Below are 113,465 nucleotides of genomic sequence, written 5' to 3'. Positions count from 1 at the left end.
GCCCTGTGCTGCTCCTTCTCTGAGAAAGCCCCCTGGGAACCTCAGGGCCTTCCTTACCTTGAGTTCAGCTCTGACTCTGGGTAGCTCATACCAGTGATCTGGTCCACTTGAGGGCAGCTGAGAATAAACCCTTCTGAATATTTGGAGGTCAGTAGTCATATGTCTGGAGAAGGCAATGGCACCCCACTCCAGTACTCTTGTCTGGAAAATCCCATGGATGGAGGAGCCTGGTAGGCTGCAGTCCATGCTAAGTGTCGGACACGACTGAGTGACTTCACTTTCACTTTTCACTTTCATGCATTGGAGAAGGAAATGGCAACCCACTCCAGTGTTCCTGCCTGGAGAATCCCAGGGATGGGGGAGCCTGGTGAGCTGCCATCTCTGGGGTTGCACAGAGTCGGACACGACTGAAGCGACTTAGCAGCAGCAGCAGTCATATGTCTTCGCACCTCTTCCCTCATTGTCACCTTGATCTAGACTGACAGTTTGTCCTGGTTTGCCTGGGATTATCCCAGTTTTGAAACGGAAAGCTCTGTCGGGAAACCTTCTCAGACCTGGGCAAATCAGTATGTTTAATCCCTTAACCTGTAACTGTCTACACTTCTTCAGGTTAAGCAGCGTGTTTCCTAAAATGTTTGCAGTAGAATGAGGTGTTTACATCTCCTTGCATCCTGACTCTGCTCTCGGGCACACTCTCCAGCTTGTCAATGTTGCTTATAAAATCAGCACCTGGAACCAAAGACAACAGTCAGTGTTGAGTTTGGCGGACTTGTCTGTCAATGCCATCAGTTTGTAACCAGTTGTACCACCATTGGCTCCTAACTGCAAGTGTGATTAAGGAAAACCATAGGTCTTATGTCTCTCAAGTCCAGTTTCCCCAGTCACACCCTGGATTTGGCAGTTGGCTTTTTGACCCAATGGAAGTTTGTTTTTTCATTTATTTAACATTTTGGCTTGGGCCCAGGCCTAATTCTTGTTCAGGTGATGTGACTTGTGAGCCTGCAGCCTGTCTTACTGGTGGGTCTCACCCCAGTGCCTTCTAAATATTTGGTAAACACTTCTTCCACACTCTCATCCAGGGCTCTGAACAAAGCACACCATCGAGACACCCTTTTAGATGGATATGCTGTCAGTCAATACTCTGAAGTTTTCTTGTTGAGCCACCTAGGAATCCATCTCATTGTTTTTTGGCCTATGGGGGTAATCACAGCGATTTAGAGCACAAATTCCTGAAAAATAAAGATCCATGGGGGGATGAAGCCTTTCCCAGAAAGGATAAGGTGTCACTGGTCAACCCCATTCTAATGAGCACAGAGAGTTGAAGCACTGACCCTATAATTTTGTGGGTGGTTTACTCCCCACAAATCCACAATGGTTGACTGACTCCCTTTGGCCACTCACAGGTCTCTGTATCAACTCCTCTCACCAACAATTATTTAGCAAACTCCTGGGGAGTTCAGATTGATTTGCTAAGTATTCCAAGGTTTTATTCTGTCACATGAAGACATTGGTGCAGTAGGATACACTTTCACAGGTATCCTTTTAGAACTTGTGTTTTAACTTTTCTTTTCCTCTACCTGTTTCTGTGACCTTAATTACAACTGAGTTAAGGCCTACAGATAAATGCCCAGTTAATGTGCAGTTCCATGAGTTTTGACAAATGGATGGATCCGCACTACCAGCATCCCAATCAAAATACAGAGCTTGTCCATCACCACAGGCAGGTTCCCTCCCTCACCCTTCACGCAGTCTAAGGCTCTACCACTGCAACAGATCTTAGACACCATTCTAACATAATTAGGACAGAATAAATATCCTACAGAAAACATGATCTGAATGTCCCTCCTACATTCAACTGGCCCTACAGTTTAGAATGTCCCTCCCTCTACCGGCAGCAAGGTACCAAGTGTTTACTACATCTTGTCCCCATAATTCCCGTTGCTAAAACAAGCAGTTACATACATCGTAACAGTTAAAGCCTTTATTCTGTGTTGTAACTTGTGGTATGTAACAAACACGTGTATAAAACTGAACCTAAATGGGGACACTCTGCCTGGACATGAGTGTCATTGGGTATGGAAGGACCAATGGCATGGTCACTGGTTGGCTGAATTAACCCTTGGGGCCTGCAGCCAGTAGAGGTGCGCACAGGAGAGGGGTGCTGGCTGGCCTCCACCACTGGTCTGCGTTGGCTGCTGTTTAAGGAGCCCCACATTTGAAGTGCATTGCTGACTGCTGCAACCCATACACATGCGTGTGTCTGGGAAATGTGAGTGATTGGTGGGGCCCGACTTTGCAAATAATGAAGCTTTCGTTTGTTGCCAGAGGTGAACTGGCCCATTCACCCTAAGTGGACAAAAGAAAACTCGGAAATTCTGCCTTGTAAGGAGTGTTCACATTTATTATGATGGTGACCTTAGGAAAACTCTGGAATATTCTTTAAGTCTGATGCAAATTATGTTTTAGGAATCCTACCTCAGGTTCAGCTTTGGTGTTTTTGCCCTCCTATGGTTAAGTGCTATTCAGATCACTGGGCAGCAACAAAGAAATATTAGCAGTGATGTCAAGAACAACCACCACCTTCATGACAACAGTAGCAAGCGTTCACTGTTTGCTTGTGTGCTGGAAGCTGTGCTGAGGAGCTTATGTAAATCATATTGATTAATTCCCATGGCTGCACCATTTATAGATGAAGTAACTGGAGTCAATCAGGTTAGGTAATTTACCTAATAGGGCTGCTGCTGGGCTGCTGCTAAGCTCCTGCTAAGTCGCTTCAGTCGTGTCCGACTCTGTGCCACCCCATAGACGGCAGCCCACCAGGCTCCGCCGTCCCTGGGATTCTCCAGGCAAGAACACTGGAGTGGGGTGCCATTTCCTTCTCCAATGCATGAAAGTGAAATGTGACAGTGAAGTCGCTTAGTTGTGTCTGACTCTTTGCAATCCCATGGACTGCAGCCTACCAGGCTCCTCCGTCCATGGGATTTTCCAGGCAAGAGTACTGGAGTGGGGTGCCATTGCCTTCTCCACCTAATAGGGCTATACCATGTTAACAGCAGCATTTATACCAGTTCTCCCAGCAGAGAACAGATGGCAAACTTACACTGGTCGATTGGAACTGAGTGTAAATAAGGTGTGGACAGGCTTTAGGGAAACCATAAGGGCTCCGAACAGTGGGGCACTTGTGCCCCTAAGTCAGTAGAGAGGAAGAAGCTGGGGACAGTGAGGCTGTGTGCAGAAGGCTCTTTCAGGAGCTGTGGTCTTTGGTTGGGAGTCACTGTCAGTCACAGGGCATCCACAGATACAGGGAGAATACGTGCCCTGACCTCGCAGCACTTGCCTATCTCCACTCCCTGGGCTCTCCACTGATAAACCCAATGGAAGCAGGAGGTGGAGGCCTGTGGGTATAGTCAAGTATTTATACTGAAAATTTCTTCGCTCAGTCTATGGCATGTTTTTTTCACTTCATGTATGTTGACTTTTGTTCTACATATATTTTACACTTCAGTATAGTCAGATTTAGCTTTTCTTTCATGGTTTGTACTTTTATATCTTATTTAAGAAATTCCTGTCCTACTCCAATGTCATAAAAATAGGCTCTTACTTTCTTCCACAGATGTTAAGATGTTGTTTTCCACATCAGGTCTTTGGCATCCATAATTTTGTATGTATGTGTGTAAAACAGTGATTTTTTCCCCCAAAGCAATTGACAGTTGTCCCAGCATCATTCACTGGTCTAAACTGTAATATCACCTCTGCCATGAATGGGGTTTTCACATAAGGACACGCACGTGGATGTGTTCCTTGGTTGATTTGTCTACCTGGGCTTGTTATTTTATAAATACCTGGCACTCATTATGTTAGTGTCTCCAGCCTTCTTGTAAGTCACATTATCCAGAAGTGTGAGTTCCTATCTCCTTCTCTTCCTCCTCCTTCTTCATTTTTTTTAGCTGTACTATTCCTTTTGTTACTTGCTAATATTTTGAGAATGAACTTGACAAGTTCCAGGGAAAAAAAGTTGTTGAGGTTTTGTTTGAAACTGCATTGCATTTATTGATTAACTTGGAGAGAACTGACTTATTTAAAATATTGAATTTTGAGGAATTCCCTGGTGGTTCAGTGGTTGAGACTTGGTGCTTTTACTGCTGAGGGCCCGGGTTCCATCCCTGGTCAGAGAACTAAGATCCCACAAGCCATGCAGCCCAGCCAAAAAACCCCAGCAAAATGAACAAAAATATTAAGTTTTGCCATTTGTGACTGTGGTAGATGTATCTACTTGTTGTGGTGTCTTTTCTTTAAAAAAAAATTTATTTTTAATTGGAGGATAATTGCTTTATAATATTGTGTTGGTTTCTGCCATACGTCAACATGGATCAGCCATAGGTCTACATATGTCTCCTCCCTCTTGAAGCTCCCTCTCACCTCTCATCCCCTCACCCCTCTAGGTTGTCACAGAGCACTGCTGTGAGCTCCCTGAATCATGTCAGCCAATTCTGACTGGCTATCTATTTTACATACGGTAACGCGTATGTCTCCATGCTACTCTCTCAATTTGTCCCACCCTCTCCTTCCCCCACTGTGTCCACAAGTCTGTTCCCTATATGTCTGTCTCTGTCTCCACTGCTGCTCTGCTAAAAGTTCATCAGTACCATCTTTCTAGATCCCATCAGTTCAGTTCAGTCGCTCAGTCGTGTCTGACTCTTTGCGACCCCATGAATCGCAGCACACCAGGCCTCCCTGTCCATCACCATCTCCCAGAGTTCACTCAGACTCACGTCCATCGAGTTGGTGATGCCATCCCGCCATCTCATCCTCTGTCGTCCCCTTTTCCTCCTGCCCCCAATCCCTCCCAGCATCAGAGTCTTTTCCAATGAGTCAACTCTTCACATGAGGTGGCCAAAGTACTGGAGTTTCAGCTTTAGCATCAGTCCTTCCAAAGAACACCCAGGGATGATCTTTAGAATGGACTGGTTGGATCTCCTTGCAGTCCAAGGGACTCTCAAGAGTCTTCTCCAACACCACAGTTCAAAAGCATCAGTTCTTCGGCGCTCAGCTTTCTTCACAGTCCACCTCTCGTATCCATACATGACCACTGGTAAAACCATAGCCTTGATTAGACAGATCTTTGTTGGCAAAGTAATGTCTTTGCTTTTGAATATGCTATCTAGGTTGGTCATAACTTTTCTTCCAAGGAGTAAGCATCTTTTAATTTTGAATTAATAAATGACATTTGTTTTTCTCTTTCTGACTTACTTCACTCTGCATAATAGGCTCTAGATTCATCCATCACATTAGAACTGACTGAAATGTGTTCCTTTTATGGCTGAGTAATATTCCATTGTGTATATGTACCACAGCTTCTTTATTCATTCATCTGTCGATGGACATCCAGGTTGCTTCCATGTTCCAGCTATTGTAAATAGTGCTGCAATGAACACTGGGGGTACATGTGCCTTTTTCAGTTATGGTTTTCTTAGGGTATATGCCCAGTATTGGAATTGTTGGGTCATATAGGAGTTTTATTCTAGTTTTTTAAGGAATCTCCATACTGTTCTCCATCAATTTACATTCCCTCCAACAGTGCAAGAGGGTTCCCTTTTCTCCATACTCTCTTCAGCATTTATTGTTTGTAGATTTTTTGATAATGGCCATGCTGGTCAGTTTGAGGTGATACCTCATTGTACTTTTATTTGAATTTCTCTAATAATGAGCAATGTTGAACATCCTTTCATGTGTGTATTACTTATCTGTATGTCTTTTTTTTGCTAGATAGATTGTAGCCTTCCAGGTTCCTCTGTCCATGGAATTCTCTAGGCAAGAACACTGGAGTGGGTTGCCATTCTCTTCTCCAGGGGATCTTCTTGACCCAGGGATCAAACCCACATCTCCTGCATTGCAGGTAGATTCTTTACTATCTGAGCCACCAGGTAAAATTTGGGAAAGAAATACATCAAGGCTGTATATTGTCATCCTGGTTAATTAACTTATATCCAGAGTACATCACGCAAAATGCTGGGCTGGATGAAGCACAAGCTGGAATCAAGGTTGCAGGGAGAAATATCAATAACCTCAGATGCAGATGACACCACCCTAATGGCAGAAAGTGAAGATGAACTAAAGAGCCTCTTGATGAAGTTGAAAGAGGAGAGTGAAAAACCTGGCTTAAAATTCAACTTACAAAAAAACTAAGATCATGGCATCCGGTCCCATCACTTCATGGCAAATAGATGGGGAAACAATGGAAACAGTGACAGACTTGGGCTATCACTGTTCTTGGGCTCCAAAATTACTAGCCATGAAATTAAAAGATGCTTGCTCCTTGAAAGAAAAGCTATGACAAACCTAGACAGTGTATTACAAAGCAGAGATATCACTCTTCTGACAAAGGTCTGTCTAGTCAAAGCTGTGATTTTTACAATAGTCATGTACAGATGTGAGAGCTGGACCATAAAGAAAGCTGAGCACCAAAGAATTAATACTTTTGAACTATGGTGCTGGAGAAGATTCTTGAGAGTCCTTTGGACAGCAAGAAGATCAAACCAGTCAATAGAAAAGGAAATCAACCCTGAATATTTATTGAAAGGACTGATACTGAAGCTCCAATATTTTGGCCACCTGATGCTAGGAAAGACTGAGGGCAGGAGGAGAAGAGGGTAACAGAGGATGAGATGGTTGGATGGCATCATTGACTCAATGGACATGAGTTTGAGCAAACCCTGGGAAATAGTGAAGGACAGGGAAGCCTGGTGTGCTGCAGTCCATGGAGTTGCAAAGAGTTGCACATGACTGAGTGACTGAACAACATCTTCTTTGGAGAAATGTCTGTTTAGCTCTTCTGCCCACTATTTGATTGGGTTGTTTGTTTTTATGGTATTGAGCTGCAGGAGCTGCTTGTATATTTTGGAGATTAATCCTTTGTCAGTTGTTTCATTTGCTATTATTTTCTCCCATTCTGAGGGTTGTCTTTTCACCTTGTTTATGATTTCCTTTGCTGTGTAAAAGCTTTTGGGTTTAATTAGGTCCCACTTGTTTATTTTTGTTTTTATTTCTCTAAGAGGTGGATCATAGAGGATCTTGAGATTTATATCAAAGAGTGTTCTGCCTATGTTTTCCTCTGAGAGTTTTATAGTTTTTGGTCTTACATTTAGGGCTTTAATCCATTTTAAGTTTATGTTTGTGTATGGTGTTAGGAAGTGTTCTAATTTCATTCTTTTACAGATAGCTCTTCAGTTTTCCCAGCACCACTTATTGAAGAGAATGTATCTTTGCTCCACTGTATATTCTTGCCTCCTTTGTCAAAGATAAGGTGCCCATAGGTGCATGGGTTTATCTCTGGGTTTTCCGTCTTGTTGCATTGATCTATATTTCTCTTTTTGTGTTGATGTCCTTTCATGTCCTTCATTATAATTTGATAATTTCATCTGGATCATAAACTGTTTTTGTTAGAATATTTTCCTAGTTAAATACCTGGTAGTTTTGTATTGAGATTGGAAACTTCTTTTTAAATACATTTTCATTAAATGATTCTTGTCTAAATACTTTTGATTTTTCATCTGTTGATCTTATATTTAGTAACCTGTTAAAATGTCATATTAGGTATAATACTTTAAAATAATCTCTTGGATTTTCTGTGTTGTGGTAGGCAAAAGTTTAAGAAAGTCTCCAAGATCATTAGACTTTCACCTTCTGGTATTTACACCCCCTATAATCCCCTCCACTAAGTGTGGCAGAACCGGTGAATATGGTGGAATACTCACTCCCTTGAACAGGTTATTTTATATGGCAAAGATGATGGGACAACATTCACTCGCATTATTTTTGTATCACAAAAAACTCAGTCTTAGCCCATGGAAAAGAAAGATTCTCCTGGTCGCTTTAAGTAAGTATGCTGTCATGGATTGGGGCATGTAGCAAGGGACTGCAGGCAGCTTCTGGGAGCTGAGAGCAGCCCCCAGATGATCAAGGAAATGGAAACCTCAGTCCTACAACCACAAGGAATTTAATTCTGCCAACAACCACGTGAGCATGGAAGTGGACCCTGAGCTCCAGCTGAGAATAGAAACAAGGAGCCACCTTGATTTCTACCATCTGAGATCCTGGGCAGAGAACAGAATTCTACCCAACTATGAGATAATAAATGTGTGCTGCTTGAAGCTGCTATAATTGTGGTAACTTGTTACCCTGCAACAGAAAACAAATACAAACACAAACAATATATATTATCTGCAACTAATGGCAAGCTTTTTTTCTTCCTTTCCAAACAGTATACATCGCATAGTGGTCTCTGGTCTTATCTTGAGGGCTAAGATCTTGGGTTAAATAGAAGAACTGATACTGAAAATCCTTGAATTTTTCTTAATTTTGAGGAAACCCTTCTAATGTTTCATCTTTAAGTATAATGCTTGCTGTAATTTTTTGGAGGACATCTTTTATGAGGTCTAAGCTTTCTCTTCTATTCCTACTTTGCTAAGAGTTTATTTTCTAATTATAAATGGACTTTACAGTTATTAAATGAGTCTTCTATGTCTATGGAAATAATTATGTATTTTCCTTTTTTAACATGTTAAACTGGCTCCTACATTGATAGATTTTCTTAAGCTAAACATTGTTTCATTCTGGCAATGAATCTTAATTTTTTCCTTAAGTTTCAATAGATTGCTGGATTCAGTCTGTTAACATCTTATTTAAAGATTTTTGTTATCTTCAAATATTTGGTAAAACAAATGTAATACCATCAAGGATTGTTGCTTTTTTTAAAAAATAGACTTTTTCTTATAAAGAGCATTTTTAGGTTCATAGCAAAGTTGAGCAGAAAGTATTAACAGAGTTCTCATAAACTCCCTGTCTCTCCCCACCCTCCCTGACTCCCTCCTCATCAACATCTTCCACAGAGTGGTACATTTGTTACAATTGATGAATCTACATTGACACATCATTATCTCCAAAAGTCCACAGTTCACATTAGGTTTCACTCTTGCTGTTGTACATTCTGTAGGTTTTAACAAATGTATCGTGTTAGGCACCATTATAGTATCATGTAGAGTACTTTCACCGCTCTAAAAATCCTGTGACCTAATTCATCACTTCTACCTCCAAGCCCTGGGAACCACTTATCTTTTTACTGTCTGCATAGTTTTGCCTTTTCCAGAATGTCACACAGTTGGAATCACACAGTATGCAGCCTTTTCAAACTGGCTTTGTTCACTTAGTAATTCGTATTTAAATTTCTCCCATGTCTTTTCATGACCTGATAGCTCATTTCTTTTTAATGCTGAGTAATATTCCATTGTCTGCATTACCACAGTTTATCCATTCACCTACTGAAGAACATCTTGGTTGCTTCTAGGTTTTGATAATTATGAATAAAGCTGCTATAAACATCTGTGTGCAGGGTTTTGTGTGGACATAAGCTTTCAAGTCCTTTATGTAAATACTAAGGGCTGTGATTGCTGGATTGTAGTCTGTTAAGTTTTGTAAGAAATTGCCAAACTGTCTTCCCAAGTTACTGTACCATTTTAAAGGATCATTGCTTCTTTTTAGTGGCTGAATTCTTTTTTTAAATTACTGATTCAACTCGTTTTTAAAGTTTATAGATTTTTACAGGCTTCTAAAATTCATTTGATTTTTCTGTATTTTTCTAGAAAATTATCTACTGAATCTAATTATTGTCCTATTGTGCATAGCATTTTTATACAAAATTAAAAAAATTCCTATACTTATATTTAATTTCCATTTTTAGTATTATTGATCTGTGCCTTTTCTTGTTTATTATTGACCAATTTTGGAGAGTTTTATCCATTTTACAGGTCCATAAAGAGTCAGCCTTTGATTTTATTAAAGCTAGTGAGTTAGATATTTATTTCATTCACTTCTGTTTTTACATTTATTACTTCTACTTTATTATTTTTATGACTTCTTGAACTGAATGCTTTAGATCATTAGTTAAATTTTTCTTCTTTTCTACTATATTTGATTTTTTTTCTCTAAGCATTGTTGCAAACCACATATAGAATGGCATCCATTTCTAAATATTTTATAATTTTTATAATGATTTATTATTTAACTCATGAAATAATTAGAAAATTATTTCTTATTGTCCAAATACATTGATTTGTTTTTAAAATTTGTTTTTGATTGAATTTTTTCATGGTACTGAGATTCCTTTTGCTGTTGTTCAGTGGTCAATTTTTGTAATTATTCAATTTTTATAAATGTTTCAAGTGTGACAGGACAAAAATATGTTTCTAATGTTGGGCACATGGTTGGATTATCCCAAATTTTTGAACTCTTAATTCTTTTCTGGTATCCTTACAGGGCAGTCTGCCTATTCTTAAACCCAAGGACTTTTTAGGTCCTAGACTAGCTCTTGGTTTAACTATTTGGATCAGGATTCCTGTGCTCTGGAAATAATGTAAATGTGACTCCCATGCCTATGAATGGAGTAAGCCTGGGGATTTGATTTCACATGAAAGACTTGCTTTTCTTTACACACAGCAGCAGGCAGATGACAAACTTTCTGGATGCCCATAGTCCTTGGGGAAACATTTGCTTTTACAGGTATAGTTTTTCTAGCCCTTTTCTCATGGAAGGGTTCACAGAGAGTTACAAACCTTATGCTGCATTTATTAGAGAGTTGAGAGGTGAATCTCTCAGTGAACACTTGGTCAGATGATACAGAAGTGTCAATTACAAAGGGAAAAAAAATATATATATATATAAAACAGTAGGCACTTAGGTTTTCATTGTAGTGTCTATTCTAGCACCTATTTCCAACACTACTTTTGAGCTTGATAGAAAGACTTCAATCATACACAATATTTTAAAATTATCTTTTAAAAAATTCTATTGAATTGGCTGCAGCTACTAACTGGGTTGCTCAGCTCCCTCAGCTAACTAATTCTGGTACTTGAGAAATTAGGAACTAAAAGGATTTATTTATTGTCTGTTTGTGCTGCTGTCAACAGAAACTGAGATCAGCTCTGACTAAGATTTGCTGTGTACACAGTGGTTTAAGAATTTTCCTTCTGCTTTTACACAAAATAGATCTCATAGTATGTGGGGCAGAGAGTTTCCAATTTTCTCAGCTACTCATTACCTACTGAGCTGATTATAGTATTCTTGAATCAGCATCACTATAGACAGAAGGCCACTGAAAACTTTAGTAGACCCCAGTTTGGGAGTATAATCACTCTGAATGAAGAAACCTAAGTAACTAAACTGGAGGAACTATGATTGGGATGAGATAAAAGGGGTAGTAAGCAGAAAACGAGTGAGGCCAGGAAGCCAGGAGGAGCCAGGCACTCTCAAGTCGAGACTGTGATCCTTAAAGCGGGTGCTTTGGTGGAGAGGCAGCCTCAAGTGCATCAAGTGGACAACCCCTTCCAGGAGCCATGAAGGATCACAGCCCTGGTCAGCAATGTCCAGGATTTCTATTCTGTTAGTTACTCTGGTACCCAAAGGACATGGCTACTGAAACATAAGTCCTGGCACTAGTCTCATCAGTTATCATAGCCTTTTAATGTATTTAATATTTGGCAGAGCTGATTTGTCCTTACAATTTCTTCCAAAGTTGCCTTTTCCATGGCACCTCTGGAGAAGTTGAGAAGAAAAACCACTTCAAATAAAGGAATTAAGCTAGACGTAAGGATGGCTTATTTCGGGAAAAGAGGGCATAGCATCCATCAACTACACAGAGAGCTTGTGAAGAATGAGCAAGACGCTGCATTTGGATGATCTTTACTTCCCAGAACATTAGTCAGAGGGAGAGTACATGAAAACAAAGAGAAATTTTCCTGGTCTGTTAAGGAGCATAAAGATTTAAGTGGCATTTGACTAGACTTCTTGGGCAGGGAAAAATCTTGAACTGTAGAAAAATTTAGGAAGCTTAGTTATCTTGACTAGCCTGCTTAACACATTTGCCTAATGCTTTATTAGTATAACTGAATCCCCACAAGCTTTTGCACAGCAAAGGAAACCATAAAAAAATGAAAAGACAACCTACAGAAGAGGTTGAAAACATTTGTAAATGATGTGACAGACAAAAGCTTAATCTCCAAAATATACAAACAGCTCATACAACTCAACAAAAACAAACAACCCAATTGAAAAACGGGCTGCTGCTGCTGCTGCTGTGTCGCTTCAGTCGTGTCCGACTCTGTGCGACCCCATAGACGGCAGCCCACCAGGCTCCCCTGTCCCTGGGATTCTCCAGGCAAGAACGCTCGAGTGGGTTGCCATTTCCTTCTCCATGAAAAATGGGCAGAAAACCGTAATAGACATTTCTTTAAAGAAGACATACAGATGGCCAATAGGCACATGAAAAGATGTTTAGCATCACTAATTACTAGAGAAATGCAAATCGAAACCATAATGAGTTACCATTTCACACCAGATAGAATGGCCATGATTAAAAAGTCTAAAAATAACAAATGCTGGACAGGATGTGGAGAAAAAGGAACCCTCCTACACTGTTGGTGGGAATGTAAGTTTGTGTGACCACTATGGAAAACAGTATGGAGGTTCCTCAGAAAACTAAAAATAGAAATACCATATGATCCCAAAATCCCACTACTGGGACTATACCCAGACAAAACTATATAATTCGAAAAGATACATGTATTTTTTTGTTCACAGCAGCACTGTTCACAATAACCAAAACATGGGAACAACTAAATGTCCATCAACAAATGAATGGATTAAGGAGATATGGTACATATATACAATGAAATACTACTCAGCCATAAGAAAGAAGCAAGCAATGCTATTTGCAGCAACATGGATGCAACTGGAGATTATTATACTGAGTGAAGTAAGTCAGAAAAAGACAAATATCATAGGATATCACTTCTATGTGGAATCTAAAATATGGCACAAATGAATCGATCTACAAAACAGAAACAGACTCAGAGATACAGAGAATAGACTTACGGTGGCCAAGGGGGAGCAGGAAAGGGAGAGAGACAGACTGGTAGTTTGGGACTGGTAGATGCAAAATATTACATTTAAAATGGATAAAAAAATGAGGTTCTAATGTATAGTACTGGGAGCTATACTGAATATCCCATGACAAACCATAATGGAAAAGAATATAGGAATGTCTGTATGTGCATAACTGAGTCACTTCGCTGTACAGTTGAGATTGGCACAGCATTGTAAATCAACTAAAAAAAAAAACCCCAAACCCAAGTCCTTTTTAGCACCAAGAATCTGTGATGATTTTCTTTCACTTTGAAGGATGGAGATACATGAATTGAAGTAATGAAAATACAATTAAATCCTAGAGGGTAAGATGAGAAATTTGCATGCTGGTTATACCCTCTGCTGGAGTGGTGGGCAGTGAGTCCAAATCTTACATTTATACAAGATGGGACACCATTTATTCATGCGTGAAGCATTTATTGAGTGCCTTTGAGGTACCTGTACCAGGCATTAGGAAACACCACTGTGAACAAAACAGACATAGGCTTTGCCCTTGTGGGGATCACAACTTTAATGGAGGAGGAAGATGTCATGCATGTGCCAACATAATTGCACACTGTGATAAATTCTTGAGGGGAAGATACTTGGTGCTGGGAGAGGCAAATTTGTCTGGGGTAGGAAATTCATGGAGGAGTAGACTTTTAGGCTGAGATCTGAAGCAGGAGTGTGAGACAAGGCAGGAGGGAGGGGAGGGGAGAGAAGTCCTGGAAGAGGGAACAGAGCCTGTACAGAGCTCCAGGTAGCAAAGTGCCCTCATGGAATGCCTGAGGAGCTTATAGAAGGCTGGTGCGCAGGAGCTGGAAGTGGAGGAAGGTGGTGGAGAAGTGGGCCTGAAGACCCTGTGAGGACGACATGGTCTTTGTTCTAAGGCTGATATGAGGCCTGAATGTTTCAGCAGAGGCCTGATAGGATCAGAAGTGTCTGGAAAGGGTCACCCTGGCTGCCCTGCTGTGAACATACGGGAACAGGCAGAGGCAGAAGGCAGAGGCAGAACACCCTCAGTGAGGAGGGTGTTCCTGTAACCCGGACTCGTGCTGGTGCCTCCCTCCCCCCGGTCTGTCCCCCAGGACCTCAGGTTACATGATGTCTGTAATAGTGACTTCTCTTAGCAACTTGGTGCCCTGGGCCTATGGTGGGGCTTTGGGGAGCTTCTCAGGTTTCAAAAGCACCCTAGGAAGACTAAATATTGTTGTTACCAACCCAAGCGGCCTGAGGCCTCCTAATCACAACCACCACATCCTGCTGTACCCGGTTGCTCTCTGGTGGTGCCCTGCTGAGTTCTCTTCAACCCCAACTCCAATGCGCCTGAGAACCCAAGCCTACAGAACTAGAGGGGGAATGGCTTTGGGCCACGGTTTGAGCAGTCTTAATCCTTAATGAGATTCATCTCTATTTTCCTCCTTACTGACCTGCAGAATTTTGCTTACATCATTTGGGAATTAATTGTGAATTCTGAGTCAATGTCCATGTAAACTGATAGGCTGTCTTTCAAATCTTAATAGAAGTGAAGGGATTTTTCTCTGGTGGAACTTTTTCGTGGAACTATTATTTTTTGTACTGTTAATTTTTCACCACAAAAAAATGAATGGTACCAACAAAATAATATGGTATCGACCTTTTGGAAACTAAAGGTAGTTTTAAGGAATCTGAATAAGATTTAGGTCTGCATGTATTGCTACATCTTGGATTCGGCAATCAAAATAGTTTATTTGGGGACACATTGTATTTAAAAAGTACTTTGTTCTTCTCTAATTAGAAGAGAGGGGTTCTTATCCTATCAAAAGAGATCAAATCTGCTCTGTTCACCATCTTGGAGCCTGTGGAAGTCTGCCAGTAACAGGACTTCTAAAGAAGTAACTGTCGGGGAGGCTGTGGTCTGGGGTCGTTTTTGTCAGCTACAAGCGTGGTCTCTGCAACCGGAGGGAGCACACGGCTCTTCTTAAAATTGAAGGCATTTATGGCCCAAATGAACCTGAACTGTATTTGGGCAAGGGATCGAGGCATAAAGCACAACAGAGTGACTTCTGGTGGCAAACCAAACAGAGGAATCTGGAGCACGGTAACTTGTGGTGCCCATGGAAACAGTAGCAGGTCCTGCTAAGCACAGACTTCCTGCTAACAGACTTCACTGCACATAGAATTATATGGTACTGTACCCCTCAAAGATTTAAACTAAACTGGTTCTCTTGAAAAACAAAAAATACCATATTCTGATGTGCTGGAAGAGCCAGGTGATGGAATGCAGAATTTTGAAGTGGGGGCAACACCTAGAGTCCTTCCTCCTGACTGGCCCTTGTGGCATGCAGGCAGCCACCTGCTCCTCTTACCTGGTGTGTCACTGGTGGGCTGCCCCACCCTCCCCAGGTGGCCTTTTGTGGTCCCTCTGGGTTGTCCCATCTAATCATCATGGGAAAAGTCAAAGTCATTCTTGGAGAGAAAACTAATTAGATAAAAACGTTAAGCAGCTGAAGGTGAAGACAGTGAGAGACTATCATGAATTTTTTGAAGATTTGTTACAAGATGCTCCATCTACAAGCTGGAGATCCAGGGGAGTTGGTCATGTGGCTGCAGTCCAAGCACTTGAGAAGACGGAATGTTCCGGCTGAAGACAGGCAGAGGGAGCGAATTCTCCCTCACCCCACCCTTTGTTCTACACAGGAGTCCGATGGACTGGGTGAGGTCCACCCGCACGGGGGAGGGCAATCCGCTTGACTCAGTCTGCAGACTCGGAATGTTAATCTCATCCAGAAACACCCTCACAGACATATCCAGGAATAATGTTTAACCAAAAATCTGGGCACACCATGACCCAGTCAAGTTGACACATAAAATCAATTCATCGCACTGTGATATCTTTTTAAGGTTAAAAAAAAAAAGTAAGTTATAGAAAGTATAAAAGGTAAGCTTTCATTTGGGTAAAATATACACAGAGGTTCATACAGATACTCCCTACAGGTGGGTGACTGCATTAGCTCTTGTTAGCCGCGAGCCCGTGACACGGGGTGGGGGTGCGGGGGCCGTCATGACGTAGGAGTAAATTGTGTGTATTCACACACACATTTTTTTCTTTTTTTTGGCTGCACCATATGGCATGCAGGATGTTCCCCAACCAAGGTCCAACCCATGCCCCCTGCATTGGGAGCGTGGAGTCAACCACCAGACCACCAGGTAAATCCCATACATGTATTTTTAAAATACAAAATTTACGAGATGTATAGTGTCATATTGATCAGCTATGCAGGGTGGTATAAAATGGGGTATATGTGGAAATGAATGGAAAATTTCCATGAGGATACACAGGAAGTTGTCAACCATCCTTTTCTCTTGACAGAAAGCTGGAGACTGGGTAGCAGTGTAAAGAGATTTTACTTGTTATTTTATATACTTCTATTTTGTTTAAACATGTCAGCCCATGAACGCATTCCCTTTTAAATGACAACTTCTTTGAAGTGTGTGTGTGTGTAGTTTTGCTGGTCACTAGTGCAATGGGCTCCTCTTATGTGATGGGTGGAGGCACACCTACTGACAGCTTGAACTCAGGTTACCCTGAACTGGTCAGCTTTGTGGTCAGTTTTGGGTGGACCTATTTAAACTAGAGTACTCCAAAAAAGTACCAGTAGAAACACTTCACATCCATTAGGATGCATACATGCTAAATTGATTCATCTGTGTACAACTCTGTGCAACCCTTTGGACTGTAGCCCACCAGGCTCCTCTGTCCATGGGGTTCTCCAGGCACAAATACTGGACTCGGTTGTGATGCCCTCCTCCAGGGGATCTTCCCAACCCACCCATTAGGATGGCTACTATCAAAAAGATAGAAAATAGATGTTGGTGAGGATGTGGAGAAACTAGAACACTTGTTCACTGTTGGTAGGACTGTAAAATGGTGCAGCCACTGTGGAAAACAGTGTGGAGGCTCCTCAAAAAATTAAAAATAAAATTACTCTGTGATCCAGCAATGCCACTTCTGAGTACATACCCAAAAGAACTGAAATCAGGGTCTTGAAGAGACATTTATACATCTGTGTTCATAGCAGCATTATTTATCATAGCTAAAAAGTGGAAGCAACCCAAGTCTCCATCAATGGATCTATTTCCAAATATAGTCACATTCTGAAATATTGGGAGTTAGACTTCAACATATGAATTTGGGGACATGATTCAACTCAAAAACACCTGCTTTGTTGTCAAATCCAACACACACTTTCCCACCCTTATTTTGCTTAATCCTTCAGCATCACTGGACAAAGATATCTACCTCCATCTACAACTCTTTCCTATCTTGCTTCCCTGACTCCACACTCATGGTTTTTCTCCCATCTCTCTGGCTGCTTCCTTTCAATCTGTGCCATAGACTCTTCTTCCTTTGTCTTGCCTTTAAATGCTGGGGCTCCTCAAGGTTTTGATTTTGTTTTCTCCTCTCTGACACATTCTTACCCATTTCCACAGCTTTCACTACCTTTCTGTGCTGATGCCATCCAAATCCCTGTCTTCAGCCCAGCTTCTCTGCAGAGCTCTAGACCCAAATACAGTGTCCATCCAAGGGACATTTATCTGTGCTGGATTTCCTACAGGTAACTTGAATTCAACAGGTTAAACCTGAACCATCATCTTCCCACCAAACCTGCTCTTTCTGTGAGCTCCAGCTCAGGGAAGAGCACCTTCATTCACTCCCTTGCTCATTCTAGAAGCCTGCAGCTTCATCTTGATGTCTTCTCTGTCATCCACCGTATCTTTTTCCCTCCTACATATATATTCCACCTCTTAAAAGGCTCAAATTCTGCTGCTTCTCTTCATCACCACTGCCACTCTTCTGGCTTGAATCACCATCTGATGTTTCTAAAATGCAAATATGACTATGCCCCCTCTCACTCCCAACTAAAAGGTACTTCAGTGACTTCCCATTTCTCTCAGAATAAAGCCCACACTGCCTAACTTGATGCCTCTGTGATCTTACCCCTGCTTGCCACACCCTCCTTCATCTGCAGCTTCTTTGTATTTTTCTAATTTTTAAAAACTTCTACTTGGCTGAGCTGGCATGCAGGCTCTTAGTTGCACCATGTGGGATCTAGTTCCCTGACCAGAGAATGAACCCAGGCCCACTGCATTGGAAGCATGCAGTCTTAACTGCTGGCCCACTAGGGAAGCCCCCAACTGCAGCTTCTTGTGCCCCATCATACTCTCTGTTCCAGGTTTACCCAAATACAACCCAACATCTCTCATCTATGGGCTGTTTCCCTGCTGGGAACTCTCCTTGCCCTCCTTGGCCTGGTTTTAGCTCTTAGTGATCATTCTCTGGTTGTCTGGGCCATATGTCCCTTTATGTAGCCCTGTAAGACTCTACAACTTCCAGCTCCTCCATGAGACTTCAAGTCCCTTGAAAGCAGAAATGTGTCTGTCTCGTTTACCACTGACACATAGTAGGTACTCAGCCGGCACAACCAGTATCCTTATATGGAGCATGGCTGGAACAGGGTTTCTGAGGACCTTTTTTCCCACGACTTCTAAGGTGACTTCCCATGCTTTCTGCCAACACAGATTTTCCTCCACCACAAGCCACACTAAAGACCCTGTGCAGTTCATGGACAATGGCAGCTGGAACCCTGCCCTCCTAGAACTGGCCTCACATAGGAGATTATTTGAAAAGAGCCAGAAGAGAGGACTTTTTCCCTGCACTTGAGACACGGATCCACTAGATTCATCAGCAAACATAAGCTCCCAGGTCATCCTGAAACAAAATAGATAGAGTCTATGCAAGCTCATGGGATGGATAAGTGGATTTGAACACAATACAAAATAGAATCCTATGACACTCTCTCTTGTGGCAGGATACACTTACGGCCATCAGATGCTAGGTTTTTAAATTTTTCATTCATTTAAAAATCTTCATGGAGGGACTTCTCTATGCCAGGCTCCGTTTTAGACATACGGGGTTAGAACTGAGCACTCCAACACATATACATGGAACCAGATTCCTAGAAATGACCACCCCATGGAATTCAAGAGCCTTAAGATTATGCCTGTTCTAGTTATCTTATTTCCCAAAGTCAGGGATTTTAAATGTCAAGGGCATGCCTTTTGCTAAAAAGGAATATTTACAAAACTTAGAGTATTGCTCCTCCAGATATTTTTCCAGGAGTAAATAAAGGCAAAGTAACTGGAATTAAAGAAATAATGACACTATACCTGGAAGTCTCAACAAGTGGAATGTGAGACCAAGAATTCTCCTTAACTGGGATATTCCTCCTAGAATGAGGAAGGGGCTGTTCTGATGTGAACTAGTATGTCTGGCATTGGACCTGGTTTATTCCTGAGGACATAAGAGTGGAGATACAGACTTCCAGAATTAGAAAACACCAAAAGAAGGGGCCTAGACTAGTGAAAGTTCTTTTAGCTACTCCTGGATGATGATTTAATCCTTGTTCCAGTGGGAAGAAATGGGGGAAATCCAGATGGGGGAAATCAATGGACATCTTAAGTCAAGGAGTGAGCAGAACAGGCAGTCAACTTGTAGTCTCCCCACTGCCCTCCTGGCAGAAAGGAAAGACTGGAGAGTTTTTAGCACCAGAGAAACTGTTATTTCTCTGCCTTAGAGTGAAAACCTTAAGGTAAACATGAGGATGCTTGTGGGAAGCCAACAAAATTTGCACTGTGTTGACTTTTGTCTTCCTTTCTTTCCATCCTCAGTGTGAATACTTGGGAAAGACTAGGGATTCTGCAGCCAGTGTTGGCAAAGTCCCACCTCCCTCAGTTTATGGGTTCAAGTCCCATTGCAACTTCTTCCTTTGCACCCACTGCTCAACTGTCTGAGGCCATAAGTTTCAATTTTCCTCTCTTCCCATGTTGCCTCTCCAAACAGCTAGTATTGTATATGAAGGCAGGAGTGTCCCTTGCATATTAGAGATGCCCACTTCATATACTGTCAGAATACACAATAGGCCATTAAGCTGCTGAGTGAGTCAAAGAAGCGCTAGAGGCAACAGTGTTGGTCCTAAAATTTGTTTAGTGTTTATGATGTATGAAAAATAGTGGGGTTTTCTTTCATTGTTTGTTCATTCATTCTTTCATTCATTCAAACGTGTGCTGAGTGCCTGTATGTCGGGGGACTAGTGAAGACACTCCAGGTTCTCCATATGAATCAGAGACACAGATGTGAGAGGCTCGGGGGAACAGAACCTCTGAGCAGACCCGCCACCTGTGTGTGGCCCTGGCACCTTCCCTATTTGTTATGATGCTTTTGACTTAGAAAAAAAGATAAAACCAAGTTCAAATGAAGTTCATTGTGTGTATTTGTTTGCTTACCTTAGAGTTTACACTTGGCAATCCTCAAGGGAGGACTTTGGCTGAACCCAGGGAATCAGTGGGGAAAGAATCACAAAGTTTGGGACTTGTTGACCAGAAAATTCCCTGTGGTCTGACAGATCACCGTTTCCCACACAGCCCTCTTCATCAGAGAGATGACGGTCTCACTTTCAACTGGCTCTGCTGCTTCTTCTGGATTTTTCTTCCATGTGCCTATATCAGAGGCTTCTGTGTTTATTGATTGATTTTTCAGATTTAGCTATAACCTCTTGACTTCCTGCTGTGAAAGATAAGGATGTGGCACTCTTGTTCTGCCCATTCTTCCAATGGAACTGTATCGTAATTTTTTATTAAATCAATAGTCAAGGTAAACACTGTGGTGATTACTGAAATATTTTTCCCAGCTCAGGCAAACTGATAATGTTTCCTTTGTAATGCAACTTTTCTCCCCAGAGTTCAAAATTATCTTAAGATTTATAACTATTCCTAATGTTCTTTCAACTCTTTGCCAGAATTGTTAATCTCCATTTAAGTCAAATGTGTCAGGTAATCTGTTGTTTTTTTACTGGTTTATTTATTTTGGCTGTGTGGCACATGAGATCTTAGTTCTCTGACCAGGTATTGAATCCGTGCCCCTTGCATTGGAAGCAGGAGGTCTTAGCCACTGGACCATCAGGAAAGTCCCTTGATTTTTTTTCTTTTAAAAAATATAGCCCACCTGGAACCTTCTGTCCTTCTGCTTTGATGTGTTATCCAACTCTCCTGGGTTGAATCCATTTCTTGAATCCTATGTCTTCTCTTTCCCTGGTTTATCCCCTCATTTTGGTGAAGTACATCCTCTAGTAGCTTCCCAATAAGGCCTGCTTGAATTCTATAAAATTTTTGAATATTTCCCCCTGTTTTTATAGGAACTGATAACTCATTTTATTCTGTAAGTAGCATTTTTTTCATTGGTGCAATTATCTTCCATTACCTCTCTGAGGATAATAAGATTTTTCTGAAAGTTTATGCTGTTCTTTGTGCGGCCTCAATTTCCTCTGAATTTATATGTCTGATTAGGATTCCCAATAATCATTGTGTATAAGTCTTTTCTTTGAGTTCACTTACCTTAAAGAGGAACATTCTAACCTGCTGCCTCAGATGTACAAGTTGGGCCACAGGATTCGCAGAGGCAGTGGAAAAAGAGTCTCTGGTGGTTCTCCCCATTCATTCAGCATCCTGAGCTGCCCTTAATCTCCTTCTCCGATGTGTTTTCTGTTGAAGTCGATGTCTAGTGGGTGGGGTAGAGAAGTGACTAGGGGTCCCTCTGCTTTTAGTAAAGCCTCTTAACTCTCACCCCACCTCCTGAGAGGTTCCTGGTGCCTCCAATCCTGTGCCTTTCAGGGGGCTGCCCTATGGGGCCAATCTGTTTGCTTCCTGCCTCCTCTCTGCAACTCATGCCTGGTGTCTAAGTCATTCCTTACTTTCTACCTGCTTTCCAGTTTCCAAAATTTTATTCACATCTTTTCAATTCTTTTTCCGTTTTTCTTTTTAGCTTTGTCCTTGAAGAGTTTGTTGCCTTGAACAAAATCTTTATATTGTAATGAGGTTTTGAGATGGGATGAAGGCAAAAGAGGCTGTTTAATACACCATGTTGACTTGGATGGTTGCTCCATCTTTCAATGCGGAAAAAGTGCTTAAAATATTCTTTGAAAATCCCACCAAGTTTGAGAAAGTTGTTAAATCATCACATCTGTAGGTCCAATTCACAACCCTTATTGAGCTGTCTGCCACGTAGAAGGTGAGGAGTTCCTGCCGGTTGACTATCTGAATGAATAAATGAATCAGGTGTTCACTGGTAGTACTACTGACTCTTTTGGAAGTTAAAGGACTCTGGAAACCCAGAAGGGAGGAGAGCACAGTAGGTTCAAGTGAGTTCAGGAATACTGGTTCCACCTGGGAAGCTTCTAGAGTGACAGATCTCTGAAGATCGTTCCAGAACTAACTGAATCCTGTTCTTGGGAACTTGGTCCCAAGTTGCTTCAATGAAGCAAATGCCCACCTCCAGCCTTCTTGTTACAAGAGAAAAAGAAACCTCTGTTGTCTAAGGCACTGCAAAGCATATTCTTTTTTGCTGTTTGCAACTGAAAGCATTCCTAACAGATACGTGGGGATTGTGAGAGTCCTGAAACATGAAAGTGGAAAGGGTGTGTGGAAAAAGTTCAGCAAACATCTCCAGGGATGTGTAGCTACCAAAAGCCTCGCAGGAGGAAGGGTACTGATCAGGAGCCCTCTCAGGTGCTCCCCAGGTTCCCAGTGCTGACCTGCTCCTCCTTGCTCTTCCCCTCACCCCACCCAGCAGACCTACTCTGGTCTCCTTGGGAGGCACTGGGCTGCGGTTGTCTGGCCAGTCCTCTAGTCTCTCTCTTCTTGTTTTACGTTTCTCCATGTGCTTCGTGCCCTAAGCCTAAAGCTGTTTTGGAGTCACCAATCTCAACATGACTATTCTTGGCTCTTTTCAATCATTTTCTATCAACTTTATTCTTCCACAAGGTCACTTGGTCACTGTACAAGGAAGCAGGGAAAGAAAAATCCACAGAGTAATATCAATAACCTCAGATATACAGAGGACACCACTTATGGCAGAAAGTGAAGAGGAACTAAAAAGCCTTTTGATGAAAGTGAAAGAGGAGAGTGAAAAAGTTGGCTTAAAGCTCAACATTCAGAAAACGAAGATCATGGCATCTGGTCCTGCCAGAGCCAGCCGGCAAAGTCGATCAGGTCCCAAGAATGTGCACGGCGCGGCTGAGAAAGAATACTACAGCAAAAGAATACTACAACAAAGATGGGGTCGAGAGGATCAGACACGTCTCCACGAAGGGACGCAGCCTGACCACGACTTTATTCAGCATCTTATATTTATACAGGAGAGCGTGAGAAAGACAAGACAGTTAACATTTTTTCTTGGTTGACCTATACATCTTACAAAAAGTCACAAGAAATCTTGAGAGCATGGGAATGGCACCCTGTTATTATTTCTTACACCAGATAACATTTCGCTGTGCGTGAGAAGTTTGTCCAGAACTCCAGGTGTCTGCAGTAAATAATCGCCTAATCTCTGGGGTGGCGGGACAGAGAGCTATGTTTGCAAGCAAATCCTCAAGGACTGAGGCAGCTCCCAGAGCTGCGTCCTTTAGATAAAGGACCCTGTTCTCATGGGCAGCTCCCCGCATCTCCCCCTTTCTTTTTATATAGGCGCACGCTTATGTTCCTTTAACCGCAGACTATTTCCATAAATGGAAGCCTTTATCATCCATAGATCATCAATCAGTTTTTTAATTAAACAAGGTGCAAGAAATAAAACAGTTAAAATTATTAAGAATAGTCCTCCTATGGCTGCTCCCAAGTACCAAATACTATTGACGGTAGGTACATGTCAAAAAAGCTCTTTAACAAAAGACTCAGCTCTTTTTGCAACATCCAAATCAGGTCTGGGCGCATTTTCAATGTTCATTATTTCCTGATGTAGATGCAGCAAATCTAAGGAAATATTTTCATTATGCCAAATACCTTCTAAATGAGCCTTCACCTTATCCCAAGCAGTTATACTACCATTATATTTTTTTTGGGTAACACAGATCCATCAAAAATCGGCATGACATTGTACCTGTAATCTCAACTTTATACTTTGAACCTCTTCACCTAAAAATTTTACAACATCATAAAGGGCATTCAATCGGTCCTCTAGCTTTTTGTCAATATCTTCTTGAGTCCCCAGGGTAACAGATACATTTTGTGCCAGATTATTAACAAAAGTTGCAGTTTGCACTGATTGTGCCAGGGTCAGGGCTGCAGTAATGGAGGAGGCAATAAGGGTTACCAAAGCTACAAATCCCAGAATTATTAACCCTATTTCCCTGCAATAACGCATCAAAGCACCCTCTACTTCCCTCCAAAGCTCAAGTCCTCTTTCATCATACCAAGACCCATTGATCTTTACGGGAATCATAACAAAGGCAGGCTGTCTTAAAACTAGAACACTAGTCTGATTAGTAATTCCCCTGACGCAGTTAGTCAAAGTACAATTGTTACAAGTTATATCATAATTTTGTAACCCAGGTTGTGTATTTACAGATCCTACTAGTAAAGCATAAGGGTGAGGCACACGTGCACGAGGGTACCTCATGGTGAGATTCCATAAATAACCGTGTCTCACTTTCCATCCCACCTGAAGGTAGGAACCCTCACATCCAAGGGCAGCAGCTAATTTCCAGATTTCTGTTTGGAACACTTTAGAGCCGCCCAAATTCCAAATACGGGATGCAAAGTTTCTATTGTCCTGAGCTCCAGGGTTTCGGGCCAAGTCTGGATACCAGTCCCACAATGACTCATTTGTCCCAAATATGTTATAAACTGTAGCAGTTCCATCTCAACACAGTTTCCATGGTGCAGCAGTGACTCTTCCCCTTGTTCCAAAGTCGCAGAAAGGGATATCTAAAGGACCAGTCCCATTACAACGTTGAGGAATTCCAGATTCTTTCGTTACTCCAGGAATATATAGGCTCCAACCATTGTCATAATCAGCATATCCTGACTCCCCAACAAAAAGACATCCTGTTGAATTAAAATATCTAGACAGACAGATAGGTAAACGATCAAACACTCCATGATAAGAGGAATTGACTTGATTAGGAATAATATGTTTATCTGAAAAACCACCCAAAGCCACAGTATCATTAGTGTATATGGGAATGGACAGACCCTCCCAGCCCGCCGGTTGGAGAAGGGGAGGGTCGGGAAAATAAGCCCAGTAAGCATTTGAATATTCTTCAGAATGTGCAGTATTAATCTGATTTAAGATAATTAATAAGGTTGTCAGGAAGCCTAAAGGCGGTATCGGATCGCCCTGCACAGCAACACGATTCTGTGCCTCTCGCATCAATGCCTGGAATTGTTGCCGAGATGGTAATTCATCATGCTCTTGAATCATCAATCTCCTCATCTGGTTTACTAGAGATCGTCTCCGCCGCGCGTACCAACCTTTCCGGCAGCCAGTGCGGCGCTTCGGCATCCTTTGGGAAAACACAAACATGCCCTCACCCCCAAATTATTACAGGATCTGGTCCATACCATTTTCCCACAAGTGGGTCTTTCCAAAAGACTTTAGGTCTTATTGTTTGTGCATCAAAGTTCCAAAATCATTGTGCTGCTGAATGGCCACGTATATCCAATTGTAAAAAATTTAGAACAAATAAAGCATGGTTTAGAGAGTTGGAGGGGGTATTGAGATACAATTCCCCCTTCTTTAGTTTTTGCAATTGATGTTTGAGAGTTTGATGTGCCCGTTCAATAATTCCTTGACCTTGAGGATTATAAGGGATACCCGTTTTATGTGAGATAGACAATTGTGTACAAAACAGTTGAAAATTTTTTCCAGTGTATCCTGGACCATTGTCTGTTTTTATGGTTTTAGGGGTTCCCATAACAGCAAAACATTTAATGCAATGAGCTATACAATGTTTGCTAGCTTCTCCGGATTGTAGAGAGGCAAGTAAAAAGCCAGAGAAGGTGTCAATAGTAACATGAACAAATTTTTGTTTACCAAATTCAGGAATATGGGTAACATCCATTTGCCATATGTCATTTGGCAACAATCCTTGGGGATTAACTCCATAATGGGGGACACTAAAAAATTGAGGACATGTTTGACACTGCTTAACAATCTGTCTGGCAGCTTCTCGAGTAATGCCAAATTGAAGTCTTAAGCTACTGCTGTTTTGACAGTGTAAGCTGTGGGAAGTTTTTGCCATTTGTTCCAATGAAGGAAATATCATATGTGTAGCTTCGTCAGCCAAAGCATTGCCTCGTGTTAAAGGTCCAGGAAGTCCAGAGTGAGCACTAATATGACCGAAATAGCACTTATTAACTCTGGACCAAATTAAATGTTGTATATCATGAAAAAGAGCTTGGATAGTAGCATTCAGGGTACCAATAAATGGAACAGTATCAATAGTGTTTAAGGCTCTTATGATATATTGACTGTCTGAATATAAATTAAATGGAGCAGAGATTTGTAATAAAGCCTGAAAAATGGCAAATAGTTCTATTTCTTGAGCTGACTTATAATTAGTATGCCAGGTGGCAGTATTGTCTTGTATAATCAAACTAGCTATTCCATTAGAAGAGCCATCAGTAAATACAGTTAGGGCGTTGGCAAGGGGCTGAGAAACAGTGATTTTTGGGAAGAGAAATTGGTGATAATGAGCAAATTGCAAAATTTTATCCCTTATCTCTCTTTTGTTGCTGATACAGTACTTCTTTGACTGTCTTTCCTTGTAATGCTGTGGCCAAAGTTATGCCTTGAACGTACGAAGGGCCAGTATCGGCACAAATCCGTACATAATTGGATAAGCCTCCCTTTTTTCTGTAAGGTCTCAGGGCAGCTTGACAAGCCTAATTGGCATTCTTATAAGCAAGCTGTTTATCCAACACCATTCCTGCCTGCTCATCCCCTATCATTTTACTAATTGCCTCAAGCAGGTGGGCAACAAAATCCTGATATGGTTCATCTGGCCCCTGGCGAATTTTAGATAAATCTTCGGTCTTTTTATCAGAATTTGGAAGTTTTTCCCATGCTGGTAGAGCACTAATCTGAGGGTAGGCTCCAGGCAAATAATTAAGTTGATTATTAGTGTCTCGATAATCCCCCTCTCCCACCATTATTTCATAAGTGGTGTTCAGTCCCTGTCGCCGATTGATATCGGCTGTGATCCCATACTGCTCAGCAAACTCAGATTTCCATAGTAAATAATCTCCTCCAGATAGACAAGCCCAAGCGACCTGTTTCCAATCATTAGGTGGCAGATTTTGATTTCCTAAAGCCTCTATAATAGCCTGAGTAAACAGCGCAGTGGGGCCGTATTGTGCACAAGCCATTTTTAACTCTTTTAGTTGCTTAAAGGGCAGCGGTTCATAATACCTCTGCTGTTGAGCATTTTCAAATACTGGATAGATTCCTGAAAACCCGGGAATATGTTCTCCTTCATCATTAGCTCGCTTTATCGCTTGTTGAAGAGGAGATAATAATATCTTACTTCTAATTTTTATGTTTTCACTGGGCAAAGAAGCAGGGATAGATATAAGCTCTCATGGTTCTATGAAAGGCAGAGGTGGGTCGAGCCCAGCAAAAACTGAGGGAGGACATGCTGGAGGCACAGGCCGGCTGGAGTGGGAGTCTCCCTGTGCATCCTTTTTTACTACTATAACAATTTTCTGAATTAAATTCTCCAGCTGTTCTTCAGAAAGCCCTGAATGCTTTAATTCCCCTTTTCCTGAGGGGGGGTTGCATGCTAACCATCATCTCCCAAGGCACATCCTCTCTATGGTACTGAGCTGCTTGTTCATCTAACTCTTCCTGTTCATCAGAGCTTAACACATCATCATTCCTTCCAGCCTTACAAGTTGCTCCCTTGGGCACAGCATAAAGCGGCTAAGGCGGAGGGACGGAAGGCTCTGCAACTTCAGGTTCTGTGGAATCCCGGAGGGCCATTTGAATCTTGTGCCCCTCATGTTCAGGATCCAGACAGTCTCTTATGAGGGTCCACAAAGAAAAAGCATCCACAGGGACACGATTGGGACCATGTAAGGAGTAATATGTCTGCAATTGTTTTCCTACTTTCTTCCAAGTTTCCAGACTAACTGTTCCTTCCTCTGGGAACCAAGGACAAACTTCTTCTACAAAAAGTAAAAACTTCTCTAGCTGTAGCTTATTTACATGAATTCCCCTGCCTTTTAACATAGTTTTCAACATATGTAAAAATAACTGGCGGCTATTGCCTTGTCCCATGATTTATTACTCTCGACAATAACACTCCCTGCCCTTTACTTCAAATAATTAGGAATTCCTCGTTTCTTACCTCAATCCTGACAGGCAGCGGCCATCATTGCGCTCCGATTCTCGAGTCCCTGTTCGGGCGCCACCTGCCGGAGCCAGCTGGCAAAGTCGATCAGGTCCCGAGAACGTGCACGACACGGCTGAGAAAGAATACTACAGCAAAAGAATACTACAACAAAGATGGGGTCGAGAGGATCAGACACGTCTCCACGAAGGGACGCAGCCTGACCACGACTTTATTCAGCATCTTATATTTATACAGGAGAGCGTGAGAAAGACAAGACAGTTAACATTTTTTCTTGGTTGACCTATACATCTTACAAAAAGTCACAAGAAATCTTGAGAGCATGGGAATGGCACCCTGTTATTATTTCTTACACCAGATAACATTTTGCTGTGCATGAGAAGTTTGTCCAGAACTCCAGGTGTCTGCAGTAAATAATCGCCTAATCTCTGGGGTGGTGGGACAGAGAGCTATGTTTGCAAGCAAACCCTCAAGGACTGAGGCAGCTCCCAGAGCTGTGTCCTTTAGATAAAGGACCCCATTCTCATGGGCAGCTCCCCGCATGGTCCCATCACTTCATGGGAAATAGATGGGGACACAGTAGAAACAGTGTCAGACTTTATTTTTTTGGGCTCCAAAATCACTGCAGATGGTGACTGCAGCCATGAAATTAAAAGATGCTTACTCCTTGGAAGGAAAGTTATGACCAACCTAGATAGCATGCATATTCAAAAGCAGAGACATTACTTTGCCAACAAAGGTCTGTCTAGTCAAGGCTATGGTTTTTCCTGTGGTCATGTATGGATGTGAGAGTTGGACTGTGAAGAAAGCTGAGCGCCAAAGAATTGATGCTTTTGAACTGTGGTGTTGGAGAAGACTCTTGAGAATCCCTTGGACTGCAAGGAGATCCAACCAGTCCATTCTAGAAGAGATCAGCCCTGGGTGTTCTTTGGAAGGACTGATGCTGAAGCTGAAACTCCAGTTACTTTGGCCACGTCATGCGAAGAGTTGAGTCATTGGAAAAGACTCTGATGCTGGGAGGGATTGGGGGCAGGAGGAGAAGGGGACGACAGAGGATGAGATGACTGGATGGCATCACCAACTCGATGGACGTGAGTTTGAGTGAACTCCAGGCGATGGTGATGGACAGGGAGGCCTGGTGTGCTGCGATTCATGGGGTCGCAGAGTCGGACACGACTGAGCAACTGAACTGAACTGAATATCTCAAGGTTACCTCTTGCTATGTTTGTTGATAACAACCTACCCATTGTTGCATTCACCCTCAGCAAGAGAGGCTGGAGTTACTTTCCAAACCACTGGAAGCAGATTCTGTGGGAGCCTGCAGAGATGGCAGAGATACAGGTAGTTCTGGAAAGAGGTTAGTGGCTGGAAACCCAGGGAGTTCTCCCAGAACTAAAGAAGAATTAAGGGGGTCCTTTTCCCTGGAGGAAGAGGAAGTGGGTGAACTTCAGGGCCAAAGCCCTATGTCAGGGAGGCAATGAGAGAGGTGACACTTCAAAGGAATGGTACACATTCCTTTATGGTTAAATGTAGCAGAGTAATATTCCATTCCTAGAGAAAGGAATTCTACTGCCGAGATTACTACCTCTGACCTGAGATTCTGCCCTAAGTAGACACTGTATGTTATGGTGGCAGGCACCAGGTGATTCTGCAGATCCAATAGAGCGAGTTAAATGATCTTCATGAAACAAAAGGTCTCGGGGCAGAAATTAGTGATGATGTGAGGAACTAAATGATGAGCTCCTTGCTGGGGAGGAAACCAGCATTTTAAAATTCTCTCCATGTTTACAGTCCTTCAGACCATATTCCTGGAGCACTTCACTGCTCTAAGTGTCTGAGAAGGACTCCTGAGGGACCAGGTACCAAGATGCAGCTGCAGATTATGTTTAGCCCTTGACAACAAGATTAATAGCTAGAGGATCTCAAGGCAGGACAGTCAGGAAGGGGCAACCACTGGAGAGTGAGCCCCATCCCTCCCACGTGCTTAGTGAGCCCTCTCGAAAACATCTCCAGGCACTTCAAGTAAAACACTATGTGTTTATTACATCATCAAGTGAGACTTTTGCATTCCATCTGTGTTTTTCTAAATAAATTCTAATCAGCATCAGCAGATCACCTGACTGTCCCTACAGCAACTTCAAGGCCAACCAGTGCTCAGGAAAGTCAGGTGCTTTGCAATAATGAGTTCACAATTAGAAGTGACTTGTTTTTCAGATCAGTTTCCAACTTGATTAGTGACTTTTCTCAGTGGATTTCAGAGCTGTAAATTTTTCACCTTTTATACTTTGAAGCTAAGGCTAAGTTACTGTGTGTGTAAGCATTTGAGACTGTGCTGTTTTTCTGTTGGACTGACCTTCTGGTCATTATAAAGTGTCCTGTTCTGTTGGGTGGTGCTTCCTGCCTCACAATTTACTGTCTGGTATTAGGACAGCTCCCCCAGCTCTGTGTGGTGAACATCTGCATGATGACTCATCCTCTCAATTTCAACCTTTCTGTGTTCCTATTTTTAAAACCTGTTTTTCAAAATCCAGTATTATGGTTGTAGCTTTTTACTTGGATTAGTCAGCCTTCTTGATATAGTTTATATTATATTTATATTAGTTCTTGATATAGTTGGATTTTCAGTGACTATCTCACTGTTTTCTAATTAACCCACCTGCTTTATGTTCCATTTAAAGTTTTTCCCTTCCTTCTTTTGAATGACTAAAACATTTTTTATCATTCCATTTTACCTCTTTATTGACTTGTCACAGATTTTTTTATTTAGTGTTTTTATGTCTTGAGTATGGGCTTCTCTTGTGGCTCAGATGGTAAAGAATCTGCCTGCAATGCAGGAGACCCAGGTTCAATCCCTGGATCAGGAAGATCCCCTGGAGAAGGGAATGGCAACCCACTCCAGTATTCTTGCCTGGGAAATCCCATGGACAGAGGAGCCTGGGGGGCTACAGTCCATGGGATCACAAAAGAATCGGACACAACTCAGCGACTAACACTACCACTACTACTATGTCTTCAGTGCTGATCTCTAGCTACATTATAAGGCACTACCTTCCATTCCAGGTTCCATAGGGTGAAGAGAAAAAGTAGCAAACTTTCTGAATGCTAAGAGGTGGGCAATAGGTGGTTTAAGCTTAGAAATTAATGGCTGGATGGATAAATAAAAATGGAAGGCTGAACTAGGTCATTCTTTGAAAGAATTCATGGGATACATGGTTTTACAACAGAAGACACCACATTTGCAACATAGAAAAACACCTTCAGTCAACTCTTTTATGTTTTCTGGTTTTGATCCAATGAAAGTGAAAGTTGCTCAGTCGTGTCCAACTCTTTGCAACCTTATGGACTATACAGTTCATGGAAATCTCCATGCCAGAATACTGGAGTGGGTAGCCGTTCCCTTCTCAAGGGGATCTTCCCAACCCAGGGATCAAACCCAAGTCTCCCACATTGCAAGCTGATTCTTTACTAGTTGAGCCACCAGAGAAGCCCAAGAATACTGGAGTGGGTAGCCTATCCCTTCTCCAGAAGGTCTTTGCAATCCAGGAATCAAACCGGGGTCTCCTGCATTTCAGGATTCTTTACCAGCTAAGCTACCAGGGAACCCAATATCCAACTGCTATTGGAAATTCATACTGGATGACCCATGAGTATCTTAAATTCAGCATATCCTCCTTCACTGCCCTGGCTCCCTTCTCTGTACGCTATCTCAGCAATAGTGCCACCTCCTACCAGGTTGCCAAGCCGAGAACCTAGGCATCAGCTTAGACTTCCCTCTCTTTCTCATCTCTTTTATCAGCAACTCTGACTGCCCCTGCATCTTGAAGGCCCCTCATATCGATCCACACTTCTCCACACTGTCACCGCCCCTACCCGCTCTTTTGTATCGCCCACCCGCAGAACACTGCCTAATGACTCAATTTGCTACATGAATGCTCACAGAAGCAACAGTTTAGGACAAACAACTGCCACCCTTTTGCCATATCAATTAGCCTCTTTTCAGATAGTAAAGAGCCCACAAGGGGTTGAGGGGGAGGGGGAGACCTGCTAGGCAGGAAGGACTCCTAACAAAGAGCATTATAAAGGATCTAATGATTTCATTCCCAGTGAGTCCCATACTAGCCAGTAAGTGCTTCTCTCCTCACATTAGGAAACAGAAATGCTGTCCTTGAAGGTCATAGTGACCTAAGTGAGTAAAACTCTGAAAGCCAGTTTTCAATTCCCAAGTGTACTGACTATCTGGAATTTTCAGGGGACTTGATGGATCAGAGTAATGCAAAAAAGCAAGACCTCCAGCCCCAGGGTTTTATGGCATCTATAAAACATGTTTTACAGTTTCTGCTCAATTTTATGCTGTTAAGCTAAACATTTGATATCATATGGCACTTTAAGCACATTGATTTATGGTAAGTCAGCAATTGCATCTGTAATAAAAAACCCAAAGTATGGGTTTTAAAAGTAATCTACTGTATTTATTATTGACATAAATGGTTACCTGCAGTCCATTTGACCATCATCTTAGATTTAACTCGTGTATTAAAGATATTATGTTTCCCACTCAGCAAGGTCATTGCCAAGGTGAAAACTATATATGGTTGGAAATGAAAAAGATCAAATGCGTAATGATAAATATTTTTCAAATAAATGATATATAGGATTTCATCTTTCTATATTCCTGATTAATAATCACATTCTGTTTATTTTTTACACTCACCCCTTTCCCCCAGCCCCCAAGTCCAGCAGCCACTAATCTTTTCTTCATCTCTATAGGTTTTTTATTTCAAGAATGCTGTGCAAATGAAATCAGGCAGTTTGTAAACTTTTGAGACTGACTTTTTTCCCCCATTCAATATAACTCCCTTGAGGTCTGTTCAGTTTTATGTGGATTGTCTGGTGCTTATTTTGGCAGCATGGATACAACAAGGGTGGCATAATTCAGTTAATTTGAAAACTACTAAAATACAAACCAAAGTAAGAGTGTCTAAGTTCAAAGTAATTTCATAACAGGGAAATAATTTAGTCCATTTTAATGAAGGAAAAATGTTAATTTCTAGACAGTGTTAGAGCAAGTTTGGACAAAAATGCATTTAGTTAATTTAAGAGGTGGCTGGCAGCATATTTAAAAAACAAAAACCAAAAAAACCTGATATCCCTAAGGCTAATTTAAGAGATGTTTTAAACATCACATTGTATACCTTAAATAAATACAATTTTAATTTGTCAATCACATCAAAATTAAGCTGGGGAGAAAAATAAGGAAACCGAAGCACAAAGAGGTGAAGCTGACTTTTCCAAGGTGACAGAGAAGTCTGTGGTAGTGTTAGCTGCTCAGTCATGTCCAACTCTGCAACCCCATGGACTGTAGCCCATCAGGCTCCTCTGTCCATGGGATTCTCCAGGCAAGTATACTGGAGTAGGTAGCCATTCCCTTCTCCAGGGGATCTTTCCTACCTGGGTTTTCTTCATTGCAGGCAGATTCTTTACCATCTGAGCCACCAGGGAAACCCATGTCAGTGGTAGGATTAGGCTAGAAACAGCTTCATCTGTGAGCCAAGAAGGAGTGTCTGACAAGATCCAGCAGGCCTGGGAGTCACAGTTCTTTTGGAGGAAACAATGAATGAGCAACCTTTCTCCTTATCTCTGTTTCTCCTGTGTCTTCTTGCCCTGGTAGCTTCTTTTTTACTTTCTTCTTTCTCAAGAGACCTGGGCTGCCATAGCTTGCTTCATCTGGAGAGGGGTTGGGGACTATACCCGGTCCCTTCTCTGGTAGGTGACTTTACCTTACATGGGACATTGCTGGTTAGACATTGGCCAGAATTACAGCTGCTCAGAACTGTGACATTAGTGCATTATTAGGCATTATTTCACTCCTTTCCAGGTTAGTTGACTGGAATTGAGGAGAACTAAAATTAGCCAGGAGCATCAGTAGTAATAATCCCTTATGTATTCACAAGGCTTCCCCAGCTATTAAAGTATATTCCTCCATATAGTATCAACTGGTTATTGCTTAAAACCACTAAATTTGGGGTAGTTTCTATAACCAAAAAAAAAAAGATAAAACGATTAATTTTGTCCAATAATAAAAAGACAATCCAATTAAAAATGAGCAAAGGATCTGAATAGATATTTCTCTAGAGAAGGTTTACAAAGTATAATCAGCACATGAGAAGATTTCCAATATCATCAGCCATCAGAAAACACAAAGCAAAGAAATATGACTTCACACACACCCACTAGGATGGCTATCATAAAAAAGACAAGACAATAACAAGTATTGGCAAGGATGTGGAGAATGAAATCCCTAGTGAGAACTAAAAACATACGTCCACAAGAACTTGTATAAGAATACTCATAGCAGCTTCATTCATAATCACCAAAAAGTGGAAACAATTCCAGTGTCTATCAAGTGATGAAGAGATAAAAAAAAAAGTGTATTCACACAATGGACTATTATTTGACATTTACAAGGAATGAAATACTGATACATGCTACAACATAGATGAAACTTGAAAACATTTTATAAAACGAAAGGAGCTAATCATAATATACCACATGTGTAATTCCTTTTAAATGAAATGTTCCAAATAGGCAAATCTACAGAGAAAAATCTTGGGACAGAGGATAAGATTGTCAGATAGCATCACTGACTCAATAAACATGAATCTCAGCAAACTCTGGGAGATAATGAAGGACAGGGAAGCCTGGCATGCAACAGTCCATGGGGTCTCAAAGAGTCCGACATGACTAAGCGACTGAACAATAACAACAGAGGCTGAAAACATATTAGTGGTTTCTGAAGGCTGGGTGGATGGGGGACTGTAAGGGGTAATGAAGAGTGAAAGGTAATGGGTATAGGGTTTCCTTCTGGAGTGTGGAAGTGTGCTAAGATTAGATGGTGGTGATAGTCACACAACTCTATGAATATACTGGGGTGGCCAAAAAGTCTGGGCTTTTCTGAAAAGCCCTGGTGTTACAGAAAAACCTGAACTTTTTGGCCAACCCAATACTGAAATGCATTGAATTTTACTTATTAAATGGTTGAATTGATGGGATATGAGTGGTATCTCAATAAAGAAAATAAAAATGAAAGCCACAGACTGGGAAACATTATTTACAAAATATAATCTGATTTAAAAAGTAACAACTCAAATATATATTACAACTAAATATTGGGAACACAAACACCTTTATTTAAAAAAAATAGGGCAAAGATCTGAATAGACAGTTCACCAAAGAAGAGACATGAATGCTAAATAAACATAAAAAAGTTGTTCAATCAACATCATTAGTCATCAGGGAAAGGTAAAGTGAAACTAGCCAGAGCTATTACTACATATCCATTAGAATGGCTAAAATCAAACGAAAAAACCTGACAATATATAGTGTCCATGAGCATGTGGTAACACTGGATCTTTCATACATTTCTGTGGGAACGCAAAAAGCCACAGCTAGTTTGCATAGTGGTTTGGCAGTTTCTTAAAAACTTACGTATATACTTACCATTCCACTGACCAAGCCTACACACAGGTATTCACTCAAGAGAAATAAACAATTTATGTTTTTACAAAGACTTATGCATGACTGTCCTTAGCAATTTTATTCATAATAGCTCAAACTGGACGGAACTCAAGGTTTCATCAACAAGCGACTACACAGACAAACCATTCTAAATCCCCTCAATGCAAGAAAAGAACTAACTACCAGAGCATACAATATGGATGCAGTGCAGATGGTTTGTTATGTAAAAGAAGAGAGACCACAATGACTATATATTCTCTGATTCCACTTGTATTCCAGGGATTGAACCCGGGTCTCCTGCCTTGCAGGCAGACGCTTTAACCTCTGAGCCACCAGGGAAGCCCATATAAAAATCTAGAGAAGGCAAACTGTAATGGAAGGAATCAGATCAGGGGATGTCTGGGGATAAGTGTAGAGGAAAGGATTAACTGTAATGGACCAAGAAGGAATTTTTGGGGGTGATGTCTATTTTATGTTTTGATTTGGGTGGTGGTTACGTAATAATATACATTTCTCATGAATTACTGACTTGTACAATGACAAAGTACACATTTTACTGAATGTAAATCATACCTCTATAAAGGTGACTACATTTTTTAGACAAAAATCAAAGAAACATGTGGTTTATGGAAGTAGGGAATTACTACAGGCTGAAATGTTTGTTTTCCCCCTCAAACTCAAGGTTAAAACCCAATCCCCAACATAATTATTAGAAGGTAGAGCCTTTGGGAGGTGGAATTAGTGCCCTTAGAAGCCAGAGAGCTCCTTCATCCCTTCTACCACATATGATGCAGGAAAAAATAAACAAACCAGAAAGCAGGCTCTCACCAGATACAACCCCAGCTGGCATCCAGATACTGGAATGGTCAGCCTCCAGAACTGTGAGAAATACATTTCTGTCATTTATAAGCTACTCAGGCTATGGCGCTCTGTTTTAGCAGTCTGAATGGACTAAAACAGGAATAAAAAGGGATTATTGTTGATAACAAACTGAAATCCATCATGTGAGTCAGTCCTTATGTGAGGCATGTACAGATAGAAGTTAGGGTTCTTAATTCCTAGAACAGGGACCGAGAACACTCTACCACGTGTTCAGTTCTTTTTAGTTTGTATAATATCTCCTGATATGAATCCAAAGCACTGTGAAAACGAGAGAAACATGAAGGAGTTTTAAAACCAAATATGTTGACCTTATGACACAATTCCTGGATGGTGCCCTCAGAGGAGGGGCATGTTCCAGGATTAGAGTGAATGTAGACATTCTAGGAATCAGCGAACTAAAATGGACTGGAATGGGTGAATTTAACTCAGATGACCATTATATCTATTACTGTGGGCAGAAATTCCTCAGAAGAAATGGAGTAGCCATCATGGTCAACAAGAGAGTCTGAAATGCAGTACTTGGATGCAATCTCAAAAACGACAGAATGATCTCTGTTCATTTCCAAGGCAAACCATTCAATATCACAGAAATCCAAGTCTATGCCCCAACCAGTAATGCTGAAGAAGCTGAAGTTGAACGGTTCTATGAAGACCTACAAGACCTTTTAGAACTAACACCCAAAAAAGATGTCCTTTTCATTATAGGGGACTGGAATGCAAAAGTAGGAAGTCAAGAAACACCTGGGGTAACAGGCAAATTTGGCCTTGGAATACGGAATGAAGCAGGGCAAAGACTAATAGAGTTTTGCCAAGAGAATGCACTGGTCATAGCAAACACCCTCTTCCAACAACACAAGAGAAGACTCTATACATGGACATCACCAGATGGTCAACACCGAAATCAGATTGATTATATTCTTTGCAGCCAAAGATGGAGAAGCTCTATACAGTCAACAAAAACAAGAGCAGGAGCTGACTGTGGCTCAGATCATGAACTCCTTATTACCAAATTCAGACTTAAATTGAAGAAAGTAGGGAAAACCACTAGACCATTCAGGTATGACCTAAATCAAATCCCTTATGATTATACAGTGGAAGTGAGAAATAGATTTAAGGGCCTAGATCTGATATATGGAGTGCCTGATGAACTATGGACTGAGGTTCGTGACATTGTGCAGGAGACAGGGATCAAGACCATCCCCATGGAAAAGAAATGCAAAAAAGCAAAATGGCTGTCTGGGGAGGCCTTACAAATAGCTGTGAAAAGAAGAGAATGAAAAGTAAAGGAGAAAAGGAAAGATATAAGCATCTGAATGCAGAGTTCCAAGGAATAGCAAGAAGAGATAAGAAAGCCTTCCTCAGTGATCAATACAAAGAAATAGAGGAAAACAACAGAATGGGAAAGACTAGAGATCTCTTCAAGAAAATTAGAGATACCAAGGGAACATTTCATCCAAAGATGGGCTCGATAAGGGACAGAAATGGTATGGACCTAACAGAAGCAGAAGATATTAAGAAGAGGTGGCAAGAATACACAGAAGAACTGTACAAAAAAGATCTTCACGACCCAGATAATCACGATGGTGTGATCACTCATCTAGAGCCATACATCCTGGAAGGTGAAGTCAAGTGGGCCTTAGAAAGCATCACTACGAACAAAGCTAGTGGAGGTGATGGAATTCCAGTTGAGCTATTTCAAATCCAGATAGATGATGCTGTGAAAGTGCTGCACTCAATATGCCAGCCAATTTGGAAAACTCAGCTGTGGCCACAGGACTGGAAAAGGTCAGTTTTCATTCCAATCCCAAAGAAAGGCAATGCCAAAGAATGCTCAAACTACTGCACAATTGCACTTATCTCACATGCTAGTAAAGTAACGCTCAAAATTCTCTAAGCCAGGCTTCAGCAATATGTGAACTGTGAACTCCCTGATGTTCAAGCTGGTTTTAGAAAAGACAGAGGAACCAGAGATCAAATTGCCAACATCCACTGGATCATGGAAAAAGCAAGAGAGTATCAGAAAAACATCTATTTCTGTTTTATTGACTATGCCAAAGCCTTTGACTGTGTGGATCACAATAAACTGTGGAAAATTCTGAAAGAGATGGGAATACCAGACCACTTGACCTGTCTGTTGAGAAATGTGTATGCAGGTCAGGAAGCAACAGTTAGAACTGGACATGGAACAACAGACTGGTTCCAAATAGGAAAAGGAGCATGTCAAGGCTGTATATTATCACCCTGGTTATTTAACTTAAATGCAGAGTACATCATGAGAAACACTGGACTGGAAGAAACACAAGCTGGAATCAAGACTGCCGGGAGAAATATCAATAACCTCAGATATGCAGATGACACCACCCTTATGGCAGAAAGTGAAGAGGAACTAAAAAGCCTCTTGAAGAAGGTGAAAGAGGAGAGTGAAAAAGTTGGCTTAAAGCTCAACATTCAGAAAACGAAGATCATGGCATCTGGTCCCATCATTTCATGGGAAATAGATGGGGAAACAGTGGAAACAGTGTCAGACTTCATTTTTTTGGGCTCCAAAATCACTGCAGATGGTGACTGCAGCCATGAAATTAAAAGACGCTTACTCATTGGAAGGAAAGTTATGACCAACCTAGATAGCATATTCAAATGCAGAGACATAACTTTGCCAACAAAGGTCCGTCTAGTCAAGGCTATGGTTTTTCCTGTGGTCATGTATGGATGTGAGAGTTGGACTGTGAAGAAGGCTGAGCACCAAAGAATTGATGCTTTTGAACTGTGGTATTGGAGAAGACTCTTGAGAGTCCCTTGGACTGCAAGGAGATCCAACCAGTCCATTCTAGAGGAGATCAGCCCTGGGATTTCTTTGGAGGGAATGTTGCTGAAGCTGAAACTCCAGTACTTTGGCCACCTCATGCAAAGAGTTGACTCACTGGAAAAGACTCTGATGCTGGGAGGGATTGGGGGCAGGAGGAGAAGGGGACGACAGAGGATGAGATGGCTGGATTGCATCACTGACTCGATGGACGTGAGTCTGAGTGAACTCCGGGAGTTGGTGATGGACAGGGAGGCCTGGCGTGCTGTGATTCATGGAGTCGCAAAGAGTCAGACACAACTGAGCGACTGAACTGAAGTGAACCCTGAGGCAGGGACCTTGGGGGTGGAGAAAAGCATTAACATGAGGGTCTGAGACTGCTATCCTGGAGCCCTTGTCTGGCATCTGAGAACCTGGATTTGGAGAAGGACCCTAAAACCCTTATGAGAATGGCTCACTGTGCCTAAACTGTGCAAATAATGTGGGTCGTGCTTTCCTTCTGGAATTAGGCCACAGGCCAGGGAAAGGGTATCTCTGTAACCACCTCTCAGGAAAGACACTGGTGAGACTTTCCTGGTGGTTCAGAGGCTAAGACTGTGCTCCCAATGCAGGGAGCCCAGGTTTGATCCCTGGCTAAGGAACTAGATCCCACATGCCACAACTAAGAGTTAGAATGCCACAACAAAGATCAAAGATCCTGTGTCCTGCAACTAAGACCCAGTGCAGCCAAAAAAAAAAAAAAAAAAAAAAAAAAAAAAGACAGAGACAGAGACACTGGGCACTGAGTTTCTCAAGAGCTCCCCTGGCAGATGGCATTTCTCACATGCTTTAACAACTTGTTGATGGGGGAAGGAACAACATCCCGTTTGACTCACTGGGAAAAAATTCTTAGGAGCATGTTCCTGGTCCTCTGGACTTCATCCTACGTGCCTCTTCCCTTTGCTGAGTTGGCTCTGTGTCCTCTAGCTATAATCAGTCATGACCACAAGTACGACTATATGCTGAGTTGTATGAATCCTTCTACAGAATCATTGAACCTGGGGGTGATGCTGGAGGCCTCAACACAAGAGGTGATCCCAGGAGACACAAAGAAGGGCAGAGATGATGGCCTTAAAGGCATATACTGTCAAATAAGTTACCTAAGTGCACAAATGGGGCAAAATTCTTCTGGGGAACTTGGAACAAGTGTAGAACAAGCACGTATGTGGCAAGGGGGATGTGATATTTATCCACCAACTCCTGAGTTGGTATTAATTGTCTGGAACTTCCAGCCTACCCTGTGCATGGGCCCAGTGGGCACTGGGGGTTGGGGGAGAGGCCACAACCAGTCCTGAAGGCAAGAGCTGCATCTGGAAGCTGGGCTTGCACGTGCAGAAATGCTATGTGCCTGCAGAGGATAAGGTGGACTGCTTCCGCCACAGCCCCTGAAAGGCATTATATGAAACATGAAGTAGGACTATTGCCCCGTCTTTCCCAAGCTGCTCATCACCTTCTCTAGGAACACAAGGAGGATGGATTACTTGTGCCTCATTCCCACCAGGAAGCCCTTGCCTCCCACGAGAGGCCGCCCCAGGGCACCATGGGCACAGGGAGAAGTTGTCTTATCTATTGAAGACAGAGATGTGGTCCTTCTTCTTCCCTCTCTGCCCTCAAGTCCTGGGCATAGGAAGCCCTGCTTTGGTTTACTATTTTGTGTTTCACCTCTTTACTCAGTCTGATGAACAGGTCAGCAAGAGGCCTTCCCACCCACAGAAGGGGCAGCTCCTCCATCAGGCTGCACACTGACGGGTTCTCTCTCTGTCTGGGTATTGTGTGCATCCACTGGGGCTGATCCGCCCTGCTTGCTCTTGGTGGAGTTCCCACACTCCCCAGAGCTCTCTGGCTTACTTAACAGTTTTCTCATTCTGTCTTTTTCTACTTAGATGTCTAGAAGTTCATCATCCATAACATGGGGATATTAAGAGTACTTACCTCAGAGAGTTGCTCTGAGTATTATGTCAGATATCACAAGTAAAGTGCTTCAAACAGTGCCTGGTACACAGGAAACACACAATAGAATTAACTATTTTTAATTATAACCAGGGGCTTGCAGGTGGTAAAGAACCCGCCTGCCAATGCAGGAAACCTAAGAGATACTGGTTCGATCCCTGGGTCAGGAAGATCCTCTGGAGGAGGGCATGGCAACCTACTCCGGTATTCTTGCCTGGTGAATCCCACAGACAGAGGAGCCTGGTGGGCTCTAATCCAGAGGGTTGCAAACAGTCGGAAACGACTGAAGCAACTGAGCACACACATCTATAACTAATCGGCAGATGTGTATTTCTTGGAAGAAATAGAATGCCCAGATTGCTTCGACCTGCTGATTGCAATGCATCAGCACACTAGAATGATGATGGATTCTTCAGCAACGCTCTGCCAATTTTCAATTTCAGCTTTCGCAAAACTGTCAGAAGTTTTAGGTAAAACACTATTCCTCTCAAATAGCAGTGAGTGATTTACATGTTCAGCTCCTAAAATCAAGGTTGCTAGGCAGACTGAGTGAAATTCCTGCTCAAGAAATGGAAGGTAATAAAGTGGGAACTCTCCTAAGTTCACCGTCACCCTCTACTATCCAGACAGTTTAATATTTCCTAAAAAAAAAAAAAAAAGCCCAATATTTACAGAACTGATTTGAAAACTCTTTCCATAACCATCTGTGGGAAGAACAGAGAGGCCACGGCCAGAAAAGTTAGAATGCTCAAATGAGAAACACACAGAAGCCACAGGGCCTCACGAGCAGAATGAGACAGACAGCCCCATGGTCACATGTGATGAACAACGAATGCTTAGCAAGCACAGTGGAAGGAAGAGGATGATCTGAGAATGCCCTCATGAAGACTGCACTTCTGGTGACCTTGTAAAAAGAGTCTAAGCAAGAACCCCAGATGGCCTGGCAACTGGAACAAAGACTCAAACAGGACGAAGCCAGCAGGTCACAACGGGTGGCAGGACTTGCTCCATGTGGAAGGAGAGATTCAGAATGGAGGCGACCTGTCGGCCACACTTGGCTAAGGTCTGTCATCCTGAGGGATCTAACTATGGATGTCAGAACTCATTGTGCATCATCTGTTGTCAGTTTTATTAACCGTGATTATGTTCACTGAATACTGAGCTTATACCAGAATGAGGAGTTGGGCTAAACCAACAAGGGTTTGTGGTCTTTAAGACTCCCAGAACCTTTTGTGAGGTATCCTAATTTGTGTATGCTACAATTTTTCTGCTGGGACTCTCCTGATAAAATATCTATTTAAAAATAACAAGTTCATTTAATTAATTTTGATAACAAATATGCCTGATTGATGATGATGAACACAGCTCTAATCTCTAAAGTTAACTTTTTCTTTCTCTTGGATTTGAAAATTACCTGGTTTTCTGAAGTAAACAATGACAAATATTAAAGAAGAATGATAATGAATATTAAAGAGCAACAATAATTAATATTAAAATGCCACAGGCTAGATAAGATTTTTCATTCCCTTTAATGCAAAAAGTAACCAGTTCAAGGATCCTCCAGTTCTTAAGATCAATCTTCAGTTCAGTCAGTTCAGTTCACTCAGTCATGTCCAACTCTTTTCGACCCCATGGACTGTAGCACACCAGGCTTCCCTGTCCATCACCAACTCCCGAAGTTTGTAAAAACTCATCTATCGAGTTGGTGATGCCATCCAACCATCTTATCCTCTGTTGTCCCCTTCTCCTCCCACCTTCGATCTTTCCCAGCATCAGGGTCTTTTCCAATGAGTCAGTTCTTCACATCAGGTGGCCAAAGTATTAGAGCTTCAGCATCAGCATCAGTCCTTCCAATGAATATTCAGGACTGATTTCCTTTAGGATTGACTGGTTGGATCTCCTTGCAGTCCATAGGACTCTCGAGAGTCTTCTCTAACACCACAGTTCAAAGCATCAATTCTTCAGCGCTCAACTTTCTTTATGGTCCAACTCTCACAACCATACATGACTACTGGAAAAACCATAGCTTTGACTAGATAGGCCTTTGTTGGCAAAGTAATGTCTCTGCTTCTTAATATACTGTCTAGGTTAGTCATAGCTTTTTTCCCAAGGAGCAAGTGTCTTTTATTTTCATGGCTGCAGTTACCATCTGCAGTGATTTTGGAGCCCAAGAAAATAGTCTGTCACTGTTTCCATTGTTTCCTCATTTGCTTGCCATGAAATGATAAGACCAGATGCCATGATCTTAGTTTTTTGAATGTTGAGTTTTAAGCCAGCTTTTTCACTCGCTTTCACCTTCATCAAGTGGCTCTTTAGGTCCTCTTCGCTCTGCCATAAAAGTGGTGTCATCTGTGTATCTGAGGTTATTGATACTTCCCCTGGCAATCTTGATTCCAGCTTGTGCTTCATCCAGTCTGGCATTTTGCATGATGTACTCTGCATAGAAGTTAAATAAGCAGGGTGACAATATTCTGCCTTGACATATTCCTTTCCTAAATTGGAACCAGTCTGTTGTTCCATGTCCAATTCTAACTGGTGATTCTTGACCTGCATACAGGTTTCTCAGGAGGCAGGTAAGGTGGTCTGGTATTCCCATCTCTTGAAGAATTTCCACAGTTTGTTATGATCCACATAGTCAAAGGCTTTAGCATAATCAATGAAGGAGAAGTAGATGTTTTTCTGGAATTCTCTTGCTTTTTCTATGATCCAAAGGATGCTGGCAATTTGATCTCTGGTTCCTCTGCCTTTTCTAAATACAGCTTGAACATCTGGACGTTCTCGGTTCACAAACTGTTGAAGCCTAGGTTGGAGAATTTTGAGCATTACTTTGCTAGCATGTGATATGAGTGCAACTGTGTGGTAGTTTGAAGATTCTTTGGCATTGCCTTTGAGATTGGAATGAAAACTGATCTTGCCAATTAAAAAAATGCGTAAATGCTTTAGGAATTAATTTAAAGATGGATTTTATGAAGGTAGTGTTAGGAGAGAGACTGCAAGAGTTAAGAGGTTTTCATTTCATGTTTGGAGACTGTCCATTGCCCTGGGCTGGAGAGGGGTCTGTAGAGGTGCAGGTAAACACCCTCTCTCTAGTTCTCTGATCCCTCACAGGACATTTCACCAAGGACAAAAATACCAAACTGTTAATGTTTACATACACCAAAGAGCCACACAGATCAAGGTTTAGTTCTCACTGCTCATTAATTTTGTCCTTACTTTGGCTGATTTTAGGTATCAGCTCACATCTATCACACAGTTTAAATCAGAACGTGCTGATTTTAGCCCTTCAAAAAGTTCCCTCCCATTAAGCATATTAATCTTAGGCTTTTCAAAAATGACTTGTTCCTTGGAAACTCTTGCATAGTTTATTTAATGAACACATGGAGTGGATTTTTAAAGAGAGCTATTGTCCTATTCCTTAAAGTAGTACAAGGGTGACATCCACTGGCCAAATAGCTTTAGTGACAAGTGACAAAAAAAGAGAACATGCCAAAACAGAGGCTCTACATAGTTGAATGTTGTTCAGTTGCTAAGTCATGTCGACTCTTTTGTGAGCCCATGGACTGTAGTCCACCAGTCTCCTCTGTACTTGGGATTTTCCAGGCAAGAATACTGTGGGTTGCCATTTCCTTCTCCAGAAGATCTTCCCTACCCAGTGATTGAACCCGCGTCTCCTGCATTGGCAGGCAGTTTCTTTACTACTGAGCCACATAGGTGAATACATCTATCCAAAAGCAAATGTATTCAAATTTTAAAAATTATATCCACTATTGTATATACTTCTTAACATTATTTTTACAAATCTATGCTGCATATGCCAACCCACACTGGCAAAAATTCAAAACCTTGACCATGTACTCTCTTGGTTAGGTTGTAGGAAAAAAAGGTATTTTCTTTTTTTTGGTTCTTTTTTTTTTTTTTTCACTTTACAATATTGTATGGGTTTTGCCATACATTGACATGAATTAGCCATGGGTGTACATATGTTCCCCATCCTGAACCCCGCTCCCACCTCCCTCCCTGTACCATCCCTCTGGGTCATCCCAGTGCACCAGCCCTGAGCATCCTGGATCATGCATCAAACCTGGACTGGCGATTTGTTTCACATATGATACAATACATGTTTCAATGCCATTCTCCCAAATCATCCCACCCTTGCCCTCTCCCACAGAGTCCAAAAGACTGTTCTATACATCTGTGTCTTTTTTGCTGTCTCGCATACAGGGTTATTGTTACCATCTTTCTAAATTCCATATATATGCGTTAGTATACTGTATTGGTGTTTTTCTTTCTGGCATACTTCACTCTGTATAATAGGCTCCAGTTTCATCCACCTCATTAGAACTGATTCAAATGTATTCTTTTTAATGGCTAAGTAATACTCCATTGTGTATATGTACCACAGCTTTCTTAGCCATTTGTCTGCTGATGGACATCTAGGTTGCTTCCATGTCCTGGCTATTATAAACAGTGCTGCAATGAACATTGGGGTACATGTGTCTCTTTCAATTCTGGTTTCTTTAGTGTGTATGCCCAGAAGTGGGATTGCTGGGTCTATGGCAATTCTATTTCCAGTTTTTTAAGGAATCTCCACACTGTTCTCCATAGTGGCTGTACTAGTTTGCATTCCCACCAACAGTGCAAGAGGGTTCCCTTTTCTCCACACCCTCTCCAGTATTTATTGCTTGTTGACTTTTGGATAGCAGCCATTCTGACTGGAGTGAAATGATACCTCATTGTGGTTTTGATTTGCATTTCTCTGATAATGAATGATGTTGAGCATCTTTTCATGTGTTTGTTAATCATCTGTATGTCTTCTTTGGAGAAATTTCTGTTTAGTTCTTTGGCCCATTTTTTGATAGGGTCGTTTATTTTTCTGGAATTGAGCTGCAGGAGTTGCTTGTATATTTTTGAGATTAATTCTTTGTCAGTTGCTTCATTTGCTATTATTTTTTCCCATTCCGAAGGCTGTCTTTTCACCTTGCTTATAGTTTCCTTTGTTGTGCAAAAGCTTTTAAGTTTAATTGGGTTCCATTTGTTTATTTTTGCTTTTATTTCCAATATTCCGGGAGGTGGGTCATAGAGGATCCTGCTGTGATTTATGTCGGAGAGTGTTTTGCCTATGTTCTCCCCTGGGCGTTTTATAGTTTCTGGTCTTACGTTTAGATCTTTAATCCATTTTGAGTTTATTTTTGTGCACGGTGTTAGAAAGTGTTCTAGTTTCATTCTTTTACAAGTGGTTGACCAGTTTTCCCAGCACCACTTGTTAAAGAGATTGTCTTTTCTCCATTGTATATTCTTGCCTCCTTTGTCAAAGATAAGGTGTCCATAGGTGCGTGGATTTATCTCTGGGCTTTCTATTTTGTTCCATTGATCTATATTTCTGTCTTTGTGCCAGTACCATACTGTCTTGATGACGATGGCTTTGTAGTAGAGCCTGAAGTCAGGCAGGTTGTTCCATTCTTCTTTCTTAAGATTGCTTTGGCTATTCAAGGTTTTTTGTATTTCCATACAAATTGTGAAATTATTTGTTCTAGCTCTGTGAAAAATACCGTTGGTAGCTTGATAGGGATTGCATTGAATCTATAGATTGCTTTGGGTAGTATACTCATTTTCACTATATTGATTCTTCCGACCCATGAACACGATATATTTCTTCATCTATTAGTATCCTCTTTGATTTCTTTCACCAGTGTTTTATACTTTTCTATGTATAGGTCTTTAGTTTCTTTAGGTAGATATATTCCTAAGTATTTTATTCTTTTCATTGCAATGGTGAATGGAATTGTTTCCTTAATTTCTCTTTCTATTTTCTCATTATTAGTGTATAGGAATGCAAGGGATTTCTGTGTGTTGATTTTATATCCTGCAACTTTACTATATTCATTGATTAGTTCTAGTAATTTTCTGGTGGAGTCTTTAGGGTTTTCTATGTAGAGGATCCTGTCATCTGCAAACAGTGAGAGTTTTATTTCTTCTTTTCCAATTTGGATTCCTTTTATCTCTTTTTCTGCTCTGATTGCTGTGGCCAAAGCTTCCAAAACTATGTTGAATAGTAGTGGTGAGAGTGGGCACCCTTGTCTTGTTCCTGAATTTAGGGGAAATGCTTTCAATTTTTCACCATTGGGATAATGTTTGCTGTGGGTTTGTCATATATAGCTTTTATTATGTTGAGGTATGTTCCTTCTATTCCTGCTTTCTGGAGAGTTTTTATCATAAATGGATGCTAAATTTTGTCAAAGGCTTTCTCTGCATTTATTGAGATAATCATATGTTTTTTATTTTTCAATTTGTTATGTGGTGTATTACATTGATTGATTTGCAGATATTGAAGAATCCCTGCATCCCTGGGATAAAGCCCACTTGGTCATTGTGTATGATCTTTTTAATGTGTTGTTGGATTCTGATTGCTAGAATTTTGTTAAGGATTTTTGCATCTATGTTCATCAGTGATATTGGCCTGTAGTTTTCTTTTTTTGTGGCATCTTTGTCAGGTTTTGGTATTAGGGTGATGGTGGACTCATAGAATGACTTTGGAAATTTACCTTCCTCTGCAATTTTCTGGAATTTGAGTAGGATAGGTGTTAGCTCTTCTCTAAATTTTTGGTAGAATTCTTCTGTGAAGCCATCTGGACCTGGGCTTTTGTTTGCTGGAAGATTTCTGATTATAGTTTCAATTTCCATGCTTGTGATGAGTCTGTTAAGATTTTCCATTTCTTCCTGGTTTCGTTTTGGAAAGTTTTACTTTTCTAAGAATTTGTCCATTCCTTCCAAGTTGTCCATTTTATTGGCATATAGTTGCTGATAGTAATCTCTTATGATTCTTTGTATTTCTGTGTTGTCTGTTGTGATCTCTCCATTTTCATTTCTAATTTTATTGATTTGATTTCTCTCCCTTTGTTTTTTGATGAGTCTGGCTAATGGTTTGTCAATTTTATTTATCCTCTCAAAGAACCAGCTTTTGGCTTTGTTGATTTTTGGCTATGGTCTCTTTTGTTTCTTTTGCATTTTTTTCTGCCCTAATTTTTAAGATTTCTTTTCTTCTACTAACCCTGATGCTGCTGCTGCTGCTAAGTCGCTTCAGTCGTGTCCGACTCTGTGCGACCCCATAGACGGCAGCCCATCAGGCTTCCCCGTCCCTGAGATTCTCCAGGCAAGAACACTGGACTGGGTTGCCATTTCCTTCTCCAATGCATGAAAGTGAAAAGTGAAAGTGAGGGTTCTTTATTTCTTCCTTTTCTAGTTGCTTTAGGTGTAGAGTTAGGTTATTTATTTGACTTTTTTCTTGTTTCTTGAGGTATGCTTGTACTGCTATGAACCTTCCCATGAGCCCTGCTTTTACAGTGTCCCATAGATTTGGGGTTAGAAACCGAAGATCATGGCATCCAGTCCCACCACTTCATGGGAAATAGATGGAGAAACAGTGGAAACAGTGTCAGACTTTATTTTTCTGGGCTCCAAAATCACTACAGATGGTGACTGCAGCCATGAAATTAAAAGATGCTTACTCATTGGAAGGAAAAGTAGGACCAACCTAGATAGCATATTCAAAAGCAGAGACATTACTTTGCCAACAAAGGTTCGTCTAGTCAAGGCTATGGTTTTTCCTGGGGTCATGTATGGATGTGAGAGTTGGACTGTGAAGAAGGCTGAGCGCCGAAGAATTGATGCTTTTGAACTGTGGTGTTGAAGAAGACTCTTGAGAGTCCCTTGGACTGCAAGGAGATCCAACCGGTCCATTCTGAAGGAGATCAGCCCTGGGATTTCTTTGGAAGGAATGATGCTAAAGCTGAAACTCCAGTACTTTGGCCACCTCATGCAAAGAGTTGATTCATTGGAAAAGACCCTGATGCTGGGAGGGATTGGGGGCAGGAGGAGAAGGGGACGACAGAGGATGAGATGGCTGGATGGCATCACTGACTCGATGTACGTGAGTCTGAGTGAACTCCAGGAGTTGGTGATGGACAGGGAGGCCTGGCGTGCTGCGATTCATGGGGTCGCAAAGAGTCGGACACGACTGAGCTACTGATCTGATCTGATCTGATAGGTTTTGGGTTGTTGTGTTTTCATTTTCCTTCATTTCTATGCATATTTTGATTTCTTTTTTGATTTCTTCTGTGATTTGTTGGTTATTCAGCAGCGTGTTGTTCAGCCTCCATATGTTGAAATTTTTAATAGTTTTTCTCCTGTAATTGAGATCTAATCTTACTGCATTGTGGTCAGAAAAGATGCTTGGAATGATTTCAATTTTTTTGAATTTACCAAGGCTAGATTTATGGCCCAGGATGTGATCTATCCTGGAGAAGGTTCCGTGTGCTCTTGAGAAAAAGGTGAAATTCATTGTTTTGGGGTGAAATGTCCTATTGGTCTATTGTATCATTTAAAGTTTGTGTTTCCTTGTTAATTTTCTGCTTAGTTGATCTATCCATAGGTGTGAGTGGGGTATTAAAGGCTCCCACTATTATTGTGTTATTGTTAATTTCCCCTTTCATACTTGTTAGCATTTGTCTTACATATTGCGGTGCTCCTATGTTGGGTGCATATACATTTATAATTGTTATATCTTCTTCTTGGATTGATCCTTTGATCATTATATAGTGTCCGTCTTTGTCTCTTTTCACAGCCTTTGTTTTAAAGTCTATTTTATCTGATATGAGTGTTGCTACTCCTGCTTTCTTTTGGTCTCTATTTGCATGGAATATCTTTTCCCAGCCCTTCACTTTCAGTCTGTATGTGTCTCTTGTTTCGAGGTGGGTCTCTTGTAGACAACATATATATAGGGGTCTTGTTTTTGTGTCCATTCAGCCAATCTTTGTCTTTTGGTTGGGTCATTCAACCCATTTACATTTAAGGTAATTATTGATAAGTATGATCCCGTTGCCATTTACTGCCAGAGTACAGCTCTGGCAGCCAGGGAATCAGCCTGAAGGGGTGAGTGGTGTCGGCAGATAATGATGTAGCCTCTGACTCATAGTACGGAACTACACGTTTATTTCAAGCTTCAGGTTCTCTTATATACTTTGACAAAAGTATTAGGTCAGAGGTTTGACATTTTCAGTTTCCCCTACCCAGATTTATTGTCTCCAGAAATCATTGTTGCCCTACAAACAGAGTTCCTGTTTCAGCGATTCTCTCAGAATCGTCTTTACTATCTATTATTTACTTTCTCTTATGTGTCCTATACTTAACTTGTGATTACATTGTAACTCATGTCACATTCCTCAGTTTATTTCTTATCTTTCTAAATCTTGTTTTCCGCTAGCATCTTAAGATCACTATCTCCTAAAAAGGCTTCTATTCTTAATTATTCCTAAACCCCAAACTCAGCAAACTTCCTTTGCCATAAATATTTCCCTCACAAACAGGTCTCAGAAAACAATCCTTCCCATGGCTTCAAGCTGCGGCCTACATGCTCATCCTGGGACATTTTTTGTAAAGATCCTTGAATAAATGTCAATGGTTACTTTATAGATTATTTTCTGGGCACAACTGCAGAAGGCTTTGCGCTTTCTCATGCTTCTCTCAAGCACCTTAACATTCTTTCCACCCAAGTCAACTGAAGAAAGGAAAGAACAAGTCAGAATTACAAGGCCTAACTCCTTCATCCCGGGGCCATGCCTGCAAGATGAGGAGAAGGGGTTGGGGCCGTGCCTCCATTTTGTCAGTAATACCTAACATGGCTCCCGACAATTTACTTTATTGTTTGGGGTTCGAGTTTATACACCCTTTCTGTGTTCCCTGTCTAGAGAAGATCCTTTAGCATTTGTTGGAGAGCTGGTTTGGTGGTGCTGAATTCTCTCAGCTTTTGCTTGTCTGTAAAGCTTTTGATTTCTGCTTCATATTTGAATGAGATTCTTGCTGGGTACAGTAATCTGGGCTGTAGGTTATTTTCTTTCATCACTTTAAGTATGTCCTGCCATTCCCTCCTGACCTGAAGAGTTTCTATTGAAAGATCAGCTGTTATCCTTATGGGAATCCCCTTGTGTGTTATTTGTTGTTTTTCCCTTGCTGCTTTTAATATTTGTTCTTTGTGTTTGATCCTTGTTAATTTGATTAATATGTGTCTTGGGGTGTTTCGCCTTGGGTTTATTCTGTTTGGGACTCTCTGGGTTTCTTGGACTTGGGTGATTATTTCCTTCCCCATTTTAGGGACGTTTTCAACTATTATCTCCTCAAGTATTTTCTCATGGTCTTTCTTTTTGTCTTCTTCTTCTGGGACTCCTATGATTCGAACGTTGGGGCGTTTAACATTGTCCCAGAGGTATCTGAGATTATCCTCATTTCTTTTAATTCGTTTTTCTTTTTTCCTCTCTGTTTCATTTATTTCTACTATTCTATCTTCTACCTCACTTATCCTATCTTCTGCCTCCATTATTCTACTGTTGATTCCCTGCAGAGTGTTTTTGATCTCATTTATTGCATTATTCACTATATATCGACTCTTTTTTATTTCTTCTAGGTCCTTGTTAAACCTTTCTTGCATCTTCTTGATCCTTGTCTCCAGGCTATTTATCTGTAAGTCCATTTTGTTTTCAAGATTTTGGATCATTTTCACTATCATTATTCGGAATTCTTTATCAGGTAGATTCCCTATCTCTTCCTCTTTTGTTTGGTTTGCTGGGCATTTATCCTGTTCCTTTACCTGCTGGGTATTTCTCTGCCTTTTCATCTTGTTTACCTTGCTGTGTTTGGGGCGGCCTTTCTGTATTCTGGTAGTTTGTGGAGTTCTCTTTATTGTGGAGGTTCCTTGTTGTGGGTGGGGTTGGACAGGTGGCTTGTCAAGGTTTCCTGGTTAGGGAAGCTTGTGTCAGTGTTCTGGTGGGTGGAGCTGGTTTCTTCTCTCTGGAGTGCAATGAAGTGTCCAGTGATGAGTTATGAGATGTCAATGGGTTTGGAGTGACTTTGGGCAGCCTGTATATTGAAGCTCAGGGCTATGTTCCTATGTTGCTGGAGAATCTGCATGGTATGTCTTGCTCTGGAACTTGTTGGCCCTTGGGTGGTGCTTGGTTTCAGTGTAGGTATGGAGGCATTTGATGAGCTCCTGCCAATTAATGTTCCCTGGAGTCAGGAGTTTTCTGGTGTTCTCAGGATTTGGACTTAAGCCTCCTGCCTCTGGTTTTCAGTCTTATTCTTAAACAGTAGCCTCAAGACTTCTCCATTTGTCACTGCCAAGGCGGTTCCCTCTGTTTTAGCTTCTTCTGTTTGCTGGTCTCTTCTGTGTCTAATTTTCACCCTGACACAAGGGGGCAGTGGTGGACACTTTTTTAGGCTCACTTGTTCAGAAGTGCTGTGGGCAGGGAGGAACACTGCAAAGAAGTAACACTGGCATGTGCACACAGTGTCTCGTCCACACTGGGTTTGCCCCTGCTCACATTGTGTGTGCTTTCCCTGTCTACACTGCTTAAGCTCTAGGTTGTTCTGCCGGGAACTGTCTGAGGCCGGCCCTGGGTTGCATGCACTTCCCAGGTCTAAGCTGCTCAGGTTCAGGTACTCGGGTATTCCACAAAGGCACAGACTCAGTTGGGCCTGCGTTTAGTGCCCTTCCCAGGTCCAAGCTGCTCAGGTGACCAGGTGTTTGGCGAGAGCAGTCACTGTGACTTATCGGCTCCCCCATCCCTGCCGCTCGGTTTTCTGGGTGTACAACCGGTGTACCTTCTCAGGCGGATGTTGACCGTCCAGAATCCCAAGAAGTCTTGGTTAGCAATGAAGCCTGTTTGCAGTTTGGTAGATGATGCCTCTCTGGGGCCGCGATTGCCCCCTTGCAGCTCTGGCTGCCTTCGCCTGCCTGTCTCTGGCGGGGGATGGGCAGGTCTGCAGCCGGCTAGCTCTGCTCAGTCCTTTGTTCTGTGAGCGAGCCTGGCGGTGTCTTAGGTTAGGGCTTTTTGGGGGTAGCTATCCCACATTCTGGTTTGCTATCTCAAGTTAGTTCCCTCAGATTGCCCTCAGGGCATTCAGGCCAGGTCCTTACTCTAAGCAATGCAGCCCGCGCCTCCCTGCCCAGCCCCCGCTTGCTAGTGGTGGATGCGGGTGTCTGCACTGCTTCTCTGCTGGGAGTTAACCGTTGGGCACATAATCTGTGGGGCTTAATTATTTATTTATTTTTCCTCCCAGTTATGTTGCCCTCTGAGGTTCCAAGGCTCGCCACAGACTCGCTGGTGAGAGTGTTTCCTGGTGTTTGGAAACTTCTCTCCTTTTTAAGACTCCATTCCCAGGATGGATCTCCATCCCTACCTCTTTTGTCTCTCTCTTTATCTTTTATATTTTTTCCTACTTTCTTTCAAAGACAATGGGCTGTCTTTCTGGGTGCCTGATGTCCTCTGCTGGCATTCAGAAGTTGTTTTGTGGAATTTACTCAGCGTTCAAATGTTCTTTTGATGAATTTGTGGGGGAGAAAGTGGTCTCCCCATCCTACTCCTCTGCCATCTTAGGACCGCCCCTCGAAAACAGGTGTTTTCATGACACAAAATGTTACAAACCCTTTAAAGGGAAATTGGGCAACATCCAACAGAACCACGTATGCATTTATCTGTTGACCCAGCAATCCCACTAGACTGAGACACCTCTGACAATATAAAATACATATGCATGAAGTTATTTATTGTGACATGATTTATAATTGCAAAATATTGAATACTTAATAAATGCCCCGATATAGGAGAGTGGCTGAATAAATGATGGTGCATACATATGACAAAGCGCTATGCAGGTAAGAGAAAGAAAAGAAAGATTAAGATCTATATGAACTGATATGGAGAGTTTTTCAGGATAGATCATTAGGCAGAGAGAAACCACTCAATGACTGACATAGATAACAATACTGTTGTTTTTTTTTAACCTAAGCCAGGAGATAATTAAAAATTTTATTGTACTATAAATGTGTGGTGAATCAGGCATGGTAGAGATGGATGAGAAAGGCATTTCAAGTCAGATATGATACCTGTGATACTTGTCTTTGTCTTTCATGGGCCAGCCTCCTGATATATACACTGAAACAATCTATCGGGGCAGTCATTTCTACAGATAGATACAGATATACATATATCTATATGTATAGGTAGAGATATATACACACATACATATGTAGGTAGATAGATATCTGAAACAGATAATTAAAATATGTGGGTTTACATGTATGAATTGAATCATACATTGACTCTGCAGTATTTAGAGACAAATCATGCTTGAACAGATGACAATAGGTGAACCAGAATCTAGTAAGATTGTTTACTTCAAGATTTTACACTGATCTGTTTGACATGGGTGTGTGCTGATTTAAATTTCAAGATTAGAGTAGGGAAGAATTACTGCTTCCCAGGTTGTAAAATCTGCCATTGCTTCTGTAGAGGTATGCTCATATTTCTCTTTCTATCGTTCTTCCAGCAAGCTGGTTACTGAAATTTAATTTAATCTAATCTAATTTAATTTTGTCTCATTCTTTTCTCTTTCCTCATCTCACTTTGAGTTTCAGAGGCAGTTTTATTGTATGGTTTTGCAATAGTACTCATTTTTTAGTATTCTATTTCTTTCTTATATTAAAATTGTAGTTTTCTTAACATTTTTCCTTAAAAAAAGAAAAACACCAACCAACCACAGTACTGCAGGAACTGGGAGCTGGAGTGCCTGGCCACTCACAGGAAACTCTGGATGGAGCACAGAAGGACTGGAGGGGGAAACCCTTTCCATCTGAGATGTCTCTCCTTTGCCATCTACTGACAAAACTTAACCGGGGCCACTTGGCAAAGGAAGTATATTTAAATTATCACAGAAGAGGGGGAAAGGATGAGCTAGAGGTCAGACAGTAAATCTGTAACGGGCATAAGGAGTATCCACACACGTCCTATGGCTGTTCCTCTAACAGCTTAATTCTTTCTTAATATATTTGCTCACCCTTTGTCTTTCTCTTTCTCAACATGTAATTCATAAGTATGTGAACATATTTCATTGTTTATATTCATATATACACACATATATGTGTGTGTGTGTATATATATATATATATATATATATATATATAACCAAGAGAGGGAGAGTTCCTTTGTATTTTTCCAATTAGAAGATGTGATATTACTTAATCTTTCACCCATTATTAAGGAGGAAAAATACAATGATTTTTGCAATTAGACAATAACACAGACTTCCACAACTATAGTAGACAAACAGGCAGATAAATATATAGACATATGGATGAATGAATATAGACACATAAAGAGAAAAACAGAAATAAGTTGAAAGAAGAATTCATACCCAGATAACACATAGTAAGAGAGAGATGTGTGTGCTTAGTCACTCAGTTGTGTCCAACTCTTTGCAACCTTTTGAACTATAGTCCACCAGGTTACTCTGTCCATGGGATTTTTCAGGCAAGAATACTGGAGTGGGTTGCCATTTTCTTCTCCATGGAATCTTCCCAACCCAGGGATTGAATCTGCATCTCCTGTGTCTCCTGCATTGTAGGCAGATTCTAACTTTATTAAAAATTGAAGTCTGAAGGGCATAAATTTAACCATTGGTATTAGAAATTTGGGGCAACTGTGGATGGCATCTCATAAGGCATTGTACATATCTTTGTTACCCATAGCCAGCCTTTTCTCTTCTTCATCCTGACAAATTCACCAGTTTAGTATCTTTGGGGCAGGTTCCATCTCTTCAATTGGTTTTCAAAACAGATAGTAATGTGTCAGTCTGGGGGTCTGTGTATGAATGGAAACACATGTATTTACTCTTACACTTTACACTCAAGTACTTAGAGCTCTAACAGTCATGCTGGGATCAGAGGCTCTGAGCTCTAAGGTGTAAGAACTTCCCCCTTCCCATTTTTCACTCTTCCCACTGGGGAACCTTGTGTGCTCCTGTACTGGTGCACTCAGATTTACTTTCTAAAGCAGCTTTTTCAAGGGGCTGGTTTTGGTGTTGTCTTATTTGTTTGTTTTTATCTTTTCCTCCTCATTTCTAAAGTCTGTATTATGTATCTTTTTAGGTTTTTTTGGTCATATTGCCTCATATATTTTTTATACTTTCATCGATTTTTGCATTTAAAAAAAAAATAAAAAAAATTTTTTTAGGCTGTGCCACAAGGCATGTGGGATCTTGATTTCCCAATGAAGGATTGAACCTGTGCCCCCTGCAGTGGAAGCTCAGAGTTTTAACCAGTGGACCATCAGGGAAGTCCCAATTTTTGCATTTTTAATGAATTTTTTCATTCAGTGGAATAGTCATATATAGAAATAATGTAATATATTTTACAATCCCTTTCAGACCTGGGTTCAATCCCTGGGTTGGGAAGATCTCCTGGAGAAGGGAATGGCAACCTACTCCAGTATTCTTGCCTGGAAAATCCCACGGACGGAGGAGCCTGGTGGGCTACAGTCCATGGGGTCACAAAGAGTCAAACATGACTGAGCGACTTCTCTTTCACTTTTGTTCCTTCTTTTAGCCATAGGTTTGAAGTAAGTTATATAGTACATTACTGTTTAATCTTTGTTCACTCACTAATTTGTATTGCAACAAACTGCTCCTTCAAGACTCAAGTTTGCCATAAACAAATGAGGAAAACAATAAAATTATACCATTGGAAGTGCGTAAAATAGATCTAAATAGTTCTTGTGTATTTTGCTATACAATTAAAAGCATTATTTATTGAGCATGCAAACATTTGTTCAGACCTTTAAAAAAAAGTTTGGCTGCAGAGGGTCTGACCCATAAAGACTGCTCTTTGGCTTTAATTATTTTAGATTCAAGGCTTTGTTCCCAAAAGACATTAAGACTAGTATTTTTTGTTCATTTTTTTTTTCCGTATGAGGACATGGACATGCTTAAAAATTCCACTGTTACTTTGCTATCCCAATAAAGTATGCAAGTCACAAATATGATTTTTACTGATGGAAAGTTCAGCTCAGTCACTCAGTCGTATCTGACTCTGCAACCCCATGAACCGCAGCAAGCCAGGCCTCCCTGTCCATCACCAACTCCCAGAGTTTACCCAAACCCATGTCCATCAAGTTGGTGATGCCATCCAACCATCTCATCCTCTGTCATCCCCTTCTCCTCCCACCCTCAATCTTTCCCACCATCAGGATCTTTTCAAATGAGTCAGCTCTTCGAATCAGGTGGCCAAAATATTGAAGTTTCAGCTTCAGCATCAGTCCTTCCAATGAACACCCAAGACTGATTTCCTTTAGGATGGACTGGTTGGATCTCCTTGCAGTCCAAGGGACTCTCAAGAGTCTTCTCCAACACCACAGTTCAAAAGCACCAATCCTTTGGTGTTCAGCTTTCTTTATAGTCCAACTCTCACATCCATATATGACTACTGGAAAAACCATAGCCTTGACTAGACGGACCTTTGTTGACAAAGTAATGTCTCTGCTTTTTAATACGCTGTCTAGGTTGGTCACAACTTTCCTTCCAAGGAGTAAGCGTCTTTTAATTAACTGATGGGAAAATTATGTTGCTAAAATCCAAAATAAGCCTAAATCATTTAGGCTTATGATTATAGTCATATAGTATGACTATAGTCACATGGTATCTTTCCTTATTGCAAAAGCACTTGTGTTTCAAGAGACTTTTAAAATTATGCTTTATGAGAACATCATTTCAAGCTTATGTCATGCTATTGTTCCTTATAAATGAGTGGATTTTATATTTTGGGCAGAGGAAGTAGATATTCAGAGTGGACTTCCTTGCAAATATATTGCTGAGAGAAATGTTAACAAATGAACAGGAACATTACCTGAGTCCCAGAGCTGAGAGGTGAAAAGCTTGGTCCACACCAGTGACAGTCAAAGGCAAGGTACCAGGCAAAATGTGTGAAAGACATAGATTCTCAGGTCATGGTTGCTAATGCCAAAAGAAAAGGTAAAGGAAAAGAAAGTAGTTAAAGAATGATTAGTAGGTGAACTAGCCAAGGCTACCCAGACCTTCTAGTGGATACCTTTCCATGATCTGGGCCATGAGCTTTGTCAATTAAATACCAAAATGTAAGGGCAATCTTATCTTATACTACTATACTACTTCTCAGGAGGTGCAGGTTCCATCCTTTGTTCAGGAAGATCCCCTGGAGTAGGAATAGCAACCCACTCCAGTATTCTTGCCTGGGAAATCCCATGGACAGAGGAGTCTGGCGGGCTATAGTCCATGGGATTGCAAAGAGTTGGACACAACTGAGCATGCACACACACACACACATACTACTAAAACACATATTTTTTCTCTTAAAATTGGTACCTCATTTAAGAATCTACAGAATTTTCATTCTGATTATATAAACTTAACCAGAGACTATAAAATATCCATTATGAGTTGATAAATGGAAAAATCAGACTTAAACTCTAGCTCCAGGATTTAAATCAATTTAAAAATTGTTTTTGCCAGACATCTAACACTTTCCTTCACACACGTTCAATTTTGAATCTCTAAGTCTTTGCATATGATGTTGCTTCTGCCTGAAAAACCTTCACTCTCCTCCTCCTCAACCTTCTCCATTCTTTGAGATCAAGCTCACTTATCCCTCCTCCTGGACTCCCAAGTAGAACCCGACACTCCTCTCTCTTGTCCCACGTTAGAAGCTCACCCTGCTGGTGGAGAGGTGGGGCTGGGGCAGATCCCGGCAGGAAGACACTGAAGAGGACCAAGTGGTTTCCAGCTTGGCTTCTGAGTAGGAGGGAGACAGTGAAAAGTTCTGACCCACACAGCCCTCAGGATGAGTGGTAGGAAGTAAAAGTAGGTGAAGGCTGAATCTAGAACTTTGATTTTTGAGAGAATCCTACCCTCTTCTCTGCCTACAGGGCTAACTTTGCTCCAGAGGCTGCAGCCATCTCCACACCAATGAAACCAGCTGGCTAACCCAATGGCCTTTGATCCCAGCCAGATGATAAAATCTACACCTATATCCTCATTCCTATTTTTCTATCACTTGGTAATTGTAAGTGATTTGCTTGACTTATAAGAGGTCAAGGAAGATAGAATGAGCATGTTTATTGTGTGGGCAGGAATGGGTTTTTCCAAGTCCATATGCTTTTCTTGTTACACCTTGAGCTGGAGCAACCCTCCTTGAGTTCAATGACGTCGTCCCTCCACTTTAGTGTCTTTTCAAGCTGGGTCCTGTACAAGGTGTTTTAAATACCAGAATGCACAAGGCACTTAGGGCAGGTCAATGTCTGGTAGACATCATTTCAGACTTCCATGAAAGTAAGACTAGTTCACAGAATTCCCATATATCCTATACCCAGACCCCCTATATGTTAATGTTTTAAACATTTTATTTCTTTTCCTCCCTCTGCATGCATGCATACATACATACATACACACGTGTAAGCATGCACACATACACATTTTTTGGAAGTACTTGAAAGTAAGTTGCAGGTTAAGTTGGTACTAAATATTTCAGTGTGTTTTCTAAAATGATGTATTTTCTCTCTCATAACCACAGTGTGATAGATGGTCAAAATAAAGCAAGTGACACTGACTGGGTATAAATTATCTAATCATAGGCCTTATGTGGATTTTGTCAACTGACCTGATAATGCTCCTTACAACTGAAGAAATTCTGGATCACACGTAGTCAGTGATCATGTCCCTTTAGTCTGCTTTAATCAGGAACAGATCCTTAGTCTTTCATGACATTGACTTTTTGAAGGTGTACAGGGTAGTTATTTTGTAAAATGTCTCTTGATTTGGGTTTGTCTGGCGTTTCCTCATGATTAGATCTGGGCATGAGCTTTGGTAGGGCTACTACAGGGCTATGTCCATTTCAGTGCATAATATCAGCAGGCACATGCCAGTTTATCTCAGTAATGGTAATATTAACTTTGATCACTTGGTTAAGGTGGTGTGCACCTACCTACCTACCCACCCACACAGCTTTCCCTTACAAAGAGTACATAACAACTCCAGTTTTGTCTTTTTTAGTTCACATATTGGATGGTTGTCTCATTATCTTTTGAGACCAAAGCCCAAAATGAACCAAAAAGATCATTCTGACTTGCTGTGTGGTCAACATATCATAGAAATCAAAGAGTGGAAGTAGGAAGCCCAGTTAAGGCTGTCGAAATCTTGTGTGAGAAGCAAATCCTCAGAGTTACGAAAAAAAAATTTTTTTTACACTAAAAAAGTGTATGAAAAAATACACCATAAACATAGTCAAAGGAAATTATCTCACAGCCAGTTTCATCAGTGACAGAAAGCAAAGGACTCATCTGAAAATATAAAAAAGCATATGAAGAGAATTCCTAGAATATGTGACTATTAATCATATAAAGAGGTTGAACCTGCAACTTGAACAAAAATGCAATTTGAGACAACACTATGAGAACTGTTTTTCACTTATTATATTTGCAAACACCAAAATTCTGATCACAAGGTTGATTAGGGATAGTGCTGGTGGAGTGTAAACTGGTATGACTTTAATCAGAACAATTTGACACTATGTAGCAGAAGAACTAAAGAGCCTCTTGATGAAAGTGAAAGAGGAGAGTTAAAAGTTGGCTTAAAGCTCAACATTCAGAAAACTAAGATCATGGCATCCAGTCCTGTCACTTCAAGGCAAATAGAAGGGGAAACAGTGGCAACAGTGGCTGACTATTTTGGGGGGCTCCAAAATCACTGCAGATGGTGACTGCAGCCATGAAATTAAAAGACGCTTACTCCTTGGAAGGAAAGTTATGACCAACCTAGACAGTATATTAAAAAGCAGAGAGATTACTTTGTCAACAAAGGTCTGTCTAGTCAAGGCTATGGTTTTTCCAGTAGTCATGTATGGATGTGAGAGTTGGACTATAAAGAAAGCTGAGCACCAAAGAATTGATGCTTTTGAACTGTAGTGTTGGAGAAGACTCTTGAGAGTCCCTTGGACTGCAAGGAGATCCAACCAGTCCATCCTAAAGATCAATCCTGGGTGTTCACTGGAAGGACTGATGTTGAAGCTGAAACTCCAATACTTTGGCCACCTGATGTGAAGAGCTGACTCATCTGAAAAGACCCTGATGCTGGGAAAGATTGAGGGAAGGAGAAGGGGACGACAGAGGATGAGATGGTTGGATGGCATCACTGACTCAATGGACATGAGTTTGGATAAACTTCAGGAGTTGGTGATGGACAGGGTGGCCTGGCGTGTTGCGGTTCATGGGGTTGCAAAGAGTTGGACATGACTGAGCAACTAAACTAAACTGAGCAGTATTTTAAAAGTATACCCCTTTGTCCTAGCAATCTACTTTCAAGAATTTATCCTACAGGTAAATGTGAAATGAACATTGTTCGGGCAATTCACAACAGGATTGTGTACAGAAGTTTGGAAACAACTTAAGTGTCCATCAATAGAGGACTTGCTAAATATAACGTATTTATAGGACAGAATCCTTTGCATCTGTTACACAAAATGAAGCCATTCTCTGTGTTATATTGTTCTGTTGAAAGAAAAAAAAAACCTGTGGGATATCTCTGGAAAGATACAAAGGAATCTAGAAAAGGTGATTGCTTCCCAGGAGAACTGGGGAGAGGGAGGCGGAAAAGTCTTGCCTTGAGCTCAATTCTCTTCGGTACTGTTTGAATGTCATACTAGGTATGTTTCTCATGAAAAATGAGCAAAATTTAAAAAAGAATTTAAACATCTGTTGCAGTACACCATTTCAAGCATCAGTCTTTTAAGAACAGTAGTGGTGGAGCTCATGCATGGATTCAGGATGTTTTGGAGGGAAGCTGACAACTCCAAAGGTGGGGAGTAGATATTGGCACTGAGGTAAGTAAGCCGTTAGGATGAATGTTAGGCTTGTGGCTGGCAACATGTGGAAAGATGTGCCATTTACTTTGCTGGGGAGCAGCTAGGGAGGAACAGGTAGAACGTGTGAGAGAACTCAAGGATTCTGCTTTGGACATGTAAGATTTGAAATGCCTATTAGTTATCCATGCAGAGATGTTATATAGGCAGTTGAAATAGGAGTCATTGTTTAAGAAAGGAGTCTGGAATGGAGGTTATTTAGAACGCATCAGTGTATAAATCAGCACCAACAGAAATATGTAAGCCACACACATAATTTAAAGTTTTCTAGCTGTCAGATTAAAAAGTCAAAGCAGGTGAAATTAACTTTAACATTCTACTTAACCCAATATACATAAATATTATTAATTCAAAATGTAATCAGTATAAAAATTAATGAGATTTTCTTTTTGGTTGCATCTTGAGGCTTGTGGGATCTTAGTTCCCCAACCAGGGATCGAACCTGTGTTCCCTGCAGTGGAAGTGTGGAGTCCTAACCACTGGACCACCAGGGAATTCCCAGAGAGATAGATATTTTCTTCATACTGTTTTGAAATCTGGTATTTTATACTTATCAGTTCAGTCGCTCAGTCATGTCCGACTCTTTGCGACCCTATGAATTACAGCACGCCAGGCCTCCCTGTCCATCACCAACTCCCGGAGTTCACTCAAACTCACGCCCATCGAGTTGGTGATTATAGCACATCTCAAATAGGACTAGCCACATTTCAAGTATCAACTTGTCACATGTGGTGATGACTACCAATTGGACAGTACAGAACAGTGCTGATATTTAAAGCTATGGAACTGCAGGAGTGGAGGAGAGTCCAGGATTGGATTCGGGAGCACTTAATCAGGTAGAAGAGGAGGAGCTGACAAATGAGATAGCAAATGAGAGCCCACTAAACCAGCAGGAAAACAAGGCAAGAGTATGTCAAAGGAGCCATGAAGAAGGGGCTGTCAACTGCATCAACTGATGTTGAGAAGCAGAGTAAGATAGGGAGAGAAGTGACCACTGAGATTGGGAAGATGGCATTGTTAATAATCTTGGCAAGACAGCTTTATTAGACTGGGGGCTCCTCCTTCGGAGCTGGAGAATGGGAGGTGGAAGGTGGAGTCGTCTTGTGCAGACATCTCAAAGGCAACATGTTCCAAACTGATCTCTCTTCTCTGGCATCCTCCCCTACTCCCCTCTCCCTGTATTCTGATCTCTCTATTGGGGAGCCCACGCTAGAAACCTGGGAGAGGTTCTCAAGTCCAGCCTTTCTCTCAGACCTCATAAGCTATTATTCACAAAGTCATCCATTTCACCTGTGAAACATTTCATCTGTTTCCCTTGTCTGCAGACAAGTTGCTTCAGTCCTGTCTGACGGTTTTCGACTCTATGGACTGCAGCCCACCTGCCGCCTCTATCCATGGAATTCTCCAGGCAAGAATACTTAATGGAGTGGTTTGCCATTCACTCCTCCAGAGGATCTTCACAACCCAGGGATCGATTTCACGTCTCTGCTGTCTCCTGCATTGGCAGGCAGGTGCTTTACCACTAGCGCCACCTGGGAAGCCCATTTCCCTTGCTCCATCCTTATTTCCCCAGGATAGGCCCTCATCACCTCTAATCTTCCTAATATTTAGTAATCCTCATTGTTATTCAACCTCTAGCTTTGTCACCCTCAAGAGTTCTGCCATGAAGCTTGGCACCACCACAGGTCTGGCGTCCTTGCTGCTCTGCTAGAAATTTCTACCTTGCATGGCTCCTCATGAAACAAGCTTTGTTGTTCCTACTCTGGAGTTCCCTCTCTCATTCCCAGATCGACTCACTCACTCACTCACACACACACTCAGTTGTTTCATGCTTGCATCTTTATTATCCGTAACGCTCCCCTCACCTCTATAACCCACCCCTTCATAAAGAACCAAGATTGGCTCATTGTTATTAACTCTAGTTTAGGTATGAACTTTAAGGATCTTTAGTACTCCTCACCCCCTCCGCCGTCACTTTCCCCTACAGCTGGTTAAACGGTACACTTACTCTCCGTTTCCCAAACGCCTTTCCCAGACTTTCCGCTAGAATTCAGTGCTTATTTCAGCCGCAGTTCTCACTACACTCATTCATTCACCATACTGTTCTCTAAGCTATCAGTTTCTGTCGCTCTCTCCAACTAAACTGCGAACTCTTTGAGGTCCGAGAGCTTGTCACATTCCACTTAGTTTTCCCAGTACCTGAAACGTAACTTGACACATGATAAGGTGCTCAATCAACTGTGTGTTATTAAGAGCAGCCAAATAAGCTGCGGAGAGCAATGCTGAGAGGAGCGCTGCGTGCGTTCTCGTCTCCTTCGCGCAGGTGGGATCGCGCAGGAGGAGCCTGGCGTCGGGCCGGAGGGGAGGCCCGCACCTTCTCCGGAGGAGCGGCGCGGAGTCGGCAGCGGGAGCAAGGCAGGAAACGAGAGGACAGCACGGTCTGCGGAGGAAGGGTAGAGGCCCCCCGCTTAGAAAGTTGCGAGTGAAAAACTCACGCTGCTATTACCCTCCAAGCCCCGCCGGCCCGGCCTACCGAGTGACCACGCCCACTCACGTGAGCGTAGCCCGGCGTGATCTGCCGCGGCGTCACGTGAGCGGCCGCGGTCACGTGAGCACAGTATGCTCTGGGCTCCGGCAGCGGCTTCCTCCTGGAGTCGCACTCGCTGTCATCTCTTGGTCTCCCGCGGGCTCGATGGAGGACGAGGAGGAGGAAGCGAGGGCGCTGCTGCCAGGCGGCTCGGACGAGGCGGGCAGAGAAACCCGGGCTCCCCCCGCTGCCTCCGGGGCGCTGCAGGCCCTTTGCGACCCCAGTCACCTAGCGCACCGGCTTGTGGTTCTATTGCTGATGTGCTTCCTTGGCTTCGGTGAGCCGGCCGGCCTGGTGGGGTGGGAGTGGTAATCAAGGAATTCCAGAGTGTCTCGGAGTTGCGTTGAACTCCTAGGTCCTCCCGCCCTTTCCCCCCCCTCCCCCCACCTTCGCGACCCCACTGAGCTGGCTATTCAGTGTCCCGAAGGTGGGGGGTCAGGGGACTGAGCTGAGCGACCTTTGTCCCACTCATTTGCTCTCGCAAGAAGTTCCAAAAGCTAGCAATTTGCTTTCTGGGGCTATAGATATGAGAGAATCCCTAGATGTCAAGGTTCCTCTCATGACACTTTGTTTAGAGGGAGTGCAGAAAGATGTAATCCCCTCCCCCAAAGAAGCCTCCAAACATATTTTGAAGTATTTAAAGAATACTTTAAATTTTTTGATTGAAAAATTCGTTGGCAGTCGTTTATGTTTCTCTTCCTCTTTGGTAAAAGGTATGAGTGTGTCTTGTTGATTGCTTCAGTGGGTAGATAGATGAATTCTCGTACTCTCTCGTACCCTCCGCTCTGCTTATGTGAAGCAATCATACTGGACTGGACTTGTGCTGTTTGGTTTCAGTTACGAAATTTGGTGACTGTGAAAGCAGATTCTGGAGATAATTTTTAAAATATCTGCTTATTATGTCCCAGCAACTAATTTTTCCAGTAACATTCTATGTCAGTATCAGCTTGGTGTGAAAGTAATAATGTATTTTTCGTGGACTCGCTGGATTTGGTGTAATCAACAGATTTATGGTGGATACCTTTATGCTACTGCTGGAATATATAAGAAGGCATGGAGGCTGCTTTGGGCTTTAGTTTCTTTGCACCTCTTTCTGTTCCCTCTCTTCTCACTTTGTGGAAAGATGGTGCCCATTCATTAACTTTGAAGCCTGACATTGATATTCCTTTGATATGATATGATTCCTTTGACATTGATATGCCATTAAAACAGGATTCATGAAGTTCTGAGTTTAGGAACAAAAAATCAAGAACAACACAAGACACTTAAAATTGCCCCTACTTTAACAATTTATATTTAGTGATTTTTATGTTTACCTTCAGTGGGTTTCAGAAGTCAGAGTCATAACTTTCTGATGACAATTTTATTTCTTTTGAACTGATGGTTTCTCATGTATACTTCTAGACAGAGTTAGTGGAGAAACAGAGGCAACATTATCTTGTGGCCTATCAAAACTCTTGTTGATGTTATTACTATAAAAAGTCCGACCTCTCTCCACTTCTTTCTTTCTGACCCTCCAGAAGATGTTACTATGTTTTAATCTAACCTTTTAGAACTCTATTTTATTTTTCTTCATTCCTGGCTGTGTATTTGCTGAGTTCTTTGATCTTGGATATACTGTTTGTGGAATTAGAATTCTTATTTTGAAAACAGATCTAGTCAGAGTAGTTAAACTCCATTCCTGTGCGCTCAAGTGGTGGCTTTAGGTAACATTACTAGGAAACTGCTGAGGATGTTTTTGACATTTGTGTCTGTGTGTGTGTGTGTTGGTAGCTTTAAGGAAAATACAGCTGTTTCATGAAGATGCTAATAAAACAATAGACGTAGGAAACAGGATGAAAGTAAGGTGGAAAATGGCTTCCCTGGTGGCTCATCTGGTAAAGAATCCGCCTGCAATGTGGGAGACATGGGTTTGATCCCTGGGTTGGGAAGATCCCCTGTAGAAGGGAATGGCAACCCACTCCAGCATTCTGGCCTGGAGAACTCCATGGACTGTGTAGTCCATGGGGTGGCAGAGAGTCAGACACAGCTGAGCGACTTTCACTTTCAAGGTGGAAAAACAGTTATTGATTAACTTCTTAATCCAGGTTCCCAGTATTTGCTGTGTATGCAGGCTGATAATTTGTAAATAACTTGGTATGTTTTCTCTGGGTTATTTGGCTGCAACTGAGTATTAGTGGACAAGGAAGCAGTCTAAAAAAGTTTCCAGTTTCTTTGAGCCCCTAGTATAAACATTTAAAATCACCATTGGAGTAGTAATTGCAACTTGAAACTTTTCTATGGATCAGATCAGATCAGATCAGTCGCTCAGTATTACTAAAAAGAAATTTGCTTTTCCTTTTTCTAGGCAGCTACTTTTGCTATGATAATCCTGCTGCCCTTCAGATTCAAGTTAAACGGGTAAGTTGACTTTTCACCTTTGTTTCTTTTGTTGTCTCTGGAGCAGATGTACTGCTGAAGCATCAGCTCTCAGATTGCATGGTCTGAAACATTGTCTAATGAATCCATTTGAACATCTGTTGTCACCACATCTGTGTAGGCAAGGAGTATTCTTGACTTGGAATGAGTGGCCACAGAGAATTCATTTATGGCACTTATGACTTGATATTGTTTCATACCTTAGATAAATAACTACTATTTCTATAGTGCAGCCCAAAAAGTATTGCGAATTTTTGTTGGCATTTCTCTCTCCCACTGTGTAATCATCAGAATGACAGATGATTTGGTAGGAGAGCATTTTGCTTTCTTAAATATGTTATTGTTATTTCATTTTTAAAATGTGGATACTGATTCCAGAGGATTGTCCATGTTGGTATTTTTGATATTTACAGTTTCCTATGTATTTAGATTTTTTTTTTCCTTTGTAAGTTTTTTTTTTAACCTTTGGATAGGGAGAAATACACAGATTGGCCCTTTACATTCTAGAGTGAATGAGAAAGACCAAGAATTAGTGAGGTGGGGGGAAAGGATATGCTAAAGACTGTCCTTTTTCATGTGGGTGAAGCCCCACAGCAGGTAGTACACAGGGAATGGAAATGTAGAAGATACAGGCAGATGTAGGCAGAGGTGATCCCTATAGGGCAAGAGCTGAGGGACGCTGAGCCCCACGGAGCCTCTGAAACGACTGCAGACGCAAGAAGTTCCCAGGTGGGGCCGTTTTTCTGGAGGCAGAGGCCAAAGCTGTTAGCAACAGTAAATGATTAAGAAATGCCTCCACTACCAGAAAGAATGATTTGATTGTTAGTTGCTACACTTAACTGCTTTGAAAAAAATCGTTCTGTTTTCTTTCCATATAGGATATGCAGGTGAATACCACGAAATTCATGCTGCTGTATGCCTGGTATTCTTGGCCCAATGTAGTTTTGTGTTTCTTTGGTGGCTTTTTGATAGACCGAGTGTTTGGAATACGGTAAGCTTGGGAAAAATCTCACTTGTGGGTAAATATGATTATTAAGAAAACACAAAACTAGATTAAGTATTTCTAGAAAGAACTGAATAAACTTGTGTATTGAGTGTGTTAATGTGCATTTGTTTGTGTGTGTGTGTAATTTTGGTTTTTGAAACTTGGTTGGTATTTCAGTTAAATGCTGCTCATGGCATATGGTAACTCAGTTATCTAAAGGTCAGTTATGCCCTCACTTGGAATCAGCAAGCCAGGTTCTGATTTCTTTTGCTGCCACTTGCTCAGCTTCTTAGTTCTTCTGAGCTGTTGCTAGATTCCTGAGCCTCAGTTTCCTCATTGGTAAAATAGAGATAGTATTTCCTGCCTTGCAAGGTGGTTATAAGGATTGAGGGAGATGGATGCACAGTATTTGGCATGTATTTACTGTTTACCTCTCCCAGCCCCAGTGAGATTTTCTCTTCTGCCTTTCTTTGGGCATTAAACTTTTTGTGACCACTCCAGTTAGATGCTGAGGAAGGCATCACATTATTAGCTTTGTCAGTTTTCATCCTGATGATTGTGTGCTGTTTGTGGAGACTTTAGGAGGGATGTAGTCTGGAATATTTTCAGAAGGCAGAGGGCAAAATGACGATGGGCTTTCCAGCTGTGTGTGGTGAAAAAGAAGAAACTATATGTGTTTAAGCTTGGGGACTAACTTTTAAACACTTTGATGAGTGTATAAAGGAGGACTTTAATTTGCTTCATCTAAAGGGGTAGAATTCGCTTGAACTTGAAGGAAACAGATGCCATTTATGAGTGATGAAGATTTTGCTTGATCAGGATAACAGGAGAGGCCATGAGTTGTTTTGGGAAAACTTTCAGTAGACTGTGGTATGACCATTTCACAAGGATTTTTGGAGGGACTTGGGTTTCAGAAAGATGGTTTACTCATATAATCTTTAATGACTCTCCTAATACTGGTATTTTATTACTCTGGGGAAACATTAATGAGCTATTCAGAGTATGGAATGTTAGAGTAAGCAGATTTATATCATTTCTCATGGTTCCTGTTTTTCCTTTTAAAAACAGCTTTTAGTTATACAGAATTAATGGAGAAGGCAATGGCAACCCACTCTAGTAGTCTTGCCTGGAAAATCCCATGGATGACGGAGCCTGGTGGGCTGCCATCTATTAGGTTGCACAGAGTCGGACACGACTGAAGCGACTTAGCAGCAGCAGCAGCATACAGAATTAAAACCACTTAAAATTATTTAATATAGAATTCCTTGGAGTCAACCCTAAACTCAATAAAAAATTTGTGAAGAATGTCCATTTTTAAATGGGAACCCTGGGAACTTCTTGAAGATTATTTAACAAGTTTTGTTTAAGAGATGGTAATGGCTTAAACAAACATGCCCTTACCAAAGCCTCTGGAATCCCTTTGGGATTAGAGACCTCTATGGATTAGCATTCAGTCTCGGAAAGCTGCTTTTCAGAGGCCCGCCAGAACCTCTTTTTTCTTCCTTTGGAGGGAATGCAGAGGAGTCCCAAGAAATCCAAAGTGAATTATTCCTGAAGGATTTGGTGATACACTCTTAATTCCTTCTCTCTTTCTTTTTCTGACAGATGGGGCACCATCATTTTTAGTTGCTTTGTTTGCATTGGGCAGGTAAGACAAATTGTTCACTGATTACTGTGAACACTGTCTCTTGAATTTTTGTCTGCTTCCACCAGCGTGGATGTGTTTGGTGAAAGCCTAACTTAAGCAGAGTTCACAAATGCCCATGTGACATAATGCACAGTCCATTTTAAGCCTTGAGACAGATGAACATTGATACTTAAATTTCACAGATGTACTAAGAAGAAACACTAAAATCATTGTAGAAGTTGTGTTTCATCATATGTTACTTATTTTGGATTCCTTGAATTTTCTTTTTCATTGATCCTACATTATATTCCATGTTATAGGTGGTTTTTGCCCTGGGTGGAATATTTAATGCTTTTTGGCTGATGGAATTGGGAAGGTTTGTGTTTGGGTAAGTTATGCATAATTTCATTTGTCTTAACAAATTACTGTTTTGGGGGCTTCCCAGGTGGCTCAGTGGTAAAGAATCTGCCTGCAGTATAGGAGAATTGCAGGAGATATGGATTTGGTCCCTGGGTGGGGATGATCGTCTGGAGGTGGAAATGGCAACCAACTCCAGTATTCTTGCCTGGAAAATTGCATGGGCAGAGGAGCCTAGTGGGCTATAGTCCATGGAGCAAAGCATTGGACACAAGTGAGCGACTGAACACATGCACACATTACTGTTCATTTATCAATTTATTAAAGATTTGCCAAAATATATTATTGTATCTTCTGGAGAATTACTTCAAATCCTTGATATCTACCTCTCTTTCTCTCTCTCTCTCTCTCTCTATATATATGTGTGTGTGTGTGTGTGATATATATACACACACAGACACACACAACTGCTCAATTGTTGTCTTAATTTTCCTTTACAGTAAGCAACAATTTTGAGTGGTAATAGTTAATTCTGTATAGGGTTTGAATATTAAATAGTTTTCCAGAGATGATGTTTTTCTTGGGTGTTTTGCTTTTCTGTTGTATTGAAGACTGTGATTTAAACCTCATGTAGAGAAGTATAGACCGTCAATGTCTAGCTTGGTGATTAATGGACATTTTGCTGTTTCTTAGTGGGTAATGTGTAGGTCCTTTTGAATCATGTTGAAAAGGCTTTAATGAGCAGATTACTAAAAGACCAATAGCTCTCAATGAATTTCAGTGTCTCTTCTGTAAGCTCATGCTCAATTCAGCCTTGGGCTTCCTGCCTGGAGGGATGCAGACACCCTAACTTACGCTTTTCACAGGTACCAGGGACACATAGCCATAGGTGACACATCCCCAAAAGTGCCCTAAGTGAGGGACAAGGGAAAAATGGTTTATTAAAATGGGAAAGGGACTCAGAGATAGATGTGTGATCAGAAATGGCCATCCATATAGGATTTGGATTCATAGAAGAGGGGAAATATTTTTAGATGAGGACAGTGGTGAGGAGGACTCAGTGTTTGGATGCAGAGAAGAGGAATCTCTTACCTGAAGGTCAATATTTAGGACCTGCAGAAGGAAAATTAAAATCGGGAAAGTAGAAGAATGTCAAATATGGAAGATACTGCCTAAAAAGTGTGAATCTGTGTGTTTTCACAAAGTATGGACCACTCTTCGCAGATGAACATTTTATACAGTGTAGATGATGATGTGGTAGCTCAAACTCCTTTTATTGCCAGGCAGGGTCGTCATTGCTGTATATTGAATTACCTGTACTCAAACGCAGGTTTGTGTGCCAGGTGCACAGTGAGGTACAGTGAAATGTAGGAGTTTAGAGCAGAGAAAGGTATGTTGCAGGGCTATGCAAGGAGACGAGGTGGCTCATGCCCTAAAAAGCTTCTTGCTCCTGGAAGGGTTTAGGCAAAGCATTTTAAAGATAGACGAAGCGGGGATGTCTCGGGGTACCTGATCAGCTCATGTACAATTCTGTTATTGGCTGATGATGGGTGGTGATGATGGGAGGCAGTAGGGTGGTGTCACAGGGGTTAACTCTATCAGTCCTTAGGCTCCTGGAGGCCAGGGCTGTGTGCTCATGGTCATCAAGTAGTTCTTCTTTTGGTGGGGGCAGTTTTCACATCTGCAGCACAACTCAGGAAATTCATACCAAATACTATTATCTGTGTACTTCAGAGAGGAGCTGCAGCAGAGCATACGGGCAAAGGCCTGTCTCAGGAAGGCCCCATAGATCCTGCTTGGTTACAAAACAACCCTTACATCTTGGACTTTGTGGGTCAGGAATTTGGACTGGGTACAGTGTGAACAGTGTGTCTGTGCCCCTGACATCTGGAGCCTGGCCTGGGGTGACTTGAGGGCTGGCACTGCTGACCAGAGCACCTGCATGTGGCCTCTCTGTGTGGCTTGGCTTTCTCATAGTGCGGTGGACTCAGGGTAGTTGGCCTTCGTACACAGTGGCTCAGGGTTCTAAGTGTCAATGTTTGAGTGAAAAGGCAGATACCCCCTTTTATATCCCAGCCCCACTTCCACCGCCTTCTCCTCATTGAAGCAATCACAAGTCCATCTAGATTCAGAGGAGGAGCGCAGACACTACCTCTTGATGGGAGGAGTGTCAAAATTTTACACCTGCTGCATTGCTAACTGTGGTATTTCTTTTAAAAGCTTTGACTTTTCTTTCCTTGTTTTAGGATTGGTGGAGAGTCCTTAGCAGTTGCCCAGAATACATACGCTGTGAGCTGGTTTAAAGGCAAAGAGTTAAACTTGGTGTTTGGACTCCAGCTTAGCATGGCGAGAATTGTAAGTATGACAGATAACAAAGCCAAATAGGAAGCAAAAGGTTGACTCTTGTAACCGTGTCTTAAAGATTACAGGATGAAATATATTTCTGTATAAGTAGTGTTGATTTTTTATATATTTTTCTAGACCATAATGTGCCATTTACCTTTAGTGAAGGCATTTCTAATCTTATTTCACCTAAGAGGAAGCAGTTTCAAATGCTAATTGAGCATTCGTTAGTTCAGAGATTCTGAGCATTGGGACAGACGGATCGCAGAGGTTTTATTCTCTAACTTCTTTACCCATTTTCGGCATTACTGCAGTGAACGTCTTTATGTCTGGTCATCCAGGCTCTGCTTGCACATTTCTAGTGATAAGAAGCTCTCACTCATCTACTACAGTTAACTTTTTGTTTTTTAAACAAATTCTCAAAGTCATGTCACTTTATAAAAAGCATCTAAATACATTATTTTTTATTATTATTTGTTTATTTGGCTGCCCTGGGTCTTAGTTGTGGCATATGGGTTATTTACTTGCAGCACGTGGGATCTTAGTTCCCCAGCCAGGCATTGAACCTGGGTCCCCTGCATTGGGAGCGTGGAGTCTTAGCCACTGGACTACCAAGGAAGTTCCAACTACGATTAACTTAGTAAAGCTCAGTCTCCTGTAGAGATGAGATCTGCCTGCACAAGTAGCTTTTACTGGTTGTTGGATTTTTGCCTTCCAGTGAGTGTTTATTTTCTCTGTCAGGCACTAGCATTTTGCTTATGAAGACAGATCTGAAGGTCTTGGTCAGACATACTCATTTCCTGTGCTTGTCTAAACCATGTGGCTTGGGTTTCAGTTCCCTGACTGTGATGCTCCCGCCTCTCTGGACTTCACTATTGGTGGTCATGTTCCTTCCAGTATTTGGAACCTGGAAATTATCACGGTGTTTCATATTAGGATGTCTGGTATAGGGTACCCAGGGGAGCGACATTCAGTTCAGTTCAGTCGCTCAGTCGTGTCCGACTCTTTGTGACCCTGTGAATCGCAGCACGCCAGGCCTCCCTGTCCATCACCAACTCCTGGAGTTCACCCAAACTCATGTCCATCAAGTCGGTGATGCCATCCAGCCATCTCATCCTCTGTCGTCCCCTTCTCCTGCCCCCAATCCCTCCCAGCATCAGGGTCTTTTCCAAAGAGTCAACTCTTCGCATGAGGTGGCCAAAGTACTGGAGTTTCAGCTTTAGCATCATTCCTTCCAAAGAACACCCAGGACCGATCTCCTTCAGAATGGACCGGTTGGATCTCCTTGCAGTCCAAGGGACTCTCAAGAGTCTTCTCCAACACCACAGTTCAAAAGCATCAAGTCTTCGGCGCTCAGCTTTCTTCACAGTCCAACTCTCACATCCATACATGACCACTGGAAAAACCATAGCCTTGACTAGATGGACCTTTGTTGGCAAAGTAATGTCTCTGCTTTTCAATCTAGGTTAGTCATAACTTTCCTCCCAAGGAGTAAATATCGTTTTTTTTTTTTTTGAGTAAGTATCTTTTAATTTCATGGCTGCAGTCACCATCTGCAGTGATTTTGGAGCCCCCAAAAATAGTCTGTTTCCCCTTCTATTTCCCATGAAGTGATGGGACCTGCCATGATCTTCGTTTTCTGAATGTTGAGCTTTAAGCCAACTTTTTCACTCTCCTCTTTCACTTTCATCAAAGGCTCTTTAGTTCCTCTTCACTTTCTGCCATAAGGGTGGTATCATCTGCATATCTGAGGTTATTGATATTTCTCCCGGCAATCTTGATTCCAGCTTGTGCTTCTTCCAGCCCAGCATTTCTCATGATGTACTCTGCATATAAGTTAAATAAGCAGGGTGACGATATACAGCCTTGACGTACTCCTTTTCCTATTTGGAACCAGTCTGTTGTTCCATGTCTGGTTCTAACTGTTGCTTCCTGACCTGCATATAGGTTTCTCAAGAGGCAGGTCAGGTGGTCTGGTATTCCCATCTCTTTCAGAATTTTTCACAGTTTATTGTGATCCACACGGTCAAAGGCTTTGGCAAGTTGTTATAAACTCAACCTGAAAGGTGCTTTGGCCATCCCAAACCCTGTTCGGTTTTTTTTCTCATGAACTCCTACGAATAGAGGTTTTTAAAAAGATTCTTGCCATTAAAAGTCAAGATTTTAAAGAATGTAAATGGCATGAAAATCCTTGAAACATAGTCTTAGGGAAGTAATCCAGTACAAAAAAATGCAGTACAAATGAAATATTTTTAATGTAATGCTTCATCTTATGAGATATATTACACTTATGTGTGTTGTATATATATAAAACATTTCTAATTTTTGTACACGTAGGCTTTTTCTAGTTTTCCAATATTATAAATAGAGCTGTTGTGCAGCAACATTCCAAAACTTGTGTGTATCTCTGATTGTTTCCTGAGGCTAGATTGCGCGGAATGGAATTATTACTGAGTCAGAGGGTTTGTTTGGGTTTCTTAGGACTGTTGAGACATATTTCCACCTTATCTTTTCAGAGATGTTTCTATCTCTGTCTTTGCGATATGAGAGGATCCTTCTTACTGTAGCTTTGATACTGCAGGCTATTATTTTTAAAAAGTCATTTTGTCAGTTGGATAGGAAACACCCAAGTATTATTTTAATTTTTTTACCTTTGATAACTAGTGTGGTTTTCCACGTTTTCTAAATTTTATCCACAGGGACATTCTGGGTGCTTCATAATGTATCTTTGGCAAATCAAGACATGTCTGTAGCAGTTGATGGATCTCATCATCCAGTAACTCCTAAAAGAAGGAAATAGGAGCAGTTGAGCATGCCATTGTGATTACTAGTGATCTTCAGGTTCTTCCCTTTGTGGCCACAAACTGGTTAATAATCCATTCGCCTTCGTCCTGAGGAGCCCTAAGTTTCTCAAAAGGTGTCTCGGGCTTCTGTGATGCAGGGCTTATCAGATGGTAAGGGACCTGAGCTGGACGTGGAGCGAAGCAGAGCTCAGGCAGCCACCTCTGCAGGAGTGAGGGTGGCTCGACTGTGGTCCGGATGGTGTATTTAGGGTCCTTGTGAGGCCCGTGAGAGCAGAGGAGTCCATCACAGAGGTGCTGGGATAGATGGAGATTCAGTCTTTTCTTGTGTCTCTCATGTCCCTGCACTTACTCAGAAGGATTGTGGCGGTTCTGGCTTTACCTCGTCATGATTTTTTTGTTGGCTGAGTTGGGAGTTTGTCTGATTTTAGACACTTAGGCTGTTACCATTACCCTTCAGGCAGTGGACTTCTCACTTCTATTATTTTTCATGCCTTACCTGGGGGTTGGAAGTCCAGCAGCCTTTTGGTTCTTCTTTGTTACTTTTAAAATTTCCTTATTTTGAGAAATATTTATTAAGTACTTGCTAAGCCAGATCACGTTAGGCATTTCAGATTTAAAGGGTTATTAAGACAACATGTCTTTGAGAGGCTTGTATTTTTGATGATATTGAGGAAAGTTTCCGGTAGGTCTTCCTTTATACCTTCATGCTCATCTGAGTAGTGCCACTGGCTACCGTTTTGTGAGAAACAGCCGTTTGTGCGATTTGCTGTGAGAATCTGGTTGAGGACCCATTCGTTTCTCAGTCTCCAGTGTCTGACCTTAGCAGTAGTGTTTAGGACACTTCGTTGATTTCTTCTCTTGGCTTCAAGGACCCCACAGTCTCATCGTTTTCTTCTTGCTCCTGTACCTCTTTTTGCTGCGTCCATCTCAGTCTTCTCAACCTGTAATGTGGGCTGGGTCATCGGACACCTTCTCATTTCTTTTGACACTTAACTTCCTTGGTAATTGTATCTGGTTTTGAAGTTTTAAATAGCATATCTTTGCTCCTGAAGTTGTATTGTCCAGGCCTATCCTTTGAATTCCATCCCTTATGTGTAGCTTTCTTGCTGACATTTCCATGTGGATGTCTCATAGGCGTATCAGACTCAACACAGCCAAAGCCCAGTTCTTGCTATTCCACCTACCATCACCCAAACCAGCTCATGCTGAAGGTTTCTCATCTTCATTTATGAGCAGCTCTTATCTTCCAGTTTCTCAGGCAAAAACTTTGATGTCACTGTGAACCACTCCTTACCACTCGCTCAACTCTCTACATATTTTCCAGCAGCAAATCCTATCAGCTTTACCATCAGAATGTACCTGTAATCTGATTGCTTCTCATTGTGTCCTCTGCCAGTCTCCCCAGTCCGAGACCGTCATCTCTGTTCTTCATTATGGCAGCCTCCCCCAACCAATGTCCTGGCTTCTGTGTCATCCTCGCTTGTAGGGTGTTTTGAGTATAGCAGCCAGAGTGTTAAAATGTAAGGAATTGTACCAGTCCTCTACTTAGAATCCCAGTGGCTTCCCATCGCATACAGTAAAAGCCAGAAGTTCTTTTATTACCAGTAGCCTGCCTTCCCCCCAGTTCCTCCCTGAGGACCTCATCTTTTCCTGTGTCTCCTTCGCAGACACTGCTCTAGACTCTCGGGGCCAGGTCACTGGTTGTTCTTCGATCTGGAGTGCTGTGCTTTTCCCCTGGGCAGTCTCACAGCTTCCTTCAAGTTCTTAATCCACAGTCACATCTCAGCAAGGTGTCCACCCCTTTCTATTCTCCTTCCATCCTTTATTTTTTGCTTATTTTTTTAAGGAAACATGTATTGCTATTTGATATGGGCTTCGCAGGTAGCTCAGTGGTAAAGAATCAGTCTGCAGTGCAAGAGACTTGTAGGAGACTCGAGTTCAATCCTTGGGTTGGGAAAATCCCCTGGAAAAAGAAATGGCAACCCACTCCAGTAACCTTGCCTGGGAAATCCCATGGACAGAGGAGCCTGGCAGGCTATAGTCCATGGGCCTGCAAAGAGTCGGACACGACTGAGCACGCCACACCAAGGACAATCAGAGGATGGATTTTTTCCCCAGATGTCACTATCAGGAAAAGCTGTGCTTTTTCTGAGTCAGAGTTTATTATTGTCTTGGGTACCCTGTAAATTTGGTAACTTGTGTTTTATTTTTGTTTGGGCTACTAGGAAGTTCTAGATGTACTGTGCTGTTTTGAATACTAGCATTTTCTATACATTGCCATTTTTGTGTAGTAATCTTAGCTGTGGCTTTATCTTAGGTTGTTATTTTTCCTTGTAGTGTTTTTTTTTTTTTAAATTATCTGTTTTTTAATGATCCCTATTATACCTATTTCTCTAAGCTACTCACATCTTTTTTTTTTTCAAGCAGGACAGATACAAATGAAAATTATGATGATTTTTTTTCTTTCTCTTCCAGGGAAGCACAGTAAACATGAACCTCATGGGATGGCTATATTCTAAGGTTGAAGCTTCATTGGGTTCTGCTGGTCACACAACCCTTGGGGTCACACTTATGATCGGTTAGTGAATCCTGAAGTCCCACGTTTTGTCTCTTTTGAAAGCTTGTTACACAAAGTGGCGTGACAGAGAGGGGAACCCAGGTTAGACCACTTGGTTATGGTTGTGCCTGCACAATTCACTAGTTCTTGGACCTAATTAGACACAGTGAACATAGTAACGTCATTCATCCCATTTGTGTTTTTATTTCCACTTTCTTAAAATGAGGATCTTGTCCCGTGCGTGCTTCAGTGCTGTTGTGATGAGCTAATGAGAGTATATGTGAGAACTTGGAAAGCAGTCAGGGAGTTTATACCTCCCTGTAAGGTGTTCATTAATAGTCTGTAGCAAAAGGGAGAATTGTTGCCTTTGATCAAATTCAGTTTGCTTATGGAACTTAGATTTTGTAGATGTCAGAGGTGATAGGATGTGATTAGAAACCTACCAGGTTGGGAGCCCAGAGTCTGGATTCTGGTCCTGACTCATCTTTGACAAGGAAGTTAACCTCCATGTCTTAGTTTTCTGTAGAAGTGTGGCTGTTTGCCTAAGCCATATAGATCACTTCTGGCTCCAGGGTCTGTTGGCTAAGGCTGGGTTGTGCTGGTTGCCAGCTGGGTCATTGAGAAGCGGATGAGGCTCTCTGGACTCACCATCTGTGCCTCTCTGTGTGGTAAATTTGTCTAACTGAGCCCCATGGGGTATGGAGAACTTCTTGCAGAGCCCTAGGGAGACTTGTGGGTGGCGAGCTGCAGGCTCTGTACCATCTTTTATTCCTTATAATTCCTTGGTACAGTCTGGTAAAGGGAGGACTGTGCTGTGCTTAGTTGCTCAGTCATGTCTGACTCTTTGCAACCCCATGGACTGTAGCCCCCGCCAGGCTCCTCTGTCCATGGAGATTCTCCAGGCAAGAATGCTGGAATGGGTTGCTATATCCTCCTCCAGGGGATCTTCCTGACCCAGGGATCGAACCCAGGTCTCCCTTATTGCAGGCAGATTCTTTATGATCTGAGCCACCAGGAAAGCCCAAGAATTCTGGAGTGGTTAGCTTGTCCCTTCTCCAGGAGATCTTCCCAACCCAGGAATTGAACTGAGGGGTAGTGAGAGGTAATGCTAGACTGGCAGCTTGTTTCTAGAGACCCCTCCTCCCTTCCCCTCCCTCTCAAATCCTTTGCCTCTCAAAAGCTTTTTCTTACTTGAAAATGCTCTTCAGTATTCTTTCTAGTTCCCTCCATGATGGAAAATTTGATAATACATTTTAAAGAATTTTAGAGCCAGGAAGGATCTGTGCCATCAAGTCAAAGCTTCTTATTTTACAGATGGGAAAATTGAAGCTCAGAGAGGTTAAATTCCTTGCCCAAGATCAGTCAGCTTGTTAGTGCCAGAAGCAGAACTCACGTCTCCTGACTCTGCAGTCTTTCATATTATGTCATATTACATCAGCCAATTAAAGATTTACTAGCTTTACTAAACTTCTGTTTATTAAAATCTTGAGAAGCATAAACTTTCTTCACTCTCTATCCTGGTTCACTTTAATGATATGAGTCAGCATCAGTGACTAATGCTGATTGCACGGAGGAGAGAGTGAGTGGGCTGTGCTGTGGGAGGACTGGTGCCCTTGGGGGCGCCACGAGGTGGGGGCAGGGGCTAGACTTGGGAATGGGTCAGAAGAAACATGAACTGGTGCCCTTGGGGCCACCATGGGGTGGGGGTTAGACTTGGGAAGGGGTCAGAAGTAACTTGAGCCGGTGCCCTTGGGGCTGCCACGGGGTGGGGGTTAGACTTGGGAAGGGGTTAGAAGTAACTTGAGCTGGTTGGTACCCTTGGGGTCGCCTCGGGGCAGGAGCAGGGGTTAGACTTGGGAAGGGGTCAGAAGGAACATGAGCCGATCATAGGATCAGACTTTGCTTTTGCAATTCTATCCTCTTCCCCTGCCCCGGTATCCATCAATAATGGGTGCTTAGACTGAATTAAGAAATTCGGACTAATTTGCTAGCTGGTCATCAGCTTTCTTTAATCTGTATTCTGATTATAAGACTAGACTAGTTTGTTCTAGCCTTTCTAATCTCCAACCTTCTCCTGGGAAATAATTAATGTATAGTAATAGCAACTGTTACGTGTTGAGTGGTTCCCATATTCATTTACTTTCCTTCTGTCCTGATTTAGTAATTGTAGTTTTTTCATGTATGCCTCCAGATGCCATCCCTTTCCGTGGCTAAGTTTTCTGCTGTTAATATAATGTGCTGCCTTTTAGGAACCTTCAGTTTGGTTCTGTAAAAAATCTCTCTTTTTTATAGGGGGTATAACGTGCATTCTTTCACTTGTCTGTGCCTTGGCCCTTGCTTACTTGGATCAGAGAGCAGAACGAATCCTTCATAAAGAACAAGGGAAAACAGGTTAGTCTGAATGCAAGAAAACTTAGGCTTTTGGGAATTATGGCCTTTTTGAGATAATTTACAGTGAGGTAAGTTCTTAATAGTAATGTTGTAAACCCAGCGAAGCTTATTAATACATGCTTATTAAATCTTTTTCTTCCACTTAAATTAAAAAAAAATTTTATATTGATGTATATTCAGTTTAAATCTTTTATTTCCAAATCTATTTCCACTTGTCTAAAGTTTTGGATACGTTTTTTTCCCCTGTAAGTGGTTTTGGCAGAATTTACCTTCTTGATTGTACTTTGTATATTTTCAAAGTGATAAGTGTTCCTGGAGGAGAGGAAGAAGGTAGATACTAATCTTAGATTTTATATTTTTCTATTGTCTTTTAAAATTATCCCCAAAGCTGTGTTCTAGTAATTTACTGAGAAAAGTTTTTTTTTTTTTTTAACTGAATTGCAAAAGTTAATCAGGTGATAAAAGAAAAAGAATCTTGACTTAGCAATGCAGAATGGCACTGACAGCATCTTTCTTTTCTCCTCTCAGGAGAAGTGATCAAGTTAACCGACGTGAAGGACTTCTCCTTACCCCTGTGGCTTATATTTATCATCTGTGTCTGCTATTACGTCGCCATCTTCCCTTTCATTGGACTTGGAAAGTAAGTAATTTCTAGCCTTCCATTTTTGTTCGCTAAATTATGAGAATTTAATCATGTAAGTGTAAATTTTTAAGCTGTAAATTTTTGTTAGTATGTTAGTATGTTGTTAGTATGTTCATAGACATTGTTTTACATCCTGGGATACAACAGTTTTTCTTAGCTTGAGGTTTGTTTGCTCAGTCACTCAGTTGTGTCCGACTCTTTTGTGACTCTGTGGACTGTAGCCCGCCAAGCTCCTCTGTCCGTGGGATTCTCTAGGCAAGAATACTGTAGCGGGTTGCCATGCCCTCCTCCAGGGGATCGTCCTGACCTAGGGATAAAGCCCACTTCTCTTGCATCTCCTGCATTGACAGGCAGATTCTTTACTACTGAGCCACCCAGGAACCCATAGCTTAAGATTTAGTATTGGTTTAATTCTTGTACCAGGTTTTTGAGGAAATACCTAAGTACAGTTTTTGATTCATGATTCTGTTTTATTTTAATGCTTGATTTTGGATTTGTATTCTTTGTTTCCTCTTTATTTTGCTAGGAAGTCTCTTACTGAGAATGGAGACGGTTCATTAGCTCATAGTGACAAGGCACATCTCCATTTGTTAGGCTGCAGTTCTACCAGACTCCACTTCAGGGTTTAAGTCAAATTCTTTGCTTTGTCTCCTACCTCCTATATGTTTTTGTAGGCACCTACTTAAATAGAATGGGCTACCCTTGTGGCTCAGTTGGTAAAGAATGTGCCTGCAATGCAGGAGACCTGGGTTCTATCCCTGGGTTGGGAAGATCCCCTGGAGGAGGGAAAGGCTACCCACTCCAGTATTCTGGCCTGGAAAATTCCATGGACTGTATGTATAGTCCATGGAGTTGCAAAGAGTCAGACATGACTGAGCAATTTTCACTGTCACTTAAACAGAGCAGTGTGTGAGTGTGTGTTTGTGGAGAAACATCTTTGTAATCATAATCCTTAAATTCAGTCTTGCATTTTACAGTTTGAGAGAGGAACCTTATACATTATTTAGCAAAGGACGCATCCAGTATTATTTTTAAGGAAAAGAAGCCATCTTGGTTTTGTATAGTAATACATTTGGGTTTCTGAAAATTTGTGTGTATTATTTTCTGTATATGTAAAAGAAGAAAAATTAGGCATCAGTGTATTTTATTTAGTTGGGCAAGTACTTACATAAATACTAAAGCTTTAGCCAGTTGCTCGAAGATGAATATCAAATAAGATGGGAAAACAGTTCAGAAAGAAGGGGAAGTTGACTATTTTATTCAGTATTATTTTGCTTTTGTTTTTACAAAAACAGAATAATTCTCTCTAAAGGGTTAATTTTTTTCCCCCCTCTCTATTTTAGAGTTTTCTTTACAGAGAAGTTTGGATTTTCCCCCCAGGCAGCCAGTGCTATTAACAGGTATTCCATTAATTCTGTGAATGCTTACTGTGTGCTTAGTGTGGGTCTTTAGTTATAACCCCGTGTTAGAGCCAGAAGAGACTTATGTGAGCTAACGTCTATAGTGTGAAACCAAGTCTATCTTGGGTCTTGATCCTGAAAATGGCCATCTTTACATTAATGGAAAGCCAGCGAAGTCTTGGATCACTTTTATATCTTTATATTTCTCTTTACTGATGACCATTTTAGAAGAATGTTATATGAGCTAGGAATTTTAGAATTAAGGACTTTGGGTTTTTTGTTTTTTTTTTTGCTGTGATATCTTTTATTAAGTATCTTTTGTATTTTCTGGGCAGTGTCGTATATGTAATATCAGCTCCCATGTCCCCAATATTTGGGCTTCTGGTGGATAAAACAGGAAAGAACATCATCTGGGTTTTGTGTGCAGTGGTGACCACGCTTGCTTCCCACATCATGCTGGCCTTCACACTGTGGAACCCCTGGATTGCTATGGTAATGTGGCTGCTGACACTCAGGGGCTCAGGGAGGACGGTACAGCACGTAGCAGAAGCCGTGCTTGGCTCTTCTGATCGCAGTGCTCGTGATAGTGGGGCAGACAATGACTTGATTTCAGTTTCCACAGGATAACTATTTTTAAAGTATATAAATAATAGTCATCAATACATAAAGTCTTTTTGATTTCATTTGGCTGTATAATACTCTCAATGCTAATGGAGAATTTGAAATAAAATAGTCATATAAAAGCCAAAATGCCTATTAGTTCTATTTATTTTTCATTAAGAAAAGTCATTTCATCATTTAGCCCAGTATCTATGATTTTACATTTTTTGGTCTCTGACTCTAAGTAGATCAAAGAGTAATGATGAATTCATCAAGTTTTTGTTATTATTCATCAGAAGTGTCATTTTTTAAGACCACAGGCTGAAGTGTTATATTTCTTAACTGTGAATAAAAGAATATTGTGAATATATATATTTGTGCCCTTGGTGAGAAGTCTGTGGGATGGATTCCTAGAAGTAGAAATGCTAGAGCAGAGGTTTTGCACACTGAACATCTTGGTGGATGCTGTGAAACCTCTGCTGTAATAACTTTCTACCCATTTAGGACTTTACCAATAATATATGAATGTGTTTTTTTTTTTTTATTAATAGTGTCCTTGCTATGTTGGACACTGGCATTGTTTTAATTGTTGCCAATTTGATAGGGATAAATGATGAGTGATCTTATTTTAACTTAAATCATAAAGTCTCTTCTTTAATTGGAGAAAAAGTTAGCAGTAGGTGTTGTTTAACGAGCAGTGGTTGTTACTGGTTCTGTGCTTGGCTCTCTAGATGGGTGGTGATGACCCAGAGGTAAGATAATAGACTACTGGCATAATGTTACCATGATTGCTTAATTTGTAATTCCTAATGAATACTGGAAAATTAGCTTTCCTGAGACATTGGTAATGACTTTTTGCAAATTGGCTTTATTTTCTTACTTGGTGTATTTTGTCACTGGAGGAATACTGTTAGAGAGGGGCCAGGACCTTTCTGTATTGAATGTGAATTTTTAGCCTAATTATTTTGTAATGCAATTTGTGTGGATATGCATGTGTTAGTTATTATGTCACTGTTGCTAATCTGCATCGAAGGAAAATCACCTTTTGGTAAACATAAGTGTTTTTTACTCTTTTCTGTGTTGCTTTCTGTAGTGTCTCCTGGGACTCTCCTACTCATTACTCGCCTGTGCCTTGTGGCCAATGGTGGCGTTTGTAGTTCCTGAACATCAACTGGGAACTGCATATGGCTTGTAAGTGTTTGCACATGGATCATATAATGTCTCTCCCTGCTGTGTCAATTTAATTATCTTATAAAAATCCAGACCTCTTGAATCTAGTCATCTACAGGCTTTTGAGACAGCTCTGAACCTCGAAATAACCAGAAAAATCCGTTAATCTATTTGTGTTATTATTGTGGCAAAAAAATGCACCAAGCCCCTAATAGGAGAACTAGCGATAAGCCACCCCGTAAAAGGGTATTGCTTGCTGACCATCCTGCTGCCTGTTTATCTGTAGACTTCTCAGTGAGACACTGCGTCCCTGTTCTCTCTGGTGGAAAAGGCCAAAGCAGGGAACCACATCTATGGTTGGCATTCGCTTAGCCCTTTGTCTCCTTCAGCAGGAAGGTGTCAGGTTCATCCTGCCCTTGCTGAGGCAGATTCCCTTACCTGTGAGCCTAAAGTTAAGTAGTGGAAACAGTCATGGAAAAAAAAAAAATCTAATCAGATCATTCTTGGTTAAAACATCTCTTAGCATTAATAATATGTGGTTTATAGATACGATTATAGTGACTTGCTTTTTGTGTATGATGACTTTAGAATTGATATATATATTTTTTTGATTTCTTAAATTGTAGCATGCAGTCCATTCAGAATCTTGGGTTGGCGGTCATTTCCATCATTGCTGGAATGATCTTGGATACTCGGGGATACTTGTTTTTAGAAGTTTTCTTCATTGCCTGTGTTTCCTGTAAGTGCGCCACCTGGCAACGTTTAGTTTCTTCTAATATGTGGCAGAATGTCCTTGTTTATTGGAGAAGGAGATGGCAGCCTGCTCCAGTATTCTTGCCTGAAGAATCCCATGGACAGAAGAACCTGAAGGGGCCCTGCGGGCTACCGTCCATGCAGTTGCAGAATCAGACATGACTGAAGTGACTTAGCATGCACACATTGTCATTTATACTTCTAGGTTTTTGTTATTGTTCTTTTCCCCGCTTTTAAAAACCAAATCTCTAAAGTGTTGCACTCAGATTTGCCTAATTCTTAGGCTATGCATCTGTTTCCCAGCTAGTGATTTTTTTTTTTTGTATTACTATTTTGCCGGGTTCCAGCCCCGGCTGATCCAGGGTATTCGAAGGAGAGACGGCTAGGCGACCTATTCAAATGTTAATTAGAGATAATAAAGAGGAATAGAATGAGGATAGCTCAGTAGGAAAATTCAGTGGAGAAAAGAAGCTGAGTGGCTTGGTTTACGCAGAAAATCAATATAACCCGTGACACCAGGTTAGCTCTGACCACGGAGGCCGCAGGCGCCCTCTCGAATAGCGGAAGGTGCCCCACCTTAGACACCTTCTCGAGTGGGTCTTAGAAGCCCAGGCAAATAAATGGTCGCAGAGGATATCCACGCTCCAGATGGACACTCAGCTGGAAGTTAAAGGGAAGAATGACATGGGGAGACCAAGCGTTGGTGAGCAAGGCCCATAGCTTTATTTTCAACAGGGGCTTTTATACCCTAAGTTACACATAGAGGACAATAGGGGATGCAAAGTCAGCAGTCTTTGATGCTTATCAAAAACCAGGGTTTCTTTCCTGCAGATTTATCGTATACAAATGGTTTAGGTGATTTACATCATCTTCTGGCCAGAGGCCTATTAACATTTTATGACTCTTGACAAGCACTTATCAACAAAGACTTACTTTCTCTAAGAGTAATTATTTTAAGGTTTGGCGCCATCTTCCGAAGATAAGATTACGTTCCTATAGGGTGGATGTGTAATGGGTTTACAAAGGAAAGAATTTACTACCTTAAGGGTCTAAAGTTACTAACACCAGGCCACTACTTATTTTTTCTACATACCAACTATATTAATTAATGCACATTCAAGGATACAATTCAAGGGATGTGAAAACTTGGCAACAAACATTGGCTCATCAATGAAATCTTTTACTAGTTTTATTCTGACAGTTTCTAATTCTCTGAGAGGCTCTAAGCTATTTGAATATCTTAAGCTTCCCGTGCCTCTGGAGGCTGGGAGACTGTAAACAATCGTATGCATAGCTGTAGGTGTCCGGGTAAACTTGTCAGGCGAGTTAGCCATCTGAGGGGTTTGGATTTAAACACTCCTAATTGCCCAGGAACTTTATTAATTGGAGCTGTAAGTTAACTCTTTGACAGAGAGAGTGAGATGGTGGTGGGGGACAGCCCCCAGTAAAGTCAGAGGTGAGAGCACAAAGCAATAAAGTAGGCAGACTCTGGTTTTTGGCGGGTAGATGCTCGAGAACATCCGGGGGCACTCCCGAGGCTCGATCCCGCCTTTGCGTATGCCGAGCCCTCTTCCTCATGACCTTTGTCACGAGTGGAATGTCTCTCGCCGGCTCCCGGCACTATTTTATTTTGATCTCTCAGTTTTTAAAATTATTTTTAATTGGAGATAATTGTTTTACAATGTTTTGTTGGTTTCTGCCATATAGCTGTGTGAAGCAGCCATAAGTATACATATGTCCCCTCCCTCTTGAACCTCCTTCCCCTAAAACCCACAGAGCACGAGGCTGAGCTCCCTGTGTTACACAGCAACTTCCTCCTCCAGCTAGTGACTTTTTAGTTCTGTGAAGATTCATTGGCACTTTTCAGAAGATTCCTATCCATAAAGGTAGCAGTAGAATCTACTTTCTATTCTGTTCTAAATATTTGTTCTTTTTACTGGTAAATGTTATGTTATATATTTTTAATTACAGTGCGAAGAAGAATGTAGTACAGATACATGTTACAGCGTGAATGAACATTAAAAACATTCTCAGTGAAAAAAGTTACATGGAAAAAGTCACCGAGATTCCATACTCATCTTGTCTGTTTCATAAAGACAATTTTTTTTTTTTTTTAAACAAAACACTTTCCCCTTTAGAATAGATCCATTTGAAGGGTCCTGAGCATGTCCCTAGTGTGAAGGTATGGACATTAGTGTGGCTTAGGGCTGAGCACTCATGGTTTATTCATTAGTCTGTTTTGAATTGTTTTTATTATTAGTCCTGTTATTTAATTTTACCAATAAATCATTTATGATTTAATGATTCATTGGTTAAAAATAGGAAGCATTAGGAAACTGCTGAAACTGCAAACATAAATCAGTATTTTTCCACTGATGTGTTCACCTTACACATAAATTGTGTTCATCTGAAGAAAAGGTCACATAACATACCAAGAGGTCTTTTATCCTTCAGTAAGTTGTATTTAAAATGGTATACTCCAGTGATAATTTTATCTGACTTCATTTACAGGAATAAAGACTACTTAAAGTGTGGTATTTTCAGATGATTGCTATGACTAGCCTGAATGCATTTTATTATCTCAAAATTAGCAGAAATTAGCACATCACATTTTAAAAAATATATTATTTCTTCTTAAATAGTGGGCTGTATATGAATTAATAGACTTCCCTGGTCTGGTGGCTTGGATGGTAAAGAATCCACCCATCTTCCAGATCCCTGGGTCGGGAAGATCTCATGGAGAAGAAAATGGCAACCCAGTCCAGCATTATTGCCTGGGAAATCCCATGGACAGATGAGCCAGGCGGGCTACATACAATCCATGGGGTTGCAATTATGATTACATAGGAACCATTGGGGAAAAGCACATGTATTTAAGGACCCTATGTTTTTTTCACTTCCAGTGTCACTGTTATCTGTCGTCCTACTCTACATGGTGAATCGTGCCCAAGGTAAGAGAAGTTGAGGTATTTTTAAAATTAATTTATTTTTTAATTGAAGGCTAATTGCTTTATAGAATTTTATTATTTTCAGCCAAAATATCGACCACAGTGGACAATTGTTTGGGGCTCTTGGATTGTCTCCATGTCCCTGTAGAGGCCAGTGCTTTAGTTCATGTAATAACATTCTGTTTATAGTGTTGAAACACATTTTCCTTCATCGCATATAATTATGTGTTCTGGACCCTCACATTTATTTATTAAAATTGTTGTTCTGTTCTTGCTGGTCAGTTCAGTTTAAGTTTCGTGTTCGATGTTATTTTTTTATTATCATAAAGAAGTATGACTTTTTAAAAAAGTAACCTGAAGTCCTTCCTATATACTTAAAGTATAATTGTGACGACTGTTGTAGCCTGTGTCTTATATTTTTAAAAAATGAAAAGTGAACATATTTATGGCTGAAGTTTGCATTTTAAGGTTGAAAGTGTTTGGTAACAGATGAGAAATTACAGGTTTTTTTCATTTGCTTATATTTGTTTTTGTATTTTTTGTCCTTAATAAAATTTTTATATTACCTTTATTAATTTTTCTAAACTGGCTTACCCCCTAAGGGTTGTCATGTATTTAGAAAGATGACTATATATGATGTTTAAATAATTTTAGGTCATTTCTTTTAATGTCTCTTAATTTTCACTACTTATTAATAGTACAGTGTCCCCAAACCTTGAGCAATACATAAGTCCAAATTTCTTAAAAAATGCTAACATTAAGGAGTGATTATTTGTATCATATAAGGGTTCTTAAAAAACACTTTTCCTCCTTGGGACGTTTTCAGGAGATAAACTATTTCTCACCTTCCACAGCTTTTTTTGTTACTTTAAGATGTATGTGTGCATGTGCACATTGGCACGTGTGTGTTTGAATTTTACTTCTGATAGTTATATTGAAAAAATTCCACACTTGTATGTATTTTAGGGGGGAACCTAAATTATTCTGCCAAAAAAAGGGAAGAAATGAAACTTTCTCATGAAGAGTAAGTATTGAAAGAGAAAAGTCTTTATTTTGAAAATCTTGACGCATTAGCAGTTTATTTCAAGATTGGGTTTAGACTTTTAAATTAGTCTCTTGAGTTTTGAGAGCTAACAGTTGCCTTTGGGACTGCTGTAACATAATTCTTGTTTGTATTAGAAAATTTTTAAAGGGTGGATATCAAAGATTAAAATAAAATGAAGGGAATAAAAAGCAAATTGGGCTTTAACTTTCCTTCTGAGAGAAGAGAGAGAGGCCTGCAGTGTTTATAATTTATTGGAGGAAAGGGCTTTGTCCTCACTTCCTGTGCTAGGCTTACCCTTTCATTCTTTCTCGTATTTTCTTTTTCTTAACTAATTATTGTTGTTCAGTTGCTCAGTTGTGTCCGACTCTTTGTGATGGTTGAAATAATCTTTTACTATCTAGTTGAGATCAGATCAGATCAGTCGCTCAGTCGTGTCCACCTCTTTGCAACCCCATGAATCGCAGCATGCCAGGCCTCCCGGTCCATCACCAACTCCCGGAGTTCACTCAGACTCACGTCCATTGAGTCACTGATGCCATCCAGCCATCTCATCCTCTGTCGTCCCCTTCTCCCCTTGCCCCCAATCCCTCCCAGCATCAGAGGCTTTTCCAATGAGTCAACTCTTCGCATGAGGTGGCCAAAGTACTGGATAAGATAAGATAGTTGATATTAACTAGTTAGGATCATCTTTTTTTCCTCCTGGTACTAACATGCTATTCTGTATTCTCTTACTTGGAACAGATTAAAGTATATAGTGTGGAATTTAAGTTAAATCAATTTTTTCCATGAGTGTATGCTGAACCATAGTAGGGACTCTATTTTTTTTTTGAACTTTTTATTTTATACTGGGATACAGCCAATTAACAATGTTGTGGAAGTTTCCGGTGAACAGAGAAGGGACCCAGCCATAAATATACAAGCATCCGTTCTCTTTTAAACGTCCTCTCATCCAGGCTGCCACATAACACTGAGCATTTTGATGTGCTATCCAGTAGTTCCTTGTTGGTTATGCATCTTAAACACAGCCGTGTGTACCTGTCCATCCCAGCTCCCAAACTGTCCCTACCCGCCCCAGCAGCCATGTTTGTTTTCTAAGTCTGTGAGTTTCTCTGTGTCCTGTAAGTTTATTTGCATAATTTCTTTTTAGATTCCACATATAAGGGATGTCATACAGTGCTTCTCTTTCTCTGTCTGACCTACTTCACTCAGCACGACACACTCTAGTTCCATCCTTGTTGCTGCAAATGGCATTATTTCATTCCTTTTAATGACTGAGTAATATTCCGTTGTCTATATGACCACATCTGCTTTATCCATTCCTCTGTCAGTGGACATCTAGGTTGTTTCCATGTCTTGGCTATTGGAAACAATGCTGCAGTGATCACTGGGGTGCATGTATCCTTTTGGATCATGTTTTTCTCTGGATATGTGCCCAGGAGTGGGATTGCAGGGTCATATGGTAGCTCTCTTTTTAGTTTTTTTAGAAGTGTCTCCGTATTGATCCTCATAGTGGCTATACCAATTTACATTCCCACCAATAGTAGAGGAGGGTTCCCTTCTCTCTACACCCTCCCCAGTATTTATTTATTGTTTGTGGATTTTTTGATGATAGCCATTCTGGTGGGTGTGAGGTGATGTCTCATTGTAGTTTTGATTTGCATTTCTCTCATAATTATTGATATTGATAATTATTGATGTTGAATATCTTTTCATGTACCTAATGGCCATCTGTATGTCATCTTTGGAGAAATGTCTATTTAGGTCTTCTGCCCATTTTTTGATTGGGTTGTTTGTTTTGATGCTGTTAAGCATCATAAGCTGTTTGCAGATTTTGGAGACTAATCCCTTATGAGTCACATCATTTGCAAATACTTTCTCCTGATGATTCTTTTTCTTGTTATTTCTAGTTTTTTAGATACTGAATTTTTTATGATTTAAAAAATTTATTTGTAAATATATACCGTGTAAGTTTTATGAACTTTGAGTAGGCTGAAATAGGATAGAACAAGGCTGTGTTTTCTGGAGATTGATTCTTGCTTGTCTCAAATTCCTTTTTTTTCTGGCCACACCTTGAGGCTTATGGGATCTTAGTTCCCCAACCAGGGATTGAACCTAGGGCCTCAACAGTGAAAGTGTGGAGTCCTCCCAGTGGACTTCCAGGGAACTCCCTCAAATTCCCTTTTAACATAATAATTCTACTTCTATAAATAGTTGTTTTTAAATTCGTGTTTTAGAAGGATTTTTAAAGTCAGAGATACTCAACATTGTCATATGTTAAGTGAACAAAAGGTAAAAATGCAGATATATCCTAATTTTATTCAAGAAAAAGTATGCAAGCATATGTATTTCTTAAATCCATTACTTGTATATAATGGAAAAAAAAGGCTGAAAGAAAAATCCCCAAATATTACCAATTCCATTTGAATGGTAGGGTTAGAAGAGTTTATTTTTTTTCTTGGCTTTTCTATTTTTTCTGAATTTTCTACATTGATCCTGTGTTACTTTTATGGTCAAAAGGAGTGAAAAGATTATCCAGCAAAATGTGTAACTTAATACTTGACACTGCATGTTTTTTATAGTGGTTAATAACGGTTTTCATTTTGTAATGATGGGGTTTTGTGGGTTTTTTCCCTTCCCTTTTTTGATAATGTATTATATTGTGTTTTACAGATGAGAAGTTTAAATGACTGTGTCATGAGAATGGGCTGCACACATCATTGGTTTGAAAACCTCCATTTTTTAAAAAAAAATTTAGAGTTTAGTCATTAGGAAAAATAATAGTTTGGAGAGATTTTATATTTATATTTTGAATATACCTATTGTAAAGCATAACTGTGAGGACTGTGTCTTCTGTATTGCTGAAAAATTCTGCTTTGGAATAGGCTTATCAGTGGTGATGTTTACAAAATTGCACCTGGTACATGCAGGTGATTTTGAGGAAGGACAGTAAACAATGGAAATCTTTGGATATTATATTGACATAATTTTCACAAAATCTATTTAAGGATTTGGCCTTTTTTTTTTTTTAATCTTAAAGCAAAAAAAAAAAAGCTTTTGAAGTGATAGAAAGGATGTTTTATATAGAATAAATAATGGCATTTTAATAGGCATTCCCTTTTGTAATAGGGGATATTTGAAAGATACTTTTATGAAGTCTCATTTCCACATATAGCAGATTGTGTTCTCTCTTTAGTTATGAGAGCTTGCTGACCCTTTTGAGCTTCTGTATTTCTCTGTTATTGAGAATCCTAATCCCTTAGGGACATGATTTTGTGGTACACACTTTTTGTATGATTTTTCCTATAGCCCGGTTAATTACTAAAAGTTATGTAACTGTAAATTATGATAATTGTATATCTACACAGATAAATAAAAGCACTGCAAAAGAAATACTTGATGTCTTTAACTTTTGACTTAAAAAAACATTAAAACACTGATTTTAAGTCTTTATTTATGGGGGAAATTATTTATATAAAAAGAAAATCTAAGTTGGAATACAGAAAATTTGCCTAGTTACCGTCATTGAAAGTTTATGGGGGTAGTTTTTCCTCCAGAGTAGGACCTTAAGTAACATTTATGTCTTTTGCATTAAATAAAATATGGATATGAAATTTTTCTGACAAACTGAAACACTCTTTAGCTTACCTGGTGGTCAGATAGTTAAGAATCTGCCTGCAGTGCAGGAGACAGGTTCAGTCCCTGGGTCAGGAAGAATCCCTGGAGAAGGAAATGGCAATCTACTCCAGTATTCTTACCTGGACAGTTCCATGGACAGAGGAGCCTGGTGGGCTACACAGTCCGTAGGAATTACAAGGAGTCAGACACAACTGAGCGATTAACACTGGTCTTGTCATATTATATATTAAAGTCAAGGAATTTTTGTGTATTGCATTCTCTGGACATGCAGATATTTTAGACAACATTTAACATATTTAACTGATTATATTGTTTGACATACATGGCATAACATCGTAAGTTTAAAATTCCTAGAACAGCTTGAAAGTGTATTACGTAGGGTAGGTTTATTCAGTACATCCATTTTTCTGGTTTATTGTATCATTACTCAGTTGTTATTTCTTTAAGCTTTGACTGCTGTATGACCGTTCTAGTCCATGGCTTCTGAAAGTTGGCCTTATCAGTTGGAAAAAGCTGCACTGGGGCTCAGTTGTAAATTCTGTGAAACCAGGTTGTAGAGAATCTTGGATAAAATAGTCTTAAGAAAAGGGAGCAGCATGGATGGAGCCCCTGAGAAGGGATGGAACATGACCAATTAAAATAAAAAAACGAAAAAAAAAAAACAACAAAAAACCAAAAACGTAAGCTGCTCACTGCAGCTGAGGCACAGAGGAAGTATAAGGCGGCTGCCAGACCACACACGCCCTGCACAGCAGCAGACTTGCCTTCTTTGCAGAGTCTGTTCAGTTTCCCAAGGAAAATCCGATTATTTCCAGGTTCTGTGTCTTACCATGTTCAGGCAGTTTTTAACCATTCAAAGCAGACCCTATCTGCTCTGAGTAAATATTAATAAATATTTAAATAGTAAATAATCAGGACAAAAGGAGAATTCTGCTCCCCCTTCCGCACCCCAGTAGAGCCCAGACTTTGTAGGGTACAGTGGACAAGAGTTGAGAGAGTGAAGTGGGAGGAGGGTGAGAGAGGAGAAAAGATATGCAAGGTACCAGTTCAAGGTTGTTGAACTGGCAGCAACAGGGCTGGGAGAGCAGGGATGAGGGAATCGGCTGCAAGGGAATTGGCTGCAAGGGGAGCAGGGCTTACGTGAGTGGCAGGAAGCCTGGCCTGAGATGTGGAGGTGTGGGGAGGTGCGCCCGGACACGGGCCGTCTCCAAGTTCAGAGCCATTGCTCAGGGGCTGGAGTGAGAGTGTCAGAGAAGTAAGTGTCCTCTTTGGGTGCTGATGGGGTTGTGGAGGTGCAGTCCAGGCTTGGGGGGGAGGAGAGGCAAGGAATGGGCCATATTTAATGGAGATTTAAAAATGTTTCCCATGACTTTTATTTTCTATGAATTTTAATGGATTACATGAATTTAATGGTTCTTTGAATTTTAATGGATGCAGATTTGTGTTTGGCTACCACAATTAGAATACAGAACAAACAGTTGTTTAATGAACATTTCAAAGGAAAAATGTAACATTTTAAGATAACATATGTGTGTTCTCTTCACTTAAGAGTTATTTTAGAAAGTTTTGGGTTATTTTCCAGCACTTGGATTTTTTTTTAATGTCTTTTTAGTCTGATGACTATAAAGTTTTTATAAACATGTAACTTAAATTAATATGCTGTATTCTGTAGACTGTAGTATTTCACCTCTTAACGTCTCTGAAATTGGGATGTGTCTTTGACAGCATCTTATGATTCAAAGAAATAAAGTAGTGAGGAAAACCAAGCATAATACTGTAACAATAGATGATACTTCATGATATGCACAGACTTCTGTATCATCATTCATTTCTAGGAGCAATGAACCTAAGGCTCTTTACTAGAGGTGGTGATTCAGAAATGTGGAAATTGTGGACCATCTTCCACACATTGATGAGTGAGAGAAACAGACAAAAGATCAGTGATTCTGAGATAGTGATACGGTGCAAAGAGCACTGTCATAGAGCAATGACTAATGGGGGTTAGGGATCCTAGAATATTTCTGAGATTCCCAGAGGAAGATGGTCTTTGAGCTGCATGACAAAGGATGAATAAAATGACTTACCTAAGGAGTGGAGGAGCGAGGTATGAATGAGGAGGACAAGAGTTTCTAGAGATAATCTTGGAACCTGCTGATTGATGAAGATGGAGTGAAGGAGGCAATGTAGAGTTCAGGTTGGAAGCTTTTTTTTTTTTTTAATGTGCACCACTTTTAAAGTCTTTATTGAATTTGTTACAACATTGCATCTGTTTTATGTATTTTGGCTTTTTGGCCCAAAGGCATGTGAGATCTTACCTCCCCAAGCAGGGATTGAATTCACACCTCCTGCATTGGAAGGTGAAGTCCCAACCACTGAATCACCAGCGAAATCCCAGGTTAGAAGCTTTGATAGGAGACAAGATTGATGAAGGACTGTTGTATGTTCAGCATTTTGATCTTAAGCCTGAAGGCAGATGGGCGCTTTTGGAAGATACATATATTGGGAATTAAGATTTACATCTTAGAAAGATGACTGTAGAAGCAGAAGGAAGGGAATGAATTAGAGGTTGCGGGGAACAAATCTGGGGTCAGAGAATGATAAATCGGTTGGAGCATCATGAGAAGTGATGGAATTTGAACCAAGGCAGTGGTGGAGCAGATGAAAAGGAGAAAACACATTCCTGTGATGCTAGGGAGGCCGATCTGACCATGTGATCATGACAGTTTGAAGTGTGGGAAGAGGCTGGAGTTGAGCATGATCCCTAGATCTCTGGCTTGGATGGATGGTGCCATTGAGCTGAAAGCAGGTTTGGGAGGAAAACGATTTCAGTTTTGACTTTATGGAACTTGCCATGCCCGAGGAACTGTTGTATGGACAAGAGCATGGGTTTGGAATGCAAGAGGCTTTCCCTGGAGAGGGGTTTGTGGGTCATCATTGGGGCCCTCAGGGAGTCAGTGAGGTTGTCCAGGAGGAAAGTGGGGTAGAAGAGTGCAGGGGCTGGACCCTGGGGCCACCCACCCACACTTACAGGGTGGAAGCAGGAGAGGGTGCAGTGTGTGCAGTCAGTTTAATGAGGAAGTGGGTGACAGTGACAAATGCCATGGAAGCCCAAGCAGGATAGGGCATGACCATTTTTGGTTTGTAACTGGAAACCATTGGTGTGTTGTAAAGAGCAGTTACAATGCAGTGGGATGGTGAGATGGGCAGTAGCCAGCTTGCGATGATTCAGCACTATGAATTCAAGGTAGAAATTGCAATAAAAAGCATAGCCTACTCTTGCAAGAAGCTAGGCTATAAAAGGAGAGACCATAAGGAGTGTTCAGCGACTGTGTCTTTGATTGTTGGGTTAATGCTTTCTAAAGGTCTCATGGCTAATGTGTTTTTCTACCTGTGGAGTGGAACTTTCTCAGACTCAACGATTCTTTAATTTGCTTGAAGTGGCACTTTTTGCTTTTTGTTCATGATTTAACACTATAAAAATGCCCAGCTAGAGCTTGCTGCAGGAATATGAGTTCCATCTTATCATGGAATTCTTGAGGCCATTACCTTTGAAGTTGTTCAGTACATTAACAAACAAATACACAGAAAACATCAACAAAACAAAAAGTTGAGAAGTTGAAATATTAAGGAGATTGAGCTTGTTTACAAAAAAAGTAAAAGACAATAAGAACACACAACTTTATAAGCTTAGGTTATGCTTAATTGCAAACAACTTGATGAAAAATCTCCCTTCTTTATTGTCCTTGAAATACAGGCTAAAAAGTGAGAATGCTTGCAGGTATAGTGTATCCTGGAATTGCTTTGAATTGCAGGTGGTGAGTGTGAGAACAAATAAATCCCAAACGATTTGTGATTTAGTTTTATAGGCATGCACTCATAAACTGGATTCAGGCAGTAATTCCGGAAAGCATACACAGGAGAATTATTTGCTGTATGTTCATTTACTCCACAAAGATTTAGCGAGTACCCATATGTTGAAATCTCTGCTGGATCCGGCAGGATAGGAAATAAGGGGACTTAAATAATGCTGCTTATACTTGGTCGAAGGGAGATGTGGATGAGGGGTCAGAGAAGAGAGAAAGCCTTTTTTTTAATATTTATTTTTGGTATTTATTTATTTGACTGCACCAGGTCTTAGTTGCAGCCTGTGGATCTAGTTCCCTAACCAGGGATTGAACCAGGGCCCCCTGCCTTGGGAGTGCAGAGTCTTAGCCACTGGACCACCAGGGAAGTCCCGAGAAAGGGCCTTTTGATGGGTGATCACGGGAGGCTTCTTGGAATAGGTGGCATTTGAACTGTATGCTGAGAGACAGCTGTTCATTCATTCTCTTTGGCGTGTCTGTTTCGTGTGATACCCTTGACTACTCTCTTTACTGAAACTGCCCTGGTTTGATTTTCCCACACTATTATCAGCACCACCTACTGCCTCTGTGTTCCCTGTCAACCCTTTTTATGGTTCCTGTATCTCCTAGGTCCTCTGTTCTTTCTCTTCCCTTCTTCCTCAGAGATATAATTGCCATCTGCAGCTTGGAAGAGTTGCCTGAATAGATAACTCTAAACCCAGAGCTTGAGCCTAAACATTCTCTGACCCTCCATCCTATATTTCCAACTTGAGGCCTCACTGGAGGCTCACATTTCAGTTGTCTGAACTCGCTCTCATGATGCACAGCCTGTGCCTTCCCTCCTTTACTTCCTTCCTTTTGCTTTCCTATCGAGCGACTATTGAGTGTCCCTGTGTGGTTGGTGCTAGTTGATCATTCTTTTGATTCCTCAGGCTTGGAGTCTCAGGGTCAGTTTTTTTCTGTCCCCCTTACCACCTATGTCTCAATTATTTATTTCACTCTTCTTCATTCTTTCCAGTGTGTTTTGAAATCTTTTTGGTTCTACTAAAAGATTTTAGTTCTTCATGCCCTTTATGGCATGGATGCTTGGATCACTGCAGTGGCCTCGTAAATGGTGATCACCTTCTTCTACCTCCTCTTCATTGTCAGCATCACCATTGCTTACTGAGTGTCCATCATGTTTGGAATGTTGCTCAGTTCCATTCAGTCACTCAGTTGTGTCTGACTCTCTGCAACCCTATGGACTGCAGCATGCCAGGCTTCCCTGTCCATCACCAACTCCTGGAGCTTGCTCAAACTCATGTCCATTGAGTCAGTGATGCCATCTAACCATCTCATCCTCTGTCATCCCCTTCTCCTAGGAATGTTCCTAGGGTACCATAGTCTATACGTTGAAAAATGGAGTAGAAGGAGAGACAAAACAGACCTGAAGGATAAAGAAGTCCATCACCAACTCCAAGGCGATAGGCCCAGAGGCTGAGTCAGCAGTGCAGTGAGATCAGAGGAAGTGGACCCCAAGATCTGGAGAGATGAGTAGGCATGTGGAGAAGGTTTGGGGCAGGGTGTTTAGTGGTGGATGGTGGTCCTCTGGTGAACATGTGAGAGGTGGACACCCATGTGTTGTGGTATAAGACCTGTGAGTTGAAAAGTTGAGCTAGGCCTGGACAGTGATGAATCTAGTAGACCAGGATGAGCTATCTGGTCTTTATCCTATAAAAGTAAGTTTGTAGGGAGGGAATGGACAGAAATAGGCAGAGTGTGATCTATGAAAAGTGTTCTTTAAGAAGTACGTGGAGGTGGTGTGTAGGCTGACTTTGAAGCCAGTTAGGAGATACCACAGGAGTCTTCTGTAACATTTTGTTTCTTATCTCTAAACACAACGACTTCCAGATTAAGTTTCTCAATCGAAGTTTAATCCTGTGACCCTCCTGATCAATTGCCCTTGGTGGGTTCCATGCCTTGAGGAGCAGTACTTTTGCTGGCTTTGGGGTAGCCTTTGTAATCACACTTGAACCTACCCTTCCAGCATTGTCTCTGCCTCCTACCCTTCAGTAACCAACCATTGGCCCCCACACAAATTTTCCATTCTCTCCAATGCTTGAGAAATTCTAACTGCAGTTTCACCCAGCTTTCAGCATACACGTGACACCTTTCATGGCCCCCAAAGCCCCTGCCCCCTGACAAAGCTTCCCTCATACTTACACTGTGTTGTTTGCTTTAAATTAATCACCAACTGACATTACTTTTTTCTGTAGCTGCTGAAGTTGTTTATTAGTGCTCATATTGTTTATCTGGGTTTGTTTTTTCAACAGTCTGTAACCTCCTCAAGAGCTGGCACCGTGCTTGCCCCTTGTAGGTGGCTACAGCCATTACATTTGCATCCAGTACTGTCCCAGTGCTGGTATTTCAAACATGATGATATTTGCTGACCTTCGATTTTGTTTTAACCTGTCCGAGCAGCCAGGCGGATTACACAGATGATCAGAGCCCGGGGTGATAACACATTTGAGGACCCAAGCTTTCACCAGGGTGGTGGGCATTGAATGGGGAGATTGAGAAAGAACTTTTGTTCCTTTTAGTCTCCTCGTCCCCTGGTGTTGATGGGTGTTTGCTAACCAAAGGGGAGTCAGGAATACCCCCTTGACTTTTGTTGAGCAGTGGGTTCCCAGCTCCCCTTTCAATGGAGCCCTTTCTCTAAAGGGGAATAGTCTACTTCCATTCTCATATCTTGAGATAACTACCCTTGAAAACTAGGATATGATGACAACTAGGTGAAACTTTCTTGATCCCAGTGATAGAGAAGTAAGTTAAAAGTGGATGCTTATTCTTTGCTATTAGATAGGTCAAAAGATTCTGCAGAAGCAAAATTAGCATTATATGGATCAGAGAAATAATTGTAAGCATGTAAGTTAGCAAGGACTTAACACTGGAAAACTTTGGCCAGGGATATAAAGCACTTGGGCTTCCCTGGTGGCTCAGATGGTAAAGAATCTGCCTGCAATGCAGGAGACCCGGGTTCGATCCTTGGATTGGGAAGATCCTCTGGAGAAGGGAATGGCTACTCCAGTATTCTTGCCTTGAGAATTTCATGGACAAAGGAGCCTGGCTAGCTACAATCCATGGAGTTGCAAAGAGTCCGACACAATTGAGTGACTAACACTTATTCTAGATTAGTTTTCTTTCCATTTCCAGGGTTGGCAGGTTGGTGGGCATTAGAAATAATGTCTAAGTGGGATGTAGGATGGCTTTAAGCATTTACTGGGGAGCCAACTCTCTAGGAATGTTAAACCTTGCTCATTTGTAAGAGGTGATAGTTGGGACTGTAGGTCAGCTGAGTGTTTCCTTTGTGTTTGTGAGAAGAAAGGGACAAAAAGTAATAATATAAGCAAGACAACTGAGAGAGTATTCAAAAGAGCAAACAGTTTTAAGCTCTCTCAGCTACTATAGAAGCCCTTATTTATATAGAAACAGCTGACCTGCTAATTAGAAAACATCCTTGCCTATTCATTAAACTAATTATCTGAAGGAATTCTGCTAGGCAACACTTAGTCTAGTTCTAATTATTGTGTGCCCTTGAAAGCAATAAACGGCACTTTTAGAATAAAATTTTTAAATTTAGACATGTATGTGGTTTACTCAGACGTTCCCTGTAAATAGAGTCAGGGTAGTAATGAGGGGTTACACTTTAGCTTTTATGAAAAACGCTTATCCACCTCTTCATATAGAGATTACAATGAATTATTAAATCATGCATGTTTAGACCTGAGAGCTCCTTGGAGATCATTATTGTTTAAATATAAGAGGTTTTTTTTTTTTAAAGATCTTTTCTGTTTTTGTATTACTTTTTTTTTTTTTTTTAAAGAAGATGAGCATCATCTTGTGATTTAAGACAGTGGTAGAATTTTCTGTCATAAACTGAGACATTATGTTCACATGTGAATAAGGTGGATCATCATTTCTGCAACCACTTTACCTTGCAGAGCTTTTTCTGACCTTAATCAGAACTCTGGTTAAGAAGCATAGTAAAAGAGCACATCCTGTGTACTGGGGGTCCCCAACCTCTAGGATCTAATGCCTGATAATCTGAGGTACAGCTGATGTTATAGAAGTAAAGTGCACAATAAATGCACGTGAATCACCCTGAAACCATCCCTTCCTACCCCTGCTCCATGGAAAAACTGACTTCCATGAAACCAGTCTCTGATGCCAGAAAGGTTGGGGACCGCTATAGTTGTCTTCAGGTTACAGCAGTTATGTAAACAGGTGAGCTGGTACTGTCAACGAAAACTCAGCCTGCTCTTGATGAGTATTGGGATTGGGCCATCTGCTTCAATCTTAGGGCTGTGTTCCTCAGAGCCAGTGCCTGGGTTCAAAGCTCCCGTCCAGCACTATGATTTGGGTGTTCTCCAGCTGGGTGACCTTGGATAAGCTACTTTAAGCTCTGTGCTTCAGTTTCCTGATCTGCCAGAGGGGCTAACAATAGCTCCTGCCTCCAGGGACTGTTGGGAGGATTAAATGAGTTATTTCTTATAAAGTGCTCTTACATATTAAGGGCTCCATCTATCCAGCCAGCCGCCCACTTCTTCATTCAGCCCCTATTGTACTCCACTGTGTGCTGGGCCCTGCTGTGGAGGCTGCTGTTAGGGGACAGCACTCAGATGAGGTCCCTGTCCTATTGGATCCTCCATTCTAGGGGGAAGAAACCATGAATAAGTAAACGAACAAGTCCAGGTCCTAATAAGTGTTACAATAATGACAACAAATTGGGAAATATAATAGAGATTGATTGGTTTTGGGGGAGAGAGGTCAACATTGGCTAGGGTGGCAGGAGTGACTGGAGAAGGTGTCGTGTGAGCTGAAATCTGAATGATGAGAGATAAATGTCAGCTTCATTAAGAACGTTTTCCTTTGTGTTGGTAGCTCTTTCCATATTATTATTTTAAAATCACTTAGCATCAAAATTAAAATCCTTTTAGGACACCACTAGGAGACCTCTCTCTCCCCCTAGCTCGTGACTCTGTTCAGACAAGTCATTGTCAGCATCTTGGAGCTTTCCCCCTGAACTTCATCTCGGCAGGACCCAGACCTGCCCACCCCCGGGTCTCTGTCCCTTGGCTCCAGCTGGGTGCTCACCCACCTTGTTGTGCCCCAGTTCCTGGAAGAGCCTGACTCTGTTCCCACCTGACAGAAAGTAGAGGACTGGGTTGAGGCAGCTGCTCAGGCTCACCAGAGGCCTCCATACCTTGTAGGCCAGGCTGACCACTGTCAGGAGCTGGCAGTTGCCTGAGGACAGGAAGCGGAGTGTGAAGTAGAGGGAGCGCGAGATGTGGAAGGGCACGAAGCAGAGGGCAAAGAGGCCACACACCAGCAGGATGGTCCGGATGGACTTGGCCCGGGTTGCGCCACCCACCCTCGTGAGGGTCTCCACTGGTGTGGCCAGGCTCCGTACCATCAGTGAGTAGCACACCAAGATAACCAAGGAGGGCAGGACAAAGCTGGACAACATCAGGACCATGCTATAGACGAAAAACTTGTCAAAGTGATCTGCACTGGTCGTGTCGTAGCAGATCATCTGGCCGTCGATGTCGTCTGTGTGAGAGAAGATCAGGGTGGGCAGCAGCTGGATGACCACCAGAACCCACGTGGCAGTGGCGCCCAGCAGGGCGTGCCGGCGGGTCCGGTAGGGCAGCGAGCGCAGTGGGTGGCACACGCCCAGGAAGCGGTGCACGGAGATGCAGGTCAGTAGCAGGACGCTGCTGTAGAGGTTGGTGTAGAACAGGAAGCGCACCAGCTTGCAGAGCAGCTCCCCGAAGGGCCAGGTGTCCTCCAGGGAGTAGGTGACGATGAGGAAGGGCAGCGTCGATATATACAGCAGATCCGCCAGCATCAGGTTCGCCAGGTAGATGGTGGCACAGCTCCAGCGCTTGGTTTGGCGCCAGGAGAGCCACAGGACGGCGCCATTCAGGGGCAGCCCCAGCACAAAGATGACGCTGTAGGTCAGGGAGAGGTAGACTTGCTTGTAGTGCTCGGAGAGATGGCAGGATCTTCCTTCCTCTGAGATGTTGGTGTCCAGCTTCTCCATCTCCCGGGGGAGCACAGCTCTTCCTGCTTCTCCTTCCCCTAGGAGGAAACAGAGTGGCTAGCAGAGCATCACGGCCTCAGCTGAGTGTTAGTTTCTGCCTTGACTTGGCATTAACTCCTGAAGTCTGGTCAGAGTCCTTGTTTGAGAGAGACCAGTGCTAGTAAAAAAATAAAAATAGAGCTAACACCAAGGGCAAAGCAGATTTTAAAGGAGGGCTTTTCAACTTACCAGGTCCACAGGGCCTCGCTTACCCTGACTTGTGTGCTCTCGGCTCCAGGCTGGGTTGATAGGAAGCTTGGATACACACTTGGCAGGAAAAGGTGCTGTTGTCATTTAAGCAGGGCATACCACCTCCAGCACTGTGACTTGTTCTTTGGCTAGACTACTTTGCATAGAGTTAGGAAACCTCCAAGAGGACCTCTTCCGGCCGAAGATGATGGTGCATCTGTAGAGGGCAGTATTTCCTGCAACCTGGCCCTAACCCCACATACATGCCTTGGTGGGAGTGGAAAGTGATCCTTGGGGGTTAGGGAGGATTAGGGAAAGCATGGGTTTTGCCTACAGGCTCTGCGAGAGGATTTTGATTTGTATCTCTTTCAAGATTTATTAACTGCGTATTTGAATCCCGAGGCTGATTTGCTTGTTAAATACCTCAGCATCCCGGACATCCAAGAAAACACATCTGAGTTGTGAAGCCAGGTGCAGCTTCTTTCTTACCCTCATCCCCGCTGACAAAGCAGATCCAACAGGCAGAGCCACAGAGCTGAGGCAGCTGTGTGTGGAGCCTGATGCATTGGGAAATCAGCCAGCACAAGACCTACAGGGGCACCTGAGATGAAGCCTAAACTTTCCAAGAAGTTGATTTCTAGGGGTTCATCTTCAGAAAGATGAGTTAATACAGGGAAAGAGGGAAAAGCATACGTTGGGTACTTTGGGCGTCAACTGTAACATATAGATCTTTACTCACAGCAGAAGGAACAGGGACCTCATGCATTCTGTCAGTCAACAAGCACTTATGGAGCATCTGTTGGTCAGGCACTATGGAGAAAAGATGGGTACAGTACTTGCTCTCCAGGCTCTCATAATCTGGTAGGGAAGACAAGCAGATACAGCTGATTGCATTGCAGTGTGGGAAATGGTCACTGAGTGCTGCAAAAACTAGCAGGGTGCTGAGGGAGTCAAGTGAAGACTTGGGTTGTGTGCCATGGGAGCTGCTTGGGAGAACCGAGAGGAGCTTGCTGGGAAAAAAGGGTGAAGGGCATTTGAGGGGTGGGGTTGGAGGCATAGCACATGCAAGGAGACAGAGCCGAAGAGTCCTGGCATGGCGGGATGACCTGTGTCGGGGCGGAACGCCAAGGATGTGTTAATAACGATGGATGTGCTTAAGCAGGACAGTGATGGGTAAGGCAGTGTGGGAGGAAGGCCCGGCAGCAGCCCAGAAGCGAGCCTGGAGCAGTAGACTGTAAGGAGGCCCGTGCAGTGCCTGCAGGTGAGAGATGCTCGGGACCCCAGCGAGGCCATGTGGGTTGATGAGGAGAGAGGACCTGACCCAGAGGCACTTCTGAGGCAGGAACAATGGCACCCACTTGACATGGGGCGTGAGCCAGAGGAGGAGTTGAGAGTATACCTGAGGCTGGGCGTGGGGGGCGGGGGAGGCCAGTGCCTGAGCTGAAGCCTGAAGCTTGAAGGCTGGGACCGATGTTCTGAGGCAAGGGGCTTGTTGACTGACTTTAAGATCCGCCTGACTGGAGGAGCAAAGCTTTTTGGCTGGGTGAGTATTCATAGAAAGAATGATATTTTCATTTATTTTGTCCTCTATCATCTTCCACATGGAGGGCTGGCCAATGCTTAGTTATTTTCAGCAAAGCTGCCTTCCCAGCGCGGTGTGGGCTCTCAGGGGGATGCTGAGGAGTGGCACCGGCCTGGTTCAGTGCTGGCTCGGGCCTGCTGGTTCACACTGTGATTTCGTTTAGTCTTCTGAGCAACCTTGTGGATGAAGCACTAGCTCGCTTTTACTGTGAGGAAGCCTCGAGTCAGAGGAAACACCCCTGCAGGGCTGGCTAGGCCCTCCAGTGTGGAGGGCTTGCTCCTGAGGCGGGCTGTGGGCTTCTGCCCCCTCACGACTGTGGTAAGAAGCCCTCCAATCCCAGCTCGGCAGGGACTGTGAGTACAGTGTGAAGGAGCAAGTCATCTTCTCTCTCTGAGCCACAGTCTCCACAGCTGTAACCTGGTGAGGTTGCTGGGAGGATCAGCTGGAAGAAAGGCACACAGCGTGTCATAAGGGGGTGACCCAACAGGTTCTGGTTCTGTTCCCACCATTCCTTTTCCTCCTCCTAGAGACTGCGGTGCTCTGACTAACTTCTGGAGTCCTGATTCCAGGTCGCCACCCTTGTGATTGTCTGGGCCAGAAGCACAAACTGATCAACAACTGTCTGGTCTGTGGGCGGATTGTCTGTGAACAAGAGGGTTCTGGCCCCTGCTTATTTTGTGGTTCTCTGGTATGTACTCATGAAGAACGAGATATTTTACAGCGTGACTCAAACAAGAGCCAGAAACTACTGAAGAAGCTCATGTCAGGGACAGAGAATTCTGGGAAAGTGGACATCTCTACCAAGGACCTTCTTCCTCATCAAGAATTGCGATTTAAATCTGGTCTGGAGAAGGCTATCAAGCATAAAGACAAGCTGCTAGAGTTTGACAGAACTAGCATTCGAAGGACCCAAGTCATTGATGATGAGTCAGATTACTTTGCTAGTGATTCTAACCAGTGGTTGTCCAAAATTGAGCGGGAGGCCATACAGAAGCGAGAGGAGGAGCTGAGAGAATTTCGACATGCCTCTCGGCTCTCTAAGAAGATCACCATTGATTTTGCAGGCAGGAAAATTGTGGAAGACGAAGATCCTCTAGCTGAATATCACAGCAAACTAGATGAGGCAATACATGCCATTGCCAATGGAACCTTGAACCAACCACTGACCAAATTGGATAGATCTTCTGAAGAGCCTTTGGGACTTCTGGTGAATCCCAACCTGTACCAGCCCCCTCCCCAGTGGATAGACCAGATGGGAGCAGCCTCACAGAAGAAGGCTTTCCATCCAGCAGGATCAGGACTAGAGTTCTGCTCATCTCGGCATCAGTTGCGAATCCAGGACCAAGAATTTCAGGAAGGCTTTGATGGCGGCAGGTGAGTCTGGCATTACCACTTCATAACAGACAAGGTCACTTTTCTTCCTGGCTATGACCTTCTGCTGTGGTCTGAAACGTGTCACCTACAAATTCATATGTGTGTGCTCAGTCGCTTCAGTCTTTTTGACTCTGTGTCCCTGTGGACTGTAGCCCACCAGGCTTCTCTGTCCATGAGGGTTCTCCAGGCAAGAATACTGGAGTGGGTTGCCATGTCCTCCTCCAGGGGATCTTCCCAACCCAGGGATTGAACCCATGTCTCTATGTCTACCTGCATTGGCAGGTGGGGTCTTTACCACCAGCACCACCTGGGAAGCCCTTACTCAGTCTGGAGGGACAGCTGTTTAAGTGAGAGGTTGACCATCCTTAGTCAAGGCATCCGGTAAGAGAACTACACAATGTTTGGACCAGTGCATCATTTAGGCTGCTATCATGGAGAAAGGAAGGAGCAAAATGCAGACTATAATGGGTTAATTCACTCACCAAAATCTGGGATGATGTTGAGCACCTCCTTCTTGAAGCCGCTTTTCTAGCCTCTGCAATCCCCTGACTTTTCTCCTGTCTCTCTAGAACTAGCTTCCTCCATTCATTGAAGGGCTATGTAGCTGTTCACAGCAAAAGTGGAAAGACCTAGAATGGAAGAGAAACAGGCTGGGGTTTTATGGAAGAGAATTTGGGGGACAGTTTTCATGATGAATGAAATTCTCAGGAGAAGAGACACCCTCACTTCTAAAAAGTGAGTGTGTCATGTGTTTTCTTCTCTTTGTCACCATTTTTTCAAGACCTTTCAAAAAGACTGATATGATTAGGGTTGGAATTTGTTTCACTGTTGGACACAGTGGGGATAAGGGCCTTGAGGAAATAATGAAGTGATAATCCTGAATGGGTTAGATGGGTCCCAGGTCTTCAGCCCAGAGTTCTTCCCATTGTGAGTCTCCAAGAGCCTGGTCCTGTTTCTGGCTCCCTGCTAAACAGGAGCCTTGGGTAATCATCCATGGAGCAATGACCTCTGAGTACCATGATGGATATATTTCCATGGGAATCAGTCAGTCCAGTTGCTCAGTCATGTCCAACTCTTTGTGACCCCATGGACTGCAGCATGCCAGGCTTCCCTGTCCATCACTAACTCCTGGAGCTTGCTCAAACTTATGTCCATCAAGTCTGTGATGCCATCCAACCATCTCATCCTCTGTTGTCCCCTTCTCCTCCTGCCTTCAATCTTTCCCAGCATCAGGGTCTTTTCCAATGAGTCAGTTCTTTGTATCAGGTGGCCAAAGTATTGGAGTTTCAGCTTCAGCATCAGTCCTTTGAATGAATATTCAGGACTGATCTCCTTTAGGATGGACTGGTTGGATCTCCTTGCAGTCCAAGGGACTCTCAAGAGTCTTCTCCAACACCACAGTTCAAAAGCATCAATTCTTTGGCGCTCAACTTTCTTTATAGTCCAACTCTCACATCCATACATGCCTACTGGAAAAACCATAACATTGGCTAGATGGACCTTTGTTGGCAAAGTAATGTCTCTGCTTTTTAATATGCTGTCTATGTTGATCATAGCTTTTCTTCCAAGGAGCAAGTGTCTTTTAATTTCATGGCTGCAGTCACCATCTTCAGTGATTTTGGAGCTAAAATAATAAAGTCTGTCATTGTTCCCATTGTTTCCCCATCTATTTTCCATAAAGTGATATTCCAATCCCAAAGAAAGGCAGTGCCAAAGAATGCTCAAACTACTGCACAATTGCACTCATCTCACACGCTAGTAAAGTAATGCTCAAAATTCTCCAAGCCAGGCTTCAGCAATACGTGAACCGTGAACTTCCAGATGTTCATTCTGGTTTTAGAAAAGGCAGAGGAACCAGAGATCAAATTGCCAACATCTGCTGGATCATGGGAAAAGCAAGAGAGTTCCAGAAATACATCTATTTCTGCATTATTGACTATGCCAAAGCCTTTGACTGTGTGGATCACAATAAACTGTGGAAAATTCTGAAAGAGATGGGAATAACAGACCACCTGACCTGCCTCTTGAGAAACCTGTATGCAGGTCAGGAAGCAACAGTTAGAACTGGACATGGAACAACAGACTGGTTCCAAATAGGAAAAGGAGTATGTCAAGGCTGCATATTGTTACCCTGCTTATGCAGAGTACATCATGAGAAACACTGGACTGGAAGAAGCACAAGCTGGAATCAAGATTGCCGGGGAAAATATCAATAACCTCAGATATGCAGATGACACCATCGTTATGGCAGAAAGTGAAGAGGAACTAAAAAGCCTCTTGATGAAAGTGAAAGTGGAGACTGAAAAAGTTGGCTTAAAGCTCAGCATTCAGAAAATGAAGATCATGGCATCTGGGGAAACAGTGAAAACAGTGTGAGACTTTTTTTGGGGGGCTCCAAAATCACTACAGATGGTGACTGCAGCCATGAAATTAAAAGACGCCTACTCCTTGGGAGGAAAGTTATGAGCAACCTAGATAGCGTATTGAAAAGCAGAGACATTACTTTGCCAACAAAGGTCTGTCTAGTCAAGGCTGTGGTTTTTCCAGTGGTCATGTATGGATGTGAGAGTTGGACTGTGAAGAAAGCTGAGCACTGAGGAATTGATGCTTTTGAACTGTGGTGTTGGAGAAGACTCTTTTTTTTTTAAAAAATATAAATTTATTTATTTTAATTAGAAAGGTGGTAACAATGACCCTGTATGCGAGACAGCAAAAGAGAAGACTCTTGAGAGTCCCTTGGACTGCAAGGAGATCCAACCAGTCCATTCTAAAGGAGATCAGTTCTGGGTGTTCTTTGGAAGGACTGATGCTAAAGCTGAAACTCCAGTACTTTGGCCACCTCATGCAAAGAAGTGACTCATTGAAAAAGACTTTGATGCTGGGAGGGATTGGGGGCAGGAGGAGAAGGGGACGATAGAGGATGAGATGGCTGTATGGCATCACCGACTCAATGGACATGAGTTTGGGTGAACTCTGGGAGTTGGTGATGGACAGGGAGGCCTGGCATGCTGCAATTCATGGGGTCGCAAAGACTTGGACGCGACTGAGCGACTGAACTGAACTGATGGGACCATGATCTTAGTTTTCTGAATGCTGAATTTTAAGCCAACTTTTTCATTCTCCTCTTTCACTTTCATCAAGAGGCTCTTTAGTTCTTCTTCTTCCATGGGAATAGGGAAGTCTTTAACATTTTCATGGTTGAAATAGTTACCACTACCCAGGGAAATGACTCAGCCAAGATGAAGAAAGGGCTCTTCTTTCTCCTTTAACAAGTATCTATAAGATACGTACTTCAAGAGTTCAGAAAAGGGAAAAGTTATGAATAAATTTGAATAACAATGAAGTATTACTGCTTTCAGTTGTGGAGGAATGGTTGTTGAAGTGGGAAAATAAGATCTCCCTTAAAAAAATTTTTGGGCCCAAGAAGTGGACATTTCTTTTTTCCATTTTTGAATGCCACTCTTGTATTCTACATGTGTTTAATCTATACATTGATTTTAATATTTTACCTCTACCTAGAGACCTTTCTTAGAGAAGTGGAGCTACTTAACAGAATCTTATAAGTGCTTTCAGACAGTAAATTTGTTTTTACAAGTTACTCTGAAAAACTGTTGATAAATAGATGCATTTCTTTAGGATTTTTATTTTTAATACAATTTTAAAAGGTTACACTCCATTAAGAGTTATTACAAAATACTGGCTGTGTTCCCCGTGTTGTAGAGTAAATCCTTGAGCTTGTCTTAAACCCGGTAGTTTCTCCCTCCCGCTCTCCACCCCTATGATGCCCCTCCCACAATGGTGTGCAAAATAGTATGGCCGTTTCTCAAAAAGCTGCTGTGGGGAACTTCCCTGGTGGCCCAGTGGTTAAGAGTCTGTGCTTCCACTGAAGGGGGCGGTGGTTTGACCCGCGTTTGGGGAACTAAGATGCCACATGCTGCATGGTGCAACCAAATAAAAGCTAATGTAATGTATGCACTACTTAATTTATAAAGATTTCTTAATTTATAAAGATGAATTAGGAATTTATTTTTCATATTCACAACATAATTTGTCTTTCAATAAGTTTTCAAAATGGGGCCCCAAGGTACATTTAATTAGGTGGTGGATTACAGGAGTTAGTAGTTTGAATTACTTTTCCTGTGTTTCAAATCCACTAGATAGTTTGGTGTTATTTGGCCAATGAACCACTAGGTGGCGATGAAGACTGACAGACAGTTTATAATTTTTTCCCTCCAAATGAAAGCAGGAATTGGGATTGGTTTTAGGTCCAGGCCTAGTAGTTGTGCATGGATATAATTCATTGAGGACATACAGAAAATCCCACCAGCTAAACCACCTCCTACTGGTCTTTTATCTAAAGTTACTATGTTAGGTTCCCACAATAAAATGGTGTGTTGCAATCAGCTGAAAGCAGCCTTGCTGAGATTGAGCTATAAAAAGATCTTGTGAGATAGGCATGGCCGGAATTAATTCCCTCATTTTCAGTTTGGTTCAGTTCAGTCACTCAGTCATGTCCGACTCTTTGCAACCCCATGGACTGCAACATGCCAGGCTTCCCTGTTCATCACCAACTCCCGGAGCTTGCTTAAACTCATGTCCATCAAGTCGGTGATGCCATCCAACCATCTCATCCTCTGTTGTCCCCTTCTCCTCCTGTCTTCAGTCTTTCCCAGCATTAGGGTCTTTTCCAGTGAGTCAGTTCTTCACCATCTGCAGTGATTTTGGAGCCCAAGAAAATAAAGTCTGTCACTGTTTCCATTGTTTCCCCATCTATTTGCCATGAAGTGATAAGACTGGATGCCATGATCTTAGTTTTTTGAATGTTGAGTTTTCACCATTTTACAGCTGAGCAAACTGAGGTGCAGTGCAAGTTCTATCTCTGATGTTTTGGGGAAAGCCTGGGCTTCCTTTACAAAGCAGAGATGGCAAATTCCCAGGTTTCCAGAGGGTTTCTTTTTTTTTTAAGCTACCTTCCCCCATCTCACCCACCTAATCACATAGTAAAGAAAGAAGGGAAATAGAAAAGCAGGTCATCCCTGAAGTCACTAGAAGCAGTGCCTTTTATAGGTGACAGAGTGTAAGTGTTACTCGCTCAGTCGTGTCTGACTCTGTGCGACCCCATGGACTGTAGCCCACCAGGCTCCTCTGTCCATGGAATTCTCCAAGCAAGAATACTGGAATGGGTTGCCATTTCCTTCTCTAGGGGATCTTTCTGACCCAGAGATTGAACCCAGGTCTCCTGCATTGCAGAACCCTAGCTCAAAAAACATGATCTGGAGATAATGGTAAAGAGAGAGAGGACAGATCTGAGTTTTAAAAAACTTTCAAGGGACTTCCCTAGTAGCCCAGTGGTTGAGACTTCCCCTTTCAATTCAGGGGGTGCAGGTTCCATCCCTGGTCAGGGAGTTATGATACTACATGCCTCATGGCCAAAAAATCAAAACGTTAAACGGAAATAATATTGTGACAAATTCAATAAAGACTTAAAAAAATGGTCATCAAAAAAGAAAAAAATCTTGAAAAAAACCTCAAGTATGAGACCTAGATAGCAACCCAGTTTTAAACTATACCTTGAGTCTTTAGATAAAAGGTGCTGATTAGCCTTTTAATAATTTTGTATTATATTTTTGCAGTGTGGGCTTATGCCTGCTGTGTACCTAGATCTCTTTTCCATGTGTGAATTGTCCCCAAACATAAGAATGCAAGGGCTTTTATTTTTTCACAAGGAAAAGCGAATTGGATCCTTTAAATAATTTAGAAGAATATCTAGAGACTGTGAGTACTTAATTTCAATAATTATATAGCAGCTTGCACATTTTTGTTTTCTATTGACAAGGATCTGACAAAATTGGCAGCTTCAAATTAGTGTAAACACGGAGTGACTGGGAAGCATTTCTCTGACATTGTATTGTCACAACAGAGAAGGTGGCTGCTCTGAAACTGCTGTTACTGTCTGGAAAAATAATCACTACTGAAGAAATAATCTTTTTACTTCACCTATACAAAAGTGTAATACCACCCCGTCAATGACTTTGAAATCAGATTTTTTTTTTTTACATTAATGATGCAATAAAAATAGCTATAAAGTCCTGTGGCTCTGGAAGTCCATCATTTCCTCTGGAGTCATGACCCTGAAAGGAGATCTTTAGGAAACTTTTACCTTTTCGTTTCATGTGGCATCAAAGATCTTTAAACGCATCACGACTGAGTCTTTGCCTATGTGCTGTGTGCAGAAATGTAGAAAGCTGCTTTGGTTTGGGGCAAGAGAGGAGATCAGTGGCAGAGCCTGTGGCTCAAGAACTAGTGGTAAAGTTGCCCAAGGCATCGGCAGAGTAGAGAACTTGTATCTCGGGACCCTGCCTTCATTCACTACCCTCAGGCATCAGGCTCCTCTTACAGCTTCCCTAAAGGGCCGTTTACAGCACTAACACGCTGATGGATGTGCCGTCCACTGTCAGAGCCTTTCCTGTTGCTAGGGTGTTGCTAGGGCGGGGTGGGGGGTGTGGAGGGAGGAATCGACAATGGCTCTGGACTCTCTGCACGAGAAGGGAGAAGGAGGAGGATGTGGTACCTTCGCGTTTGGGAGAGCAACTCCAGGGAGCAGGGGTGAGGGACAAGAGGAGTGACCTGGTGAAAGAAGGACCTGCCTTTGTCCACTCGTACCCTCTGGCATAAGACTTTCTCACTGAACCCTATTCTTTTTTTGCCTATGAGGTGTTCTTCCTCCCCACATGCTCTGTGCTGCTTCTATGTGGGAGAGGGGCTCCTGCTGCATCTGGACCTGCTTCTTTGTGTGAAGTGATTCTTGTAGTTTCTTCTTGGTCATTTTTTTTTTTTTCCTGTTGAGTTGTCTGTCCTTTTGTTACTGAGTTTTAGGAGTTCTTTACGTATTTTGGATAAAAATGTTTTCTGTTGCTCATGTTATAAGTCTTTGTTTTCCTACTCCAGCTTTCCTGGACTTAAGGGCATATATATATATATATATGCCCTTAATATATATATATAAATATATATATATATATATATATATATATTTAGGAAACAAAGTTCTTAATTTTAACATAGTTGAAATGATCAGTATTGCTTTTATGGTTTGTACCTTTTGTCTCTGGTTTAAGACTCCTTCTCTACCCTGAGGTCATAAAGATATTCTTCTGTATTAGCATGTGAAGTGAAAGTTAACTCGCTCAGTCATGTCCAACTCTGCGACCCCATGGACTGTAGCCTACCAGGCTCCTCTGTCCATAGGATTTTCCAGGCAAGAATACTGGAGTGGGTTGCCATTTCCTTCTCCAATTAGCATATGAAAGCCATCCCCATTTAGATCGAATTGATTTTTCCTACTGATGGGTTTAATGTTTGTGTGTGTGTGTGTGTGTGTGTGTGTGTGTGTGTGTCTCTAAGAAACACAGAATGGCATGACTGGAATAGATGATGTGTAGAGAGTGGAGACAGAGAAGGCGATGGCACCACACTCCAGTACTCTTGCCTGGAAAATCCCATGGACAGAGGAGCCTGGTGGGCTGCCATCTATGGGGTCACACAGAATCGGACATGAATGAAATGACTTAGCAGCAGCAGCAGAGAGTGGAGAGCGGGGAGCATTGGAGACAGCTGGAGGGTGTTTGCTGTAGTCCAAGAGGGACATCATGGTAGATTTGACCTGAGTGGTGAGGGTGTACACCCTCACCCAGAGAGCTCTGGGTGAATAGTGGATATTTAGGAGCAAAATGAATGTGAGTTTTTGGTGAATTAATTATTGGGGAAAGTGAAAGTAAAGTGGCTCAGTCGTGTCCGACTCTTTGCGACCCCATGGACCATAGCCTACCAGGATCCTCTGTCCACGGGATTTTCCAAGCAAGAGTACAGGGGTGGGTTGCCATTTCCTTCTCCAGGGTGTCTTCCCGACCCAGGAATCAAACCCGGGTCTCCCACATCATAGGCAGACACTTTACTGTC

The 113,465-nt window shown here is 41.7% G+C and overlaps 3 protein-coding genes and 2 long non-coding RNA genes across 8 annotated transcripts; 3 read left to right on the top strand and 2 right to left on the bottom strand.

Annotated features, from left to right (window-relative positions):
• Positions 1 to 23,105: 23,105 nt before the first annotated feature.
• LOC129643967 (uncharacterized) lies at positions 23,106 to 64,726 on the bottom strand. Of its 2 annotated transcripts, XR_008710631.1 has the most exons (6): positions 64,668 to 64,726; positions 64,334 to 64,574; positions 58,094 to 58,200; positions 28,176 to 28,322; positions 25,300 to 25,331; positions 23,106 to 24,890 (listed from the first exon to the last, which is right to left on the bottom strand). It is a non-coding gene; the product is annotated as an uncharacterized LOC129643967 (long non-coding RNA). The 2 variants fall into 2 exon arrangements; XR_008710630.1 differs by lacking the exon at positions 64,668 to 64,726 and having other exon boundaries at positions 64,143 to 64,595.
• On the top strand, positions 27,140 to 28,759 carry LOC129643968 (uncharacterized). Its single transcript, XR_008710632.1, has 3 exons — positions 27,140 to 27,428; positions 27,712 to 27,900; positions 28,190 to 28,759. It is a non-coding gene; the product is annotated as an uncharacterized LOC129643968 (long non-coding RNA).
• Positions 64,568 to 92,152, top strand: MFSD1 (major facilitator superfamily domain containing 1). Of its 3 annotated transcripts, none has more exons than XM_055569230.1 (16): positions 64,568 to 64,587; positions 67,069 to 67,121; positions 68,018 to 68,130; positions 69,730 to 69,772; positions 70,072 to 70,139; positions 72,355 to 72,463; positions 77,731 to 77,833; positions 80,105 to 80,203; positions 80,732 to 80,843; positions 82,190 to 82,246; positions 82,582 to 82,738; positions 83,940 to 84,037; positions 84,643 to 84,755; positions 87,673 to 87,720; positions 88,684 to 88,741; positions 91,433 to 92,152. In XM_055569230.1, exons 3-16 carry the CDS (start codon positions 68,021 to 68,023, stop codon positions 91,434 to 91,436), a joined length of 1,179 nt encoding a protein of 392 aa, XP_055425205.1. In that variant the 5' UTR covers positions 64,568 to 64,587; positions 67,069 to 67,121; positions 68,018 to 68,020; the 3' UTR covers positions 91,437 to 92,152. The 3 variants fall into 3 exon arrangements, with proteins under 3 accessions (XP_055425205.1, XP_055425203.1, XP_055425204.1); XM_055569228.1 differs by lacking the exon at positions 64,568 to 64,587 and adding an exon at positions 64,689 to 64,998; XM_055569229.1 differs by lacking the exons at positions 64,568 to 64,587; positions 91,433 to 92,152 and adding an exon at positions 64,689 to 64,998 and having other exon boundaries at positions 88,684 to 88,745.
• Positions 92,153 to 101,165: 9,013 nt separating this feature from the next.
• LOC129643964 (P2Y purinoceptor 3-like) lies at positions 101,166 to 104,093 on the bottom strand. The gene is given in 7 exon segments (XM_055569226.1): positions 101,166 to 101,355; positions 101,357 to 101,426; positions 101,428 to 101,726; positions 101,729 to 102,360; positions 102,574 to 102,767; positions 103,290 to 103,408; positions 103,950 to 104,093. Coding segments are annotated over 5 exon segments (1,194 nt in total). The 5' UTR covers positions 102,656 to 102,767; positions 103,290 to 103,408; positions 103,950 to 104,093; the 3' UTR covers positions 101,166 to 101,244.
• Positions 104,094 to 104,676: 583 nt separating this feature from the next.
• LOC129644500 (activating signal cointegrator 1-like) lies at positions 104,677 to 111,364 on the top strand (the record flags this gene model as incomplete). Its single annotated transcript, XM_055570106.1, has 2 exons — positions 104,677 to 105,506; positions 111,343 to 111,364. Coding segments are annotated over 2 exons (837 nt in total), but the record flags the coding sequence as incomplete, so codon positions are not given.
• Positions 111,365 to 113,465: the final 2,101 nt, after the last annotated feature.

This window comes from Bubalus kerabau, chromosome 2, assembly GCF_029407905.1.
Source record: "Bubalus kerabau isolate K-KA32 ecotype Philippines breed swamp buffalo chromosome 2, PCC_UOA_SB_1v2, whole genome shotgun sequence".
NCBI classification, from domain to species: Eukaryota; Metazoa; Chordata; class Mammalia; order Artiodactyla; family Bovidae; genus Bubalus; species Bubalus kerabau.
The sequence above is the reverse complement of the archived record's forward strand: the minus strand, read 5'-3'. Positions and strand labels throughout refer to the sequence as shown.

Bases quoted from the DNA above. Each gene is read 5' to 3' on its own strand.
- MFSD1 (XM_055569228.1), top strand. From the start codon at position 64,827: ATGGAGGACGAGGAGGAGGAAGCGAGGGCGCTGCTGCCAGGCGGCTCG. The intron at 68,131-69,729 runs GTAAGCTTGGGA...TTTTTCTGACAG, and splicing joins GACCGAGTGTTTGGAATACG to ATGGGGCACCATCATTTTTA. The intron at 77,834-80,104 runs GTTAGTGAATCC...TCTTTTTTATAG, and splicing joins TGGGGTCACACTTATGATCG to GGGGTATAACGTGCATTCTT.